Source organism: Malaclemys terrapin, chromosome 2 (genome assembly GCF_027887155.1).
Source record: "Malaclemys terrapin pileata isolate rMalTer1 chromosome 2, rMalTer1.hap1, whole genome shotgun sequence".
NCBI classification, from domain to species: Eukaryota; Metazoa; Chordata; order Testudines; family Emydidae; genus Malaclemys; species Malaclemys terrapin.
Genome location: NC_071506.1, coordinates 53,871,225 through 54,015,403, shown reverse-complemented (window position 1 = coordinate 54,015,403; position 144,179 = coordinate 53,871,225). Strand labels below are relative to the sequence as shown.

At 42.6% G+C, this 144,179-nt stretch overlaps 1 protein-coding gene and 1 long non-coding RNA gene across 3 annotated transcripts; one reads left to right on the top strand and one right to left on the bottom strand.

Annotated features, from left to right (window-relative positions):
• Positions 1 to 56,638: 56,638 nt before the first annotated feature.
• Positions 56,639 to 67,516, bottom strand: PEX2 (peroxisomal biogenesis factor 2). Of its 2 annotated transcripts, XM_054020371.1 has the most exons (3): positions 67,290 to 67,516; positions 65,081 to 65,169; positions 56,639 to 57,721 (listed from the first exon to the last, which is right to left on the bottom strand). In XM_054020371.1, the coding sequence occupies exon 3, from the start codon at positions 57,702 to 57,704 to the stop codon at positions 56,796 to 56,798; it is 909 nt and encodes a 302-aa protein (XP_053876346.1). In that variant the 5' UTR covers positions 57,705 to 57,721; positions 65,081 to 65,169; positions 67,290 to 67,516; the 3' UTR covers positions 56,639 to 56,795. The 2 variants fall into 2 exon arrangements, with proteins under 2 accessions (XP_053876346.1, XP_053876345.1); XM_054020370.1 differs by lacking the exon at positions 65,081 to 65,169 and having other exon boundaries at positions 67,290 to 67,515.
• A 150-nt stretch (positions 67,517 to 67,666) lies between these two features.
• LOC128832771 (uncharacterized) lies at positions 67,667 to 112,422 on the top strand. Its single transcript, XR_008444049.1, has 4 exons — positions 67,667 to 67,784; positions 85,593 to 85,660; positions 109,165 to 109,243; positions 112,164 to 112,422. It is a non-coding gene; the product is annotated as an uncharacterized LOC128832771 (long non-coding RNA).
• Positions 112,423 to 144,179: the final 31,757 nt, after the last annotated feature.

The window sequence follows — 144,179 nt, the reverse complement described above, 5'->3', positions numbered from 1 at the left end:
TAATAATTTCAGCAAAAACAAACAAAAAAAACAAAACCCAAAAATCCCCCAAGGAATTTGCCATATCTACCATATACTTCCTTCTCTTAGCTACCCTCTGGTTGACTAGTTGGTTATTATTTATATTGCAGTAGCAACTCTAGGCCCCAAATAAGGTCAGGGCCCTATTATGCTAATCCCTGGACAAAAACATAAGGTGAAATCATGACCCTATTGAAGTCAATGGCAAAACTTTTCGTGATTTCAGTGGATCCAGGATTTCACCTGTTTATTTTTGACCTGTTTATAGCTGATCAGCACCTAAACCAGGGGTTCTCACAACAAAATTTTTGGTGGCCTCAGAGTGTGGCCACCAATTCTTGCTGGTGGCTGCGCTGACAATTTTTCTTAAACTACTTAATTAACTTTAGGCAAAACAAATACATTTGCACATATACATGTCCAAATCATTGTAATTTATGTAGGGTTTTTTTCTCAGACTCAGTAATAAAAATAATTTACAGTTGTCTCTATTCTTTACTGGACCTAAACAGAATAGAAACACAAATAAGGCTCTTTGCATGTTCTTGTCTTTTTGTTGTTGTTGTTTCTTTTGCTTTTTTGGTTGCACTTTTTTTCTTTTTAGCTAGCTGGTAAGTCTTCCGCTGTGAAAAGTGATATTTGTATGTTTGTTAATATCACTTTTCACAGCAGACTTACTCAGCCCCAGCAAGCCCTGGGACAAATGAAGCCTTAGATGGGGAGATGGGTAGGGAGGCAACAGGGCCCAGGGATGATGGCGGGGGTGGTGAGCCTGGGACCAGAGTCTGAAACCAGAGCCTGCCACCACGTGAACGGAGCATAAAGCCCTGTGGCCAAAGTCTGCCTCCCCATCCCTGGGAAAATGGGGAATTCACTAGCTGCCTTCACCTCCAGCATTTGTGTCTCTGGAGGGGGGCATGGCCTAATCGCTGCTGGCAGCCCTGGGAGAGAGGCCACTGCTTTGCACCTCCCCCCTCACCCCCATCACAGCCCAGATGGCTGTGGCTGCAAGAAAAGGCCCTGGTGGCCGCATTTGAGAAACACTGACCTAAACACATTAGATACATACATGTATATACATATAACAGTTAACACTATGCAGTTAACACTAATAACTAAGTTAACACTTGGCATTGAGATTTAATAGGTAACTCATTAACACTAAAAGGAGTTACCTATATGTCTCCCAGCATGCATGCGCACACACACATCAAAGGGAAAAAAGACCCTATAATATTTAACTAAAAGATTTAGAATTTATGTGCTGTTGGTAGCACATAAAAATATTGCAGTTCTCATAAAATAGAAGTAGTGTATGGAAATTTTAAAAAGTATCATCAGAAAAAATGTACAGAACATTTCCAGGATGAGAGGAAAACATGAGTTAATATAACCTTTTATATTGTTTGGAGGTTACTTGTCTTGAAGATTTCACCTTTATTATAACTACTGTTATGGAATGGTCAATATTCAGATTTCAAAACAAAAATTATGAAGCTCATTCCCTGTACCACACTTAAATATAAACACTTTAAATATTTAAAATTAAATCTATTAGATTAAAACAGCCATGTTAAAATATTACAGGGCTGGAACAAGTGACCAAAGCAAAGTTCTTCTCAGTTAAGGCTCATGCAATTTTCTTAGCACAACCCCATTCTGGTTGGTAACTATGACTACCGAACATGTGAGATGCAGGACTATCTAGTTGACACGCCCATCTCCTCAAGGCTCACCTAGTAAGATGAGAAGTAAAATACCTTCTTTCCAGATGAGACTAGGTTAATGATCACAGTATGGAAGTATGTTTCAACAATTACTGCCTTTGAATATTGGGAGCTACGGATTTCACACTTCAGTGTCACATAATTAACATTTCTGGCACTACAATATTATTTCCAGATATGGAACTTCTGGGAAGGTCAATAGTGCTGAAAAAAAAGATGTGGTATCACCAAAATGATCAAGCAGTGGGTGAGTAAAATAATACAATCCATTTTATTTCTATATTCCCCCCTGCCAAATCACTAAGGCACTATACAACCATGCGAACACTAACACAATATTCTCAAAGCAAACCACTTAAATAACAGAACACACATGAACAACATGAAGAGAAAGGGATTGAAAGAGAAGAAAAGAAATGTATATCCAATAATGATCATTCAAAAAACTTCTTGTGACCAGGTGGGGGAAGTGTCTTAAGGTTTTCTTTCAAAAATGGGTAAAGACAAAATGAATCACTACAGGAACCACCACACAAAAAATGTGATTGCCCACTGACATATGGTGTGATGGGGGAACCATCAGTAGTGGCTGGAGTGTAAGTGCATGTTCTTATTCTCTAGCGTCAGGAGCCTACAACACTATGTTTGGCAAGAGTTTAATATTCATAGACACAAATACAAGATACCTATACTGAACAGAATTATGTTTCTGTTTGGTGTGATTACTCAGTGTGGTCATACAGCTTTGTTTTGTGAGCCATTTTATCACAAGTCACAAATTTTCATAAGCTAAACAGCAGAAAGCCAAGATGACATGTGGATTGGCGAGCCTCCCCTGCAAAAAAACCCAAGGGCTGGCAGGAGGGCACTGGTGCACTCTAGCTCTCTTCAGGCTGAGACACTACAACATCAAAGCTAGAACCCAGTGTTTGGGGACATTGTCTGCTGGATTTGCTGTCTTTTAGATAAGACTGAAAACAAAGGTCCTCTGTACTTGTGCTCATTTCACCTTCATAAGCACAGGGGTGATAACTTTGGTGTCCTGTCCATCTCCCAGTATGGGTAAGTATATTCTTCCTTCATACATTCCCCACTCAGTTTCAGTGAAGAAAACATCTTCTTCATTTCCTAAACTATTGTGTAGCACTGCTGTATGCTGTTAAATAGCTTCAGTGTCTCATTGTAGCTGACTTCATTTCAGTGATGGATAAGTGATCCCTCTGTATATCAGTTTAGTCCTTCCAGATGGAAGTTGCTATATAAATTTAAGATGAATTATCTTCATCATCAGCTTTTTCCAAGAAATAGGTCTGCTTATAATATTCATTCACAACTATTAATTAGTATAATTACTATTATTTTATTTATTACAAGTATTGATAAGCTGCTCATCATCCTAGTATCTGCATTGTTTGCCTTCATTATAATAATAACTTGTCTATGAATTTCCTTGACAAATTTTCTTACTAAATATTTTCCTGAAAGTATTTAACTAACTCATCTATTAAGGCTTGAAATGAATGAGTCTTCATTCAAATGAGACATAAATTGTCCCAACACAGCTTCCAGGAAACCATACAGTGTAAGGTTTATAACGACAAGCAGTCTTATTTATTTAAAAAGAATTTTTGTTGCCACTCAACAAATGGTTTAAATAATCTAATGTGGAGGAGCTAATTTAATTCTGAGACTTTGAAGCTGACTGTTCTAAAGCACTATTTCCAATCCAAACTAGCAAAAGTCCATAATTTGCTTAGTATGAGGGCTGACTATATAGGAAAAAGTTGAACAAAAGAGAAGTTAAGCGGCTGAAAGAAACAAATAATTGAAACGCAGTTAAAAACATTTGTGTTTGAGATATTAACTCTCTTTTTTTCAAAATAGCTTTTATTGAATATTTTTATTTACTGAAGAAAACTCTCCCATTAAAATGTCTTTTGTTTGTTTGTCCTCTCCCTGGTTTTTAAACCTTCTTTGAAGCTTCAAAATAACATTCCCTTTGCCACCAGTGTTTCATTTCACTATTTCACAAAATTTATTTGCACGGTCTGTCTTACACGCACGTGCACACACGTGTGTACATCTCCCCACCCTTTGATTATAGGTGAACAAAACAGGGTTTCCTACCTCTTTAGGAACCAATTTTTTTGTGATACATTTATTCTTCTAACTAGGCTGAATCAAAGGGTTTCCTGCAATCCTTTTGTAGTTTTCAGTTGGGGGAGTGGAAGAAACTTGTATGTGATTAGTGAGTACAGTCCCTAAAATTGTTGGGCCAGTGAGTGGCTGTTAAGGCAGGGATTCATAGACTATAAGGCCAGAAAGAACCATTATGATCATCTAGTTTATCTATACCTCCTATATAATACCAGGTTAAAGAATCTCAGCAAGTAATTCTTACACTAGAAGGAATTATTGTTCCTGAGTACATAAGTGAACACTATTGAGCCCAAGAACTTCTGCATTCACGCTTCACAGCACAGCAAACCAAGGACCTTCTACCTGCCCATGTGCTGGACATATACTAGTGATAGCAAGGCCGCATCTACAGGCCACAAGTTATGGTGAGTTAATAATATACTGGACTGTCACACAAGGTTGAGAGGGAACCTGAATGTACTAATCTTTGCTTGGTTGCCGCATGTAATCCTAATAGTCATATTTGAGGCTGGGAAGGCATTTGGCCTCCTTGGCAGGTTGGCTTGACTAGGTTTCCCAGCTTCCTCAGCACTTCTTTCCAGGGCCATATCAACAGGGCACTAACACTGACTGAGCTACTTTTGTTTGTGTAGCTCTCAGACTTTTGGTGCTGTTGCTGTTTAGGTTTTCCTGTGTTTGTTAGTATCTGCCAGTTGTAGACTTGCTGTCAGATTCTGTGTTTGTCACAGCTTCTTAGTGAGGGTCACTGATAGCACCAAGGAAACTATTGACTGGATCAATCCCGTATCCGAAATCTACGCTTGTGCTAGGATAGATGCAAATGATATCACCGGTGGTAACAGAATTCAGAACTGGGCAAAGGTATGAGAAAAATTCTTGCTATTTGTCCTAAGGAAAGAGACTGACGTGGGGACTTCTGCATTAGTGTGAAGGAGTGGCCTACCTCTTTAAAGGACAGGCTGCAACCTATGGCTGGGACAGCTTGGGATGTAATCAAGAAGGCCCTGCCCTACCTTAGGGCTGGGCAATTTAAACAGATACTGGAAGCTGAGCAAGAGAAAGGGAAGTAGAAGCCATGCAGACTGCAGCAGTTTCTCTCTCAGGTTCTAGGAGACTACCTTCCCCAGACTCAGAGACTTTGTTTTGTGGACTTTAAGTCTTGGATCTCTGAACCAGGGTTCTAATGAACTGTCTGTTGTGACTGCTCCTTGCCTGAAACTTTAAAAAAGGGGACATGCTATTTTGTTAGCATGTGTTGGCTTCTGCTTGCCTTAGGCTGGTAAAGCAAGTCTATTGCCACCCCAAATGGGGGAAATGAAGGCAGGGCACACCTGAAGCACCGCACCTGGCTGCAAGGTAACATGTGAGGACAGCCTAGACATTTACAATTAGGAATGCAATTGTGCCTGTTGGCGGTTTGGGTTAATTGGTTGTAGAAGACAGTGTGGGGGCTTGGTTTGCTGGATAGTGTATTGCTTTCTAGTATAAAATGGAAATATTAATTCCAACCAATATATTGCTTATATGTTTATTGGGACTGACTTTGGTTGCAGAAACGGGTGATGGCAATCAGCAAATCATTATGAAGCTTTTTGTTTACTTTTCTCTCTGCACCAAAATCACTGATGAGTTATCAGAAATTTGTGCAGCTGTGGGAAAAACTGCTGACTATGGAGCTGTTCACAGTGGCGCGTCCCTCATCCAAGAGGTGGAAAGTTTCATAGCAAGCAAGAGACGTATTCTCTCTTGTAGTTTAATGAAGAATTTAGGAGTACAGAGGCCTGTTCCTCCCAGATTCTAACAAGTGAACCTGAGCAGCATAGCAGTATTTTTAAAGGATTTAAACCATTTAAAAATATTATTTCAAACTAATAATTTGGTCACTAAATTTAATCCAGATGCGTGTAAAAAATCACTGAGATATTTGACCCCAAAACTGAGAGTTAATCATGGAAATGCAACTGACCTTTATCTTTATCTGCTGCTCCAGGGCCCAAACTTCCTAATAAAATAAATGGGAGCAGAAGCAGGCCCTAAATGAGGATAAGGGTAATGGTCATTGAATAGATACTGTGTTGTAATCCAAAATGTGTAATAGTTGAGACAAGTGGGCATTTATTATACCTCAATGTAGGCTGAGCAAAGTGCACACACAAAAAAATCCTGCAAAACCCAGCAAGGTGCTAGAAAACTCCTATAAACTGAACGAATGGAATCAAACACTTTAGATGTGACGGCTTCCCCAGTTAATACTCCCACAGGCAAAAGATCTTTCCTTGTCACTCTGCATAATTCTTTGATAATAAAAGAATCATTATTTTTCGAGAGTCCACACTGAATGTGGAAACTGAAACTGTCGGAAAACTGGAATTTAATTTAAAGCTAAAGCTTCTTAGTGGCTCCAAATCAGTCCTGCGCACAGCAGACCTGCACATAATTACACACTATCTTCCAAACAGCAGTAATGATTCTGACCCTCTCTCCATGCCACAGATTCTGTAACCAGAGGAAAATTAATTAAGGGGCTGACCTAGTGAGGGGGATAAGCTCTTCCTTATCTGGCCTGCTCAGAAGCTTCAGGAGTCACTCTCTAGATTGCAGGCCTCGGCCCTCAATGTCCGTCCTGAGGCTCCTCCCACTTCATTTCTTACCACTCTTGTTGTTTTCCTCTGCTAAATGGCACAGGTTTACCCTACACATCCTGTTCCTTAAATCTTATCCCTGAGTTCTACTTAAAATTTGAAAACAACAATCAATTTATTTGGCTGTATTAGTTGGTCAGACAAATAGGTGATTTGCTTGATTGGCTAAAACATTCCTAGCCCTTTAATTTCAACAGGAAGTTGCTTCCCTCACTGGATTCCTCTCAAAAGCAGTTGCTGTTGCATTCTGACTTACAGAAGAGGAAGCTTGTTAAAGTAAAAAAATATATATTTTAAATATTCATAAACTACCTCATCTCCCCACAGGAGGTGCACTTTGAAAGCCCTTAGTAAGGTGCTGGGGACAGATCCGCAGCTTGTGTGAATGGATTCAGCTTCAATAGAGCTGCATACCTTTCCGCCACCTGAGGAGCTGGCCCCTTGGCTCTACTAGAATTAGAGAGTGTTTCATTCATACTGCTGGCTTTGTGATAGGACAGCTCAGGTTTGGTTCATCATCCAATTAATTATGTATTTATTTTATTACTGGAGTTAAAACTGTGTTTTGCATTCTATAAGAACTGGTCACTTGAGGAATCCTTTAATTACAACAGTGGTAACTTTGCTCTTATGTATAAGCTTGGAGTAACACCACCACCCATGTTTTCTTACCACTGTAGTCAAGTGGCATGGAAGTAGAAATGGGAATATTTGCTTCAATGTGCAATGTCAGATCCTCACAGCATCTTCTGTTCTGTCTTTGTGAGGCCAGTGTAATTAGTCTTTCAGAGGACTGGTAATTAAAGCCAGATCTCGTAGACCTAAACAAGTTTTGAAAGAAGATTAATGATAGGCACTCTGCTTTTGTTTCTCACAAAGGGTGAGGAATCATAAAGAGGCAGAGGAATGTGGAGAAAGGACCCATTCTGCACAGTAACTGGAGGAAAGAGTAAGTGAAAAGATGAGTCTAACCCCTTTCCATCTTTGGTGTAACTCATCTGACTTAATTTGATTATACCAGGAATTATTATGGCCCCTTGTATCCCAATGTGGAATACAAAGAGACTGTATGACTGTGCCTGGCTCTGCTTTGACGGATGAGCTGTGAGTGAGCATGTGTCCAAGCTATGTTGGGGCAAGGGCTGCTGACCAATCTATTCACTTTATTTATTGTTTTATTTTAGCGCTTGGAAGAGTGAAGAGCTTTCTTTTCTCACTGCCCATTGTAACCTTTATTTTTCAGTTTTTGAGTTTTGTAAATGTATAGGACTTGCTCAAAAACTCACGTGTGCAGACGCTCGCTATCTGCTTGCAGGCTCCCAAAGAAAGAGCAAATGGCTAGTATAGAAAGAAACTATTGGAGATAGTGGGAGAGATTCTGATCTCATTTACACTAGCGTAAATCAGCAACAGCGGAGTTGCTGAAATCAGCAGAGTTACTTCCAGTTTACAGTCATGTAACGGACATCAGAAGCTGGCCCAGTGTATTTAATATACAAACAACTCTGTTTCAATCATTCAAGAGCCAGGACTAACTGCTTCAATGAAGATGTATAGGGTTACTCTTCCTTTTCAGCTGTTGCTGTTATTCTTTTTATAATTTGTGTTACTCTAGCACCTAGAGGTCCTAAGCAAGCTTGGGGCGCCATTCTGTTTGGCCGTACACAGAATTATAATAGGATAGTTCCTGTCCTGAAGCGCTTACATTATGACTCAACAAGATAGATGAAATGAGGAGGAGGAGAGGGAGGAGTAGGGGAGAAGGAAGCAAACGTAAAAACAAAGTCATCACAGTTGATGCAGCAAATGTCATATTAGTTCCACCTTTTTTGATGGTACCTGCCCCCAAGAAGTTTACATTCTAATTAAAGACAAGAGGCAACGAGTGAGTGTAACAGACAATAAGAGGGGAGGGAGGACAAGAGTAATAACAATGAGATAAACCTATGCCACCAGTGTGCACAACTGGATGGTTCTAGATGGGGAGGTTCAATTATCATTTTTAAAATCCCCTGAGCTCCTTTCATCTCCCCTCTCCCAGAAAAAAAGGTGACACTGTGCCCTACTATTTTCTTTGTTTGTTCCTCTCCTATCCCATCTCCAGGCTATGTAGATGATCCCCAACTGCACAACTGCTAAAGAGAGAGATCCTTTTTAGAAAATGTAAACAATCCCATCAGATCCTTGATATGATGGACTCCTGCCTCTACATAAGCACTCCTCCTGCCCTTTGGATGGCTGCACTCTTGACTGCTTTCTGGGTGTTAGCAGAGCTTGTCCATCAGCCAGAAGTTATTGTAGAGAAGGAGAAGAAGATAGCTTGCCATTTAAGGGGGGGATATCTTAAGCAGGTAGACTGTCTAGCAAACTGAGGTAATTAGAAGTTATCTGGATGCATAGAGAAGAGAACAGGTTATAATTTAAACCTAGGGCTCTAAGTTTGAAGTGATTTTGAAGCCACAAAAATTACTGCAGAATCAGACCCCACTCACAGAAGTCTTTTTCCTGCTCTTTATCTCCAAAATGACTTTTGTGTTGTGGTGGAATGTTACTGTTTGGGACAACGTACATTATCACTTGTATCTTGCTAAATGCCTGTGTTCAATAGGGCTTCAAGAGGATGCCCACTATCCATTCTGCTTAGGGGTTATTGTCTCCATCCAATCTTTAGGGTTAGTTTCTTCAAACAAAGCCCCCATGTATTAACATTCCAAGTAAATTTTTTTTTAAATTATTATTTATTTTCTTACATTCTGTTACTGAGGCTCCATGAAGAATTCAAGTAACTTAGTATTAAGAAGCTACAAACAGCTTCTTAAGATGTCTCCTCTGCACCTCCTCTGGTGGCATTTTTATAGGAATAGCTCTTCTGTTCTTCCCCTTGCCTTTATTTTCAATTCCTTTTAGATTCTTTAGTGTAGGCTGTAAGGTTAGTGCCCCTCCCCCATAATCTCTGAACACCTGACACACGTTAATGGAACTAATGGAAGTTCTGGTGATTTCGGGAATGGACTCTTATTTTTTTATCTATATAGAGAATAACCAAGGTCCTGGAGAAGCATTTGACGATACTGGCATGACCTTGTCTCTATGAGTTTGACTATACAAATTATAACTACATAAAACAGAATGAGCTGTTTCATTTTTAACAACATTGCCACATGCAGTACTGCAAGATGTCAGAGTTCAGAAGCACCAAGGGCCTGCCTTTCAAGTTGCTGAGCATTCAACACTCTGGTTGAAATTAATGCAAGCGCTTGGTGCTCAGCACCTCTGACAATCAGCCTATCAGTATTTTAAGTATTAGCAAAGTGAAGACAGGCATAGATTTTCCTTTAATTTGCCTTAATGTTTGAGGAATGTGACAGATTGGACAGTATCCAAAAGGAAATGATATTGACATAAACTGAAGTTATTGAGAAATATGGTAATTTCAGAATCGTGTGAGTGACAGAGAGTGGCCTTCTCGAGAACAGGATAGTGAAAGTCTAATTACCATTTAAAAGGACCTCCAGACAGTGAAGAAAGAGTCACCTTAGGGGTGGGGGAAGGGCTGAACTTGTCTGAAAGAACCTGACACATCAATCTGGGACAGGAAGAGCTATTCAAATAGACTTTATTCTCAACAAGTAGTATGACAGCAGGTTCAAAGACTCATTTCAATTGATGTGTGTCACAAAAAAAGAGAACTGGGAAAATTATATAAACCCAAAGATTATTGTGCCAGAGAGAAGAAACCATGCATGATAAACTTACTCCCCAGGTCTAGACATGAGCAAATCTCATTGGGCAGTAACCACCTTACCATCAAAATAATCTGGAGTGTAACTGAAAGTCCCCTGGGAAAGTAAGGAAAGTAAGAAAACCTCATCAAGAGAGTACTCCAGATGCTGGAATGCTGACAGAGAAAGACAGGGATGTGTGGGAGTATCTGAGAATTATTCAGACACCTGAGCTCCAGGAGGTAGGTGAATACTTACTTAAACCACATTAACTACAAGATTGAAACTTGTATTATGAAACTGTTAAGCAGTGTTTTATTAAAGAGCATTTTGACTTTAGACTGCTACTGGGGTAAGCTCTGTGTTCTATTCTTGAAGATAAGGAAAAAGAACAACAATGGACAAAAGATGTACTTGACCTGGACAAGTCCATACAAAACATAAGCAAAAATGCACAGATTCTTACCAAGTACACACTGGATACTGGCGATGGTCAGAAATGAGGGAAAAGCTGGCAATTCCGACGCATTAAGAGAAGAGGGAATGGAAGGTTACAAGGACTAAATCCTGAAGTTCTTCCTCAAATTGTACTCAGTCCTCAGTTCACTAAGACTGTTGCATGACTAAGGGCTGAGTTAAAAACTGAAGAAACACTTTAGTACAGGGGTTGGCAACGTTCGGCACGCGGCTTGCCAGGGTAAGCACCCTGGCAGGCCGGGCCCGTTTATTTACCTGCTGACGCGGCAGGTTCGGCCGATTGCGGCTCCCACTCACCGCGATTCACCGTCCCGGGCCAATGGGGGCGGCGAGAAGCAGCGCGGGCGAGCGATGTGCTGGCTGTGGCTTCCTGCCGCCCCCATTGGCCCAGGACGGCGAACCGCGGCCAGTGGGGGCCGCGATCGGCCGAACCTGCCGCGTCAGCAGGTAAATAAACTGGCCCGGCCCGCCAGGGTGCTTACCCTGGCGAGCCGCGTGCCGAACATTGCCGACCCCTGCTTTAGGATTTGGCCCTGTAACTACAGTACAAAATGGGAGCTAAGATTATTAAGCTAAATAAATGTAATGAACAGACACGGGTAAGATCCTAAAGCTCTAGACTCTGTTGATGTTAAAGGTTAGAAAGATGAGTGAATTTAGGAGCTTTTAATCACATTTGTTGCAGGTTTGCCTCTTCTGGGGGCTTGCACTGTAAAGCAAGCCACAACCTCACTGATCATTTTTAAAGGAATTCCATCTCCACGCATCCACTCAAACATAGTCTTTTGTATTTCATATTACAAAATGAATTCAGATTCAGTTCACTAGGTAAATACAGAAAGAACAAGAGAAGAATAAATAGAAGAAACTTCTATTTTCCACCATCAAAGAGTTACCATCAGGTGTTCTCAAGGGCCTGTATCAATATAATATATATTTGTTGTTTACCATTACAGCTCTACATTTGGTTAATCAAATCTGCGTTACTCTGAACATCATACAATACAGTGGTCTGGCTTTGCTACATTGCAATACCTGAGTCACCAATAAAGCAAATTACCATCAGAGTAAGACCAGGACAAGACAGTACTATGACAGAAATAATATAAGGAATAATAAGGACCCAGGTGTACATAATTAAGGCTGTAATTCAAGCAAAGAGTTCTGGTAACATCGTTTATCAATGTCACTACAAGCCCTCAATGGAATTACAGCTTTATATGTAGAATTCAGATATATGTGATTTGTTAGAATACATGAAGAATGTTTCTATTAAAAGTAGACAGACAATATGTTAACCTCAAGTAGCAGTGGAGGCGAGATGAGATAGAGAAGAACCCAGTTTTTTCCTATTTGAACTTTAGTCTGCCTACACTGTAGGCAGAATGATCAAACTGTGAGGGCATTTCATGGCAAATGTCTAGATTCATTTGAAAGATCACGTAAAATATTTGGTGGGGAAAATGGTTCCATTTAGATATTGACAAAAAACAAAAACAAAGTGCAGAGCTAAAATTATAGTTCCAGCAAGAGTCAGAAAAGGGAGAGTTAGGAATTGTCTACTACAATAGCAAAAAGACATGCACTCAGGGTACTGACCTGGTCACAGTAGCCACTGTTACTGCCTAGTATAAGGTTACAATGACTTAGAAATGAGGAGGAAAAATGAAGGAGGTACCAATGGAATGGTGGGGAAAGTACAGCATAAAGGGAAGAAGCTGCAAAAATACAGACTATTTTCAAGCCTAAAAAATTCACTGAGAATAAAAATTTTGAGAAAACACTCCCCCTAAAAAAAACACTGTATACTATTTATAATTAAACATACATGAAACATGACAAAATGGGCAATTTAGTTGCTGACATCAACCTTAACACAGCCTACTTACCCCTCTGCATCCTTTAACAATGGCTCATAGTCCTCTGTATGTCTACCCTCCTTCCGGGCCAGAGACCCCCTGAACCTCACATCCTCCCCATCTACAGTAATTTCCCAATATGAGCTATAGTCTTCTATTTTCTTACCTCTTATGTTACATGGTGTACTACTCAATGAACTGCCACCAATGCAACAAATACAAGTGGAGACCTGTACCATCTCTGAACAATGCACCCATGATAAGCCACAGCCTCAAAAAATCTTGCATCTTATAATCTTCTTACAGGCCTGAGATGCCGCCACAGTGTGCTGGAAGAGAGATTTCACTGAAGCCCTCTTCACTCTTTCACTGCAATCTGGGGACTTTCTAGTACTCCATTCACTTCCTAATATTGGCCAGAGAATGGGTCAGAGATCTGTTCCTTTGCATTCTACAAATATGGGCTTCAGCCCTCATTTCACCTGTGTAACTTCTTCCTGGATCTGATACAGGTGAAAGGGTTGAGTGTAGTTATTCCATCCTATAGCTAAAGGCCATCCTGTTGTAATCACATATGCTCCTGCGGATGCTTCGGGGCCAATAAGTGGACATATGATAGAGCAGAGAAACCTCACCCCAGAAGAAAAAGTGATAAAGAGAACCTCTGGGCCCAGCTAGCTCCACCCTGCTGTACCTGCAGCCAATGCCAGGCCTGGAAGAGGAAAAAAAGGAGAGAACTTGGCTCAGTTTAGGGCTGACTGGTGAATAGACAAGCGGTAGTTCTGCATCTCTGTACATAAGGAGAATTTCACTACAAGTTTGACAGCTAGAACACCTGCCAGAGGAGAAGTATGTGTCCCTGACTGAGAAAGACTGCTGGGGAGCACCCAGCAGTGATTGAACTTTATTTTTTGATTGTAAAGACATTGTCGGGCTAGGCCTCTCCAACCATATACACACTTCTGCCCAGAGGGACCTAAGGCCATGGCAGGATGCTGCAAAAGATCCATAACAGAGTGCTACTCCAGGTGAGCCACAACAGACTATCTGGATGATATGGGCCATGCCCCAAACTAAAGGGTCATAAGTAGGTATTAGTCCAGGACAGTGAATTTAGACTTTCTGCTGGGAGGAGTCTGCTGGTGTTGCTTCACGAAGGGCCCTGACTGGGACCTGGTGGAAAGGAGGACCTGGATTCCCCTACTACGCCTCATTAGTGGATGAGACCCAGATGTGAATGGAAGCCAGAAGATCCCCAGCCTAAGATTAGGAGCCAGGCATTTCTACCACCTAGTCAGGGAAGCAAGAGACCAGACATCAGATGTGCTAATTGCAAGGTTGCCTGGCCCGCCAAGAACCCTATCACAGTAGGGTTTTCAGAAATGTTAGGTAAGTTAATGTTATCATTAGGATATTAATTGCAAATCCACTAATCTTTTGAGCAATTTTTTTGTGGGGGAGGGGTTGTAGGTTTTTGTTAAGTACTATATTTGTTTACATTTATCTGACATTGCTTAACCTAGGCTACGGTCTCAATTTTTTTTTCTTGTAGCTGGAAAATACTTAACACTAGTGAGCATAAAAGTGAAAAAAAAAAACAGACACTTCATATAATTTGGGTAAAACGTTCAAAAATGCTTTTCAATGGGACAAAAGTTCCTAAATCACTTAGGTGCTTTTGAAAATGTTATCCTTTGTCCCTGGTTGAGGCACCTATTTTGGAAGCATATGAGAAGCTGCATGCCTAATTGGAGTAACCAGCAGAACTCTTAGTGCTCAGGAATACAACCTTTGAATGAGGTCTCTCTCAAACATTGTACTCATGGAGGCTATATAAACTCAGCTGATGTATGTTATAATTTCTGCAAAGGGCTCTTTTGAATATGGCAAATGCTGACTGAAATTATAAAGTTCATGAAGTTCCTTTGGTTATGCCAGCAGATAATATAACTTTAGTGAAGCCTGAAATGTGATGCTTATGAAGGTGAGAGGCCTCATGGAACTTTCAGCATCTGTTACTGTATCCCACAGTGGTTGTAAATTTGCCAGGCATCTGATGACCTTACAGAGTGGCTCCAATACTAACAGTTTTGACCTTGAGTAACTTAATTTGGAAATATTAAATTTGGTCAAACTAGCCTTACATAAGAGTTCTCATTAAGGGTTAAAGCATAAGATCAATGCACTTTTTATAGCATGCTATTTTTTGAGGTGGGGGAAAGGACAACAAAAAGTTAGAATACTTTTCAAACCTTAAAAGCAAGTTATTATGACTTTGTGAGGAGAACTCATAAGGAGTAAGGATCCTCATTTTATGCCAATGTCTAATAATAGAAGAATAAATAAGGAAAATACCTAATGTACAAGCTAGATTGGGTTTAATATAGTGTTTTTCATAGCTTTCCATGAGACATAAGTAGGCCTATAAACACCTGCCTATTCCATTACATCAAGGTTGTACTGAATTCAAAATCCCCTTATGTTTGTGTTTGGCTCATTCTACTGTCAGAAGTTTTAAAAATGTCTCCTAGTGTTTTGTGGTGACTGAAGATCATTTAGATATCTTTTTGAAAAATAAGGAAATTGTATAATAGCAAAGCTATTTTGTTGGAAATGAAGAACCATAATTACCTCTAAATCACGAGAATTATAGCAGAGCATAAAAATATGGCTCATCTTTGAGTATCTGTCCACATTGGTCCCACTCTTTACATACATATGCTTCGTTGCAGAAGACCAGAATCTTTTAACCAGCTGTGTCCATTGTTGGCACCAAGCATGTATCCTGCATGTCCTCTCGTTTATCCTTTCAAAGAGCATAAAGGATGGAGCATAAAGACTCCAGCTACGTTATTCATGTAGCTGGAGTAGTGTAACTTAGTGACTTCAACCACCCAACTCCCCTCCAGCATCAACATCCTCACAATCAAATCCAATAAAAGAACAAAAGGAATGAGCTTTATTCTTAAGTACCAACTTTATAAAATCTTATGATAAAGAAACAATTTTTACTACATAACAAGGATGTTCAGCTACATACACTATCTTCCGTTATACACAATATAAATAAAACAAATAAAATCTAAACAGGTTAGTCCCCACAAACACACTGAGAAGGAACTCTGTTCTAAAAGCTTCGCTTGAGTTCACCTGAGTTTGTCAACTCTATACCATCAGTTGAGTCAAAAGCACCACAATAATATCTTCCCTCCTCTTGCCTGCAGAAATCCCCAATTGGAAACTCATGCAGATTCTTTCTCCTACTCTGTTGGACTGTGGAATCACTCAGTTAGCTAATCAACTAACTAATTAAACTAATCAGTATTAATCAAGTGTGTAAATGAATAATGCTGTCACAACAAAAATTAACTGAGAATAGCAAAATATAGGTGACTCTTTCCCCATCATCACATTTAAATAAGAGGAGAGCTGGCAAACCAGACTGATTAAGGCAATTTGACTAAAACAGTTTGGCTAAAATCAAATACCATTGAAGGTATATAATTAAAACAAAAAATTAGTTTTCCTTCCCAATTTCCTCTTTCTATAACTAACTCTGACAGGGGGCTTCCTCTGTTGGAAAGCTACCAATATGACCTCCTGCAAAATAGCTTTAGGGCTACGGAAAAGCACCCTGCTTTCTGTCCCGCAGCTTAGCTACTCCCAACCTATGTAGGTCACAGTCCTATTGTAAAGTAGTTGGCCTGACTACCTGCCCTCAATGTCTGAGTCCAGCTACAGATAATCTACTGAGTATGCCCAAAATTACCCCTGCCCATTCCAGAAACTTCAGGGAGTTGAATGCTAATTGTGTATCTGTCTAGTGACAATGACCCCAACACTACTAATTCCTGTCCCCCTTCTCTCGAGATCTCTTAAAGAGCTTCCTCCCTATTAGGCAGATGGGCTACACATGAACAGCATCGGGCAGCTTAGTACCAGAAATGGTGGTTCACGGGCTGGAATCCTAGCACACAGAAGGAACCACACACAGGGTCAGGTGTCCATACATGCTTCTTTATTAACTTACAAAATGGCCTCCAGGAGGCAGGCAAAATGCCTCACGCCGGAATATGTGTTTAGGGACTATCCCAAAACAACAATCTGCACCCCCTGGACACAGCAAATTCTGCTTTCAGCTCTTGGTTGCTTCCTCAGCATGAAGCTGCTCTAGAATCACAGCCACGAAGTCCCCACTCCAAGCAGCTGCCGATGCTGCTGTTTCAGCTTCTAGGTTCATGAGAAGAGCTGCTGGTCATGACTGAAAGAGGTTCTGTGACCTAGTTCAAAGAAAGCTGGCACAGTGAAAGGAAAGGATGTGTCTTGATATGGGTGGAGCCAGTTAGGACTCTGTTCAAAACTGTTCGAATGCAGGAGAAAATGATGAACCCTTAAGGAGGTGGACAAGGTATGTAACAAAGATGGAATAGAGGCTAATGAATGGGAGTTGCTGCAAAAGCCTCTAACGATGCATACACAAACTACAGGATGTACATGGCCATGAAGTGCTGTGTGGTGCCAAATATCTCAACTTCCATAGATCTTATTGGGAGTTACAGGAACCTCAGTACTCTCACGTATGAATTCAGCACTTCACTAGATTAATTCCCAGACTTGGTGCAGGAAAGGGTTTGTAGTCAATCCCATGGCAAAGTCTTCAGATTCATGGGAGCATAATGGAGTGATTCTTATAAACAACATTCTTGTTTGTCTGATTGTTCCTTGAAAATGTACTGACCCGAACTGGATAACCCACACATAATTTGAAATTGTCAAATATAGTTTTGTTTTTTAAAGCAGTCAGACCTGGAAGCCAGCTGATATGATTGAGAAGACATGCAAATTTCTTACCAGAAGGTAGTTTATTCACTTTGCATAATTCATCTAAGCATGCGTTTCGCTGGCAGGAGCCATATATGGCAATAAGTAGCACATATCAGTTAATCTTCCTGTGGATTTTCTTGCTCCATTTTTGTCTTCTGTTGGAAATTGATGGAATCCTATTTGTTTTGCAATTGCTATAGCTGGGGAGGGGGACCTACATTGGTACTGAGAAGGTAGAAAAGAACAACAAAACCAGAAATTAGCACTTCTTGTTATGCAAATATTCAAAACAGATAGCACTTCAGTGTTTTTAAATACATAGAAAATACAACATACAATACAGCCAGATTTTGATCTCAGCTATACTGGTCAAAATGTCCCTCTAATCCCTTTTGTGGAATGATTCTAGATCGAGGCCATTGCAAAGCAGATCAGAATCTGGCCATAGTATCAATATTCTGCTAAATGTGCATTATGACTGGGATTTTTCTTCTATTATGTTATACTGAGATGTTATATAAGAAAAATGAATTGGAATAGACTAACCCAGTAGCCCTAAAGATCACAAATTGGAGAATGTGGTGCATTGTGCATGTAGTTGCAAAGAGGCTAGTAGTCTTCATTCAGGCCTTTGATTGACAGCATTGGAAGGAGGAAAGTATGGTTTTCATTAGTGACAAGCACTGAATGCTGTTAATTTCTTGTAAGAAGAATAAACTTTGCAAGCTAATACAGTCTCTGAGTATGATGGTAAATCAAGATGTGTATATTGGTGATCTATTATGTGAAACCAAAAGTTTTAGTAGGTGATATATTATTTAAACAGAGTTGATCTTACAAATACTCTTTGAAGAGAGGCTGGAGTTTGTTGGCAAAGCAGCTAGTGGATAATTTATTAAGACAAATAAAGATGTTAGTGGGTTTGCAAATACACCCCGTGTATTTTGTGAGGCAAGTTATCAGGAGCAATAACAAACTTAAGTAGATTGTATTAATGCTCCCATATATGTAAACAAACAAATTAACAGTGTGCTAATGCAATTTAAAAAAAAAATAATCTGTTCAACACTTGTAGTTTTTATAGAGCTTTAATTTAAACTTTGTAAACAAAAATGTTTCACAACCACAGGTTCTTATAATCATCCTTCCCCCTCTGTCCACATAAATAAATAAATTGCCCAAATACTAACATGCTTCCAACTACTCTTTCCAATAGGCACACTTCCCAGCCCATTCTTCACTTTCTGCAGTCTAACAAATTTGATTGCATGTTGTAACTGCAGAAATCATGCACATCATTAGCTCTGAAAATGTCTTTATCAACCTTGTTAATGTCAATATTCTAAAAGATCCACAAAATGAAGAGAGGGTGTGTGAGTGTATGTTAAAGAACTAATAATGTAAGCCTTTCTTTTTGTTTTCCACGCATGTCTTATTGTCAATGTGTCTACCAGCAACATAAACCTGAAAAATTATATTGTTCTTGTTTACAGCTAAATAGTTGACAAATAACAGACATATGATTTGCAGTGTAAAGGCTCATCTTAGAATTTTTATTCCTGACTCACAAACGTACAATTGTGGAAATTCATCTTTGGTGTAACTCAGCATTAATTTTGCCAGAATTAAAACTGGCAATGAGATGGATTTGACGTAACATATCTTTAAAGGGTGAACCCACGGTTTTATTATTACTTTCTGGTATTTAAAGGTATATTCTGGTAGGGCATGGAAAGTTTACTTCTGTAACCATGCTACAATTGAAGCATGAATTAGCTGATAAAATGTAATTTAGGTTGTGGAACAAAGAAAAGTTTAGTGTTGTAAACATAGTATTAACTGGAGTAGTTTTAGAATAAGTTTCCATTTATACCAGGTCAGAAAAAGTTTTGGTCTTTTCTCTAGATACCTATTGTTAAATACTTTTTGCATTATTCTCTACTCTATATTTAGAGACTATCCACACACTAGCAATATGATAAGTAGTCATATATGGAAATATATGTATGAAGTGACAGTAATTAGTAATTAGCAATTAGTTGGTCAGACAACATTATAATAATTCTCCACTTTACTCATGTCTGTGTTGTCATTTGCTGTTGTTCTTACCATGGATAGGCAATCATTTTCCATAGTATACATATTTTTATTTTTATAGGGCAACATTTGTTATGGTGCCTAGAAGGCTTTTAAATTAAGTTGTATAATGCCAAACAGATATTGTAACAGTGTCTACCATGTCAGTGATGATATTGTAATTTTGTGTGTCTGTTGTATTGGGTTTAATTCTGTCATGAACACTGGGAGTACACTGTACATTATGCATGCCAAAATGCATTGCACTGGTTTGGAGGTATGTCCTGACCAGAGCTGTGTGAATAACAAACAAAAACTAAATGTATCATATTGATTTTGAGGGATTTTCTTACTTTTTTTTTAAAGTAAAATTCTAAACAAAAAGACATTTTGAATAAAAAAATAAAATATTTCACTTAGAAAATGTTAGTGTTTCTTCTGATGCTTTGTTTGGTTTGGTCTTTTTTGAACTGAAACAATTTGGCAAATTTGTGGATTGTTTCAGTTGACCTGAAATTACTTTTCTCAGTGAAAAAAAGTTTTAGCCAAAAAATGTGCCCAGCTCTAGTCCTGACATCCTCCTGTGCCATGTTTCCAAACTGATCTGCATCTGCTTCTCCTGTTGGCTGCCTTTCAGAGCTAGCAGAGTGCATCTCTTTCCTTGCCTCCCCGGGGTGTTTCTCTCTCCTACTACCAATGCATGTTCCCCCTCCCGCCCCCACTCTCCCACCCCGGGTTGCCTTTGCTACTTACTTATGACTCCATGCTATTTTTCATGTTTCTTCCCCTCACTACCCAAGCTGAGATTGACTGCACAATCCACCACTAGCTGAGAGAGCACCTTGGTCTACAGAAGCAGAACCCACCCCAACAGGGAACTTTCAGGGATGCCTAAAACTCTCCGGGCTGCTTGAAAAACTAAAAAGGCTAGTAGGCAAGATGTAGAAAATGAGATGATGGGGGAGTTTGGAGGCAATGACAGGACAGAGGGAAAAATTAGAACACTTTGGGGATGATAGAAGGATGTTTTGAGGACAAAATGGAAGGAAAAGAAAGTCCCCCATTTCAAGGATCAGTGTCCCTCATTTTAGATGTTTGTGTGTCTCACTGCAGCACTGAGAAGTATGAGCCTGATTATTATTATTATTTATTATTTTCTTTCATTATGCTTTAATGTTTATATTTTGGCAGTGCCCAAAGGCCATTAACAGTTTGGGTACCATTGTGCTAGGTGCTACACAAACATATAATAAATGAATATTAGGAGTATATGTTTCAAATTGTTACCTACACATGCAGTTCCATGTTTTTTCGTTATATGGAAAATGGAGGAGGGTTTATACAAATTAGTTTTGGGGGTTTTTTTGGTGGGAAACAAACCAGGGATTTTATTTCCTAAGTAATTGTATTTACTTATATTCATCTCCATTAAATTCCAAAGCTATCAGAATATACCCTAAAGAGATGGATTTTTTCCCTTAAGTTGGAAACAAGGACAGGAAAGGTCAGGAATTAAAATATTTCTTAAAAATTAGTTCAGTTAAGAAGGTCAATTTCTAAGCAGTTGCTGAGTAGACATTATTTTCCTAAAAATAATCGTCCTAAAAAGAACTAAAATGGCATAATCCTATATGCAAGCCTGACTTTTGTCTAATAAAATTGTATTTCAAAGAACACAAAATGTGTTACTCTACACCATAGCACTGAACTTTGACAGGTGTCCATTTAGAAATGGTGATTCGCCCAGTCCTATTTGCTGTCTTTTTAAAATCTGGTCCATTTTCTTCATCACGATAGTTTAAAAGCTCAAAAGGGAAGAATCATGTCACCTTCCAAACTAAAACTGACCAGAAATTAAAATTTAAAATTATATTTTGCATTTGTATGCCCATTAGAGGTGGCAACCATCATGCTAAAATGTCATTTGTGATATTTGCAGTATAGGTGCCCAATGTAAGGGACTGTCTCAATCTAAGTATAATATAGATTTAACAAGAAAAACTTCAATGTTTAATATTTTAATTCTCTCTTGAGAATTGTCATGCCATCATCATCATACAAGAACAAGAGACATTCAATGAGATTGAAAAGAAAAAAAATAAATTGATAAGATGAAATAGTTTTTTGCACAATATATAATTAACTGGTGGAACTCATTGTCACAGGTATCATTGAGACCAAGAGCTTAATCAGACTCCAAAAGGATGTCAAAAGGATTAGACATTTATATGGGTAATGAGAAACTCCACAGCTACATTAGACAATAGAAAAGGGGTTTCTTTTCATTGTTTGCATGTTTTTTGTATGTTTGCTCTTTAAAAAAGAGACAAACTCTCATGCTTCAAGGCATAAGTGAACCACTAATTGACAGACTAGGAAGAAACTGCCCTATGGGCAAGTTATTTCATAATTGCTCATTATGGGTTTCTTGAACTTCCACCTAAAGTATCAGGTACTAGTCCTGACCACCATAAGAAGCAGCACACTGGACTAGAAGAACCACTGGTCTAATCTAGTATGAAAATTCTTATGTTCCCACATTTGCATAATTACTCTTCCCAGAGGAACCTAGAGAGTGATGATGGACAGCTATTTTTCTTTCTCAAAATTCCTCATCTTTGAAAACCCGCAAGGATCTATCTTCCCTTACTATTTCCCAACCCTTCATTATTTACATAAGACCTTTTAAAAAGATGGTGAGATGTCATGGGTTCCACCACCATCAACAGATAGATGACACTTAGCTACATATTTCTGTTTCAGCATGATTTCATCAGAATGTCACAGTGCCTATAAGGGGATCAGCATCTGGATAAAGAGCAGATGGCTTAAGCCAAACCCACTCAAGACTAAAATAATATTGGTTGGGGTGGGAAACACTCTGAAGGAACTAGGTGGGACACTGACCTCCACTCCCATTAGAGGCTGTCTCTTATTTTATCACTATGGTATGAAGCCATGGTTCCTATTGGATGTAGTACTAATGTCGAATGACTAAGTAGAACCATTGACAAAAAAATGTCCTTTTATACCTTCAATTTTCAAAGACCCCTTCTCAGAAAATTGTGATGCATATGACACCTCCACACTGGATTAATGTAATTCACTGTATTTGGAAGTGAAGATGTAAGTAATTCAGATGCTTCATCTTTAGCAGCATGTTGGGTCTACTGTCTCAAGAGACTAGTCTATTGTGAGGACATCATCCCTATGCTTTTCATCCTCCACAAGTTCTCAATGTGCTTCTGTTGCCAAGTCAAGGCTCTAATGTTCAAAACCATCAGAGGATCAGGACTCATCTTCATCAGTGATTGCATATCCAACCATGGTCCTCATACAGTTGCACTTTGCTAGGACAATGAAGGTCACAATACCTAAGATGACATGAGTGAAGACCAGAGACAAAGTGTTTTCTCTGGAAAGGGCTCTGCTATCGTGTGAGCTATCAGAAGAGATTAAACTAGCTCAAAATCTGATTACCTTCAGAACATACTGCAAAACCCATCTTTCTGATAAAGTTTTCTCACCATAACTGGAAGATGAAGAAAAACGACAAAAAATGCAGCACAAAAGTTCTCCAGGAAAACTTTTTTAAAACATTGTGAGGAAAAGAAAAAGATACTCTTGGAAGTCCACTATGGGCCTTCCACTGCTGATCTAAATTACCCATGCAGTGCTTACTCACTACTTGGGGATATATATATAATGTTATAATATCCATATATAACAGTGAATATTTTCACAGGATTTCCTTTAACATAAAATTGTTGCACAAAAAAACTTAGGGCATGTCTACACTGGCAGAGTTACAGTGCCGGGAGTTACAGAGCCACTCAGAGAGCATTGAAGGGAAACCGCTGTTGTATGTTCACACTGTTAGCTGCCTACACAATAGCACGTTCACACTTGCGGCACTTGCAGCGGTATTCAGAGCGGTGCACTCTGGGCAGCTATCCCACAGAGCACCTCTTTCTCTTCTGCCACTAAAAGTTGTGGGAAGGTGAAGGGGGTCGCGTGGCATCCTGGGTCCTGTCCCAATGCCCCGTGATGCATTGCTTCACATTCCAGCAATCCCTGTGCTTCCGTCCGCATTTGGCACAATCTTTCAATGGTTTGTGTACCGTACGCCCTGCCTCTTCGGGCTGCAGGAATGAATCCTGCACTGTTGACCTGCTTGCTCTGACCACCACGTCACAAGTGTCAGTGGAGTTATTCCTTAAACTACAAAGGCAAGAGGAGTACGATATTGATCTTACCACACATAGTAGTTATGACACGAGATTGCCTGTGGCGTTCACAGAGGTGCTGACCACAGTGAAGAGCTGCTTTTGGGCTCGGGAAACAAGCACTGAGTGGTGTGATAACATCGTGATGCAGGTCTGGGATGACGAGCCATGGCTGCAGAACTTTTGGATGAGGAAAGCCACATTCATGGGACTGTGTGATGAGCTTGCCCCAGCCCTGTGGCGTAAGGACATGAGAATGAGAGCTGCCATGCCATTGGACAAGCGTGTGGCGATTGCACTGTGGAAGTTGGCTACTCCAGACTGCTCCCAACCGGGCGCTAACCAGTTTGGAGTGGGAAGGTCTACTGTTGGACTCACGTTGACGGAAGTCTGTAGGGCCATTAATTGCATCCTGCTCTGAAAGATCGTGACTCTAGGAAACATGCATGACATTGTAGATGGCTTTGCATAAATGGGCTTCCCTAACTGCGGAGGGGCAATAGATGGCACACATATTCCAATTCTGGCACCAGACCACCTAGCCACCAAGTACATTAATCGCAAGGGGTATTTCTCAATGATTTTCCTGGCACTTGTGGATCACCGTAAGCATTTCACAGACATTAAGGCAGGCTGGTCCAGAAAGGTGCATGACGCACATATCTTTTGGAACACTGCCTTGTTCAGAAAGCTGCAAGCAGGGACTTTCTTCCTGGACCAGAAGATCACCATAGGTGGAGTCAAAATGCCCATTGTGATCCTGGGAGACCCTGCCTACGCCTGAATGCCATGGCTTATGAAGCCATGCATGGGGCAACTTGACAGCAGCAAGGAGCGGTTCAACAACAGGCTGAGCAAGTGCAGAATGACTGTTGAGTGTGATTTTGGCTGTTTAAAAGCCCTCTGGCACTGCCTCTATAGGAAGCTGGGCCTGGTCAATCACAATATTCCTATGCTTATAGCTGCATGCTGTATGCTCCATAATATTTGGGAAGGGAAGGGTGAAAGCTTCACTCGGGGCTGGACCGCAGAGGCTCAGCACCTGGAGGCTGAGTTTGAACAGCCAGAGACCAGGGCTATTAGAGGGATGCAGCGCGGGGCCATAAGGACCAGGGATGCCTTGAGGCAGCAATTTGAAGCTGAAAACCACTAATATTTGTTGCTATGTTCGGGAGTGTAATGCTAGGAGGTGATTGTGATTGGTGCAGACGATGGGTTTAACATAATTGTATGTTGCGTTGCAGGGCTCTTTTTGCTTTCAATTAATAGAATAAAGATTGCTTTCAAACCAGCACAATTCTTTTATTAAAAAACAACAAACGGAGGAGAGAGTTAAACAAAAAAAAACAACATATCAGCAGTGAGGGGGATGAGGGAAGGGAAGGTCCCAGGAGGAAGAGGGGTCCCGGGATACCTAAAGATTTGTGTATGTCCAGGGATCATATCCAACCTTCTCTTTTGGAGTACAATGCAGCGGGTATTGTACTTCAGCAGGGCCAAACTTCAGAGGGATGGGTGTTGAGTGCAGTGGGTAGTGGGAGTCTGCAGTGCTGGAGTGTGAGGCAGGGGGAGTGGAATGCTGTGGGTATAGACTGGAGCCAGGAGCTTGATAAGAGTGTGTTGGTGGTGTCTGGGGGGTACATGGGAAAGAGTTTTGTGACAGCGGCTGAAGGGGAGGGCGGGCACAGAGCTGCTCGGTTTGAAGATCTACTATCACCTGGAGCGTGTCTGCTTGGCGCTCCATAACCTTTAAGAGCCGCTCCGTGGCTTCATTCTAGCGCGCCGCGTTCTCCTTTCAGTCCCTCTTCTCGCTGTCCCACCACTCCTTCAATTCCTGTTTCTCGGTGGTGTAGTGCATCATAACATCACGCAGAAAGTCCTCCTTAGTTCTTCCTGGCAGCTTTCTAATTCTGCCCAGCCATTCAGCCGCCGATAACAAAGAGGGAGGTTGGGCTCCTAAGGTCATCCCCGTGAAGTTTAAATGCAACATTTTACAGAAGCAGTATTGTTTGCAATACAGAGAACACTGATTCACTGATTTAAAGCACAGCCAGTACTCACACACCTGTCCCTAACTGGCTGACCCCAGCCAAGCACACTTGAGCCACAAGAGCCCCAAAACGGTGAGTAGCTGCAGGGGCAGGGTAAATCACTCTTCCCGCACTCTGCTGTATACTGGGCATGTTGATCTTGGGGAGAGCCAGCACTGTAGGGGAGGCCTGATAATCATTCCTGGCCCTACACTTTCCACAGGATGTGATCATTATAGAAGATATCTTGCTGCTGAGGATGAGCAGGAAATCAAGGGAGGATCTTCTCCAAGACTGCGGCTTCCACCCTGGCCCTATGAGACTCGCCTGTGTGCAGCAATGGTCCACTCCCTCCCCACTCCCGTGACGGCATAGTGGCGTGGGAAAGTTACCATTAATCGGGCAAGAAACAAAGCAACTCTGCCAAAGAACCAGATTGCCCAGTATCTCCATGAGAGTTTCCTGGAGATCTGAGGGAGATTCCCATGAAGTGAGGGAGTCAATCAACAGCCTGTTCCACTGCTCAGATTAGGCATGTGGTGGGAGACAAGCCTGCTGTCTGCAACCCTCCTGCCCCCAACAACTCACTTCAGCGATTCCCAAAATCAAATCCACTTACCAGGGGCTTCCTCTCCTGTTTGTGCTTCGCCAACATCCGACAGCTGTGACTGGCTAGCCTCCTCCAGTGTAGAAAAGAGCTCCTGGCTGCATGCATCTCTGACCTCCGAGTCATCCTCTGCCTCTGGGTCCCCCTCCCCCTCCACATCCTCATCCAAGATTTCCTCCTCCTGGCTCGGTCCACTTTCGACTGGCACACAAGTCACCAAAGTATCCACAGTGGTTTTCACAGTGGAGGTGGGGTCGCTGCCGAGTATCGCGTCCAGCTCTTTGTAGAACCGGCAGCTTGTGGGCGCAACACCGGAGCAGCGGTTTGCCTCCTGCGCCTTATGATAGGCATTCCGCAGCTCCTTCACTTTGATCCCATATTGCAATGTGTCCCGGTCATGGTCCTTTTCTGTCATGCATCGTGAAATCCGTCCATAGGTATCATAATTCCTATGGCTGGAGTGCAGCTGGGACTGGACAGCCTCCTGTCTCCAAATGCTGATGGGGTCCAGCAGTCGGCATTGCTCCAAGCAGGGGATCGCCTGGTGCGTGGAGCAGGCATGGCCACCTGGAAAGATGCACCAAGACCGAGCACCGATGCTCGATGCATGCATCACCGAGCACACAGGAAGGGGACTTTCAAAATTCCAAAGGAATTTATGGGGTAGGGATGACAGTTGGTCACCTGAGGGCAGGGCAGTAGAGTTCAAACCGATGACCAGAGAGGCGAGAACAGGCATTGTGGGACACCTCCTGGAGGCCAATCGCAGCACTGTAATCAACCACGGTGTCTACACTGGCACCGCAGTGCTGTAGCCCGGGTGCAGAAAGTTCTACACCTCTTGTTGGGGTGGGGATTTTTAAGTGCTACAACTGTGTAGTTTCTGTTCACTAAGTGGTTTGGCAGTGTGTACACCTCGGGAGTTACAGCGCAGAAAGCTGCTTTACTGCACAGAAATTTGCCACTGTAGACAGGACCTTAGTCTCAAACAATGTAAATTTTCAAATCAGTAGCTTAGCAGGGTTTACTAGATCCAAAAAAGCTCCTTAAACATCAATATAATTTAGATGCTTTTATCAACTTTTTAAAAAATGTTGGGCTGCACTATTGACAAGATAATTTCCAAAGCATTACTCATGCTGTTTCACCTAGTCCTTGCTTTTGTTTTTTCTCCCTTTTTGCAGGTTTTTAAAAATGGAAATAATTACCTAAATAACAGATCATGTGTCTCTAAAGGGCAGTGGGGGAAATTGCAAGTAATAAATAAGTGTATGGAAATCAAAAAATAAGATTTACAATATATGTGTGAGAAATTATAGTTGATGTTTGTTAATTGCAGTCTGAAAAGTTTTGATGCAAATTCTGTAAATAATACAAATAATACAAATAGCATATTCGGTGCCAGTAGGAGAAAAGGTTAAAAATTGAGATAGTATTAAAAAAGGTTTCAGAAACTTCTTAGCACTATAATAGTTATTTCTATAAAATTACTTCAAATATTTCTTCAAGGAGGAAACAATTTGGAGTTCGAGTTGAGCAGCAAAATAATAACTGAAAATGGATATCAGTGCTGTTCTTCCCATCACTAAACTGTAGATTAGGGTCTTTGTCAGTGTTGCCATTATAAATCCCTATTCCCAGGGGTTTGTAACAATCCTAAAGATTTGCTCAGGGCAAAGCTTTGAGGTATGTTCTCCAACTGATGCATAGGGGAGTGGTTTACAACTCCCACTTCTGTTAATAGGAGAGATCTGGGTAAATCTCTTATGCACTGATAGGAGAATAAAGCCCAGAGCATAAAAGTCTCAGTCTGAAGCTTTTTTTGTATTTAATATACATTTTCATAAAAACAGTTTTTTTAAAATTGAACAGAAGAGAAACCTAGAAGCTAATGATTTCAGATATTTGTTGAAATAGCTAATGTTCAGAGGCTTTATTGAAATTCCAGTGAGTAAATTCACAATATAAACTATTGTCTAAGCATTTATACTGCAGTATTTTCAAATCATTAAATATTTCTAATTTACTATGTGGAAAATTCTCTAAAGTATCTGATACTGGCTACTGTCAAATTCAGAATACTGGTGTAAATGGACTTACTGGTCTGACATTTTCTCTATTCCTGTAGGGTAGAGACATTGGCAGGGTTTGTGAATCTGCAACTAGGTGGCTCCACTGGCGCACTCCCCCCTTTTCTCCCCCCCCCCCCAACAGGTGTGCAGCATGCAGCAGTTGAGTAGTGGTGGCAAACCAGCTTATCTGCTCTTCATCATCTGGCGAGAATTTCATTCCCCTGACTCCAACAGCTCAAATTTCATTTAATTATTCAGTGGATCAGCTCAAGAATTTTAACCTTAGTGCATGTGCTGAATTACCACCTTGACAAGCTAAACAATAAAGAATCTGGCTCATTTTCACAAGTATGTCATGGCAATCAGGGCCACCAACCTGACTTCTGCCTTCCCTGGATGGTAAGACAGTAAAGCACAGCTGAGACCACCACTGCAAAGCAAGATGCTCCTCTGCTACCACCCAACCTACAGCATACAACAGTCTGATCTCTTCTAAAGAAACCATTGCTCAGTGATATCAAGCTCACAAACTAGCATTTTACTTCTGTTTCCTAAACAAACTAATCCAAAGCTGGGTATGTACTCCACAGGGAGCTTGGCTGAAGATACCCGAGGAAGGCCTGAACTGAGACAGATATTGCAGGAAGTAGCCATGTGGAGCAGGGCATTCTTGGGTTAAGGGCAGAGCACTTCCTCATGATCTACGACCCCAGGCTTCCCATAGTAGAAGCAGATAACAGCCTCCTCCTCTCCACACTTGACACTTTCTGGAGAGATACCTCTGCACTAAGGGATAAAGGATTGTAAGTCCAGGGAGGGTAAAGGACAAGTGAGCATTACAATAGGGACTGCAGGAAAAGAGGAACCCCCATGTCAAGGTCTGAAGAAACTATTTGAGGAAATACAGCCACAAACCCTGGACAAAACATCCCATACTGGTTTAGCAATGTAGGTTACTGTGAATACATCACCTCAGTGCTCCATTCTCTACATATTTAAGGCTTCTGCAGAACTTTCATACAAGTTAGATTGTGGAACTGACTCCCGCAAGACACAAGAATGACCACAGACCTCACAAAACTCATTTCTTCAACTTAACTCTTGTTCAGTCAGTTCTTCTCTCACACCACACACACAACAAGCAAAAACCCTAGCTATTTCTCAATCAAGCCATTGCTCCTGCTGGCTGGATAAGAAGACGGAGATTTATTTCTAGTTTTAAATACTTGGGAGACACTCAGATATTATAATCATGGGGGCCGTAAATTTATAAAATTTACAAAAAAATAGTAGCTTTAAAAATTAACATTTAAACATTTTAAATATTTACACAGCCTGATTTAACTGTATAAACAAAATAAAGTGCAATAGACAATATCTTGGAAAATTTACAATGCCTAGAAATTAAATTGTTAAAGATATAACACAAATCAGTAAAGTTCAAAATGAAATTTGACAGTGCACGTGAGTTCCATGAGCCTGTTGATGTGAAAAGTGTTTACAGGACTGAGGCCTCAGTGTGTTAAAAAATTTATAAATAGAACATAAGTTTTAACTTTGCATTACCTTGCTTAGCTGCTTATTACAATGAGTTTTAGGTTTGGGTTTTTTTTTTACAAATGATACTAAATTTCTATGAGAAAAAGTGTTCTGATATTACATGAAATTAAGACAAAGTTTAAGATTAAATGTTAATAGTAGTCAGGGGGAAAACGTTTCAATAATCAGGAGAAAATTATAATGAAATGTTGCTAGCCTCTGGTTTGCAGTGGATAGCATTTAACAAAATAAACAAAGGAACTGTGAATATTTGTAGGACATATGATTTGAATATAGTCTATCAAATTTAAATGAGACCATGGATTAAAACTACAATTTAAAGGCTTAAAACTGGAGGGGCTTATTTTTAACCCTAGGACAGCCCACCATTTAAACACGACCAACTGCAACAGGAAATGAATATGAACGCTTAATTTTATTAAGCTCCTTATATTGCTGCTCATTGTTCTGAGTCACCAAAATATGCAGTTTCTGAAGAGCCTGACACTCTGCTTTTCTTTCCCTGCTATATTTTAAGAAATACATATCATGTATCGCTTGCTAATGCTTTCTGTGGGTGGAGATGAGTAATTAAAGGCTTGTGAAATCAGAGCAGCATACATTTTTATAACTGATAACATAAATTCAGTGGATTACTGCAGTTCAGCAAAGGGATTAGCTTGTGCTATTTTGTAAATAAGCACAAGAAACACCCTTAAAATTAAATTGTCAAGATTTTCAAAAATTATTAGTGATTTTGGGTGCCCAGGTTTGAAGGGTTCTGATTTTCAGAGCGTAAGTGCTTGGCACTTTTTGAAAATCAGGCCCTTTGAAAGAGTCACAACTAGGGCATCCAAAAATCACTAATCACTTTTGAAAATCTTGGCCAGATGTTTTTAATTAGATATATTATATCTTGCAAAGGGTGGGACTTAACTTCTATGTTTTTTAAAAAAGTGGGCTGTAATATGTATTGAAGTAACTTAGTAGTTTTCTTTTTAGTGTTAAAGTGTGTATCTGTAGTATGGTGTACATTTGAAACTAAAGGTGAGAGCCCTCCTTTTTTGTTACTACTCAGTACCTGTTTGGCTCTGAGCATATGTTTAAGTATGATCGACTTTCCCAAATGCTTGTGGGACATGAGGCAATGTTGTTAAAGGGGAGGAAATGGTCTTGGGGAAGCAGTCTAGGGTTTATAAGTGAGCCAGTAGTGGTGGCTCCCCAGGCTTTAGGGACCAAAGCTCTGAGTACCATGAGTAGGTAGACTGAAACACCTCTCTCCCCTCAGTGGTGACCAGGGGTGGCTCCAGGCACCAGCGCAGCAAGCCGCAGGGGGCGGCATGCCGGTCGCCATGAGGGTGGCAGTCAGGCAGCCTTTGGCAACATGCCTGCGGGAGGTCCGCCGGTCCCGCGGCTTCGGTGGCAATTCGACGGCAGGTATGCTGAAGGAACGGGACTGGCAGATCACGCACAGAAACGCCGCCGAATCCGCGTCACCAGCGGACCGCCTGCAGGTGTGCCGCCAAAGGCCGCCTGACTGCCGTGCTTGGGGTGGCAAAAAACATAGAGCCGCCCCTGGTGGTGACGGAGCAAGGGGGAACCTGGTAGTTTCAGTCAGTTTCTCTCTGAAAACAAGAAGATTGGAAAGTATAGTTCATAATGTTAGTTACAGCTTCTGGTAAGCTGTGTTAGGAGGCTGTTGGCCCTTAGAGTATGTCTACACTGCAATTAAACACCCATGGCTGCCCATGTCAGCTGATGTGGGCTCGCAGGGCGTGGGCTAAGAGGCTGTCTAATTGCAATGCAGACATTTTGACTCGGGCTGTAGCTTGGGCCATCTACTAAGGCTGTCCCAGGGATGCTGACCCTGTGAGGTGGGAGAGTCCCAGGTTCTTCTACACTGCAATTAAACAGCTCGTTACCTGAGCCACAAGAGCCTGAGTGAGCTGACATGGGCAGCCATGGGTGTTAACTTGCACTGTAGACATTCCCTTACTTAAACTTAGTGGGCTTTTTAGTTGGCCCTCTCCGAATACCAGAAGAAAGGGAAGGACCAAAGAGGGGTGAAGATCCTGAGACTGACAGATCCCCAAGGCCAAAAGGGAGAGACCAGCACTCCAAGTCAGCTGGATTGATAGGGCAGGCAGGCCAATGAGGGAGTTGAGGGGCTTGTCCTCCGTGAGAGCTGGAACTGCCAGGGCAGAACCTGGGAAAGCAGCAGCTCAGAGCAGGGGAGCTGGAGCAGCAGTGACCAGCCGCATTGAGGGTGAGCCTGAGGCAAGCTACAATGTGGAGCTGCATGACCAGAGCTGGTATAGCAGAAAGTCAGCCCAGCGGCAAGTAAACTGGAGTGGTCAGCAGCTGGGGAGAATGAGGTGAGGATCCTGAGCAGAGGGGATCCAGCAGAGAAAGACATCACCAGACAAGCGGGCCTTGAAGGCTGGTTTGGAGGGGGGGACACAAACCCAATGGGAGGCCCAATTCCAGGGAGAAAGGTCTCACCACCAGAACCTGGGGCTGTGTAGCCCCCACCAGAGCAGGTGCCTTACCTGCGGTATAACCGGGGCACATCCAGGTCCTGGGAAAGAGGCCTGGGATGTGTAAGGAATAGGCTGTGAATGTTCTTGCATTCCAGAGACTATTGTTTATGGTGTTTCCTGTGCTCATAGTGTGGGATTCCTTGTTCCTTTAATCTTTTCAATTTTTCCCTTATTCTTTTTGCAGGTGCTGTTTAATAAATTGTATGTGGCTTAAACTCAGTGTAGTGATCACTGGGGAAGTGAGCGCCCTGGAGTGGGGACACTCTAGCTCCTGTCCTGTGTGACCCATGACGAGACTGGGGATTAAGTCCCCCCTCCCAGGATCTGGGGCCCAGCCTTATCATGGGTATGAGGACTCTGCCACATAGGGGAGAGGAAGAGGAGTCCTCGAGGTCAGGCCAGCATCCAGGTAAAGGGAGTTGGTGCAGACTCAGATCCTTTCGCCATCCAGTTCCACTGGGGTAGTATAGAAAGCAGGAAAATTCCCCATGGTAGCAGGACCATTCCCCTGCTTCCATGTGGAATACAGGGAGCATTGATAACACTACTCCTTTCCATTTATCGAGAGAACAAGAAAGATCCAGTCTGTGCTTATGGTCTAACCTGGAAGAGGGAGACAAATACATTTACATTTTTATTTTTGATTTAGTTGAAATCATTTTGCCGCATAATGAGTTTGAGGCAGACATCTCTGAAGAGTGTCTGTGAGCCAGTGGATGTATTTTGCTAGGTATTTTTTGAAGCAGGTTGAAGTAAAGACCCAAGGCACTGAAACATTTTTTTCGCCTTTTTCCAAATTCTGAAGTGCCCTTCTTGTTTTTTATGTTTTTTGTTTAACACTATAAAAAGATGTAGGTTTTTTTTATTAGTTTTGAAGATAGAAAATTTTATAATAGGCAATACCTATGTGCATACCCAGTAAATACCTTGATAAAACTGTAGGAGGCGGTGAGAAGATCAAGCAAATAGAGTTGAATGTAGAACCCACTCCTCCTCCTATTGAAGTTAATTGGATTTTTGCCAGTGACTTCAGTTGAGAACAGAAGCAAGCCCTTAAGTAACTTTTGTGCAGTATTTGGAAACATGTAATAAAATGATGTTTGACTGAAGTTACATGTTTTCAGAGATAAGAATGATGTTACTGGAAAAATGAAGGCACGGTTAAATCATGAAAATGAATGGGAAATTTTAAACATCACACTTCATTGAAAATACCCATCTGAGAGGATTTGGACCACTGATTGCAAAAACTTTAACAAATATTTTAGCTGACATCAGAAACAGTATGGATAGTCCATTCATTGTTGCGAAGCTGCAGGGAAGTTAGAGGGAGTATACAAGACATTTTTATAGATGAGACAAATCTGTAAGATGCCCATAACTTTGATTATATGGAGATTTTGAATTACTTAGATGTGAGCATTAACCTTATAGGTCACCAGTTCAAATCTTGTCCCAGGAGACTGGTAGTGCGAAGTTATTAGCAATTAGCAGCTGTTCATTTGCCAGTATGAAACCAGTTGAGGCCTGATCTAGCAATACTTGCTAGATTCCTTGGTTTTTGCATTCCAGTCAGTGCTTAGGAGTCCACATCACAAAGACCATCACCAAAATTTGCAGCATTTAAGCATCAGACAGTCAAAGAATTAAATGGGCGTGAAGACTCAGCCACCTCTTTCTGCTTTAGTGGAAGTCTCTCGAGTGGTGTGGTGTGCTGTGCTGAGGAAACTTGCAAGAGCTTCTGCAGTTCCTTTTTGCGGAGCAAAGAACAAAAAGGATCTCAGACTTCAAAATTATTAGTTTCTCCAAGAGGACTAATAACTCACTTATGGCTGGAATAGCAATTGCAGCTCTTTCATTTCTGATGAGCAGTGAGACTACTGAATCTAAGTAAATATGGATCTAGGAGCACTGGTGTGTGGCTACTTCAGCTGTCATGGTCCTCTTCCTACCCCACCCCCAGACAGTGTTTAAGTGGGATGGAGCCTGAGGATTGATTCTCTATACCATGGATGAATTTAATCATAAGATGAATAGTAGCCAAGTGGGGAGGAGGGGTTGCACAATAGGGATTGAGGCCTCACCAGCTCCTTGGCACTGCTGCCACAAAGAAGTGTATATGTTGGTATATAGTAGATTTCAACATTAAAGAGATTGTAAGCTCTTCAAGCAGGGACCATCTTTTTGTTATGTGTTTGTACAGTGCCTAGCACAGTGGGTCCCTGATCCTGGACTGGAATAGAAATGATTAAAAAGTATTTGTTATTTTCAACAAGTTACTAAAATGTTGCTTGTGATAGTTATGCAAAGTAAGTTCCTAAAGGGTAGCATAGGACTGTTTTCTTCCACAGGTTGTTTGTCAACATAGTAAAATTAATTCTGGGCCTGAGTCCAGAATACAGTCAAGTATTGTATGATAAGGTTGAAATTGAAGAGTATTTTGGCATTAGCTCTGAAATACATAAAAACATATGAATAAAGGAAGTGAAAAAACAGCTTTTATTTAACAAAATGTCTAATGGAATTTTACTGTGAATGAGAAATTCATGAGAGAAAAAAAATTAAAAAACAGTTGGAGACAATACAATTAAAATTCAAGTTAGGACCGGGTCGGTAAAAAGACAGAGGTCGATATCCTGATAATATGAAGTATTGAATGTCCTTAACTCCTATAGCTGAAAGCCATCAACATCATTGATTTAAATGGGAGGTGAGGGTCCTTAGCACCTCAAGTGCAGGACCCAATGTAGGAATATAAGTAAATCTTGACAGGAAATAAAAAGAAAATACAGTAAAATTGACAAAATATTTCTGTTTGTGTTCAGTTTTTCAATACATTGAAGATAAATGAGAAGTTTGGTCCACTAAAAAGGAAAGTGTGAAACCTGACACAGGAGATAAAGAAATGGAGAACTTGTTAAAAAGACAGGTACAGATACTGCAAATGTTTACTCACATGAATATTCTTATTGATGTGTAAGCAGTGAGTATATATCAATAAATATCTCTTCTGATGGAGGATTCGCATGATCGGGTTCATATTTAACTATTTATTTTTAGATGAGAGTGATTCAGTGTAAAAACCATATTTCCTGGTGTGGTAGAACAGTTAAACATATATACTAAACATTAAAAGCTAGAAATGTGTCCTATGCAGGTAACAATTAGACCAATGAAATCAAGGTTTATTCTTTTTGAAAAATAGATGAAGTACCATGTACATTTCATATATATCACAGATTTCCTTTATGGAAAAGTCTTATAGAATCTAACAGGCATAAGCATCCAGCACCAGCTACAGTTGAGGGTGCATGGTACTCCCTGGTATACCCAGGGTATTCCTGCACTGGACCCAGATCTACCCGCTTTTGAAACTAAGCCCAGTTCATCTCCTTTAACACTACACATGAAGTACACCAGTAGCAGCTGGAACCTTTCATCATCTCTTGATATCATTCACCTACCTCTGAAAGTAGTTTGTTTGCACTATGGTGTTAGCAGGATTGGGGCCTTCGACTCTGGATTTTAACCTTGTTTTGCCATTCACTATTCATCCTTCCTCAACTACACAATCCCACTCTCCTTGGCTGTTCTTCTTCTCCTCACAATTCCTCTCTCCTCCTCTTTCACACTGTTTCCCTCTCCTCTTTCTCATTTAAACAATTGCTACCTCTTACTGTCTGCAGCTCTGAATGCCTGCTCTCCAAACCACTCCTCCCACAATGTAATTAAAACAAATATCTAAAGAAAGAAGAGAGAATGATGGAACTCAGATGCATGAAGTCTTAGTACATATATTGTGCAAAATGCATCATTAGGGGGGCTTCCTATGATTACCTGCCTGCTCTAGACAATTTAATCTGATTACATTTAAAAATATCTAACTGAAAAGTGAGCTAGCTTGGGGCCACAATTGTGTTCTCAGTTTTTGTCTTTTGTCAATGGGTATCATGAGAACCAGGTATGCTTAACTGATTAATTAAAATTACTTAATCACTTTGGCTCTAATTCTCTAATGTATTTAGGTGTCTAACTCCCCATGAATCAATGGGAATTAGGCATCTAAATACTTTCTGAGGATCTGGGCCAGTGTGTGTTACATTGTGTGTATCATAATGTTTTCCCAGCAACTATGACTGTCAGTCAATGAAACTATTCATAGAATAAGTTAGTACAAATTTAAAGAGGGCGGAATGAGGCCCAATTCATGCATAATATTTTTCTGTTAGGTGTGGTGAGACTATTAGCGTACAAAAAATGTACTTCATATGCTTTATACTGCAGTGTATGATTTCTATTTATTTAAGCCCAAAGAAAGGGTAAGAAAAAATGGGGAGCAGATATAGATTTTGCTTTGAATACTTTGTCTTTATTGTGCAAGGTGGCACAACTCATTGGGTCGGGACGTGGGGGCTTCACCTTCCCACCTTGTGCTCCTCCTGGGGAAATGGGGTCAGGGTGGGGAAGCTTTCCCCACCCGGCACGCGCACCCGGCGCTTCTGCTGAGGAGCAGGGTTGGGGCAGGGGGGCTTCCCCTGCTCCCCGGTAGAAGTGCTGGGCAGGCAGGCGGAGCAAGCCCCCGCACTCCGACCCTGCTCCCTGGCAGGAGCACCAGGTGGGCAGAGCGGATTGGTGCAGGGGCGTCCATTTTTCCAGGGGCCCCCCAATTGGCCGGTGCCCCTGGGCATGGGCCCCATTGGCCCAGTGGCTAATACACCACTGGGTGTGGCAGTTACTAGACAAGCTTAGTTGATAGAGCTACAACAATTTATGCCAGGAGAGCACCTCAAAATCTCCGTAATTTAAGAAAACAGATGACACCTATCTGTAAAATTCAATTCTCTGCAGTCTTTGCAAAGCTTCTCTTCAGGGTCATGTGACTGCACTGGCTACCTTTGCAGTTTTGTATTTCTTCTCAGATTTTAGTTTCTCTCTCTATTTTTTTACAGAAATGTCCATCTTGCAATGTGCTGGGATTTATTAAGAATTGCTCTTGATTATTTAATGCTTTTTAATCAGTCCACTGCAAAACAATAATAAAGTCACTTGATTCATCTGTTCATCAACAGTCATAGCTTAGTTAAGAATGAAGAACAAAATACCTGAATGAGTCTTCGGTATCTGAATCTACTTTTTTATTCTTTCTTTTTAGTCTTATTTGACTTATGTTCTGGAATCAATTCATTTCTTCTTCTCATCTGTGTGTCTGTGAACTTCTACTCACACAGTTAACAACTGTTTTTAGAGCTTTACCTTGGTTGGCTTTACCTTGAAGATTTTTAATTTGCATTGGCTTTTCAACATATGATTTTTTCACATAGACTTTGATAGAACATAGATGCCTTAGATACCTTTATTCATTAATCAACATTTCCTACTGAAAATAAAAATGCATTATTCTGTCATTTGTGATTATGCTCTCCTAGCAACTTTCTTGAACTGGCACTTGTCATTTCAATGGGTCTATGTCCAGAAAGCTTGAGATAGCTAAAACTGGATAGATGATTCTCTGCATAGTTTAATCCTTTCCTCTATATGGTATAACTTTAATTTCTTACTTAAGGGGTCTTTCATTTCAATACACTAATGACAGAATATAACATTAAGCCTTCTTTTCATATGTAAACATAAACTAGATCACAAAAGGGAAATGGGAAGTTCTTGTCCCACAAATTCTACAGGAATCTGCAATTGACAGGCTGGTTGTTTTTCATTCCGAAAACTCTAGTGAGGCCTAGAAAATGCTTCTGTTTGCTGTATCAGGGCTCAGACCTATAATCCATTGGCATGTATAACATTGTTGTTATTAATTTTAAAATACATATTTTATGGGTGTTGTCATCACTGTCAGCTACGCATTTTCTACACATCTGGGCCTCATTCAATGGGGTGAATCAGAGTAACTCCAGTGAAGTAAATTGAGTAACACCAGTTTAAAACAAATGGACAAAGAGAATCTGACCTACAAATTGTATAAAGTTCAGTATTGACCCTGGCCATATGTTTTATTGCCTGTATTATTTCTGGGGTTGGAATAGGGGCAGGAAGTATGTCATTGTAATCCTCAGTGAGCATATTGAGGTTTATAAGTTTGCAATACGGCTAAATTTCCTTTCCATTTTTTTCCAGCTCAGAGGAATATAGTGTTTGATAAAAATTGGAGAATTCGTCTCCAGTTCCTTTTAACTTTCCCCTTGTGTCTCTGAAAACTCATAGTTACAATTGTCTTATTCCTTTGCTGTTTTAATTTTATGTTGTTATACCAGCTATCTTTTATACTACTAATACTAAAATTGCTTAGCATAATATATATGTTTTTTTCTGTTTGTCCATTAATCAAAATTTACAGGGTTAGCCTTTCTCTGAAAGATCTTACTATATATTTCATGAGACAGACATTATCTGTTTGTGTTTCTGTACTAGTTTCTTTAATTCCTTCTCTAGAGTTTTTCCTGGCCTGAGTTTCCTTTTCACGATTTATATTCAGTTCCTCAGGCCCCAGTCTTCAAGGCATTCAATAAAATTCATTTTCAGCCAACTGAATTTTCATTTACATAAATTATTCTAACTTACTTTTTAAGTGTAAATTAAATCCATGATATTTTATTACTTGAGTATTAATTAGACTTCATGCCTTCTATCATGCTAACTCCCTTATCCCATCATGCTATACCTGCAAGATTCTCCCTGTCCTCATTTGCCATGTGCCCTTTCTTTCTTCAAATCCCTCCTTTAAACTTCTCTCTTCAGTTATTCCCTCCTTCCTTTCATTCCTCTTTAATAATCCACAGAATCTCCTTCTCCTGGACCATAATCTTGTATTTTGTCTTGTGTATATTTGGCTCATTTTATCAAAACTGTGTAAGCTCTTTTGGTCCAGCAGCATTGTTTATGGCTCGTGTGGTATTGGGAACTATATCTTTAAGTGGTTCATGTTCCAAGTCAGGACATCTGGATGAGAGGTGCTGAAGAAGCCCCAGTACTGTTATGCAGAGGCAGTTGGAACTGCATCACTGAACAAAGAGGATCCTTTCAAGCAGCTTGCGCCTAGAGTGATTACTCAACACTACTGCTCTGATCCTGCAATCTGGTGCACACTGACAGATTATGGCACCTGCACAGAGCCACATTGATTATAGCTGAGCAACATCCATGTTTATGCTGCTATACCAATGTATTTAAAAATAATAATAGTTCATAACCTTCTCTGTGTATATTTTTAGAGAGTAATGAAATCTCCAGCATAATTGGTCCATCATCCAATAGATGTATACAACCCCTTTGCTTCACTTGTATGTTTAATGATTTAGGCTCAGATCCGCAAAGGTACTTGTGTGCCTAGGTCCCAATTTTAGGCATCATTGTGATCCACAAAACCCCTGTTCAGCATTCACCTAACCCTGTAGGTGCCTAAACTCACTTGGCACCTAAATTTGGCCCTAGTCACCTAAGTTTCTGCATGCTGGCATGCACACTATTGCCTCACTCTAGATACCTGTCTCCTACCTAAGCCCCAGTGCAATCCATGAACTGAGGTGCTCCTCTGCCTGTTTTCCCAATTTCACCCATAGGGCCCGATCTGATAGGCATGCTCAGAGGCTGCCTATCAGATCGGGTCCCATTCAAAATAATAGTGATGCCAGTGTCTATGTTGTAACTTTAAGCCTGGTGGTGAGAGCACCCATTTGGGATGTGGGAGACCCAGATTCAGTTTCCCCCTCTGCCTCCTGGGAGGCCTGCCTTGATTGATGTAGAAGAAAAGGCCACCCCTGTTAGACACACACAGCATTGTGCCCCCCCCCCCCCCCCCCCGCAATCCGCTGGAAACCCCTTTGCCTAAGCTCCATAAAGCTTTGGAATGTAGCCAGGATCGGAGGAGCCAGCTGTTCTCTGCAGCATTATACCTGCTGAAAATGTAGATTTCTGCGTGGAAATCTGATAAGAGTCAGTACTGCTTGAAGCAGTATTAACTTCCACTGGACTTTCTCTTTTGCTGCTGCTAATGACTACAGGGGGAATCTATCCAGGAAAGAGAGGAGTCAGAGAAGCAGCAATGAAAGAGTGCAGTTCTCTTCAGTGCAGAATTGAAAGATGATGGAGGTGGGGCTTCACCTATGGACTAACTTCTTCTGCTGAAGAGAAGATTTGACAGAAATATTAGACCAATTGAAGTCAATGGCAAACTCCCATTGACTTCAGTAGAGCCAGGATTTAACACCTCATGGTGTTTCCTAGGCCTTTTGTCACCTTCGGCAGATATTTCCATGGTGGGGTACAACGTAGTCCTTAGAAATTAAAGAGTGATCAACACATGAATGAGTATGGTGAGGTTTTGGAAATAACAAAAAAAGCTGTCCCATAGATGCAAATATTGTTACATGTCATCTAATTTGCTATGCCACCCTGTTGAATCAAACCATTTTACAGTCTGTTTAGTTACTCTGTCCATTTCTATTTATTGTTGAGACCACAATTGCAATGAAAATCCTGTGGTTATAAATACAATATATGGGAAGATCGGTACCATATTAAATATATCAAAACTGAGGACATAGAAATGAGGATGATATATGTTAGTTAATACGGATCTGAGATGAGATCTTGGCCCCATTGAAGACAACAAAACTCCTATTCACTTCAGTGGGGCCAGGATTTCCCCCGTTACCTATGTTGTAATAGTTACAGATCTCCTTCAGAATCTGTATCTGTATTTTCATGAACAAGTTGTATAAAACTTCTATATTAAATGTTGTTTTACATATGCACCTAACTTTAGCATTATTCAATTAACTCTTCCTTAGATGCAAGGTGATTCTTGTGTAGAAATTTTATTCCATAATTTTTTCCCCTCCCCCCAGATATTATAAATCTTACCTTTCATTGGGGGAATTGAGAACTTGTATATTCCAGGATACTGTTTGCAGAACTTGGGGCCACTGTGATGATGTATATGAGTTAAGAATACTCAGATGCAGGACTGGATCCTAGATTTTGTTCCACTACTTCGTGTAAGTTTAGGGAATTGTTCTTCCATGATGATGTATTCAGAGTGGCAGCCATAGTGAAGGCAGAGGGGAAAATAATCAAACAGCTATCCATACTTACTTAATTTTGCAGCTTTTTTTTTTCTAATTCTTGGAATTGAGAATGGGACCTACTGGCAGAACCAAATAATAAGGGTTGATCATTTACAATCACTTAGAGTTGAACCTAGTAGACATAATGGATGATGAAACAATGACTTGTATTTGCAAGCCTCTGGAAAAGTCCTGACTTATACAGAACCGAAGAATATGAATCTATGTAAATCATCCTATGTAAGTTGTTGGGCATTCTGTAACACTCCATAATAGTATCCTATATCTTAAGCTCATAAGGCACAATATGATTATACATGGCTTGTGACTGAGGCTATATTTAGGTCTGCCATTGCTGTGTTCACTTCTGGCAAATGACTTTGAATTTAGACTTGGTATAGCTTTAAAATTGAATGCACTAGCTATCTAGCTCCATCTGTCCTCTGGAATCCCTGAGATTCTTAAACATTGGTGTCTAAACTTGTTCTCTAGGCCTTCACATATGTTGCAATCTTAACATTTTTAACATAGCATTTTGTATAGAACTGCAAAAATACTGAACAATTTAGTTAAAGAATAGGAAGGTAGAAGCTGAAACAAATGACTCCACTTTCATTACTGGATCTCATTATTAATATTTTTGTAGCACCTAGGAGCTCTAGTCAAGGACCTTATTGTGCGAGATGCTGGATAGCCACAGAACAAAAAGACAGTCCCTACCCCAAAGAGCAAGCCAGTTAAAAATTGCCTACTTGTCTCTTATAATAATAAATAAATAAAAACTGTAGAATTTACTTTGCTGACTTTATCTATGTATTCCACTACCATTAGCTTCTTCTCTGAGGGAAAAAAATAGCTCTGATGTTTGCAGACCCAAGTCTCGGAGTCATGGGCTAGTACACCAATGAAATTTGATCTTCTTACCAGGGCTGGGTTTTTCTTCTCTCTGCCTCCTGCCATTTTGAACAGTTTTGTCATATCTGCCCCAACTCCCCACACCAATCTCACCTGAAATTATCCTTTCCCTTGCCTATCCACATTAATTTTTCTCTTCTTGTGCTATCCGCCTTAACTCTGTGACTGCAACACTTGATATAGTGAAGTGTTTTACGATACATTCTATATGAAAGATACTACACAAAATAAAATTATGTCATATAGCTTTTGGGCACTTGACTTTTTTGTCTTTTAGTTCTTTCTGTCTCACTGGGGGGAATGTGAAATTTTGTCAGTAGCATTTGTTGTTTAGTATTTGTTTCTTAAAATTAATCAGAGAACATCAACCTCTTAAAAATGAAAATTAGTAGATGATAATTGGAAATTTCTTTATTTTGAAACCTTTGTAATACTTTACTAGTGGCATTACAAACTCCCTAACTGTAGGACTGAAGAAGAACTATACAAACATGTTACTTTTTGGGTAGCCAGTGGATAATAGAGGACTTTTTCTTTCCAACTAGTTATTCACTTGCATACTTGCTATGGAATCAGTATGATGGGTAAGTTGATAGCCTGTATAAGAAAGTAAAGAATGGCAGGCTGATTACTTTATGGTTATTTTGCAAAACTGATGAGACAGCAAATGATATGCAATCCTATTACAAAGACTAAGCACAGCTTCTCCCCCCCCCCCTTAAAAAAATCCTTACATTCCTTGCATTGGGATTGGGTGATATGATTCTACAGTTCAGGGAGATTGGAAATTACAGAACATCTGCAATGAAATTGGTATTTTGTGGAAAACTGATGAATCACTTACTGCCAATGACTGGAAGGAAAAGTACTTGTTTATGCCCTTATGTAATGAATTTTTATGAGGTGAAGTTTCCTGTTTATAAAAAATACACTTTAAGCTGCCGCTGATGTAAAATAATAGAATTCAGAATAATGCATCACTGCAAAGACAGTCACTAGTAGAATAACGTCTGCTTACAAAACACCAAAACAGGGCTATTACTTCTGTAATGGAATTAAAAATTTTCATCCAGCCTCTCATATTCTTATAAGAGAAAAAGTATTAATAGGGACATAGTCCACATTTGTCAGAGCCACTTACATACCTTAAAATATTTTTTTCATATTGTCTTTTGAACCCCAAAATATTTTCTTCTGCTCCAAGAAGTAGGGCTGATATATACTGTTGGAGAAAAATTACTCCTAAACAATTATTCAAAAACAAACTAAAGGCAATGGCTCCCTGTAATCTTAGGCATCTAAGTACAAGTAACTATTTATATATTACTCACCACCACATATCAGTTGGCTATGTTTGTGTGTAAGACGTGTACTGAAATTTAAAAGACTCTTGCTTTCTTAGATTAATGTAGCTACATAAAAATTGTTCTATAGATGGTTAAAGAAAATCATTTCATTTCTTTTGAAGGCTACACAATTTCTTTGAGTGAGAGCTGACATCAGTGAATGTTTTTGCTTAGTTTGGGGGGCAATGAAAAGAGACTCACCATTAAGTGATCAAATTAACCTTCTAAAACTAACAGTTGGGACTAATTAGTAACCTCAAATATGCCCCAAAGGAGCATTCTGTGCCTTACAACGTAGGTTGTGAACATTTCAATATGAACCCTTTTTGGTAACCGTCAGTGGCAGTAGTAGAAGCTATGTTGTGAAAACTCCCACTGGTAATTTTGTGGGGGGAATTAAGATTGTGAGAATGTCTTGCTAATTTTGAGAAGCTAGGTGAAATATTTTTTTCATAGTATAATTTTGGAGTTTTGGTTATGGTTGATACCAATTTTAATTTTTTTTTGTAGTAGAACAGCACTCAGCTGGAATGCTTCAATAAAAGATAGAATCTTTTCGAATTACAAATTGCCTTTGCCCACAGGACCCCACCAAATATTTCCTGGAGAATTTATAGGCAGTAAATAGGAAAAACACTAAGGATGGGATCCACAAAGGGGGACTTAGGTGCTGTGATAGCATTGAAATGTCTAACTTTTAAGTGCCTAGAAAATCCTGGGAAATTCGTGATCCATAATGCCAATTTAGGTACCAAGGCTACTTATAGAATGAATGGAGAGAGATAAGTACCTTAGAATCTGATCCACAAATCCAGCAAATAGGCACAAAGCCATCTAAGCTAGACTCTGGGAGATACCAATGAGAGGGGTGTGCACTTAGCCTTGCCCCTATCATGGAGATAGGCTCCTAAACCCAGGCTGCAGGGAAGCACCTACTTCTCCTTGTGATCCACAAATGGGAACCTGGTGCCTGGACTGAGCCGGCTTATGCATCTAAACTACTTCTTGCAGGAATTACTTATGCCCTGCCTCTCAAACCAAAACAGCCAGAGGAGGAGCTGTTGCTGCCACCGCTGTCCTTATAACTTTTAGCCCCATGGGTATAGAACTTGCCTGGAATGTGGGAGACCCAGGTTCAACTCCTGCCACAGGCAGAGCAAGGATTTGAAATGGGGTCACCTACTTCTCAGGACAGTACTCTAACTGCGGAGCTATGGGATATTCTGAATGGGGGGAAGCCCTCAATCTCTCCTCTTGAAGCTGTTCTGCTGTCCTACCCACTATCCCACAGGATTGTTTTCTTTCTTTCTCTCTCTGGTCTAATGACTGTTTAAATATTTATTCCCAGTGGAACAGTAGGAGGTAGGTAGGGGGAGATAGGAGACCCTGGATTTGCCCTCCCCCCTCCCCATCAATCACTCTTTCACTATTTATCCACAATGGAACAGCTTCAACAGGGGAGACTGAGGGATCCTCACATCAGAATAAACCATAGTTCAGTGCGTCCTCACTTGAGAGACAGAAGATGGGAGATTCCTGTTCAAATCTTTTTCTACTCCACTGGAAGAAAAGGGGAATTTGAACCAGTATCTCCTACGTACCAGACAAGTGCTCTAACCACTGCCTCCTCTTCCAGCTGGATTCTGGATGGAACCCAATCTGGTAAACATGCTCAGTGGCCACCGACTGGATCAGGCCTTGCATGCAATTTAGGTGACCGAATGGCTATCTTCCCCTGGTTCAAGAGTTGTTCTAGGGATTGAAGCAGGCAATAGGCATCTGGACACCTAGACTGGGGAGCAGTGTGCTTGCCCAGGGTCTAAAACCTAGCTGCCTAGACAGCAGAATGTTAGGTGCTGAGTGAGTTTAGGTGCCTACAGGGTTAGGTGGTAGCCAAGCAGGAGTTTCATGGATGACAGTGGTGCCATGCAAAGGGACTTAGATGCCATACTCCAGAGTTTAGGTGCCTAAATTTCATCATGCATCACACCCTAACAATTATCACTTTTTTTCTACCAATTAATACATTTTGCATTTTTTTAAAAAGAAGCCCTGCAACAACCTACTTATACCAAACAATGCTAATTACTGCCTAGGTTGAAACCTTCAAGTACTGTGTTCTTTACAGCTCTTCCCTCTTTGGCCTGGCATCTCTACTAGTTTGACATGTATTGCTAGTATGTCAGAGTTTCTTAAAAAGGTATTTATAAATAGTTCTATGAATATGTCATAATACTGTCAAAATGTGTGGCTTAAAAATTGAATATGATTAGGGTTTGTATGATGGTTTAACAGTTAGCATGGCAGTTCTGCAAGGAATCAAAATTCTTTTTTTCCCAGGTTAGCAGGGAACAGGAGATGAAGTTATTTCAAGGAGCAAGGTAAACTGACTCCAATGGCAGCAGTATTCAGTCCTGTTGTGAGAAAAGAGTGATGCACAAGTGGTTGGGTGGGTGAAGAAGAGGCATGGGTGTTATAGAATCTCAGTCTCTCTAAGAAGTATGGGTAGGAAGAAAGCACCATGTATACGGTGTTCTGTAATTGTGGAATGTTTCTTTCTCTGTATTTTGGATAGTAATTGCTAGACAGAATCTTTAGCAACCCACAGGAATCCAGCTAACTAAGGGGAAGGTCAGCAGAAGTAAACGCTACTTGAACACTTGAGATAAATGTTAAGTCACACTTTCAGATTACTGGCTTGACATCGTTCCTTTAAAGGAAAACATCTTTTTGGCTTTGTGATGGGGTGTATCTACTTGCACTGGCCCCGCAGGGGTTAACTGTGCATTGCAGACTGAGGAAGCCATGCCCCTCCATCTCTGCTGGGCATGCTCAGCCTGGAAAAAGGGTATAAAGGGAAGCAGCCCACCTCAGTTGGGGCAGACTGCTGAGGACTGATGTATATTGTGAGCTCCTGCTACAGAGCTGCGGGAGCCTCAGTTCACAGAGGCCAGTCATGCCAAATCCCAGGTGGACACCGTCCGGCCAGTGTGACCTGGGAAGGGAGTCGCTGCAGACTTCACCACCAGAGGACCCATGGACTGCTGTACTAGGAGACTGGGTAGGAAGTAACCCAGGGGAAATAGATACCAGTTTTGTCATAGTACTGGGAGATTCATCAGTGTGTTTTGGTGACCCCCCCCCCCACCAGTTAGAGCTCTGGGCTGAGACCCGGTGAAGCAGGTGAGCTCAGGTCCCCCATCCCCTGCTGCCAACCCCACTCCAGGTTGGTAGCTTCTCACCTTAGGCCTAGAGGCTTGTGGTTGTCTACTGTTCACCCGAGTCAGAATGCTAGACTATTGAGACTGTGTGTTTACTGCTCTTCCCCGTCTGAGGGCCTGAGCACCCTGGGACTGTGTGTTTTCTGCTCTGCCCTGATTGAGGGTCTGAGCACCCCAGATTGTTGATTTGATACTCTACCCTGCTTGAGGGCCTGAGACTCTTGAGGGTGGCACAATCTACTCTGACTACTAGGTCACACTGCCCCAAGAGCCAATATAGCCCAAAGGACTCTGACTGCTAGGTTGCACTCTCCCATTTTGTGGGGGAGGCTGTCAGAGAGACTAGCAATTGGGGTGTCAGCTCTCAGCTGACAGTATGTGACTGGACACCCCTTGATGGGGTATATCAACCCTGTCGCAGGGTAGATATCTCAGCAATATGAAAGTCCACAGTAGTAAGTACTTATCTCTGTTAATAGTCTATTTAAAAATAGTGTATGTGATGGTTTGGGGGACAACTTATGTATGTACAACTTATGAATGCTGTTTAATATTATGAACTCACTAATGCATCTATCAAACTACAAACTCCATTTTGTTTTCTGAGCACCATTTTGATTATTACTGTTCTGTGCCGTCACCTTGGCTCCGTAGCCTCCATATTGACCTGGAACACACAGAAGGGGTCAGGAGAAATTCTTGCACCTAGCAGCAGGCTAACAACAGAGGGTAATTAAATCTTGATGATTTTCCATTCAAATGGAAGCACCTGGGACAAAGAGCTGGTAACTGGCCAGGGCAAACTAATTTTTCAAGGCCAGTGGTGACCAAGCAACAGACCAACTGGTGGGGGAACTCTGATCACCTGACAGGGGTTTGAGGCTGACCAGGAAAGTCACATGACTGGGTCAACTAGACATTTATAAAAGAAATGGTCTCTCACTGGCCCTTTTAGAGAAGAGACCAGAACCAGAAGGTAAGGCTATGTAGGAGATGAAGAAAGGACAAGGAAGGATCCCAGTCTCCCTAGAAAACTTTGACCAAATCCCAAATGCTTGAGTGGTTTAAAAAAACAAAACAAAACAAAACAAAAAAACAGAATTGCAAATGGGTGTTTCTCATTTTGCATGGCTTTGTCTACCTTGTGTTGTCTAAAATAAAGAGTGATTATTTTAGAAATCCTGCTACAAAATCTGTGTCTGTTTGCTTCCAACTATCACATGTCCCTGAAGGCATAAACCAGAGTGGTGATCTGGGAAAGGGTGTGCTCAGATACTGAGAAGTCTTGGTGGGGCGTGTAGGGCAGGCATTCAGCACTGGTCATGGGGTCTAGCATGGTTGGATCATGGAATTCCACTTCTGACAAAGACTATCAGACAGAGTCTATGCCCAGAGTGAGCCTGATGCCCAAAGACAAAAGACCCTGCGGGAGCCTAAAGCTTAGAGCACATGGGTTCAGTGTTGGGATTCAAACACAGGGGCCAGGTGAGCCTCTAGCAGGGTGATCTTGACCAAAGCTGTGACAGGTGGAGTATGTATACACTGCAGCTGAGTGTGTCCCCCAGCCTCGGCAGACAGACTTGTGCTAACGGGGCTCAAGCTAGTGTGCTAAAAATAACCATATGGACGTTACCATACTGACAGAGGCTTGGGCCAGCCAACTGAGCTCAAGATCACCCTTCACCTTGATCTTAACTGCTGCTGTAGTTTGAGACAACAGAAAATTCCTAAAATGTATGTCTTTCCTAAAGATGAGAAAATTCAGCTAATTTGTGATCGGTCCAAAAGATAACTGCCTTAGCTGAATTTTCTCATCTTTAGGAAAGACATACATTTTAGGAATTTTCTGTTGTCTCAAACTACAGCAGCAGTTAAGATCCATTTGAAAATATAACATATGAACTTTAAGTGTTAAAGGGAAGCTGCAAACTACTGAAGTTTTAGCTCCAAAATTTCCTCCCTTAAAAATATTAACCCAGTGTCAAATGTCTTCTAAGCAGTTGGGGGAGAGGAATCTTGGCTTCTCAATGGTTGTTTTGACTCTACTGCAGCCAAGATTTCACCTAATTACATAGTAAAAAATAAAAATAAAATCTAGCATTGCTAAGGAACCCTCCCCGCCCCAGTAAAATATCTGTTATTTAGGAGAACTTCAGAGTTTGGTGCTCTGCTATTGCAGAGGTGCACTGATAACACTGGTCTAGAATTTTTGAGAAGTAGTCTGCTTCAGAGATAAAATATGCTATTTATTATGTATTTTGATGTGCTGAATTCAAATATGACAATTAAAACAACTGATTGGCTACTGTTTCTAAGATACTTAAGTTTTTACATTTTATGTCTATGTATATTGTGTAGATAGGTCTTTTCATGTGTTTATGGTTGCTTTACATGATATTTCACCTGTCCTGTTTATGTAACACTTTAAAAATCAGCAAAAGGGTTATATAAATAAAATTTATTATGAAACAAAAGACAAAAAACTATTATGTACATAGTTTAGTCCTATTCAGTGTCTACTCGGCGCTTCTTGGCTTGACTCTTGTATTCATTAAATGGAGCATCTCTTGTCACTGTCCAGCAATAGTCTGCAAGCATTGATGGGCTCCATTTGCCCTGATCGCGTTTCTCCATTGTTGCAATGTCCTGGTGAAATCGCTCGTCGCTCACTGCTCCGCAGTTCGGTGGAAAAAACCTAGATGAGAGTGCAAAAAATGTATCTTTAGTGACATGTTGCAACCAAGGCTTTTGTATGCCTTGAGGAGGTTTTCCACCAACAACCTGTAGTCTGCCTTGTTGTTTCAGAGAAAATTTATTGCCACTAACTGGAAGGCTTTCCATGCCGTCTTTTCCTTGCCACACAGTGCATGGTCAAATACATCATCTCTAAGAAGTTCACGAATCTGAGGACCAACAAAGACACCTTCCTTTATCTTAGCTTTACTTAACCTTGGAAATTTTCCACAGAGGTACTTGATAGCTGCTTGTGTTTTGTCAATGGACTTGACAAAGTTCTTCATCAGACCCAGCTTTGATGTGTAAGGGTGGTAACAAAATCTTCCTTGATTCAACAAGTGGTGAATGCTGAACACTTTTCCTCCCAGGCTCCAATGACTGTGAGAGTGGCCAGTCTTTCTTGAGGTAGTGGGAATCTCTTGCACGACTATCCCATTCGCAGAGAAAACAGCAGTACTTTGGTGTATCCAGTCTGCAGACCAAGCAAGAGAGCAACAACCTTCAAATCGCCACAAAGCTGCCACTGATGTTGGTCATAGTTTATGCACCTCAAAAGTTGTTTCATGTTGTCATAGGTTTCCTTCATATGGACTGCATGACCAACTGGAATTGATGGCAAAACATTGCCATTATGCAGTAAAACAGCTTTAAGACTCATCTTCGATGAATCGATGAACAGTCTTCACTCATCTGGATTGTGAATGATGTTGAGGGCTGCCATCACATCATCAATGTTGTTGCAGGCTACAAGATCACCTTCCATGAAGAAGAATGGGACAAGATCCTTTTGACGGTCACGGAACATGGAAACTCTAACATCACCTGCCAGGAGATTCCACTGCTGTAGTCTGGAGCCCAACAGCTCTGTCTTACTCTTGGGTAGTTCCAAATCCCTGACAAGGTCATTCAGTTCACCTTGTGTTATGAGGTGTGGTTCAGAGGAGGAGGATGGGAGAAAATGTGGGTCCTGTGACATTGATGGTTCAGGACCAGAAGTTTCATCCTCTTCCTCTTTGTCATCTGACTCAAGTGAGAATGATTCTGGTGCATCAGGAACCGGCAATCCTTCTCTGTGGGGTACTGGGCGTACAGCTGATGGAATGTTTGGATAATGCGCAGTCCACTTTTTCTTCTTTGACACACCTTTCCCAACTGGAGGCACCATACAGAAGTAACAATTGCGGGTATGATCTGTTGGCTCTCTCCAAATCATTGGCACTGCAAAAGGCATAGATTTCCTTTTCCTGTTCAACCACTGGCAAAGATTTGTTGCACAAGTGTTGCAGCATATGTGTGGGGCCCACCTCTTGTCCTGATCTCCAATTTTGCAGCCAAAATAAAGGTGATAGGCTTTCTTAACCATAGTGGTTATACTGCGCTTTTGTGATGCAAAAGTCACTTCACCACAAACATAGCAGAAGTTATCTGCACTGTTCACACAAATACGAAGTATCTCTGCTCACTTTGGCTAAACAGAAATGTGTCCCTTTGCAAAATCAAACACTGACAAATAAGAGAGCACGACACTGCATGATTTCTAGAGCGGATATAGGGCAATTTGTTCAGCAGAGTGATGTAAGTTTCGTTATGATTGCATCATCCATGACTTCTAGGAATAACATGATGCAATTCATATCATGTATGAAGCAATACCAGCTTCAGATTGCATCATTCATTGTTTTGCCTAAAAAGCAAGTACTGTACAAACCCAGTCATAGATTTATTCATAGATCCAGTCAAAGATGTATTTTAGTCATTTCTGGTTTAAATTGAGATCCCTTCCCTTTATAACTCACTTATCCTCTGCCATTCCCAAGTCAAGGGTTGTATATACTGACCCAATAGCATATCTTGAAAACTAGAGCCAATCAACAATTTTAAGCATCATTTTCGTTCTCAGTGACCCAGAATTAGGCCTGGTCTACACTATGACTTTAATTCGGATTTAGCAGCTTTAATTCGAATTAACCCTGCACCCGTCCACACAACGACGCCATTTAATTCGAAATAAAGGGCTTTTAAAATCGATTTCTGTACTCCACCCCCACGAGCGGAGTAGCGCCAAAATCGATTTTAGCATTTCGAATTAGGGTTAGTGTGGCCGCAATTTGATGGTATTGGCCTCCGGGAGCTATCCCACAGTGCACCATTGTGACCGCTCTGGACAGCAATCTGAACTCGGATGCACTGGCCAGGTAGACAGGAAAAGCCCCAGGAATATTTGAATTTCATTTCCTGTTTGCCCAGCGTGGAGAGCACAGGTGACCACAGATAGCTCATCAGCACAGGTAACCATGCAGTCCGATAATCGAAAAAGAGCACCAGCATGGACCGTACGGGAGGTACTGGATCTGATCGCTATATGGGGAGAGGATTCAGTGCTAGCAGAACTTCGTTCTAAAAGACGAAATGCCAAAACTTTTGAAAAAATCTCCAAGGGCATGATGGAGAGAGGTCACAATAGGGACTCAGATCAGTGCTGCGTGAAAGTCAAGGAGCTCAGACAAGCCTATCAAAAAACAAAGGAGGCAAACGGTCGCTCCGGGTCAGAGCCACGGACATGCCACTTCTACGCCGAGCTGCATGCAATTCTAGGGGGGGCCGCCACCACTACCCCACCTGTGACCATGGATTCCGGGTCGGGGATAGTCTCATCAGCTACACCTGAGGATTCTGCGGATGGGGAAGAGGAGGAGGAGGACGAGCTTGCAGAGAGCACCCAGCACTCCGTTCTCCCCAACAGCCAGGATCTTTTTCTCAGCCTGACTGAAGTACCCTCCCAACCCAGTATCCAAGACCATGACCCCATGGAAGGGACCTCAGGTGAGTTTATCTTTTAAAATATAAAACTTGTTTTAAAAGCAAGCGTTTTTTAATGATTACTTTGCCCTGAGGACTTGGGCTGCATTCGCGGCCAGTTCAGCTACTGGAAAAGTCTGTTAACGTGTCTGGGGATGGAGCGGAAATCCTCCAGGGACATCTCCATGAAGCTCTCCTGGAGGTACCCCAAAAGCCTTGCCACAAGGTTTCTGGGCAGTGCAGCCTTATTCCGTCCTCCATGGTAGGACACTTGACCACGTCATGCTTGCAGCAAGTAATCTGGTATCATTGCCTGACAAAGCCTGGCAGCGTATGGTCCCGGTGTTTGCTGGCATTCAAGCAACATCCGTTCTTTATCTTGCTGTGTAATCCTCAGGAGAGTGATATCGCTCATGGTAACCTGGTTGAAATATGGGAACTTAATTAAGGGGACAGAAGTGGCCGTTCCTACTGGGCTGTTTGCCTGTGGCTGAAAAGAAATTCCTTCCCTGCAGTTAGCCAAGCGCAGGGGGGGAAACTGGCCCTGAGCTTTTCACGTTTGGCTAGCAGGAATCTTTCCTGTTACCAGCCACGCGGTGGGGGGAGGGGTACAGCGATCACCGCAGAGAATTCATGGCGGGACGGGGGGGCAGGTGGGTTACTTTGGTTCCTGCAGGGATCTTCCCTGATACCAGCCACGCAGTGGATAAAGCGATCATCCAGAGAATTGGATGGTTAGTTTGTTTTCTGCTGCTGCTGAATGTTAACAGGAAAACCGCAGCACTCAACGGGCTTTGCTTGGTATGTGGGAAAGGAGGGCACAGAAGCCGAAAGACAATGGCTTACCATGGCCGCATGCAACCCGAATTCTGTTGTCCGGACCTGTTATCTCTAGCAGCAAAGCCCCAGGCACTCAGTATTAAGAGGCAAAATGCGACCTTGCACAGAAAGCACATGTGCTATGTAATGTGAATAGTGTTGGTCACCGTGAAAGAATATAAGCATTGTTCTGCAAAATGTATCTTTTTTTCCCCTCCCTACAGCAGATGCAAATTCTTCAAGCCTCCCTCCTCCGTCCCGAAGGCTATCATAGATAAGGCGTCGGAAAAAGATGCGAGACGAGATGTTTGCAGAAATCATGGAATCCACCAGCAGTGATAGAGCTCATCTGAATGAGTGGAAGGACACAGTTTCAAAGTATAGGAAAAGCCAGTGAACGTTAGGACAGGAGGGACCAATGTGAGGACAGGAGGGATGCTCGAGATGAGAGGTGGCGGCAGGAAGATCAGAGGAGGCAGGATGCAACGCTGGGGCTGCTGCGTGAGCAAACAGATATGCTCCGGCGTCTGGTGGAGCTTCAGGAATGGCAGCAGGATAACAGAGTGCCGCTACAACCCCTGTATAACCTCCCTTCCCCCCTCACCATGTTCCATAGCCTCCTCACCCAGACGTGTAAGAACGCGGGGCGGGGGAAGGCTCCGTACACCTTCCCATTCCACCCCAGTGGACAGCCCAAGCAAAAGGCTGTCATTTTTTAAACCTTTTTTTAGTGGCCTTTTCCTTCCTGCCGATCCTCCTCCCAAACCCCACCCGGGTTCCCTCCCTTTTTTTATAATCTATTAAATAAAGAATAAATGATTTTTAAACGATAGTGACTTTATTTGGTTTGAAAGCAAGCTGGGGGAAGGGGGAGGGTGGGTTCCTTACAGAGAATGAGTCAATAAAGGGGGCGGGTTTTCATGAAGGAGAAACAAACAGATATTTCACACTGTAGCCTGGCCAGTCATGAAACTGGTTTTCAAAGCTTCTCTGATGCACAGCGCTTCCTGGTGTGCTCTTCTAATCGCCCTGGTGTCTGGCTGCGCGTAATCAGCAGCCAGGCGATTTGCCTCAGCCTCCCACCCCGCCATAAAGGTCTCCCCCTTACTTTCACAGAAATTGTGGAGCACGCAGCAAACAGAAATAACAATGGGGAGATTGGTTTGGCTGAGGTCTGAGCGAGTCAATAACGATCGCCAGTGACCTTTTAAATGGCCAAATGCACATTCTACCACCATTCTGCACTTGCTCAGCCTGTAGTTGAACAGGCTCCTGACTCCTGTCCAGGCTGCCTGTGTATGGCTTCATGAGCCATGGCATTAAGGGGTAGGCTGGGTCCCCAAGAATAACTATTGGCATTTCAACATCCCCAACGGTTATTTTCTGGTCCGGAAAGTAAATCCCTTGCTGCAGCCCTTTAAACAGAGTAGTGTTCCTGAAGACGCGAGCGTCATGAACCCTTCCTGGCCAGCCCACGTTGATGTTGGTGAAATGTCCATTGTGATCCACAAGTGCTTGCAGCACCATTGAAAAGTACCCCTTGCGGTTTATGTACTGGGTACCCTGGTGCTCCGGTGCCAAGATAAGGATATGGGTTCCATCTATCGCCCCACCACAGTTAGGTAATCCCATTGCAGCAAAGCCATCCACTATGGCCTGCACATTTCCCAGAGTCACTACCTTTCGTAGCAGCACCTGAGTGATTGCTTTGGCTACTTGCATCACAGCAGCCCCCACAGTAGATTTGCCACTCTAAATTGATTCCTGACTGACTGGTAGCTGTCTGGCGTTGCAAGCTTCAGGGCTATCGCTACGCGCTTCTCAACTGTGAGGGCTGCTCTCATCTTGGTATTCTGGCGTTTCAGGGCAGGGGACAGCAAGTCACAAAGTTCCATGAAAGTGCCCTTACGCATGCGAAAGTTCCGCAGCCACTGGGAATCATCCCACACCCGCAACACTATGCGGTCCCACCAGTCTGTGCTTGTTTCCCTTGCCCAGAATCGGCGTTCCATGGATAGAACCTGCCCCATTAACAACATCATCTCCAAAGCACCGGGGCCTGCGGTTTGACAGAGTTCTGTGTCCGTGTCCATGTCCTCATCACGCTTGTCGCTGCGCTGCCGCCGCCGCTGCCTCCTCGCCTCGTTTTTCTGGTCCTGGCTCAGCATGAACTCCACGAGAATGCGCGAGGTGTTTACAATGTTCATGACTGCTGTCTTGAGCTGAGCGGGCTCCATGCTTGCCGTGGTATGGAGTCTGCAGTGTTCACCCAGGAAAAAAGGCGCGAAATGGTTGTCTGCCGTCCGTTGCTTTCATGCAGGGAGGGAGGGAGGGAGGGGTGAGGCTGTACCCAGAACCATCTGCGACAATGTTTTTTGTCTCATCAGGCACTGGGATCTCAACCCAGAATTCCAATGGGCGCGGGAGACTGCGGGAACTATGGGATAGCTACCCACAGTGCAACGCTCCAGAAATCGACGCTAGCCCCGGTACTTGGACGCACACCGCTGAATTAATGTGCTTAGTGTGGCCGCATACATTCGACTTTATACAATCTGTTTCCCAAATTCGAATTATATAAATTCGGATTAATCCCGTAGTGTAGACATACCCTTAGTAAAGTTTGACTACATTTATTTCAGAAGCATTTTGGCTGTAGAGCAGTGTAATTGATATCCAGTGAAATTGTGGTTCAACAATGGAAATAACCAAAGAAAGAGACCCACATTTATCACTGGGATATGAATGCTATACTAAATGTTTATAAAGGCAATAAAAGTACCCTATGACTTATAATAGATTAGGGTGGTATCCACTTAGTAGCCTGGAACAGTAGATGCATTTAGTTGGGACAATTAGGGAACAGATTCACTGCAATGAATTTAAACTGACTTAATGGTGCATAGTGGCAAAAACTGTTTAAAAAGGTAATTTTAAGCCTATTCCCCCAGTAGTAAGAACATGAATTGTTTTTTGCTGATATATCGTGGGGTGCAGCTCTCCATTTTCTTTCGGTGGTCTCACTACTTTATTATAGATGTTAATGAGTTACTTACCTCAAAAGTAGTTTACCAGGAATGTCTTTTATGGCGATTATATAAGGTAGTTGATGAAATATGTGGATAGCTACCAACAATATAGTCCCATGAATCTTTGATTATAATTGGAATAATGGTTAAATTACAATTATTAGTATATGGAAATTAATGTCAATACAGACTTTATTATATCACAGACCTAAGACAGAGAAAGATCAAACTGCTGTAAATAAAGAGGACAATGATCAATTTAATAGGGTTCTGAATAGAGTAGAGTAAACTGTATAATAAAGTATGTGCTTCAAGTGCACTGCAAAAAACTCTAGAGGGTGTGAACTTCAATTTTGTATTTCAATGGCTGAAGATTGTGTGCCTCTGTACCACACTTAGGACAGGTAAAATACATGTCAAATAGGCAGTTGCTTTTAATACAATAGTAGCAGAAAACATGTGAGCAGCCTATGGTATGAGGCATAGTTGGCCACTCCCCACATACAGCACATTCCTTGCAATGTGCTGCTAAAGAGTTTTCGCTATTGGAAAAAACTGCAATAGGCAAAGACCAAGATGAAATTTTGAGTTTGAGCTTTTGCATGTTAATGAGTGGTAGAAGATAGATTAGAAACTCAGCAAAGCCATGCCATAGAAGTTCCCTGTTCATGTAGTCAAACCCTATTTGACGAACATTCTGAGGCCTACAAAAGACAGATCTAATTCCTAAAATACGTTCGGTCAATGTTGCAAATTTTCCTTTCTGAAGGAAAATCAGAAAGTTCAGTAGTCCACAAAGTTTTAAAAGTCCAGCTACAAAATTAATGAAATACTTGGTTTTGAAGAATGACTCTAGTTGGCGACTGCTGAATAGATCATAGCACCTTTCTTCCAACCACCTTCCGCCAACAGTGCATATAAGATACCATAACTTCTGATGTTTGCTCAATGGCTGATATTTCTGTGTTTGAGATAAGTCATTCTTGTACTGAATATTCAGAATAGTCTGTCCCACAGTTGCATTCTTAGAATAGATGGTGAATCTCCACAAGAAAAGCCATAAAAATGCTTTTACTTCTGGTTCAATGTGAGCCAACAGCCCTGGCTTAAATCCATGAAAACAGCTGGAAAACTGGGACCAAACTAGCTGCTCCAAGGCTTTGTTTAGTTCAAGAGCATCCAGCTGACTTATTCTGAGCACAGGGTTCACTCTCTCTGCATTACTGCCATTGGAAGTCATGTCTTCACCACAGCTTTCTAGGAATAAATACAGATAAATTATACTATAAGCTTAACATTTTGCATTGTTAATACTTTAATACAGTTCATATAAAATTGTGAACAACAAAATTGAACAAGAAGCAACAAAGCCATCTCTTTAGGAAATATTAACACAATAGTACACACTGCAACCAGCACCATTTAAGAAGTGTCATATTAATAACTTTCCATCTTAAAATTACTTAAATTGCACTATTATTCCACACAGTAACACAGCTGTATCCTCTTTGAGCTATTCAGGATACTAATCACACATTTAGTGCTTCACTATAAGACTTAATGCACTGCCTGATGCTAGAAGAGTGTTGAAATACTAAAATGAAGAGGAAGATTAGCAACAGTAATTGTAAAACAGTACGCTGGTTTATGGAACTTAATGGGGCAAACAGGTATAGTAAGTAAACTCTTGGGGGAGGGCGGGGGGATGTAGTGAAGACAAACCTTGCCATATCAACACATCACAAGTTGCTGATAAACTATATACTATAGAAATATAGTTAGCGTTAGGTTGGCGACCTTTCAGAAGTGGGGTGACGAGTCTTCGTTTATTCACTCTGATTTAAGGTTTTGCGTGCCAGTAATACATTTTAATGTTTTTAGAAGGTCTCTTTCTATAAGTCTAATACATAATGTAAATAAGGTTTTTAAAACATTAAGAAGCTTCATTTAAAATTAAAATGCACAGCCCCCCAGACTGGTGGCCAGGAACCAGTCAGAGTGCCACTGAAAATCAGCTCGCGTGCCGCCTTTGGCACCCGTGCCATAGAAGGTATTAGGAGATCTGAGAACTATGCATAGAAGAAATATGGAATGTAAACAAGTTGGGGATAATAAAGCCTTTAAAACAAAGACAGTGATATGTTTAAAAATGCTAAAAAGATCAAATAAATATTCTGCACTCACACAAATTATTTTACAATATATCAGTGATGCCTGCATGTATTTTCTAATCTCTTTTGACAGGTGCAGGGTTTTACTACTGGTTGTATAACAATTTTTCTGGCAAGATGATTAATGTATGCTGGTAACATCAACTAATGTGTACTCTTTTCCTGCTTGAGTATTAGAATGAAAAATAAAGTTATCTTAAAAAAAATAAATAGCTTGGTGCATATGTAATCATATTAACAATTCTGTGCAATGGGAAAACAGTAGTATACAGTACAAGGGCATCAAAATCATCTTGTATAAAAGTCATGGCATAACATGTCTCAGAAATGCAGGATTCTGCTGTGGGGTGCCTGATGTAGTGGTCCTTTTACTGAGATACAACAAATAAAAATGAGTTGCTAGGAGGCCTAGTGATCTAATAAGTGCACAGGTTGCTACCACAGATTTGGGGTTTTAAACTGAGTTCCTCACAAAACAGACCAATAGGACTTAATTGCACTGTGGAGGTAGCATGTTCAGTTGATTTAGAAAAGTTGGATAGGAACAGAATGAGTCTCTCCAGAGAACAAAAGCCTGAAATGGAATTTACCAACTCTAGAGGGAGCTGCATCCAGTCCTTATTTGTTAAAGAGAAAGTTGCCATAACCGAGGTTTTTTTTAAGAGGTGAATGAATTCTCCTTGAACACCCCCTCCCGGGGGGGGGGAGGGGAGGGGGGAAAGAGAGGAGAGAAGAGAAGGAGAAATGGGCACGTAAGTAGGGAGAAAAATACTGGCAAAACTGTAACAGTTCCAAAAGCTTTAAAAGTGATCTACATCTGCAATTCAAAGCCCAAATTACAAAAACTTTAGAGCAGTATTCCTTTCTGTACCTACTAGGAGACTTAGGCCTGGTCTACATTTGGGGGGGAGGGGGGAGAATGATCCAAGTTGCACAACTTCAGCTACGTGAATAATGTTGCTGAAGCTGACATACTTCGATCGACTTACCGTGGTGTCTTCACTGCAGTGAGTCAATTGATGCGGCTCCCCCGTCGACTCCGCCTGCGCCTTTTGCAGCGGTGGAGTACAGGAGTCGACGGGAGAGTGCTCGGATCGATTTATTGCATCTAGACTAGACGTGATAAATCTACCTCCACTGGATTGATTGCTACCTGCTGATCCAGCGGGTAGTGTAGACATACCCTTAGTACTATTGCAAGAAACACATTGTTAAGACAAATCTTGCAGTAGATGTGATTAGCTTTTCCATGTGTGCTCGATAGAAACAATATTAAAGTAAAGGAGATCAGAAAAAATTCAAGATGTTGGCATGCTAAGCTTTTTTCTTGTTGCCTATGGGTATATCCAATCCTCAAACTTGGGGTGTAATTCCTAGTTCAAGGAGACATACTTTGTATTAGCTCTGATCAAACTAGCACACTAAAAATAGAGTAGTTGTGGTGGCATGAGCAACAGGAGGGGCTAGACAGCCTGAGTATGTACTTGTCTGAGATGATGGGTACATACTCGAGGAGACTAGCCATTCCCGCTGCTTGCGCTGCCATGAAGTGTAGTCAGACTCCATGGCAGTGGCTAAGAATTCTTCTGTTTAAGTCCTGGAAATGAATTTATATATAAGTACTTCTAGATAATGTAAGCCACAACAGACCATCTATTAGCATGGGCTCTTATCCAGCAAACCACTTAAGCAGATGCATAATTTTGACTTTAATAGGACTATTCACATGCTTAAAGTTATGCACACACTTAAGTGCTTTGTTGGATTGGGGCCATACATCACACTCATTACCCTCCATCACTATGACTGTGTTGAAGAAGCCTGCACTTAACTAGGGTTGTTTGGACATTTAGAATGTATATTAAAGGAAAGATTCTGAAGTTGCTCCCATTGATTTCAATGTTATCCATATGTGAACATCAAAAGGTAGAATTTGAAATGCCTATTCCCATCTGAATGATAAATATGTATGAGAATCTCAATGGTCTTGTGGCTAACTTTTGGTGAAATAATAAGCCTCCACTCCACATATTTCCTGCTTTGCAGCAATGGTGGTTTCTTATTTTACTATGTTTTTATCCACTTTTATTTTTAAACAGTGGCAACATAAAAGGTCTCCTTTGATTACTTTCCCTTCCCCAACAAAGTTATTTCAATGCTTTGTTACATTTCCACTTTGTATTGTTGTCATAGATACTGGCCCTACCATTGGAACAAATATGCAGCCTGGTATCTGTACCAATAAATAAATAAATAAATACACCACCTACAAGTATCATCTTTCAGCTTGTATTTTTTCATTGAAATTCTTCATTTCATATTCTTCTGTTTTATACCGATCTCACCAAGAATCTTGTTTTCCGCCATGCCGCCTAATTAACTTCCATTTCTCCTAGTCCCTACTGCTTGTTATTCTCTTTTCATCATCTTGCTTTAGATCATTTTAAACTAGTGAAGGGACCAGAATTGTATACCCAATAATAAATAAAGACAAACACCAGTGTTAAATTTAAGTACATCACCAGGCTAGGAGTACATGAAGGGAACGCTCAAGGCAAAAATCAAGAACAGATAAACAGTATAGTACAGTCTACTAAAATCAGTGTGATTAAGTTGTTACATAAATGTTAAGACAAAATGATTTAAAACTAAATATTAAGATCTCCTGCTGACATTTTATCACCACAGCCGATTTTTTTTTCTGTGAAATAAAAACAATCAGTTTTCCAATAATAAAGTCTTTTCCTTAAATAAGCCCATGCTTTGCTTTTAGTTTAAAAAAAAAAAATAACCCAAGAATCTCTTCTACAGAGCATTCCAAAATAAAAGATTGTATATCACAAAGAAAATAGGAATTTCTCCAATTAGATTTTAATGCTGTTATTGAGTATTGTACAAATTATGAATGAATATATTTTATTTAGAAACATATTATTGACAGAAATCTATCAATAGTAATGTGAGTATTGTCAAGGGCCTGTCAATATTAATGTAATTATGATTAAGGGGTAACATGGATTTTAGCTATAATACCAAGTAACATCTCCTACATTGCTGCTATCAATATAAGCATTATTATTGACCTGTTCTGAGACACTCAGTACTAGATGTATTACCATTAGGCATATTTGTCAATGCATTCTGCCTACAAACATTCTACGTTTAAATTTACAGCCCTATAACCTTTGTCAGCAGAAATGCACGAATCCAAGTAATCTCTAAAGTATCATTCTCCCCTACCCTGCCCAGCTATTCCCTTGTAATAAACTAATTTCCACAGTTCCAATGTCACTGCCATCTTGCTCCCCCTTTTCTATCATAATCAACAGAAATATTGCATTTACATATTATTTCTATGCATAAGCTTTGATTTAATTAAGTGTTTAAAAAACGTTCAAAAGAAAACATTAATTTTTAAAATGTGTTCTGTTCACAACTGTTGTAATTAAAAACCTCATTTGGAATGTGATCCTGGCATGCTTTAAATTAGTAGGAGCATTCCTGTTGACATAAATGGGTTCAGGATTGAGCACTTTAAAATGATCTCTCTTCTGCAGCAAACTGGGGGGAGGGATAGCTCAGTGGTTTGAGCATTAGCCTGCTAAACCCAGGGTTGTGAGTTCAATCCTTGAGGGGGCCACTTGGGGATATGGGGCAAAAATCAGTACTTGGTCCTGCTAGTGAAGGCAGGGGGCTGGACTCTATGACCTTTCAAGGTCCCTTCCAGTTCTAGGAGATATCCTATCTCCTAGAATTTAAATTAAGTTAGTCTTCATGTCATAAAAAAAACATATAGGAGACAAAACAATGGCATCCTGATGGAATTTAGGAGGATACCTGTTCCAGAAAAAAATCGCAAATACTGGCATTGGAAAACAATTTCATAAAACTTTCACTACTCGATACTGATTAACCCAAGCCTTCATTAGTATACATGGCTATACAGGAGTCCAAGATAAGAAAATATAAAAGAAGTAGCCAATGTCCAAACATTTACTTTAATATCTTAATCATTAAATCACAAAGGAATGCAAGCCCATGGTGTGGACATCAACTAGAACTATCAGCCCCAGATAGTACCCAATAAAACCAGAAGTGAATCATCCCCTTGCATGGAAGGGGGACTTGGACTCCTCTTCAACACTACCCACCCTGAGATTGGGCTCCATACACAGGAACGTGGTAGGCACTGGGCATACTGGGGAATATTCACATCATCTCCCCTCCAGCCCTGTAGGGCCCACCTGGAATAGATAATCAGCAACTCAGGCTCTTTTCTGCAGTCCCCAGCAGGTGTCAGAGGGAAGTGCCTTGTTAGTGCGGATTCAATGGAGCCATATTATGAAGGAGAGGACGCCATGGGGGGCCAGAGCTAGTGCTGAGACACTAGGCTTCCACATAGATAGTATAAGATCCTCCAGGTTTGCAGCTGGCCCAGTCCACTCTCCCCTTTCCCTCCAACTGAGCAACAGTGGAGTATCTGCAAGGGGATCCTCATGGAGATTTCTTCCACCTAAGCCCCCCTCTTTTAGATTTTTCAATGGGAGGGGAAAATGTGGACCTCAGTTTTTAAGACATCACTTTTAAATGAGAGAGAAAAATCATATTCCAAACAATCAGTATTCAAAACTCTTGTTTACACTACAAATGCTTTGAAATTATAGCTAAAACCCTAGTGTAGACCCTTTATGCCGACAGGAGTTTTTCTATTGGCTCAGTAATAGCACCTCTCTCAATGATATTAGCTATTCTGACAGACACTCTTCTGCTAGCATAGCTGTGTCTACAGTGGCAGTTTTACAGGCACAGTTATGTTGGCTGGGGTGTGTGTGTTTTTTTTCACATGCTGACTGACATAGCTATGCTGACAAAACTTTGTAGTGTAGATCTGGCCTTATAAACACAATCTCTGAAAGACTAATGAAAAAAATCTTACACCTTAACATTTGTTTATACACCGTCCAATCTCATCTAGTGAGGGCAGAAGTACCCCCAGCTCAAAGTAATGTTGGGGCCCTGATTGCATTATTTCTTAGCCACTGTAAAATTAATTTGTCATCTGTCATTAGCTCATATAACCTTAAAAATGAATTTCCATAACTAAATTTTTTACACATCAATTAAGTACTTTTTATCATCCAAAAGAATACGGACTTGTTCTCTAACCATAATACTTCACACTTACATAAGGGATATTGGTTTCATTTGTTAGTCTCTAAGGTGCCAAGAACTCCTCGTTGTTTTTGATAAGCGATATTGAATCACTGACAATATCTAATTATTTCTCCCAAAATTCCTGTCCGGCACAGAAGTATTATCTGCATTTTACAAACGGAGAAACTGGTTTAGAGAGGCTAAATAATTTTTCAAACAGAAAGTCAAGTTTAGAATCAAGTTTAGAACTCAGATTACAGATTACTCAACCATTTGCTCATTCCCATCTTTGGTTATAATCATATTGTTTATTCTGTTTCTTCCCCAATTCTTCAGAGTGAACAGAAAACTGATCAAAAGAATGAGACTCTGGCCTTACTACTTCCTATTTAGTGCCAGACCAACAAATTCAAGACACGAGTGCTATTCCCAACTCTAACTCATTAAGCCTAGATGTTGTAAAACAGGACAAGAAATTAGCCACTATTCTGAGGCATCTTAAATATCTAGAGACCACAGGGAAAGACAGAAGTCTGGGGACCCCACGGGTGCTGGGGGGCGGGGGGTGAGGAAAGGGGGGGGAAGTCTGGGGGCACCACAGGTGCTGGGCGGGGTGGTGGGCCACAGCACATGGCCTGGGACTCCTGCTGGTGCTGGGGGTTGACAGGGCTGGCAGACTCACTACCCAGCTCCACGCAGCTTCCTGGAAGCGGACGGCATGTCCCTGCTGCTCCTAGGCCCACAGCATTTGTGCAGGCAGTGAGCCAAATTCTGCTATAAATCCAAAATATGTTCACTGGAGTGAACTCTTCTGGTCTAGTCAATGAAATACATTGCTTTTAGAAGTACAGTACTTTCTTTTAACATAAGTAATGCATGTCTGTCCATTTCATTTTTTTGTTATTGAACATATATTAGGATATGATATCAAAACTGCATGTGTGTCTGGAATCACTAGTCAGACTTAACTGGCCACCTGTTTACATACTGAATTTGCTCATCTCACTCAATGCACACACTTTAAAAAAAAAAAAAAAGTTTAAGCTGTTGTCACTGCCAAGAGATCCTGAAATGGTTTCTGATTAAATAGATATGATAGTTTTGTGTCAAAATAAGTATATCTACTGGTGAGCTTTTGCTTAATGTTAATTAATTTGAAGTGGAAGCTCAATTATCAATTTTTTTCTCTTAAGAGGCAGAAGGTAGAGTATATTTTGTTGCAATACAGCAGAGGTGAAAATGAGGTCCAGGTCCCATATTTTTTCCTTGGTAAACTTTAAAAGGTACTTACTTTGTTCATGTTCTCATGTTTCTTGGCATTGATTGAGCACAGTACATAACCTTCTTGAACTTTCTTCCCCCCCAGGATTCTCTTTCAAGCTGCCAGTGGCAAAAAAAGTAGCATTTGGTAATTTTCTGAACCCCTATTTTAATTTTCTATAGGCACACTTGACCTTCTCTGGTCTTTAAAAGGCCATCTCTTGACTTGCCACCGCCATAGTTAGTGTTACCGTACAAAAGGAGATCCAGAGATTAAAAATGGGAGTGTCAACATCGGAATGCAGGAAAGTGCTTCTCCCATCCTATGCTAGGAAGTCTCTGGAGGAGGCAGAATGATGTACAGTAAGTTTTTTAATTTAGTTTATCCATAAGTCCACATTTGGTTCATATGAATCTTGAATTACAATAAATGTCATTGACCCAGTTCTCTGCACGTGAGTCACTGACTCCTTTATGAAAGAAACCCCTGACTACTAGTAGCTGGATAAAAGGGGATGATCCTTCAATAAATTTCCCTGTTCTGTTCATTCCCTCTCAGTGGTTGGTGCTGATGTTTGTCGGAAGACAGCATACTGGGCTAGATGGACAATTGGTCTGACCCAATATGGCTATTCTCATGTTCTTATTCTTTCAGAAGAAAAAGAGGAATTTATTTTTTTTGTTCCAAGATGATGCTTTTAAGGTGCATATTAATAACTGTAGTGGATATTCCAATATGGATACTATTGACTATTTCCATAAGGAGTGCTGGTGGTGGTGGAGGAGTTAAGTCATAGTTGTCAAACACCTGCTCTGCATAGTTGATCTAGTGCTCCTGACATATCTATGTGGCCTGCATGATCTATTCAGAATCTACTGAAACATAATTTAAAAAAAAAATTCTAGACATCATGGTTATAAAGTTAACCCTCTAACTGCAAAGTGAGTAACTGATGTGATAATTTCATAAGTCTGTGGACAGCCTGAAACAATAGATTTCAGGTATGAATTCCTTCAAGCCAATTAATCTAATGGGAATATTAATTCCAGAGACAAATGCTGACACAAATATAAATATTTAACAATTTTATTGACGATCACTTAATCGGATGAGCTGGGGATGATGAAGACCACACATGAATGGAAATTGGGAGCTACTGCACAGGAAAGAAAATAGAAGAGGGCTATAAATAGAGAAAACAGGATGGGGAAAGAAGAAAAATGTAGAAATTCACTCTATAAAAGGTAGAAATAATGGTGGTCCTAAACGTGAACATTTACCTACTCTGAGATGTTGACTTGTGAGTTAATAACAAAGTTTAATATACTACAACCAGGCCCTTTTCCCTGCACAAACAGTGCACCTCAACCTTTGTGCAAGCTTACCACTGATATCAGGGGCAGAAGTGGACGGAAAGAGAAATAGGAGGGTGATTGCTATGGACTGAAGGGAATGTACAGTCCTAATTTTTTTAACCCTGCTCTATGAATTAAAAATAGAATTCAGCTGTCTTCAAAAATAAGTTTAACATTAGCAGGTTAAGGGATAAAACTGTATTCACTATGTAACCCTCATACTCCACTCAACTGGTCATCAGGAGCCCAAGTGCTGTCCAAGTGAAACCAGAAGGCAGCCATCCTCAGCAGAGAACAGCCCCAATGTGTAATGAGCATAGCAAAGACTACAACCCCAGTATGTAACACCCCATCTTAATCCTAAAGGTCTAGTGGTCAAACCCTGGCCTGCAGGGTTCCTATAGCTGCCACTTTGGACATGGCACATTCCAGGTTGGGTGGGCCCTGTAGTCTCTCCATAGGCCTCCATCAAAGAGAAACGGGCAGGAGATCAAAGGCCGCACAGAAGAGCTAGAGGAGGCTTTCCTATCACCACTGCATTGTGACCCCTGCTGCCAGCCAGTCACCAGTTGGCATAGTTGGAAGCCTATTAAAATTGATGCCAGGCCCAAGTCTTTGACTACGCCAGAGGCAGTGCCTGAGCGCTCCTAGTCCCCCAGGCAGGGGCAGTTCTGGGGCCATTAATGGTGAACTTTTAGGGAGGGGGAGTTGCCTTCCTAGGTCTGAGAAATAAAAACCTGAAATTCACTAGAATAAACAGACCCCTCCCCGCAAGACACTTCCGCTCTGGGCGCCCCCTGGCCCGCCACAGCTTCCCCCTCCCCACTGCCCCGCCGCATCCTTATTCTCCCCCGAACTCCTCCCGCGGTTTGCCCCAGACTGACCTCTGCTGCCGTCCTGGCCGCTGCCCAGAGCAGCCTGGCGCGGAGGGGCGGGCTCGGCCGGCCCGCTCGCCCCCCGGCTTTGAGGCGAGGAGAACCTGAGCTTCCCTCTCCTGGCCTGCTAGTGGGAGGCGAGGCAGCCGGTGAGCCGGCTCCCACTCGCCCCGCCGTGTGGTGCCAGGGCTGGGCACTGTGGCGCGTCTCCCGACCAGGCCGGGCTCAGCTATTAACAGCAAGTTGCAACCCGGATCATAGAGCCCGCGCCTACTGCCTAGAACGGCCGTCACACAGCCCAACAGATACCACAGCTATAGAGTCAGCCGCCTAGAGTGCCCCCGACTAAACAGGAAATGCCATCGAGCAAAGCTTCTCCTCGCCTAACTTAAGGGACCCGGCATAGTAGCCAGGCTCGCGCTTCCGGGGCTGATAGCGGTAACAGCTATTTAAATGACAAACCATTCAACCAATCAAAGGAAGGAGAGCAACTGGCCAATGGGGGTGAGTTTGATAGGAAGCGACTTGACGAGGCCGTGTGGGAGGAGGGGAGCGCGGTAAACTCTGGGGAGAGGGCTGGAGGCTGCGCGGCCTGCCCGGGCGCCTGCCCCGACTGTTGCTTTAATGTGCGGTCTGCGTTTCCTTCCTTCTCCTGCCACCCTTTAAAACGGTGTGTTTTGTAGCAGCGGCACGTCCCCGCCCCGCCCCCTCCGGCTTCCGCCAAAATCACCCCCCCCCCGGCAAAATCACCCCGTCCCCAACCCGCCCCCTCCGGCTTCCGCCAAAATCACCCCCCCCCCCGGCAAAATCACCCCCGTCCCCAACCCTCCCCCCCCGGCCTCCGCCAAAATAACCCCCTCCCCCGGCAAAATCACCCCGGTCCCCAACCCGCCCCCATCCGGCCTCCGCCAAAATAACCCCCTCCCCCGGCAAAATCACCCCGGTCCCCAACCCGCCCCCCCCCGGCAAAATCACCCCCGTCCCCAACCCGCCCCCTCAGGCCTCCGCCAAAATCATCCCCCCCCCCCGGCAAAATCACCCCCGTCCCCAACCCGCCCCCTCCGGCAAAATCACCCCCGTCCCCAACCCACCCACCCCCCGGCCTCCGCCAAAATCACCCCCCCCACTGCAAAATCACCCCCGTCCCCAACCCGCCCCCCTCCGGCCTCTGCCAAAATCACACACCCCCCACTGCAAAATCACCCCCGTCCCCAACCCACCCCCCTCCGGCCTCTGCCAAAATCACCCCCGTCCCCAACCCGCCCCCTCCGGCCTCCGCCAAAATCACCCCCCCACTGCAAAATCACCCCCGTCCCCAACCTGCCCCCCTCCGGCCTCCGCCAAAATCACCACCCCCCCCACAGCAAAATCACCCCCGTCCCCAACCCGCCCCCTCCGGCTTCCGCCAAGACCACCTCCCCCCCGCAGCAAAATCACCCCCGTCCCCAACCCGCCCCCTCCGGCAAAATCACCCCCCCCCCAGCAAAATCACCCCCGTCCCCAACCCACCCCCATCCGGCCTCCGCCAAAATCACCCCCCTGTGGCAAAATCACCTCTGTCTCCAACCCGCCCCCCGCCGGCCTCCGCCAAAATCACCCCCGTCCCCAACCCGCCCCCTCCGGCCTCTGGCAAAATCACCACCCCCCCACGGCAAAATCACCCCCATCCCCAACCCGCCCCCTCCGGCCTCCGCCAAAATCACCCCTCCCCCCACGGCAAAATCACCCCCGTCCCCAACCCGCCCCCCTCCGGCCTCCACCAAAATCACCCCCCACCTGGCAAAATCACCCCTGTCCCCAACCCGCCCCCCTTCGGCAAAATCACCCCCCCCCGGCAAAATCACCCCCGTGCCCAACCTGCCCCCCTCCGGCCTCCGCCAAAATCTCCCTCCCCGCCGGCAAAATCACCCCCGTCCCCAACCCGCCTCCCTCTGGCCTCCGCCAAAATCACCCCCCCCGGCAAAATCACCCCCGTCCCCAACCTGCCCCCCTCCGGCCTCTGCCAAAATCACCCCCCCCCTGGCAAAATCACCCCCGTCCCCAACCCGCCCCCCCCGGCCTCCGCCAAAATCACACACCCCCCCGGCAAAATCACCCCCGTCCCCAACCCTCCCCCCCCGGCCTCCGCCAAAATCACACCTCCCCCCCGGCAAAATCACCCCGGTCCCCAACCCGCCCCCATCCGGCCTCCGCCAAAATAACCCCCTCCCCCGGCAAAATCACCCCGGTCCCCAACCCGCCCCCCCCCGGCAAAATCACCCCCGTCCCCAACCCGCCCCCTCCGGCAAAATCACCCCCGTCCCCAACCCACCCACCCCCCGGCCTCCGCCAAAATCACCCCCCCCCACTGCAAAATCACCCCCGTCCCCAACCCGCCCCCCTCCGGCCTCTGCCAAAATCACACTCCCCCCACTGCAAAATCACCCCCGTCCCCAACCCACCCCCCTCCGGCCTCTGCCAAAATCACCCCCGTCCCCAACCCGCCCCCTCCGGCCTCCGCCAAAATCACCCCCCCACTGCAAAATCACCCCCGTCCCCAACCTGCCCCCCTCCGGCCTCCGCCAAAATCACCACCCCCCCCACAGCAAAATCACCCCCGTCCCCAACCCGCCCCCTCCGGCTTCCGCCAAGACCACCTCCCCCCCGCAGCAAAATCACCCCCGTCCCCAACCCGCCCCCTCCGGCAAAATCACCCCCCCCCCAGCAAAATCACCCCCGTCCCCAACCCACCCCCATCCGGCCTCCGCCAAAATCACCCCCCTGTGGCAAAATCACCTCTGTCTCCAACCCGCCCCCCGCCGGCCTCCGCCAAAATCACCCCCGTCCCCAACCCACCCCCCTCCGGCAAAATCACCCCCGTGCCCAACCTGCCCCCCTCCGGCCTCCGCCAAAATCTCCCTCCCCGCCGGCAAAATCACCCCCGTCCCCAACCCGCCTCCCTCTGGCCTCCGCCAAAATCACCCCCCCCGGCAAAATCACCCCCGTCCCCAACCTGCCCCCCTCCGGCCTCTGCCAAAATCACCCCCCCCTGGCAAAATCACCCCCGTCCCCAACCCGCCGCCCCCGGCAAAATCACCCCCCCCCGGTAAAATCATCCCCAACCCGCCGCCTCCTCCGGCCTCCACCAAAATCACCCTCTCCCCGGCAAAATCACCCCCCCGTCCCCAACCAGGCCCATTCGGACCCCTAAAAATCTCCCCCGGTTCCAACCCCCAAGAAAATCTCCCCCGCCATCAACCTCCTCCCCCCCCGTTCCAACTCTGTCTCTGCCCCTGGCAAAGTTACCCTCTGGCCCGGTCCAGCCCTTTCAAACGCAAATCACCATCCTCACATTTGGGGGCTTTCACCCCTCACTCCCCCCCGGTCCATCCCACGTCCTGTTACTGGCAGGATAAGCAAACACGTGCGTTTTGTTGCTCTCTGTGAAGCCTTATCCATCCCCACCTGCCCCCGCTCTACCTGCAGCAAAAGAGCTGCTCTCCCACCATAAAGTCTCCCCCCTCCCCCCGATTGTATAGGTGGAAAAAGCTTGGTGTGTGTGTGTGAAATGGCTAATCAAGGTGGTGAGAATCTGTGCAGACTAAATGTTCTAGGAGGTGATGGAGATAAAGTAACATGGGGAAGATATAGCAGAGAAGGGGATACAGCTGCAGATACTTGTCCAGGACGCACAGATGAGTAGTTTACTGAAAAAGTGCACTTGGCTTCATGAGAATCTGAGCAGACTAGAGAGGAGAGATGGCAACAACCAATAAAGAGGTGCTGAAGACAAGCATTTCGACACCAACACCGCCCCACCTACCTAAACTGTTGATAGATTTCTTTACCATTACATGACCCAAAGCACTTGACATGCCACTGAAATGCAGCCATCACTGGGGTGAATGTTTAATTGAGGCATATAATGAATCTTATTATTTATATATGGTAGCACCTTTGAATTGCAATCAAAGATAAGGGCTCCATTGTGCTAGGCACTGTACAGACATGTTGCAAGGAAGGCAGTCACCATATAAGATACTTACAAAAAGCCCACTTCCTCCCCATCAACAAACAAAACCAAACCAGCTACTGTGTGACAAATCAGATATAGAATCATAGAAGTGGAAGGGACCTTGAGGGTCATATAGTCCAGTCCCCTGCACTCATGGCAGGACTAAGTATTATCTAGATCATTCCTGACAGGTGTTTGTCTCACCTGCTCTTAAAAATCTCCAATGATGGAGATTCCACAACCTTCCTAGGCAATTTATTCGAGTGTTTAACCATCCTGACAGTTAGGAAGTTTTTCCTAATATCCAACCTAAACCTCCCATGCTGCAATTTAAGCCCATTGATTCTTGTCCAATCTTCAGAGGTTAAGAAAAATTTTTTTTTCTTCCTCCTCCTTGTAACAACCTTTTACATACTTGAAAACTGTTCTCATGTCCCATCTTGGTCGTCTCTTTTCCAGACTAAAAAAATCCAGTTTTTTCAATCTTCCTCCATAGGTCATGTTTTTGAGACCTTTAATAATTTTTGTTGTTCTTCTCTGGACTCTCTCCAATTTGTCCACATCCTTCCTGAAATGTAGCGTCCAGAACTGGACACAATACCCCAGTTGAGACCTAATCAGCGTGGAATAGAATGGAAGAATTACTTCTTGCTTACAACACTCCTTCTAATATATCCGAGAAGCATGTTCACTTTTTTTGCAACAGCGTTACACTGTTGACTCATATTTAGCTTGTGGGACACTATGACCCCCAGATCCCTTTCTGCAGTACCCCTTCCTAGGCAGTCATTTCTCATTTTGTATGTGTGCAATTGATTGTTCCTTCCTAAGTGGAGAACTTTGCATTTGTCCTTATAGGATGAAATTCAATTTACTTCAGACCATTTCTCCAGTTTGTCCTATCCTCCAAAGCACTTGCAACCCCTCCCATCTTGGTATTGTCTGCAAACTTTATAAGTGTACTCTGTATGCCATTATCTAAATCATTGATGAACATATTGAATGGAACTGGACCCAGAACTGATCCCTGTGGGACCCCACTCGTTATGCCTTTCCAGCATGACTGTGAACTACTGACAACTACTCTCTGGGAACGGTTTTCCAACCAGTTTTGCGCTCAACTTATAGTAGCTCCATCTAGTTACATTTCCCTAGTTTGTTTATGCATTCTCACTTCTATTTTCTTCTGACGCACCTAATTGCTCTTGCTATCCTTACTGGTGTGTTAGTATGGAAATCAACCTAGTAGCATGAGAAAATGTAGATCCGCTGTCTAGTAATATAACTCCACTTCAGGACACCGCATGTATGAAGATGTGTACCTAACAACTCCATTCCGGATCAGACCACTTTTACAGATTAAGTAGCTGGAACTGATTTGTACATTTATACAAAATTTAAGGAAGAGAAGCTGTAAATTGCATTGCTGGAAATTGAAGAGTAAAGACTTACCGGTGCTTAAGTTACAATACCATTCTCATCAAGAAGTAGATGGCTAATACAGTGAGATATTTTCTATTTCCAGTTTGAAAAATTTTCCACTCTGTCTTTCTTCAACCATAGTTCTTGAACTGTGTTCATCTACTGCATTTTTGAGTGTCTTTACAGAAAATGAAAATAATTAAACTCTTGATCTGTGATATGTCCATGTAGCGTATTTCAGAGATCAGTAGTGCCGTCACTTTGCCGTTAATACTCAACACAGACAGCAAAGAAGCACAACTAAGGAACTGGAATTTGAGGAGGGAGTGAGGGATGGAGGGGGGAAAAAGTAAAATAAGATACATACCTTTCATTCATGCCTAGTATTCCTTGTCACATTTCCCCTTCCTACCCCCTAACACTTGAACGACATGATAGAAAAATGCCCCCATTCCCCATTAAAAAAACACCCTAAAATTTTTCTACTACTTTGAGTGCTTAGTGTTGGTTTAAAAAGCAAAGATTTTCTATAGATTTAGTAGCCTGTATGCTGAAGAGGCCTCTGTGCTTGCCTAGTAAGTACTCTTCATAAACATTTTTAGAATATTTGACCTTAAGCATGACCTGAAGATTTATAGGTATACATTGTATTACTTTAAGTGGGCCCATTTTCCCCCTCAATGCACATGTGACTTCCATTAAGGCTAATGGGAGTAAGGTGTGTGCCTAAAGGTTAGAAGAAACTTCTAAAGGTGCTGTTAGGCTCTGTTGTATTATTGATCTCATAACTGCTGAGGTGCTGCTTCTTCATATGGAAGCAAACTAATTTAAAAATCCTATTGTATCTTGGGATAACAACATACCTGGAATATATAATGTGTATGTTTCTTTGAGTTCTCTAATACTTAGATGCAGTGGGCCAAATTAAAGGTGTAGTTTAAGCCCTAACTCTGAACTTTCTTGCTTGAAAGTGTCTTTTGCAACTTCAAAGTTATGTTAAGTTTTACTTTTTCAGTGTTTATCAATTACCTCTAGTCAAGGGGATAGAGTTTGTTCTTTTAAAATATAAAATATATACATTGAAAAGGACATGAGATGTAAAATAAATCAATCAAGAGGATTTAGTGGATTTGTGCCCCAAGGAAGAGCAGTTGTTATTGTTTGTACATTTATACAAAATTTAAGAGAGAAGAAGCAGTAAATTGCATGCAGTGAACATGATTTCTCCTCTTTCTTTTTAATAAGCTTATATAGAATACAAACTGAATACCAGTAGTAAACATATTTGGCCCTCTCAATAGGACATTTGAGCATTATGCGTGACATATGACAAAACTCACGTACTTTGAAAAAAAGCAATGACATGACCCTTGGGGTAAATTTGTTGTCTGTAGTGTGTGTATTTGTGGAGTGCTTGCTGCTTGACTGAAATATACAGTGTGGTCTGTTTGGAGGACTGTGTGCTGAGCCTAGAGGCCTGCTAAGCAAGGCTGAGAGCTTCTTAACGAGGCTTTGAACCCTAAGCCCTTTAGCACCCCTCAACCCTTAACCAGGGGGCGGGGCTACTGAGGAAGACCAGGGCTTTAAAAAGCCCGCTCCTAAGCGACCAGAGGAGCTAGCGAACAGGGGTGTTTTGTGAGGGAGTTTAGTGGGAGAGTGGGGGGGCTAGATACACTTAACATTCTTTAAACTTAAGGCCAAATACACCCCCGATAAAAACAAAACAACAACAACAAAGGAACGAGCTGCAGGCAGAATGAGGGAGAATGAGAATGCAGGCAGAAGTCCAGCAACAGAGTGGGGGCTATCCAGTTTATTGTACTCAATACAGCATGTATGATTATCTGTCGTATGGGCAGGTTGCATATGTGTGCATTAGGAGCAAGGAGCCCCTGGCCCTCAGAGACTGTGTATGGGCTTTGGAGATCAGAATGTCTGAACTGGAGGAGCTAAAGGAGACAGGTACATACATGAGGCTTTCCGGGACACAGTAGAATGGTCCCACCCTGGTCTGACAGCCTATGTGCTGTTGAGGAGGATGAAAGTCTTGGGGAAGGAGAACATCCAACTGGAGTAGAGGGAAACGATCCCATAGTTGGGATCCTCCTTCCAGATGATATTGTGGTATCCTCTCACACTGAGGATACCTCTCCAAGGGAGGGAACTCCAGTTATTGGGAAGAGACTGGTAATAGTTATGGGGGATTCAATTGTTAGAAACATAGATAGTTGGGGTTGGGATGACCGGGAGAATTGCATGGTGACTTGCCTGCCTGGTACAAAGGCTGTGGCTCTCTCGAGATATCTAGATAGACTTATGTGTAGTGCTGGGGAGAAGCCGGTGGTCGTGGAGCATGTAAGTATCAATTGTGAGCCTACACCCCATATTCTTCATAGAGATATGTCATATTTATATCATAAGCATAACTAAGATAAGTGTTATGCAAGATGGGTCATGTGAGGTATCATTGGAAAGGTTCTGATTTACTGAAATCGATTATCCTATTTGTATGCATGTATCATTTCTGTATCTGAAGTTAGGAATATTGATATGTAACAATTACAATTGTGTTTACATTTGGGGAATGCCCACCAGACAGTATGCAATCAGCCTGGATGGGCCATTTGGGAGAACAATAGGACTCTGAAGATGCCAATCTCCCACCTTCCTGAGAAGTTTCCTGGAATGCTGTGATCATGTCACTTGGTACTGGAATACATCTTGGACTTCTGATATTTTTCCATTGGGGGGGTGAGGGAATTGCACTGAGAGACAAAAGATTCCCACCATATGTAAATCCTATTTAAGGCAGGGAAGTGAGGTAATCAGGGTTCTTCTCCACTGCCCTCCCAGCCAAGAAGGAAGACTGCTGAAAACACCTGAAGAAACAAAGGAACTAAGCTCGGGGGGTTGGGAGGCAGGGGCTGAGCCCAGGTGAGAAAGGTCTAACCTGTGAAAGAAATACCTGGAGATCTAAGCTGCAAGCAGTGCAGTTTACCTTCAAGAAACTCTACAACCTACATAAAACAACACTTAGGGTGAGAATTTGCTACTATTAACCAGTAAATTTAGTGTATTAAGCTTCGTTTGCATGTTTTGTTTCATTTGCTCAGTAATTTGCTTTCATCTGTTTGCTATCCCTTATAATCACTTACAATTTATCCTTTGTACTTAATAAATTTGTTTTCTAAATCCCAGTTTGTGCAGTTCATAATAGGGGTGGGGGTAGGGGGAAAACTGTGCATATCTTCCTTCACATTGAGGGAGGGAGTGAATTTCATGAGCTTACGCTATACAGTTTTCTGTGCAGTGCAAGATAATACAATTTTGGGTTTATACTCCAGAGGTGATGTGCACTTGAGTGCTGGGCAATTTCCTAGCAGAGGTGATTGTAGTGTCTGTATGATTATACAGCTGGGTTTGTTCCTACCTGTGTTTACTGGAGGAGGCCAGAGAGCCTAGTTCAGCAAAACAGTGTAGGAGAGTCCAGGCTGGTGGAGGAGGTGGGCTCTGAAACCCCAGTACATCAGGTGGCATCCTGGAAGCGGGGTCCAACCCATCATACCAATGACATAGAGAAGGATAGGAGAGAGGTCCTGGAGGCCAGATTTAGGCTTTTAGGCAAGATATTGAAGTCCAGGACCTCCATAGTAGTTTCTCTTAAATGGTTCCAGTTCCACATGCACGGCCAGTTAGACAGGCAAAACTGCAGGGTCTCAATGCATGGATGAGATGATGGTGTAGGGAGGAGGGGTTTAGATTTATTAGGAACTGGGGGAACTTTTGGGAAAGGGGGAGCCTATACAGGAAAGATGGGCTCCGCCTAAACCAAAATGGAACCAGGTTGCTGGCACTTAAAATTAAAGTTTGTAGAGCAGTTTTTAAACTAAGGGCTGGGGGAAAGTTGACAGGTGCGAAGGAGCATATAGTTCGGACAGAGACATACCTTAGGGGAGGATCTACTAATGGAGATTCTTTCCATCCAATTTAGGAGGGGAGGATACAAGATGATAAAGTACGGGTAGGATCTGATGAGAAGGTCAAATGAAAAAGAGTCCCATTCAATTACAGATACCCCCCCCGACTTATGCAATCATTCCATTCCGGAAAGCCTTGCGTAACTCGAATTTTGTGTAAGTCGGAAACGTATACCTGTATGTTACGCAAAAATTTCCACAACTCGAAAATCCTATTTCTGGCTTATGAAACTTTTCCCGTAAGTGCAAATTTGCGTAAGTTGGGTCTTCTGTAACCCGGGGAGCATCTGTACATCATGCAATGGCAGACAGGTAAAAAGTGACAAGTTTTTAAAGTGCTTATATACAAATGCTAGATGTCTAAATAATAAGATGGGTGAACTAGAGTGCCTCGTATTAAATGAGGATATTGATATAATAGGTATCACAGAAACTTTGTGGAATGAGGATAATCAATGGGACACAGTAATACCAGGGTACAAAATATATCGGAAGGACAGAACAGGTCTTGCTGGTGGGGGAGTGGCAGTATATGTGAAAGAAAGCATTGAATCAAATGAAGTAAAAATCTTGAATGAACCAAACTTTGACTTAGAATCTCTATGGATAGCGTTTTCATGCTCAAATAATAAGAATACAGTAGTATGGATATACTACCGGCCATCTGACAAGGATGGTGATAGTGACTGTGAAATGCTCAGGGAGATTAGAGAGGCTATAAAAATAAAAAAAACCCTCAATAATAATGGGAGATTTCAACTATCCACATATTGACTGGGTACATGACACCTCAGATGGGTTACAGAGATAAAGTTTCTTGACACCTTAAATTACTACTACTTGGAGCAGCTAGTCCTGGAATCCACAAGAAGAGAGGCAATTTTTGATTTAGTCCTAAGTGGAGCACAGGATCTGTTCCAAGAGGTGAATATAACTGGACCTCTTGGTAATAGTGACCATAATATAATTAAATTAACATCCCTTTGGCGGGGAAAACTCCACAGCAGCCCAACATGGTACCATTTAATTTCGGAAAAGGGAACTACACAAAAATGAGGAATTTAGTTAAACAGAAATTAAAAGGTATAGTGCCAAAAGTGAAATGTCTGCAACCTGCGTGGAAACTTTTTAAAGACACCAACTTAAATGTATACCCCAAATTAAAAAACATAGAGAATCAAAGTGCCATCATGGCTAAACAACAAAGTAAAAAGAGCAGTGAGGCAAAAAGGCATCCTTTAAAAAGTGGAAGTTAAATACTAGTGAGGAAAATAAAAAGGAGCATAAACTCTGGCAAGTGAAGTATAAAAATATACTTAGGAAGGCCAAAGAAGAATTTGAGGAACAGTTAGCCAAAGACTCAAAAAATAATAGCAAAAATGTTTTTAAGTACATCAGAAGCAGGAAGCCTGCTAAACAACCAGTGAGGCCATTGGATGATCGAGAGGCTAATGGAGCACGCAAGGACAATAAGGCCATTGTGGAGAAATTAAATGAATTATTTGCTTTGATCTTCACTGCTGAGGATGTGAGGGAGATCCCTAAACTTGAGCCAGTCTTTTTAGGTGACAAATCTGAGGAACTGTCCCAGATTGAGGTGTCATTATCAATTTGTTCCAAAACTTCCTCCAAACTGCAATAAGTCACCAAGACCAGATGGTATTCATCCAAGAGTGCTGAAGGAACTCAAATGTGAAATTGTAGAACTATTAACTGTGGTTTATAATCTATCATTTAAATTAGGTTCTGTACCAAATGACTGCAGGATAGCTAATGTGACGTCAATTTTTAAAAAGGGTTCCATTGGCAAGTACAGGCTGTCATGTTATTGACTTGAACTGGGACCATATAGAACATGGTTGCAACCAAGATCCTGTAGTTGCACCAAATCTGGTATAAAGGAGGTCAAATAAGGTGTCTAAGACAAGGTTATGGTTTGCTGGTTATGATTATGCTATCTGTATGCATCTATCATTTTTGTATTTAAAGTTATAAGTATTGGCTCTATATTGTCTGTATTTCAAAATTATGCTGTGCTTCTGGGTGACACCCCAGATAAGTTGGTGTCAGTTCTGCCTAGCCTGTTTGATGGCCCATTAAGGACCATCGGTTATACAATTGACCCATTGAGAGAGGCAAATAGGCCTTGTAACTCAGCAAAGTATGCAGGGACTTGCCCATGTGACTCCAGACTCCATTTTGCTGTAATTTTCCACAGTAAGGACAAAGAGGTGTTCTTACACCTGGAAAAGACTATAAAAGGCTGTCAAGTATCAGATGGGTAGCCGTGTTAGTCTGAATCTGTAAAAAAGCAACAGAGGGTCCTGTGGCACCTTTAAGACTAACGGAAGTATTGGGAGCATTAGCTTTCGTGGGTAAGAACCTCACTTCTTGCATCTGAAGAAGTGAGGTTCTTACCCACGAAAGCTTATGCTTCCAATACTTCTGTTAGTCTTAAAGGTGCCACAGGACCCTCTGTTGCTTTTGATAAAAGGCTGATGCCTTATCTCCGTCTTGTCTTCAATCCTGCTTCATACCTCTGGAGGGACTTTGCTACAAACGGAAGCTCTACACAAAGGACTGATGACCCATCCCAGCTGTGAATGCACTCCAGAGACTTGATTTGAACCTGCAGTTTATTCCATCACTGCTACGAGCCTGAACCAAGAACTTTGCCATTACTGTATGTAATTGATTCCATTTAACCAATTCTAGCTCTCATCTATATATTTTTTCCTTTTATGAATAAACCTTTAGATTTTAGATTCTAAAGGATTGGCACCAGCGTGATTTGTGGGTAAGATCTGATTTGTATAGTGACCTGGGTCTGGGGCTTGGTCCTCTGGGATCAAGAGAACCTCTTTTCTTTTACTGGGGTATTGGTTTTCATAACGATTTGTCCCCATAACGAGTGGTGCTGGTGGTGATACTGGGAAACTGGAGTGTCTAAGGGAATTGCTTGTGTGACTTATGGTTAGCCAGTGGGGTAAAACCAAAGTCTTCTCTGTTTGGCTGGTTTGGTTTGCCTTGGTGTGTGTAGAAACCCCAGCCTTGGGCTGTAACTGCCCTACTTTAAGCAATTTGTCCTGAATTGGCACTCTCAGTTGGGTCCTGCCAGAACCAGCATCGTTACACAGGCCAATAAGCCTGACTTCAGTACCAGAGAAATTGGTTGAAACTATAGTAAAGAACAGAATTGTCAGACACCTAGATGAACATAATTTGCTGGGGAAGAGTCAACATGGTTTTTGTAAAGGAAAATCATGCCTCACCAGTTTACTAGAATTCTTTGGGGGAGTCAACAAGCATGTGGACAAGGGTGATCCAGTTGATATAGTATATTTAAATTTTCAGAAAGCCTTTGACAAGGTCCCTCCCCACAGGCTCTGAAGCAATGTAAGCTGTCATGGGATAAGAGGAAAAGTCCTCATGGATTGGCAACTGGTTAAAAGATAGGAAACAAAGGGTAAGTATAAATGGTCAGTTTTCAGACTGGAGAGAGGTATATAGTGGTGTCCCCCAGGTGTCTGTATTGGGACCAGTAGTATTCAACATATTCATAAATGATCTGGAAAAGGGGGTAAACAGTGAGGTGGCAAAATTTGTAGATGATACAAAACTACTCAAGATAGTTAAGTCCAAAGCACACTGAAGAGCTACAAAGGTATCTCACAAAACTGGATGACTGGGCAACAAAATGGCAGATGAAATTCAATGTTGATAAATGCAAAGTAAATACACATTGGAAAACATAATCCCAACTATACATATAAAATAATGGGATCTAAATTAGCTCAAGAGAGATCTTGGCATCCTTGTGGATAGTCGTCTGAAAATATCCACTCAATGTGCAATGGCAGTCAAAAAAGCAGAATGTTGGGAATCATTAAGAAAGCGATAGTTAATAAGACAGAAAATATCATATTGCCTCTATATAAATCCATGGTACGCTCACATCTTGAATACTGTGTGCACATGTGGTCGCCCCATCTCAAAAAAAGATTCAGAAAAGGGCAACAAAAATGATTATGGGTATGGAACAGCTTCCATATGAGGAGAGATTAATAAGATTGGGATTTTTCATCTTGGAAAAGAGACGACTAAAGTGGGATATGATAGAGGTCTATAAAATCATGACTGGTGTGGAGAAAGTTAATAAGGAAGTCACTTTTCCTTATTTAAACAAAAACTAGGGGTCATCAAATGAAACTAATAGGCAGCAGATTTAAAACAAACAAAAAGAGGTATTTCTTCACACAATGCACAGTCAACCTGTGGAACTCTTTGCCAGAGGATATTGTGAAGGCCAAGACTGTAACAGGGTTCAAAAAAGAACTAGATAAATTAATGGAGGATAGGTCCATCAATGGCTATTAGCTAGGATGGGCAGGGACATGGTCCCTAGTCTCTGTTTGCCAGAAGCTGGGAATGGGCGACGGGATGAATCACCTAATGATTACCAGTTCTGTTCATCCCCTCTAGGGCACCTGGCCTTGGCCACTGTCAGAAGACAGGTGATTGTGCTTGTTGGACCTTTGTTCTGACCCAATATGGCCGTTCTTATGTTGTCCAAAATGAAAAGCTTGCAGTTTGAGTATATGACAAGAATGTAACAACTGAATCCCTATGATGTTACGCTTATCGCTGTGTCATTTGTATCTGACCTAAGATACCAATATGTTTTTAACAACTCACTTGCTTTTTATCATTTAGCCTATCACAACATTTTACCAGACCCAAACCAAGCCAGTCTGAAAGTACTAAACACACTTCACTGATGCTGAGTTATCTGGACTGATTTTTAGACATTGTAAAAATGACAACATTCTGAACAATGTTTTGGATAAAATTTTCAAAAGATCCTAAGTGACTTAACCTAAAAGCTTTTCTTCACTGACAAAAAAATATATATATATGTTTTTACTGTGGGATAACTGATGTGCTGTAAAAACATAGTGGATACAAGGCTCTCTAGTTTTACTGGGAGGTAAACTAGGTGTAGTCAACCCTAGGTGGGGGCATAGTGCTGACCTCATCTAGCCACTTCGGGTAAGTACTACAAGTGCTATGGTTCCACTTAGTTATCTCACTGTAAAATCCTATCACATGTTTGCTATCTTACTATATAAGAGCACCTTTTTAAACAGTGAAGAGAAATCTACAGCCCATTTTTTTTTTAAATGATTTAGGTAGCTAGGAGCCTTCATTTCATTGACTTTTAGTGTGACCTAGGCAGCTCCTAAGTCTCTTAGGCACGTTCTGAAAATTTTACCCCATGGTTTTACTTCCACAGTTTTTCCACCGTTTTGGAAATAAACTCAGATGCAACCTGCTTCACAGAAATATATTTGGAGTAGAAATCAAATTCTTAAAATTTAAATTCTAGAAGTAAAGGAAGGAACTCAGTACTAGGTTGTGTTCCCCACATTTTCAATTTTTTTTCCTATCCTGGTTTCAGCCTCTATATTTAGTAATGGAAAGGGTCCATAGCATCTCCGAATTGTCTTTTTTATTTTGTCTTTGTGTGGTTCTAGTTCTTTGTTAATTAGATCAAACCAGATTTCCATTGAGACTGTAACAGTAGTGTCATTGGCCTGTAATCTGTCAAATCCCTAGGAAATCTCCTTCAATTGCTTATGTAAATGTATTTAGGGTTGGCAGTTTCCCAGGAAAAACTAGATTAGGACAGGATGCTGGTAAATACTGATGTAAACTGTGAAAGTTTGAAAATATATTTTTTTATTAAAATATACTAATGAAAATCACTGACAAATATTTAGCAATTTGATAATAATTTTGCAGTAAGATGGTTTGTTTAATTTTAATGAAAGGAAATTTAAAAAACAACAACCCTCTCCTCCCCCCCCCCCCAACCCCTGTATGCTATTGCCTTGGCTATCTCAAACAGAAACTGAAACTTCTGAATCCGGGAAGTGGATAGGGAATTCCCGGATTCAGAAGTTTGTTTCTGTTTGAGGTAAACTGCCAAACTTACTGTCCAGTCCAGTAGTCTGTCTCTTGATCTGGCTGGCTGCAGTGCAACTCCTGTGATTGAACTCAGTGTGTACAGTGATTCAAGACAAAATATTTCATCATGAGCTAAGATGGAAGACCAGTTGACCCAATTTATGGCTATTTTGACAAGTTTCATGCAGATGGCAAAGAGTCTTAGATGCAGAGATTGTAAAGAAAAAGTAAGTGGGAAGGCTCCAGAGACTTCAGAACTGCTAACTTTGGCTAAACATACATGAGTATTAGAATCAGACTCTGAGGATGAAGGTACTGCAGTGTCATTGCCAAGTACATCAAAAGGAAGCCACATACAGCTCAGCTAAAGACGACGAGGAGGAAGTATCACGGTTTTTCAACCACAAATGGCTATGTTTGTAACAAAAACATCTCCAGAATTGAAACAAAAAGTAGACTTGAAAATTGCAGATTTTTTATGAGTGTAATATTCCCTCTTCTGTTATTGAGCATCCAATTTTTCAATCAATTATCAGCTGCCTAATGCCAAGCTATAAAGCTCCCTGTCAAAAGAAGGTAGTAGATGAACTGTTAGATACAGTTACTGATGGCTTAAAGGTGGAAGCACACAACAAATTATGTGGAAAAGCAGTTACATTAATACAAGATGGCTGGAGAAATGTGCACAATGACTCAGTGATAGCTAACTTTGGCTTCTCTATTGGTGGTTGATACTGCAAGCAATAAGAAGACTGGAAAGTACTCTGCTACACTGGCAAGAGAAACCAAGGCATTAGCAAATGAACTTGTACCATTGTGTAAAGAGCTACCTGACAGACAATGAGAAAAAGATGTAAAATATGAGAAGTGATTTGGAACAAGAGGACGACACTTTGGTTATGTATGGATTCACATCACATTGGCTAAATCTACTTGGACAAGACCTTACATCAAGTGCTTTGATGAAACATGTTGTAGATTTACAAAAGCATTTTTGTAATTGTCATCAGCCTGAAGCCTGGTTAAAAGAATGCCAAGTTCTGTAAAACCCCAAATCCCTGGTGATACACAATGGAACAGTCAAATAACATGCTTGGAAACATATGTTTAAAAATTGGCCTCATTATCTCAGGGTTCTGACTGACCATGAGGCAGAACTGAAGATAGAGTTCAGTTGTCAGTATAATTAATAATAATTAATAATTAGGGCAATGCCATTTTGGTCAATTTCAGGGTCATAAGATTTTAAAAATCGTAAATTTCATGATTTCAGATATTTTAATCTGAAATTCCATGGTGTTGTAACTGTAGGGGTCCTGACCCAAACAGAGGCCCGGGAGTGGCGGGGGGACGGAGGATCACAAGACTATTGTAGAGGGGTTGCATTATTACCTCCCATACTTCTGTGCTACTGCTGGTGGCAGCACTGTCTTCAGAGCTGGGCGGCCGGAGACTGGCAGCTGCTGGCCATGAGCCCAGCACTGAAAGCAGCGCCACCACCAGCAGCAGCACAGAAGTAAGGATGGCATGGTGTGGTATTGCCACCCTTACTTCTGTGCTGCCGCCTTCAGAGCTGGGTGCCCGTCAAGAAGCTGCTGCTCTCTGGCCACCCAGCTCTGAAGGCAGCGCAGAAGTAAGGGTGGCAATACCGCCACCCCACCTACAATAACCTTGCAATCCCGCCCAGGCCCTTTTTTGAGTTGGGACCCCAGTTTGAGAAACACTGGTCTCCCCCATGGAAAAAAAAACTAGATTTCATGAGGGAGATCAGATTTTAGTCTGTGAATTTGGCAGGGCCCTATTAATAATCAAGGGATTTACCAAGAAGAAATAATTCGATCAGACAATTAAAATCAGTTGCTGTGAAACTTCACGCACACCAAAGGGACACATTAACAATTGTTGTAGAATGAAGAGAATGGTTGCATTTGCTGATAAATAAAGATCTTGCACCACACAAAGAAAAAGTACACCAAGAGATTTTTATGAGGCAATTACTCCTGTACACGTTGGCCAACCTCCTTCATCCAAAATACGCAGGACAAAAAGAAATTGCAAGGCAGTGGTTGCTGAGTAAAATCCTGACTTTCTCTCATATTTAGCTTGATTTAAAGTAGAAGAATTGCTGTATCCAAAATCATTGTTTTCATCTGCTATCAAGGAAAAGTTTTCCCTTTAACATGGTGGAAAAATTTGTAGAATGATGATATTCTGTCTGACTTGAGATACAATTGCATCAGTGTCTAGCAAGTTCAGCAAACATAGAACTAATCTTTTCAAACTTTGAATACATCCATCCAGAACTGATGTATAGCCTTGGTCTATCCACTACATCAAAGTTGGTCTTCTTCTACACAATTTTGCATGGCCAAGTGGCCCTAGACTGGTAGTCTGCAATTCTGCATGGTTCTGATTGCTTAATGCTTCAAGCCTAAAATTCTGGATTGTTATTATTTACATATAACCAAATGTTTTGACTCTTATTTATAAAATATTGAAAACAGAAATAAGTCCTGACATGTATAACTTCCTTGAGAAAATACCGAACCAAAATGTATACAGATATTCTGACAGTCAGTATTATAATTATATATATTGTTATGCTCACTGCAATTTTACTTTTTATTTGTGAATTAATCTCCTAGTGCTCTGTATAATCACAATTTGAATATGTAACTAAAACTATGTGTAATGTGGCAGCAATATAATGCATCAATGACACAATTTTTAAAATAGAAAATGTCTTAAACTGGGACTAACTAGTTTTTCCGAGTTAGAAAACACCATGATCTAACCAGCTAAAAAACCATCTCTGGTAAATACCATGCAGTCCCTGAGTTTAGTGCCTCTGTGTAGAATCCCTTGTGTAAAATGTGTGCTATGTTTTGATCAAAGTTTTCCTTGTATAACTTACCCATTAATTTGATTTAATTTCTGCTGTTTCCATTTTAGTAATCTAGAACTGTCCCTTCCCCATTTAAGGAAAAAAAGTTATTCCTCTTCTGTATAATGCCATAATGGTAAGTAATTCTATTATAAACTCCTTTTTTTTCCTTTTTAAAATGAAAAGTGAAGATAGCCTACTTGATTCTAGTTTCTATATAGTTGCTGATCCATAAAAGTAAAGTAAAAACAGGTTCATTGTATAAACTTTTAATTCCCTAATTTTATAGTTTATTTCTGTGATGCTTGCTTACATAGTCTTTTGCATAAATGTGTGAACACATGCATAACAGCCTTCCAAAATTGTCATGAAAGTTGGACATAATCAGGCACAAAATTTGCTTTTTGTGGGAAATGGTTTTATGGTCAAAGTACTGGACTTGGACTCAGAAGATCTGAGTTCAAATCCCAGTTTTGCCACAGATTTCCAGTGTAATCTTGGGCAGATTACTTTATCTATTTATGATTGAGTTCTCCCTCTGTAAAATGGGAATAACAACAAGACAAAGGAAATACTGATAGATATTATAAACTCTTTGGGGTAGGGACTGTCTCTTAGTATGTGTTTATACAGTGCCTTTTACAATGGAGCTCCAGTCTTAGTTGGGGCCAGGTGCTACTGTAATACAAATAATAACAATCCCCCACTCTTAAAAAGATAAACGAAAAGGCTATATTTTAATGTCTGTCTTAAAAAAACCCAGAGAATTCCAACAAATAAAATCTGTTAACCCAAGGTGATTGGGCAAGTAGAATTTTAATGGGCTACGTTACAGAATATGTATACAATGTTCTAAATCTCAAATTAGAGTGCTTTCTTGAAAATAGAAAAATAGTATACTAGTACTTGTACATAAGCTTCCGTGCATAACCTATTTGTATTTTAGCCTCACGTGACAGATTACCTTGCTAAATTTCATAAGATTAAAGTTGTTCAATATCATATATATTTCATCATTATGAATTGGATTCTAAATAATCAGAGTTTTTAACATGTGGTAGTTAATAATGACTGATAAGGGTTCTATGGAGTATAGCAGGTCCATTTTACAGAGTGCTTAACTGAGTCAGAAAAGGAATAACCTAATATCACAAGGGAAATTGGTGGAGTAGGGAGTAAACCCCAGACATTGTGACTCCCATGTCTCTAATTATTAGCCTGATTTTGCAACCCTCTTTTTAGTAGTGCTCTGCATGACTTAAAGTTGTAGAATCATTTCACCACTCCTGGGTTAAGGAAAGTACGGCCTGTGGGCCACATCCAGTCTGTCAGACCATTTAATTTGGCCCTCAGCTCCCGCCAGGGAGCGGGGTCGGGGGGTTGCCCTGCTCTGGCACTCCAGCTGCGGAGCGGGGTTGGGGGCTTACCCCACTCTGCACGGCTCCCAGGAAGCAGCCAGCATGATCCTCCTCCGGCTCCTACATAGTACACGGAGGCGTGGCCAGGCGGCTCTGGGCGCTGCCCCGTCCTCAGGCACCGCCCCCGCAGCTCCCATTGACCGCGGTTCTCAGCCAATGGGAACTGCAGGGGTGGCGCCTGCAGACGGGGCAGTGCGTAGAGCAACCTGGCTGCGCCTCGGAATCGGAGGGGGGACATGCTTCTGGGAGCTTCTTGCGGTAAGCACCACCTGGAGCCTGCACCCCTGAGCCCCCTACCCCACCCCCCGGCCACAGCCCTGATCCCCCTCCTGCCTTCCAAAACCCTTGATCCCAGCCCAGAGCCCCCTCTTGTACCCCAAGCCCCTCATCCCCCAACCCCACCCCAGAGCCCACACCCCCACCTAGAGCCCTCACCCCCCCATGCCCCAACAGCCTGCCCCATCCCTGATCCCTCTCCTGCCTTCTGAACCCATTGGTCCCAGCCCGGAGCACCCTCCTGCACCCTAAAGCCCTCATCCCCAGTTCGCACCCCCAGCTGGAGCCCTCTCACCCTTTCCCCCATACCTCAAGCCCCTGCCCCAGCCCTGATCCCCCTCCTGCCCTCCAAGCCCCTCGGTCCCAGCCTGGAGCCCCCTCCTGCACCCCAAACCCTTCATCCCCAGCCCCACCCCAGAGCCTTCCCTCCCCCCTCACCCCAACCTGGAGCCCCCTCACGCACCCTGAACTCCTCATTTCTGGCCCCACCCGAGAGCTGGGGATGAGGGGTTGAGGGTGCTCCGGGCTGGGACCAATGGGTTCAGAGGGCAGGAGAGGGATCAGGGATGGGGCAGGCTGTTGGGGCATGGGGGGGCCCCACCTGAGACCCCTCTCCCCCAGCCAGAGCCCTCACCCCCTCCCGCACCCCTATCCCCAATTTTGTGAGCATTCATGGTCCACCATACAATTTCATACCCTGATGTGGCTCTGAGGCCAAAAAGTTTGCCCACCCCTGCCTTAACCATTATTAAGTCATCCATGTGTGTTAGTATATGTAGGGTGATTATGCACCATGGATTAATAGTTTCTTTATACATTTTAATTTTTTTTAGCAAAAAAACCAAATTAATTGATAGAGAAATATGTGGTATGCTCAGGATTCTAATCTGTTTTGTTTTTGTTTTTTGGTAATACCTTATTTCATGACTCCTTTACTATACTTCATTTCTTGACACCTCACAAGTGAAACAAAATTAAAAGTAATGTGTTAAGTTGAATAAGCTAGGAAATAATTAATTTTGGTAGTGCTTTTCTACATGTTAGTGATCCAAAAATCCTTAGAACTAAAAACAGAAATATCAAAATATCTGTGGGGGAGAGGAGAAGAACATTGTTCGGCACTGCTCTTGCTCCTTTCTTTCTTGGTCAGTTTTGAAGCTGGAGAAGTTGAGTGCAACTTTTTACTCCTGTGAGTGGATTACTTTTCCCACTCTGCTGCTAATACCATTGGAAAGTATTCTTGTATAGGAAAACAGTACTTTTGAACTTCATTTTTATAAACCAATGTTGATCTCAACAAAGTTAAAAGGGCTAATCTAATTTTAAATCAACGTTTGTGATAGATAAACAAGAATAAAGGTTGTTCTGAGTTGCTAATGTATTTATAATGAAGTTACCTATTGGATGAATTAGTATATTAAAAATACTCAAATTATCATGACTTTAGTGTCGTAGGACCAACGTGGCATGATCTTCACCTCCAACTAGTTAAGGAAATCTTTGCAGTTGACTGTGGGTGGGGAATGACATTCTGTTGTATTCTGACACTAACAGTAACTTAAATCACATTGACATCACATCAGAACAATGTTTTATAGCCTCTGCCAATTTAAAAATCAAATTGATGTTAGATCTGTATAGAACAACATATTTGACTGACAAGAAAGGTAGTTATATATGGATGTGATGTTCTATCCATGTATAATAAGGTTTTTGACTGACAGTTTAACAGTGGGACAATTTCTATCCCTTAGATTCCAAATGATTATTATTGTCGTACAAAAAACACTTTTCCACTAGCTCTGTATAGAGAACATGCATACTTTTTTGTGCAATAACATTGAGTCTTTTGAAGTCTCAGATGGTGACAATTAATGAAGGCACTATCAGATAATTGTAATCAATGTCAAGGACTGCTATTGTGGTGTGTGATGATGTGGAAGCTATTGGGTACATAACTCCCAGTGGACGATCGGCACAAATCTTTGACATATTCTGCACACTGGATGAAATGTCTTTGGAGAAGTGACAGAAATATTTCCTAACTTGAAGGCTTCTTATAATCTCTTTTCAGCTTTGCATTTCTCTACATAACTATAAAATGCAGTTTTAATCTGAAAAATAACTATCTATAAAAGTATCAGAGGGGTATCCGTGTTAGTCTGGAACTGTAAAAAGCAACAGAGAGTCCTGTGGCACCTTTAAGACTAACAGATGTATTGGAGCATAAGTTGCCTCCCAAGGTCCGTGAAAGCGAGGGATCATTGTCCAGGATGGGTTGTAAATCACTGATGATGTGTTGGAGAGGTTTAAGCTGAGGACTGTAGGTGGTGGCCAGTGGAGTTCTGTTGATTTCTTTCTTGGGCGTGTCTTGTAGCAGGAGGCTTCTGGGTACACGTCTGGCTCTGTTGGTTTGTTTCCTTATTTCCTCGTGCGGGTATCGTAGTTTTGAGAATGCTTGGTGAAGATCTTGTAGGTGTTGGTCTCTGTCTGAGGGGTTGGAGCAGATGCGGTTGTCCTCAGCGCTTGGCTGTAGACAATGGATCGTGTGGTGTGTCCGGGGTGGAAGCTGGAGGCATGAAGGTAGGCATAGCGGTTGGTGGGTTTTCGGTATAGGGTGGTGTTAACGTGACCATCACTTATTTGTACTGTGGTATCTAGGAAATGGACCTCCCGTGTAGATTGGTCCAGGCTGAGGTTGATGGTGGGGTGGAAGCTGTTGAAATCATGGTGGAATTCTTCCAGAGTCACCTACAAGATCTTCACCAAGTATTCTCAAAACTACAACTCCACTGGCCATCACCTACAGTCCTCAGCTTAAACCTCTCCAACGCATCATCAGTGATCTACAACCCATCCTGGACAATGATCCCTCACTTTCACAGACCTTGGGAGGCAGGCCAGTCCTCGCCCACAGACAACCCGCCAACCTTAAGCATATTCTCACCAGCAACCACACACCACACCATAACAACTCTAACTCAGGAACCAATCTATGCAACAAACCTCGATGCCAACTCTGCCCACATATCTACACCGACAACACCATCACAGGACCTAACCAGATCAGCTACAACATCACCGGTTCATTCACCTGCACGTCCACCAATGTTATATATGCCATCATGTGCCAGCAATGCCCTCTGCTATGTACATTGGCCAAACTGGACAGTCACTACGTAAAAGGATAAATGGACACAAGTCAGATATCAGGAATGGCAATATACAAAAACCTGTAGGAGAACACTTCAATCTCCCTGGCCACACAATAGCAGATGTAAAGGAAGCCATCTTACAGCAAAATAGCTCAGTGGTTTGAGCATTGGCCTCCTAACCTAGGGTTGTGAGTTCAATCCTTGAGGGGGCCATTTAGAGATCTGGGACAAAAATCTGTCTGGGGATTAGTCCTGCTTTGAGCAGGGGGTTAGATTAGATGACCTCCTGAGGTCCCTTCCAACCCTGATATTCTATGATTCTATGAGAAATAGGTCTGTGAGTCACCAGTACAGAGATAGTAGTTGAATTTGTGTTTGTGGATGAAATTATCTGAAGATAAGGTGTTAGAGAGAGGAGAGGAGAGAAGAGGACAGAGTCCTCTGAACTGATCACAGAACTAAAAATTAATGATAGCTTAGTGATTATGATTTGATTACATTTATATGTGCAAACAGAATAAAGTACAGACCAGTAATATACATACTAGGTGCTTTAAAAGATTTTCATGAAAATCAAAAGAATTATAAGCCAAATCAGCTAGGAGGATGAATTTAATCAGAAAAATGTGAATGATAATTGGGAATTGTTTAAGAACATTTTACCCAAAAAGCCACCACCGAGGAAGAAGGCAATATTGGTTAAAAACAGGCCAGGTTTAGAGGGGAAGTGAAGGCAGATATAAAACACACACATATATGATAAATGGAAGAATGTGGAAGCTGATAGTAATTAATATAAATCAAAAGCTAGGAATTGTAGAAAATTGATAAGGGAAGCAAAGAGATGCAAAGAGAAATCCTATGGCCAGAAGAGTTAAGGACAATAAGAAGGATTTTTTAAAATACATTAAGAACAAAAATAATCCTAACAATGGTATTGGTCCATTAGTAGATGGAGATGGTAGAATTATCGATAATAATAAAGAAAAGGCAGAAATGTTTAATAAATATTTCTGTTCTGTATTTGGGGGGAAAATAAAGATGATGTCATTTTATACCATAACTCTCTTTCCGTTCCACTAGTATCTCAGAAGAATGTTTAAGACCAGCTACTAACATTAGATATTTTTAAATCAGCAGGTCTGAATAACTTATATCCAAGAGTTTAAAAGTGCTGGCTGAGTAGCCCATTGAAACATTGTTTACTTTTAATAAGTCTTGGAACACTAGGGAAGTTCCAGAATATTGGAAGAAAGCTAATGTGCCAATATTTAAAGAGGATAAATGGGAAGCCCGAGTAATTATAGGCCTGTCAGTCTGACATCAATCCTGGGCAAGATTACAGAGCTGCTGATACGGGACTCAATTTATAAAGAATTAAAGGAGGGTAGTATAATTAATACCAATCAACATGGGTTTATGGGAAATAGATTCGGTCATACTGACTTGATACTTTTTTTTGATGAGACTACAAGTTTGGTTGATAAAGGCAATAACATTGATGTAATAAACTTAGACTAAGGCATTTGATTTGGTACCACACAACATTTTGATTAAAAAAACTAGAACAATATAAAATTAACATGGCACCTATTAAATGATTTAAAAGCTGTCTAACTTATAGGTCTCAAAATGTAATTGTAAATGGGGAATCATCATTAAGCAGGTGTGTTTCCCGGGGTCCCTCCAGGATCGGTTCTTGGTCCTATGCTATTTAGCATTTTTGTCAATGACTTGGGAGATAACATAAAGTCCTCACTGATAAAATATTCAGATGACACCGTAATTGTGGGAGTAATAAATAATGAAGAAGACAGATTACTGATTCAGAATGATCTGGTTCACTTGGAAAACTGCGTGCAAACAAACAATGTATGTTTTAAGATGATTCAGTGTAAATGCATACATCTAGGAACAAAGCATGTACACCATACTTGCAGGGTGGGGGACTTTATCCTGGGAAACAGTGACTGAAAAAGATTTGGTGGTAGTGGTAGATAATCAGCTGAATCTGAGCTTCTAGAGCGACACTGTGACCAAAAGGGCTAATGCAATCTTTGGATGCATAAATGGGAATGTCAAGCAGGAGTAGGGAGGTTATTTGGGACTGGTTTGACCACTGCTGAAATTTTGTGTTCTGTCTTGGTGTGCCCAATTTAAGAAGGATATTGCTAAATTGGAGAGGGTTCAAAGAAGAGCCAGGAGAATGTATAAAGGATTAGAAAACATGTCTTAGAGTACGTCTATATACTTAACCGCTGGTTTGGTGACAAGCAATCGATCTTCTGGGATCGATTTATCGTGTCTTGTCTAGACGCGATAAATCGATCCCGGAAGTGCTCGTCTCGAATCCTGCTCCGCAAGAGGAGTAGGCGGAGTTGACGGGGGAGCCTGCCTGCCGCGTGTGGACCTGCGGTAAGTACCTTTAAGTTCGAACTAAGATACTTCAGCTACGTTATTTATGTAGCTGAAGTTGCGTATCTTAGTTCGAACTGGGGGCTTAGTGTGGACCAGCCCTCAAAGTGATAGCCTCATAGAGCGCCAACTATTTAGCTTAACAAAGAGCAGTTTAAGGGGTGACTTGATTACAGTCTATAAGTACCTTCCCAGGGAACAAATATTTAATAATGGGCTCTGCAGTCTCGTCTAGCAGAGAAAGCTACAACATGATCCAAAGCAGGAAGTTGAAAGTAGACGAATGTAGACTAGTAAGTGGGTATTAATATTTATCAGTGAGGGTAATTAACCATTGGAACAGTTCATCAAGGGTCGTGGCAGATTCTCCATCACTGATAATTTTTAAATCAAGATTGGATGTTTTTCTACTAGATCTGTTTTAGGAATTATTTTGGGGAAGTTCCATGGCTTGTGTTATTCAGGAGGTCAGACGAGGTGATCAGAAAGGTCATTTCTGGCCCTGGAATCCATGAATTTATAGAAGCAGCAGAAACAGGAGAAAAGAAGCCTAACACCCTCACCATAGTCTGATCCAGTTCAGGGAGTATGACAGAAGAAGAGGCTTCTGTAAAAGAGGGCAACTGCAGAGGCGAGGTCTCCCTGAGAACCAGGACCAGGGAATGAGATGAATGCATTATAAATGGCTGTGTTCATTTTTTGAAATGGAGACAGCAAGAGAAGGGGAGCAGGGAGGAATAAAGAAGAGGGATGAGCGTAAGGTTAGGAATGGTGGCTTGAGAGTAGCAGTAGTGATGGCAGGGTTGGGTGTAGGAGGTGAGATCTGAAGGAGGGCCAGGGTTGGGGCAAATGTCATCAGAGGAGAGGATGAGCCTGCGGACCTGGGACCTTGATTTGTGCTGGTTGGAGGAGGGAGGAGATCAGGGTGAACAGGGGATAAGGAGCAAGTAGAGGCAGTGGAAACTGTAGAGGAGTGTGTGTAACCATTAATGGGAGATGGATCCAATGGGGGCAGAGAGGTGGTAGAAGGACAGATGTTATGGTGCAGAAGAATGTTATCATAAGAGCCATGAGTGAGTGGCAGATGCACAAGATTATAAAAAAACCCACAAAACTAAACACACACAAGGTCTAATGCATGGTTTTGGCCTGATGCTGAGTCTCTGCTTTCTGGGACTGTTCCCCTGCTACTGGCAGGACTCCCCAGTTGCAGACGCCTTTGGTGGTGCGGTCTCTGGGCCAGGCTGTGATGCAGTGGCAATAATGGCTCTTTGCCTAGTGCTGAGTCCCTATTACCTGGGAAGGATCCCCTGGCTATATGCAGAAATCCCCAATTAGAGTCGCTGTTATTAATTATTCTGCAACCTAAAAATCAAATGACTGTTACTCATCTGTGCTGCAGTCTGTTATATGCTGGGACACTAATTCAGTCATTAATCACACAGGAGACTACTTATTGCAGGGCATGCATTTTTTTTGTACGGATTCCCATGCAATTACCAGCCAGATCCAAATATGATGATTTCTTGGCACATGCCTTGGTCTGGATATGTTTATGCTGCAGCTGAGAGCGAGCCTCTCAGCTCAGGTAGACCGAGTTATGCTAGAGGAACTCAAGTAAGTGAGCTAAAAAGAGCAATGAGAATATTGTAGCACTGACAGAGGCTTAAGATAGCCATCCAAGCTCAAGCCTATCCTAGCCACTTGAACTCGGACCAACCGGCTAGTCTAAGCCTCTGTAGGTGCCACAATGTCGACACAGCTGTATTTGGTGTGCTGACATAGCCCCCTATAGCATGTCTGTCTACCTGAGCTGAGAGGCTTGCTCCAAACTGCAGTGTAGACATACCCTCTGAGGTTATGTGGCAAAAGAGAAACGTTGCTAATGGTTGTTTGGGTGGTGCGCAGGGATGAAGTTCTCTATTGACAAAATGAAAAGTGAGATTTTTCATATTACTATTAAAATTATCTTTATTATTAATAAAATTATATTTGGATGGATGGTCATTTATTTACATGGAGCACAACGAGCAGAGAGAAGCAGAAGCTGGCTTTCCTTGAGGGAAGTCTCCTTTGGTGAATCTACACAAAGGAGCATAGTTAGAATTTGTGTTATGTATGAGGTACTAAGCTTGACTTCATTCCCTATTTTAAAGGAACAGTTTACACCCTAATTTATGAATTGAAAATATATATTTTGGATCACGTAGTAATGTACCAAAAAGCAAATGTTATTACAAAATAAAACAAATGATTGCTTAAACAAAGGATGTGTGGACTAAGGATTGATGCATGAACCTTTTTTAGAAGTCTCTTGTAGAGAAGTTCTTGATATTGCTAAGAGTTCCATGAATAGTTTTTGTAATCTACATTAAGTTGCTCACATGAACCAATACATTTTTTTTTTAGTTCAGACATAGATTGGTTTTGAGAATGAGTGGATGTTGCTCCTAAAGTGTTCAATAGAAAGGGAATTAAAAAGACACTTGGAGTTCTAGTTAATTTTCTTACACAAGATTTTTTGTATTTAGCAACTTATTAAAGGTGTGTTAATAAATCATTCTTCTTAAAATAGTTCTTTATTTGTTGCTTACTGTGTGTTGGTAGTAATTCCATTTTTAAGGTTGCATTCAGTTTTTTAGTTAAAAAGGACTTAAAGCTCCACTTTATTGGCCTTAAAAACAAACGATGATTATAGCCAAGTTACCCCACTGTTAGGGAGAAATTTAATATTTTGGAAATTTGCAAGGAAATGTATTCAGCAATTTAAGAACACCAGAAAGCTAAAATGGTTCCTTTAAAAACATTTATGGCTGGTGTCTAACATTTTTTCACAACCCTCTAATGCCTTCTTTTTAAATGTTGAAATGTATGGGAGTAGATTTAGTTTGACAAACTTTTTAACATAGTTTTTATTGCCATTTTTCTTCAAAACTGTTTCTAATAGCATCATAAAAGTCAAAGAATACTAACTTATTTTTCAAATACCTTCATCTAACATTTTAGATGTTAAAACTCTGGCATCTAAAATTTCAGATGTCTCTTCTTCTGAGAGAGGAATAAAAAGTGGAGCTGCTAACTACACTGCTAATTATCTCATTAGGTCAGAAACATAAGCTAATGTCAGGTTTCAGAGTAGCAGCCGTGTTAGTCTGTATCCGCAAAAAGAACAGAAGTACTTGTGGCACCTTAGAGACTAACAAATTTATTAGAGCATAAGCTTTCGTGGACTACAGCCCACTTCTTCGGATGCATATAGAGTGAAACATATATTGAGGAGATATATATACACACATACAGCGAGCATGAACAGGTGGGAGTTGTCTTACCAACTCTGAGAGGCCAATTAAGTAAGAGAAAAAAACTTTTGAAGTGATAATCAAGCTAACCCAGTACAGCCAGTTTGATAAGAAGTGTGAGAATACTTACAAGGGGAGATAGAGTCAATGTTTGTAATGGCTCAGCCATTCCCAGTCCTTATTCAATCTTGAGTTGATTGTATCTAATTTGCATATCAATTCCAGCTCAGCAGTCTCTCGTTGGAGTCTGTTCTACAGGCCATTATCCTCTGATCCCACTGAGGATTACCTAAAGAAACTACACCATCTGCTAAAAAAACTCCCTGACAAAGCACAGGAACAAATCTGTACAGACACATGCCTAGAACCCCAACCAGGGGTATTCTATTTGCTACCCAAGATCCATAAACCTGGAAATCCTGGACGCCCCATCATCTCAAGCATTGGCACCCTAACATCAGGCTTGTCTGGTTATGTGGACTCTCTCCTCAGCCCCTACGCTACCAGCACTCCTAGCTATCTTCGAGACACCACTGACTTCCTGAGGAAACTACAATCCATCGGTGATCTTCCAGAAAACACCATCCTAGCCACTATGGACGTAGAAGCCCTCTACACCAATATTCCACACAAAGATGGACTACAAGCTATCAGGAACAGTATCCCTGATAATGTCACAGCTAACCTGGTGGCTGAACTTTGTGACTTTGTCCTCACCCACAACTATTTCACATTTGGGGACAATATATACCTTCAAGTCAGCGGCACTGCTATGGGTACCCGCATGGCCCCACAATATGCCAACATTTTTATGGATGACTTAGAACAACGCTTCCTTAGCTCTCATCCCCTAACGCCCCTACTCTGGTTGCGCTACATTGATGACATCTTCATCATCTGGACCCATGGAAAAGAAGCCCTTGAGGAATTCCACCATGATTTCAATAATTTCCATCCCACCATCAACCTCAGCCTAGATCAATCCACACAAGCGGTCCATTTCCTGGACACTATTGTGCTAATAAGCGATGGTCACATAAATACCACCCTATACCGGAAACCTACTGACCGCTACACTTACCTACATGCCTCCAGCTTCCATCCAGGACACACCACACAATCCATTGTCTACAGCCAAGCTCTAAGATATAACCGTATTTGCTCCAATCCCTCAGATAGAGACAAGCATCTACAAGATCTCTATCAAGCATTCTTAAAACTACAATACCCATCTGCTGAAGTGAAAAAACAGATTAACAGAGCCAGACGAGTACCTAGAAGTCACCACCTACAAGACAGGCCCAACAAAGAAAATAACAGAACACCACTAGCTGTCACCTTCAGCCCCCAACTAAAACCTCTCCAGCGCATCATCAGAGATCTACAACCTATCCTGAAAGATGATCCTTTACTCTCACAGATCTTGGGAGACAGACCTGTCCTCGCTTACAGACAACCCCCCAACCTAAAGCAAATACTCACCAGCAACCACACATCACTGAACAAAAACACTGACCCAGGAACCTATCCTTGTAACAAAGCCCGATGCCAACTCTGTCCACATATCTATTCAAGTGACATCATCATAGGACCTAATCACATCAGCCATACCATCAGGGGCTCGTTCACCTGCACATCTACCAATGTGATATATGCCATCATGTGCCAGCAATGCCCCTCTGCCATGTACATTGGCCAAACCGGACAGTCTTTCCGCAAAAGAATTAATGGACACAAATCTGATATCAGGAATCATAATACTCAAAAACCAGTGGGAGAACACTTTTACCTGTCTGGTCATTCTATGACAGACCTGCGGGTGGCTATTTTACAACAGAAAAACTTCAAAAACAGACTCCAACGAGAGACTGCTGAGCTGGAATTGATATGCAAACTAGATACAATCAACTCAGGATTGAATAAGGACTGGGAATGGCTGAACCATTACAAACATTGAATCTATCGCCCCTTGTAAGTATTCTCACATTTCTTATCAAACTGGCTGTACTGGGCTAGCTTGATTATCACTTCAAAAGTTTTTTTTTCTCTTACTTAATTGGGCTCTCAGAGTTGGTAAGACAACTCCCACCTGTTCATGCTCTCTGTATGTGTGTGTATATATATATCCTCAATATATGTTTCACTCTATATGCATCCGAAGAAGTGGGCTGTAGTCCACGAAAGCTTATGCTCTAATAAATTTGTTAGTCTCTAAGGTGCCACAAGTACTCCTGTTCTTTTTATAAGCTAATGTGCACACTTTCAAAGGAATGAAGGAGGGAACCTTCACACTCTTGCAAACCTTTGAAAGAGCCGGGAGGAGAGCCATATTCCTCCTCAAGGCTGGAAGGAGAGGATCTCTGTTGTTGTGCACACTAGGAGGAGAGTAAAGTGGAATGCTCTTCCTGCACACTTAGCTTGACACTGGGGAAAACATAGGTATATAATGTATATAACAGGTACATAAGGTTTTCTATGTGAACTTCTAGGCCTGGCTGTGTGATGTGCTTACAAACTCTTTCTATACCTTTCTAATTACATAATTAAGACTTATTTGTGTTGAAGTATTCTTAAATATGACTTGTGGGTCAAAGTCAAGACACCTTCTTTGTGGATGTCTAAGGTTACTTTTCACATCAGCACTGAAGTTAACTAGGGTTACCATATTTAAAAAATAAAAAAAGAGGACACTCCACGGGCCCGGGCTGACTCGGACTTCGGCTCTGTTTAAGAGCCAAGCTGCCCGAGCCAGCGCTACCAGCTTCGGGCAGCCCCTTTGCCTCCGGACCCTGCGCCGCCGGAGCAGAGCAGCTGGAGCCTGGGAAGGGAAGTGCCTGGCCGGCGGCTCGGGGTCCGGAGGCAAGGGGGCTGCCCGAAGCTGGTAGTGCTGACTCGGGCAGTTTGGCTCTTAAACAGAGCCGAAGTCTGAGTCAGGGGAAGAGCAGAGCAGCCGCGGGAGAGGAAGTGCCCGGCCAGTATTTTTCCCGGACATGTTCGGCTTTTTGGCAATTCCCCCCGGACGGGAGTTTGATTGCCGAAAAGCCGGACATGTCCGGGAAAAACTGGACATATGGTAACCCTAAGTTAACTTAATATATCCACTGTAAGGATGACAGAAATCTGGTAACAGTGCAAACAGGTCATTCTGGTCTTTTTAATGTTAGTTATACATTTTGCAATAGGGCTGTGTAAATTACTTTAGTAACCTTCACTCTAAGTTAATGAGAGTTTTTGTTTAGATTATGGATCTAAAAGTGTTATGTATTAAAGGAAAAATTAATTAGTTATGGATTAGCAACTCTGTCCTTGTTAGAGCACATAGAGCCTTTTAAATCATGTGGGCCATCACAACTTATGTTTATGAAATTGTCCTAACAGAAACACAAATCTATCTAGTAGGAATAGTTAGTGATCTATGCTTCATTAGGTCTGATGTGTACTTAGAGGTTGGCTTTTTTTTTTTGGGGGGGGGGTAGGTTGTGTCTGAGTGTCTCATCAGTCAATCATTTCATCAATGGACTTTCCTATCTTTCCTTCTAGTATTGGCGAGGCCATACTTCACAAAGTGGATTTTACAAAATGTCTTGATTTCTACTTTGAATAGATATACATCTTTGAAAAGGCCCTACATTCTCTCCCCCCCCCCCTTTTGATACCAACATATTAGGTCTATTAGAGTTCTGAAGAATTATTTTAAAATACTCTAGTTGTCTTTATGTGTTTCTCGGAATTGTCACTTGAGGTTTAAATTAAAGCTTGTATTACCAGAATTGTGGCAGCAATGATAACCAGTCTCAGGTCAGTTTCACCCCTTGAGGGCAGCAACTTGGAGTCATTACATGCTTTTACAAAGCACTAATGCCTCGGCTGTATCACATGGGACGCTCACATCAACTTGGCTGTAGTATAAAAGATTGTTTCCTGTTCACTGTCCATATCTTTACTCTCTTTCTCTTTTGAGTCTGTGTTTCATATATCTAACTATCTGGTTGTGTTACTATATTGCCCCTTGTGCTTTTCTGCTTTAGACAGGATTTTCTATAGTAATGCCCACATTTCAGCACTGTCATTAATATGTTTATAGCTTGACCATTAAAAATTCAACTTGGATTGAAACCAGAATTTAAAAAAAAGAAAATTCAACTTGGATTGAAACCAGTATTTTTAAAAAAAGAAATAATTATGTAAAAATAATGTTATTTGGTTTTTGTTTTTACTACTGACATTTTTGTGAACCATTTTCAATTTGTTGAAACTGAGAAAACAGAAGTGGAAATGAATATAATAAATGATGGGCTTTATTCCTCTTTCCAATCTAGTTCTTTAATATAGTACTATTTTAAAAGGAATAAACTTAATAGAAAAAAATGCTTCAAAATAACATTAAGGTTGTGACAAAATAACAATGGAAATTCCACATTTCTCCTGCCTTCCTCTGCTCACTTTTCTTAGGTGAGGTTTCTGAGAAGTTTAGACAGTGTCTGCATCCTAGAGACTTTACAGTGATGCTTCAGATGAGGAAAAGGTACTGAGACTATTCTGTTAAATTGATTCCTCCTTGTGACAATGGAGAGAGGGAAAATTTGAGTCCTGATAGTATGTTGGGTATATCTGCAGTTTAATATATAATCAAATCATGAGTGCCATAGACTTGCATTCAATTCCTGAGCTACTAAAGTAGCAGTGTATGGAAAACACTACTTTTTTTTTCTTATATAGATGTCAGAGTGTTGTGATGGGCAACTCCTCCTCCTTCCAAGAGTTTTCACTTTTAGAATTGCACAAGAATCGATCCGTCTTCATCCCTTTTCAACATTTATATGAGACTTCTTGGACAATTTGTTACGTGCTACAAGCTCCAGTGCCATCAATACACAGACAACACCTAGCTTTAAGTCTTAGTTCCAATGAATCTAGTCACATATAAAGATATGCTGATTCTTGTCTAGACCCCAGCCTACTCTAAAACTGAATGAGCAAGGTTGAAAGGTTTTGTTTTTGTTTTGCTTTTTTAAGTTTAATTGAAAAACTGTTTGATGCAAAAAATCTCAACCAACCAACCAAAAAAACCAACAACAACCTACCACCCAAAGTCCAAAGAAACACATAAAACCCTACAACCTTTTGAGTATTTTATACTCACATACCCTTTCCATCTTTATTGGATCCTAAGTTGTCTGGTGGGGCTGCCCAGATATAGGTTCTTCACCACAAACCTCCCCAAGTAATTTCCTTCCTCTGAAAGTTGTCTTTGATCATTTGTTGCATCCTATCTAGCCATTTTAGCTGCCATGGTGATAGACTTCAACAGCAACTGATTTTACTTAAATATATATGGAATCTTTACAATAGAATAAATTAATCTCTTCATTTCAATCTTTATAGTTCTTCTTCGAGTGATTGCACATGTGCATTCCACTCTAAATGTGTGCACACCCTGAGCACAGTCACCAGAAAAATTTCTCTCAGTGGTACCCATCAGGGCAGCTCGAATGCCTTCTGGTGCCACACGCTCATAGGACTGGCATAAAGCACCCCGCTGATCCTGTGCCCCCTCAGTTCCTTATCGCCTGTGACAGTTGCTGGAACTGTTATCCTTGCTTTGGCAAGCTCTCTCAGTAGTCTTGTTTTTTGTATATTTGTACATAATTAGTTATTTCTAAATAGTTAGTCAGTTTTAGTATAAGTTTGTAACTTACTGAGTTAAGGGAGTTTTTGTTCATTACCTTGATCACCAGGCTTCAAGCCCACGCTTCCTGCAACAAGGCTGAGCGATCCGCACTCAATCTGCCTGAAGTGCCAGGGAGATTCTCACAAGGGGGACTGCTGCCAAACCTGCAGAGATTTTAAGCCTTGCACAAAGAAGTAATGGGAGACCAGGCTGAAATTTTTGCTCATGGGGCGGCACTGAGACCTCCATCTGAGCCAGGCCAATCTGACTGCACAGAATGCCTTGGCATTGGTAAGGAATGCTCGTCCTACTTTACTAGCGTCCCAGCACCATTCACCCTCCACAGTGCCTAGGAAAAGGCAAAAAAACAAAAAAAACAAAACAGCTGGTCAAGAGAGGACGATCTCCTGCACTGAAGATGGCCAGGCATGAGGATCAGAGTAGAGTGCAACCTAAGTGAGGGCAGTCCTCTGTCTTAGTACTGCAGAAGTCAGCATCATTGACTCAGGCACTTATGCAGGTACCATTGAGTCTGATACCGGATGAGACTACATCTGCAATATAGTATGGTACCTACACTATCTCAGTGCCGATCTCGCCAGAGGCGTTTTCTGCTGCCAGAGACCTTCTATCACTGTTGGTACCAGTATCACTGGCAGTACAAAAGTCAGCAGTGTCAGTGCAGGTGATCAGGAAGGAACCCATTGGTTCTGGTCATTGTTCAGTATCAGCCCTTCGGTACCATCTTCACCACTGCACCCGTCTCTGGCACTGGTGGGATCCACACCTCCATGGTCACCGGATAGAGTCGTCTTCTGAGTCAGAGGTCTAGTCTTACTCCTCTTGTTCGAGGAGTCATCCCACCTGCTCCCCCAGACACTCCTACCCTTCCATGGACCTGGAACAGGGGTAGCATTGAGTGCATGGTCAGGTCATCATTGGGGACCTATGCTTGTCCAGTGGACATTTTGGAACCCATGGGGTTTCTCCCCAGTTTTCGGAGCTTACTCTAGGTGCTCCTATTTGGTGGCCTCAGAACGAAGGGCATCACCATCCAATCTAACTGCAACTGGCCTGGACTCAGGTACTGAGCCTGGCACAGAATTACAGGAGACTGTTCAATGGGATCCTGCCAGGAAGAAAGAAAGGGAGAATGTCCTCAACTGGTGCTGTCCTCCTCCTCCTCCCCTGACGAGGCTGTTTCAGGAGCGGGCGTGTCACATCCTCTGGATGACTATAAGGCTCACCAAGAGTTGTTGAAAAGGATGGCCTTAAATCTGGGCAAACAGGTGGAGTTAATGAAAGAATCCTCCCACAGCTTAGTTGACATTTTAGCTGCTGTGAGCACTTCAGGGGTAGCCTTGCCTCTCAATGAGGCCATTATGGACCCTGTTAAAGCCTTGTGTCAGACCCCTGCATCCCTCCCGTTTCAAAAAGTGTCACAGTCAGAATAAAAATTGCCCCCCCCCAATGGGGGTAACATAAATCTGTCAGAAAAGGGCTGAGCGAAAGTACTTTGTTTCTGCCTAGGGTTATGAGTTCTTGTACACCCTTATCCCTCTCCATCCCCCGGGAGCCCTGGTAGTATCCAGTGCCAGTGAAAGAGAACTACAGGGTCATCAGAGTGAAACCCCAAAAGCAAAGGTCTCCAAGAAATTGGATTTGTTCAGTAGAAAAGTTTATTCTACTAGGGGGTACAACTCAGGATTACAAACCAGCAGGTGCTGCTGGGCAGATATGATTTCAACATGTGGGATTCCATGCAGAAGTTCAAGAACTTGCTCCCACAAGAGGCCAGGTAAGAGTTCTCTTTATTGGTGGATGAGGGAAAATCAGTAGCGAGGGCATTGTTGCAAGCTGCTATGGATGCATCTGACTTGATGGCCAGGTCCATGGCTTTGGCAGTGGCTATGCGCAGGAGTTCATGGCTTCAGTCCTCAGGTCTCCTACAGGAGGTCCAGCAAACCCTTCAGCACCTACTTTTTGAGGGAGTTTTTCAGAACAGACTGATGTGAAGCTTCATGGGTTAAAAGACTCCAGGAAGACCCTTAAGTCACTTGGTTTGTACACACCAGCAACTTCAAGGAAGCACAACAGGCCCCAACAGCTTGTTTGATATTCTGTCCATCAGGATCCACAGAGAAAAGAAGCAGGGATTTTCGATGTAAGTCAGCACCTCTTCTACTTCAACGTCAAAGCCTGCCCCACCCAGACATCCTGGGGGCTCTAAATAAGTGTTTTGATGGGACATTCGAGGACTCTGTACCAGTTCCCATGATGCCAAGCCCTGTTTCTCCTTTGTTTACAAACTGACTTTTCCTCTTCTGCAGTGTAGGGTCCCGTATCACCATGGACCATTGAGTGTTGAGCGTGGTGGAAGTGGGATATACCCTCCAGTTTATTTCCACTCCTCCTTCCTCCCCTCCATCCCCATCCTTCTCCAGGGACCCCTCTCATGAAGAACTTCTGGTCCACGAGGTTCTATCTCTCCTTTGGGTGGGAGTTGTGGAAGAGGTTCCATAGAATTTAAGGGGGAAGGGGCTCTACTCCCACTATTTCCAATCCCAAAAGCCAAGGGAAGTCCCTCACTGATTCTAGACCTGCACAAACTTAACAGAAAATAAAGTTCCACATGGTCACCCTGGCATCCATTATCCCTTCCCTGGATCCCGAGGACTGGTACACTACCCTCAATTTAAGACACATTTTTTCATATATAGATGTACCAAGATCACAGAAGTTTCCTCAGATCTGTAGTGAACCACTCGCATTACCAATTCATGGTCCTCCCGTTCAGCCTATCTGCAGCTCCATGGGTGTTTACAAAATGTATGCTGGTAGTGTCAGTCTTTCTGAGGATGTTAGGGATGCAGGTCTACCCTTATCTGGATGACTGACTAATCAAGGGCCGGTCCTGGGCCCAGGTAGCATCCAGCATTCAACTCATCCAGTCACCGTTCAAGGCCCTAGGCCTTCTTATAAATGGGGAGAAATCTACCCTCACTCTGGTGCAGAGGATAGAGTTTATTGGCGTGGTGTTCGACTCTACTCAGGTCAGGACCTACCTCCCAGAGGGAAGTTTCCAGTCAATCACATTCCTGATAACACACCTCAAAGGTCATCCCATCACAACAGCCCAAAATTGCATGAGGCTTTTAGGGCACATGGCTTCATGCACTTATGTGGTACAACGTGCCAGGTTACACCTCAGGCCCCTCCAGATGTGGTTGGCCTCAGTGTACTCCACAAAACGCCACCATCTGGACACTACACTCACAGTATCTCCATAGGGTCCTTGTCTCCCTCAATTGGTGGTTGGATCCTCTCACTGTTTGTGCAGGCGTTCCTTTTATATGCCCTCACTTGACAATGGCTCTAGTCGCAGGCGCAAAATGAGCTGGCAGCTTGCCTCAGCAGGACTTTTTCCAGTTACCACGAGTGGTCCCTTTGTCCAGCTGTGGTGAGGGGCATTTTCAAGAAATGGCGGATTCCCCAGACAGACCAATTTGCAATCCAGTACAATAGAAAGTGTCATCAATTCTGCTCCCTACATGGCCACAGTCTGGGGGCTATCATGGATGTCTTTCTGCTACCATGGACAAAACACCTTTACTACGCTTTCCCTCCCATCCCGCTCTTGAATGGAGTACTGTTAAAAATCAAGCGGGACCAAGACTGGGTCATTCTGATAGCCCTAGCATGGCCCTGTCACTCTGCAATGCTTCTCAGTAGTGACCCCAATCTCACTTCCATTACACCCAGACCTGATCTCTAAGGATCATGGTTCACTGCTCCATGTGAACCTGAGCTCCCCTCCCTAACAGCCTGGAAGCTTCATGACTAAATCCCAGAGAGCAGGCTTGCTCGGAGTAGGTTTGTCAGGTCCTAATAGGTAATAGGAAGCCTCCACCAGGGCTACTTACCTTTCAAAACGGAAATGGTTTTCTGTCTGGGCATCCCAACACAGGGTCTTGCCCACACGGTCATCCTTACAAGAAATTCTCAAATATCTATTGCACCTGAAGCTGCAAGGCTTAGCTATCTCCTCTATCAAGGTTCACCTTGCAGCAAGATCAGCCTTCCACTCCTGGTTGGATAACCAGTCCTTGTTTCCACATAACATGTCTGTTTGATTCCTGAAGGGCCTAGAAAGGCTTTGCCCTCAAGTAAGAGAGCCAGTTCCTCCCTGGCACCTGAACTTGGTCTTATTAAAGCTCATGGGCCCTCCATTTGGGCACACACATTGGCAATGTGCTTCTTATTGTATCTGTCCTGAAAAGTAGTTTTCTTAGGCCATGTGTACACTACACAGTTTTGTCGGCAAAAGGCAGCTTTTTCTCAACAAAACAGTGGAGGTGTACACACTATGATGCCCCTCCCATCGACAAAACTCTCCTGCTTTGCTGACTTGATGAGAGGCATAGAGCTTTTTACGGCAAAGTTAGATTGACACAGCATCAGTGTAAACGCTGCATCTGTTACGTCAGCATAACTGGCCTGCAGGAGGTATCCCACAATGCCCACCATGACCGCTCTGCTCACTGTTTTGAACTCTGCTGCTTTGCATCCAGCTACACAGGCATGCCCCCCTCTCCTCTCAAAGCTCCCCTTTCAAATTTTGAAACTGCTCAGCGTGGAGAACTCACATAGCTACTAACCAGCTGAGCATGCTGGCTCTTGGCAGCAAACAAACTCCTGCCTGGACTACAGGGGAGGGGTTGGGTCTCTTGGTCTGTAGGGAAAAGAGGCTGTGGGAGAACTTGAGGGAATCACGGAATCAAAACATTAATGCAGAATCCCGTTCTCCTCAGCACTAGGACTGCAGCAGCAGGCAGGCAGGACGAAGTGCTCCTGGGGCAGAGAGAGAGACTGCTTTGCTGTGCAGAGCCAGAGTGAGGCAGGGGCTGATGTTGGGTGTCCCCTTCTACTGCTGGTGTACCAGTCTCCACTGAGCTGGGGTGGGGGAATGGGGACACTAACTGGCTGTACACCAGCTTCTGCCTCAGGATTGGTTGCTTCCAGCTGCTGTCTGAACTTAAAGAGACAGTGTGCCAACATATTCACTCGCCCCCAACACACACAGTTCCCCAACATGCTGTCTCTCTCTCTCTCACACATACACACTCCCCCCCAACACACACATACACTCCCTGTCACGCACTCCCCACCCTACCCCCATACACACGTACACAGTTTTGTGGGCTTCTTGTGTTAGTGTTCAGCCATGTCAGTTTGGTCATATTACCGAGTGCTACTTTTAAAAAGTGATTTCAAATTTGTTACTTTTTGGGCACACACAGCAATCATTACAAGGTTCATAGCACAGTGCAAGCAAACAATGCCAGGCTCAGCACACTACAGCAACACACATTATTGTGGCTCATTGTTAATATGCTCCATCAAGGCATTCCCCAGCCGAATAGCCCCCCAATGGGCTCCTTTTATAGCCTTGTGTTCATAATGCACAGCACAATACTGAACAGCAGTGCAGGAACCATGTTTTCTGACAGAGATGGCTGGTTTGCAGGTTACCAGGGCACTTGAAAAGCAGCTGGCAATCTAGTAGGATGCCCATGGAATGATGGAATTGAGAAACCCTCATCATGTGATGCTGTACCTGCCCCATGAGGCATTGCAAACCCTTCCCAAAGCACCCTGCGTCCAGCTGCACAGTAGGATAGCTACCCACAGTGCACTGCTCTCTGTCAATGCAAGAGCTGCTATTGTGGATGCGCTCCACCAACACAAGGAGCATAGTGTGGACATCCAACAGCCGTTTAATTATAGTGGTGGCTGTATGTCAGCATAACTTGCGTTGACAAAACTTTGTAGTGTAGCCAAGGCCTATGTGGCCATCAATTTGGCCAGAAGGGTCTCGGAGCTCCGTGACCTCACATCTACAGCCTCTGTACACCCCTTTAAAAATAAGGTGCAGTTACATCCTCACCACAGTTTCCTCCCAAAAGTGGTTTCGCAATTTCATAGCAATCAAGCAATCTACCTTCCTGTCTTTTACCCGAAGCCACATGCAAATAGGAAGAAACAGTGCCTTCACTCACTGGACGTTAGATGAGCCCTAGTTTTCTACATAGAAAGGACTAAACCATTCCAAAAGTCCATCCAACTTGTTCATAGTGGTAGCAGGCAGGATGAAGAGTCTCCCAATCTTCACAGACAATTTTGTCCTGGATCACTTCATGCATTTGTACTTGTTACAGTCAAGTGGGTGTTCTGCCTTCGGCTATCCTGACTGCTCATTCCACAAACTTGCAAGATTCTTCAGCAGCATACCTAGTGCAGATTCAGAATATTTGTAAAGCAGCAACCTGGTCATCAGTGAACACATTCTCCTCCCACTGTGCCATCACTCAGCAGTCCAGAGATGATTGGAAATTTGGTTAGCTGTCCTGCAATCAGTGTGACCATGAACTCCAATCCCTCCACCTAATCAACTGTTGGGAGTTACTTAGAGTGGAATGCATATGTGCAATCACTTGAAGAAGAAAAAATGGTAACTAACCTTCCATAACTGTTTTTCTTCACGATATGTTGCATCATAACCCACCCTCCTGCCCTCGACATTGGAGTTTCTGGAAAGGAGGTGTGGAGTCGGCTGGGAACTTTATACCAGTGCTATGAGCGCGGCGCACCAGAGAGCACTCAAGCTGCCCCAATTGGTACCACTGAGGGAAAATTTTTCAGCAGCTGTGCTCAGGGCACACACACACACACACACACACCTACAGTGGAATGGACATGTGCAACACATCGCAAAGAACAACAGTTATGGAAGTTAGTAACCATTTTTTAAAATATTTTTGACCAAATGCTAGGCAGCATGGACAGCTTAATATAAGCGATACTAATTGCTACCCAGTGCCTTCTATTATAATTTCCAAAAGAAATAGGTTTTTATACCCTTGATACTGTTTTTATAGACATAGAGTTGACTTGACACATATTTTATTTGCATACCTTGGAGATCACTTGCCACTCTCCAGACAATTACAAATGGGATTTGAGATCACAGAAACGATTAATTTACAAAGCAGTGTGGGTAGTCTGGGAGGATGTATGAGTTTGTAGCGTTGAACATTGACCATTTGGCAAACAAAAGATAGGGCTGAGCTGTCCACAGATGGATCGTGAGGGACAGGGTTAGCAAATATGGATTCTGGAGAGAAAGAACATGGACTGAGGAAGCTGTGTGTTTCAGAAGATGATAGAATGGGTCTGATTTAGGGAGACTAGAGTCAATTTTTTATTAATAGCTAGTGGCAAGGTCAAAAGATGAGGAGAAACATAAAATAGTATAAGATATTTATGTTGAGAGTTCCTAGAGATTAAATGAGATTATAAATGAGTAGGTCAGCAGCTGCTATAATTTATCCATTCTTTATTTTCAGCAAGAAACATTATCCTCCTGTCCTGGACCCTACCGGATCACATTCAACCCTGGACTAAACAGATGTAATTCCTATTAAAGTAAATAGTAACTGCAAGCTTATTACATGGTTGAATTTTATCTATGTTTTTTAGAGGCTTTAACCCCAACATACTGACCAAAGTGTTCCTATTTTGGGTAAGTAATAAAATGTACTTACAGTAGACCCTGAGACTTATGAACACTTTGGGAATGGAAATATTTGCAACTCTGAACGAAATGTTATGGCCGTTCTTTCAAAAGTTTACAGCTGAACATTGATTTATACAGCTTCGAAACTTTACTCTGCAGAAGCAAAATGCTGCTTTTAACTATCCTAATTTAAATGAAAGAAGCACAGAAACAGTTTCCTTGTCAAATCTTTTTTTAAACTTTCTCTTCATTTTTTTTTAGTTTATATTTAACACAGTACTGTACTGTATTTCCTTTTTAAAAATTATTATTATTATTATTTTGGTCTCTGCTGCTGCTTGATTGAGTACTTCCGGTTCCAAATGAGGTGTGTGGTTGACCAATCAGTTTGTAACTCTGGGGTTCATAACTCTGAGGTTATACTGTGCTGTGAATATGAAAATTTGACCAAGTTTGACAATTATTCTCCCACTTGTTACTAGTAAGGAAATATGAAGCCAGCAGCAGCTAAGTAGAAATGATGTGACCTATGTTTAATTTTTCTGCCCCTTCTCTGGAAGGGAAGCACCAGAGTGAAATTTACCAGAATAATGACAGTTCACTGCAGTTGCTGCTGAGGATCTGCTGTGGAGCAACAGAAGTAAATCAGTTCTGCCTTCATCTGTTCTAGGGTGGGAGGAATCAATAGAAGAATAATATTTTGTTTGCTTGTTTTCAGTTGGGGCATAGTCCTGGGTATCGGAGTGTGTGAATCAGTGCACAATAACACAAATGGAGCTAGTATGTTTCTTTTATCCAGTTTTCTATTCATATTATCACTCTGCATTAATTTGAATGTTGTAATCAATCAGACTTCATATTTCTTGGAAACCATGTCTTTTCTGACATGTGTTTAAGTAAATGCAACATAATGGTAGAGAATGTATTTTTTTTTTTTTTTGCACTGCATATAGCATTACTTTTATACATGTTGCTGTTTCCATATGAAATTGGCTAAAGAAAAACATTCTCCCCTTACACTGTGTTCTCGCTGAATTTGTATTGAAACAAACAAAACATTACTAATTCTAGTTGGTATTATGCAGTTTTATTACATATAATTGATATAATATGTGCTAACATTACTTTTTCATTTCTGACTGCCAGGCAGGCTCTCAAAATAAAACTTATTGATAGCATGAGCAACTAAACCCTGTTTTTGACCTGACTTCAGCAACTAATCTTATTCCTTGTTTTTCTATCCTTATGGTACTTCCATCCCCCACAAATAATTAGTAACATTTGAATTCAATGAATAGTCAGGTTCTTGGAGGGAAGTTTGTTTTTCATCTAGTTAATTAATTTGGATAACATGCAGAACCTAGAACTTGCCTTTACTGTTCTCTTTATTATACAAGCTTTTGTTGATTATTACAGTACTTGGGAAATACCATTAGCATCTGTACTATAGGAATAGTTCTTCACTTGGGAAAAAAGAGGGATGTTCCAACTGATCCTGCAAAAGCCAAGTACCAAATGATGCCTTTGTATGAGTTAGATTTCCTTGCACCTTTTCTCTGTAGAGGATGACTTAACTGTACAAATATTAAACCTCTCTTTCATTTCCATTATGGTAGCCATTAGGGGCCTACCGGTAATTAGTTATGTAGTCCTTTATATCTGTAGTAGGTGAATACAAAACTCTGCCAAATCAGAATGATTGCTCTTTACGAGGTGTAAATGAATAAACAAATGCAAACCAGTGGTAGGCTCCAAGTTTGTTGCGAACTACACCTCTACCCCCATATAACGCTGTCCTCGGGAGCCAAAAAAATCTTACTGCGTTTATAGGTGAAACTGCGTTATATCAAACTTGCTTTGATCCGCCGGAGTGTGAAGCCCTGCCCCCGCCCCCCGGAGCGCTGCTTTACCGCGTTATATCCAAATTCATGTTATATCGGGTCGTGTTATATTGGGGTAGAGGTGTACTTATCTTCAGTAGAAATGTAACTTGTCCACAGTAAACTTTAAAGCTCCAGTAGCTTTGATATCCTTCAGTTTACTTTCTGTACTGAGGCTGTATATCAGGGTAGACAATAGGCAGACTGGGGGGCAAATCCGGACCACCAGATGCTTTTGAATGAATGGTATAATATAATTATATGGCAACTAATCAAAGGTGTGTGGGAACCTTGCAAAAGAGACAAGGATCCTACCCTAAAGAGTTTGCAATCCAGAGTTTGAATGAATGATAGTGAGAGCAAACTAAAGGGGGAAATAGGATAGATTTGGACTGGGTCATATAAATTATATGATGTGGTGACACAGTGAGTTATGATTCAATTAGTAAACGAATATATTAATTTTATTCACCTCTTCTAGGCTTTGTGGCAGAAATTAGTTTAAGAAAGGATTTTGTATGAGGAAAAGATGGTTGCTTGGCAAACAGTCTTTGAATTGTACAGGAGTTAAAATTTGTCTTGGTTGGTTTCCAAAAGCTATATCCTGAAGGAAACTGGGTTACTAATACACTATAGAACCTTCAGCCTCTAGTTCAGTCTAAACTTCTAATAAAAGTAAGAAATCTTCTTTCTGTTTTTTAGCAGTTGCTTGGGGCTACTCTTTCAAAAGTTTAATTTCTGTTTTATTTTGATAAATATTGTGTTACCGTGTGCATTTGTTGAGTGCTTAGAAAAATTAGAAGTGTAAAAATATGTAGAAAATTGGCCAATAGAGCTTGATGGGGTAAGGAAAACGTGGATTATGACTTGTGGTAAATATTGGTATTTTGGAATGGATCTCAAGATAACTTTTAAAGCCTTGATTTTACATGTATTATTCTCATTGCAGGTAAAACTAAGGATTCTACAATCCTGCACAGATGGTCTGAGTGATCAGAAGCTAATGAAAATATTGCTTATTTGGATCCTAAACTGCTGAAAGCTGACCAGATAATTAATGGAAGAGCCTTGGTAGTGAATTGCTATATATTAACTTTTTTGTAATTTTTTTTATTGTAGCTAAGCTTATTGAGTCTTTATTGCTTACTAAATTATTTTCATACTTTTGTGTCAATTTTTATATCTATATATAAATATATTTAAAAATATTGCTTATTTAGTTAGGTTTTCATTTTAAAATCTATTATTGTTATTGACTCTCAAAATAGTCCCTAAATTAGATTAATCATCATTCTTATTTCCTCCCCCCAAAACTATTTTCAGAAGAGTGGTTGCACTACATTTGGAAATTCAAATACAGTAAGAGCTACAAGAATGATTGAAGGTTTGAAAACCTACCTCACAGTGAGGCACTAACGAAACTCAATAGATTTAGCTCGACAGTGAGGAGTTTAAGAGGTGACTTGATTATAGTCTGTAGATACCTACACTGGGAGAAGATTTCTGATAGTAGAGAGTTCTTTAATCTAGCAAAAGCATAACAAGATCAAATGACAGGGAGTGAAGCTAGACAAATTCAAACTTGAAATAAGGTTCAAATATTTTACAGAGCGTATATAATCATTGGAACAAATTATGTAGCGATTTGGGAGTGAGGGGGTGGGGGGCGATTCTCTATCACTTGAATTCTCTAAAAGGTGTGTGCTAGCTCAGCCAGGAATTTTGGATTTGATACCGATGTCATGTAGGAAGTCAGACTAGATTCACAATACTCCCTTAAATCTTAAAATCTATGAATCACTATATGATTTAAAAAGCAACAAAGAGTCCTGTGACACCTTATAGTATAACGGATGTATTGGAGCATAAGCTTTCGTGGGTGAATACCCACTTTGTCAGACGCATGCGAAAGCTTATGCTCCAATACATCTGTTAGTCTATAGGTGCCACAGGACTCTTTGTTGCTTTTTACAGATCCAGACTAACACGGCTACCCCTCTGATATGTGATTTAAGTGGACCACAAAATGGCAGATTTGGAGAGAAGAAAGGTGAGTAATAAGGGGAAAAGTGGCCTCAATATCAGATAGTCTACAAAGCCATTTTGCAGGCTCTGTTTGTGCACACTGCACTGAAGAATGAGGGAATGGCTGTAGCACCAGAAACTTTTTCTCTCTATTCTAAGAATCCCCTCCTCAGAGGCAGGGCCTTTTCCAAGAAGACCTCATCCTCCCTTCAGAGTTATCCTGCTAAGGAGTTTATAAAGCGTATCTCCTTTCAAATATCACTGAAAATGCTTGGAATCTATATATTCACAAAAGCCTCCTCACTAAAATCTAGGTTAATATATAACTGAAATGGTTGTTGTGGAAGAATTTTCAGGAAAGAACTGCATTAAAATATTTCCTGTTACAGAGCAGGAGGGTAAACACAAAATTCCACACACAAGAACATCTTCCTCTTTCTCTGATGATTCTTTCCAAAGGTATTTAAAAAAAAAAAAACTACAGTGAAATTTTCAGAAGAGGGAGTGTTAAACTCAGGTTTTATGTCATGAAGACTGATTCTAATTTATTATCATTCAAGGGATTTCTTCCTCTTTTCCTGAAGACTGATTTGTGTTCTATATACTGTAGATTGTACAATGGGGCTGATTGAGATGACCTTATAATAGTTTGTTGACACAATCTTGGACATACTCATCTTTTGCTAAATGAGATTTCTCTATGTTAAAGTCATCACAGATAATGATTCTTGTGTCCCTTGAAAACATAGTGGTCTTGGAATGGCTACTTTGGAGAACAACGGATCAGTTAATTGAGCTTCCATAAATTATATTGGGTTTCAACTACAAGTTAGAAAATTTCTCATCAGCACTCATTTATACCAACTTCCTGACATTCTGTCACAGCTATTATCTTAAAAACCACCACCAACAACAACCCCCAGCCCCCCGCCACACACACACACACACACACACACACACACACAAACACATACACACACACACTCTCTCTCTCTCTCTCTCTCTCTCTCTCTCTTAGATATAGAGCTGGACTGCTTAAGAACTTGTGACAAAAGTAGAAAATTCCTTTTGAAAGGACGGCTTAAATCAGCAGCCATTGGCATGAGGGCCATATCCTATATCATATAGTTCTTCTTCGAGTGCTTGCTCATATCCATTCCATTAGGTGTGTGCGCGCCGCGTGCACGATCGTCGGAAGATTTTCTACCCTAGCAACACCGGCGGGTCGGCTGTGGAGCCCCCTAGAGTGGCGCCTTCATGGCGCTGAATATATACCCCAGCCGACCCGGCGCCCCCTCAGTTCCTTCTTACCGCCCCTGACGGTCGTTGGAACTGTGGAGCGCTGCTTAGCTGTTCTCCACTCTCCCTAGCTTAGTTTGTTGTATCACAGTTATAGTTATAGTTATAGTTCTAGTGTTTATAGTTAAATAGTTAAATAGTTTAAAAGTTGTTTTAGTTGTTCTAAGTAGTTCAGGGGATTAAGGGGGTCGTCTCCCCCTTTCTCCCCCGGCCGCGGGGCCGGGCTCATGCCCAACGCTCCCGGCTTCAAGCAGTGCGCCTCCTGCGCTAAGCCTATGCCCACGAGCGACCCGCACGACTCCTGTCTGAAGTGCCTGGGAGAGTCCCATCAAACAGATAAGTGCAAGATCTGTAAGGCCTTCAGACCAAGGACCAAGAAGGAGCGGGACTTTCGGCTCCGGCAACTCCTGATGGAGGCGGCACTTAGTCCGGACGCTCCATCTACAAGTCAGGCCCCGGCACCTAGCACCTCGGTGCGCAGTGCCCCGGCGGCACCGGCTATGACGACCACGCGAGTGGCGTCAGACAAGCCTCCCCGGCACCGGACCTCGTCGGCACCGCAAGCAGTGCCTCGGCGCCGGTCATTATCCCCGGGGCATAAAAAAGCCCATAAGAATGGGACATCCGTGCCGAAGACGCCGGCTCCCCCAGTGCCGGGGGTAGAGCCGCGTCCGCCGGTGGAGCACCGGAAACAGGTGCCTCCAGCACCGTCGACTCCGGCGCCGAGGCCGTTGAGTCCGGTGCAGATAGCGTCTCCACCGAGACCGGCGGTGATACAGTGCCTCCCGTCGACTCCGGAGACCTTCGCGGCGGCGAGAGACTTAATAGCTCTCACGGAGCCGGCACCGCCTCAACCACCGGCACCGACTGCACCGTTGACTCGCCCGGTCCAGTCGAGGGGGAAACCCGCCTTGATGCGCCCTCCATCGCAAGGGCTGGAACCTCGGCACCGATCCAGGTCCCGAAGCAGGTCCCCACGCCGCTCGCAGTCCCGGCACCGAATATCGCCTCGGCACCGGTCGTACTCGCGGCCAAGATCTTCTTCGCGGCACCGCTCTACGTCTCGGCACCGATATGATCGTCGGCACCGATCAACGTCGAGACGTAGTTCTCGGCACCGCTACGGTCGACGCTCGACGTCGAGAGGCCGCTCCCGGCACCGGGCATACTCCAGGTCCTCGTCGAGGTCCAGATCCGGCTCCCGGCACCGACGAGGTCATCGGCACCGATCGCGGTCCCGGCACCGTTCGCCGGCACCGCGCAGAGATAGATCATCTCCGGACCGGTACCGTGCGGCACCACAGCACACGGGGATCGTTTCATCTCTCTCGGCACCGCCATGGCCGTCAAGATCGGTGTCTCGCTCCTCGGAGGACCTGTCGAGATCGGCATACCCCCCTCAAGGGCAAGCCGAGGAACGGAACTTGGGCCATTGGCAGGAGTTGGCAGAGGACCACTCCCATGGACCATCTCACTGGTCATTTCGGACCCCGTGGGCGTACCACCAGGAGCAAGGGGCTCCAATACCATCGACCTCTCGCTCGGGTCACTCGGTTAGAAGGGCCCCAGAATCCACCATCTCTCGACCTCCGCCAGGGGGCATGGAGGCTTCCGTGTCCACGCCACCTGACACCATAGACCCGAGTACAGGTGATGCTCCGGCCCAAGAGCAGGGGGATCAGGACCCCCCCTTGGATCCAGTACCACCGGAGGCGTCTTCCTCCTCCTCTCCGGATGAGGCAGTGGCGGGCACTTCATGTACGGGTCCCCCTCCGATAGATCTTCGGGCTCACCAGGATCTCCTGCGTAGGATGGCCCGTAATATGGACCTGCAGGCGGAGGAGATAGTGGAAGTACAGGACCCTATCGTGAACATCCTCGGAGCGGATGCCCCATCGAGGGTGGCGCTACCCCTGATCCGCACGATACAAACCAATGCGGATACGATATGGCAAACTCCTGCCTCTATCCCACCCACAGCGAGAGGGGTGGAAAGGAAGTACTTTGTCCCGTCTAAGGACTACGGGTACTTGTATACCCATCCCCAACCGTGTTCACTGGTGGTGGCATCAGTGAACGCACGAGAGCGCCACGGCCAGCAGGCTGCAGCGCCTAAATCAAAAGAGGCTAAGCGGCTCGATTTGTTTGGCCGTAAGGTTTACTCAGCCGGAGGGCTGCAACTTAGAGCGGCGAACCAACAGGCGCTATTGAGCCGTTACAATTTTAACTCCTGGAACTCTATGGGGAAGTTTAAGGAGTTGATTCCCCAAGAGTCCAGGGAAGAGTTTGGAGCCATGGTAGAGGAGGGTAAGAAGGTGGCTCGGACCTCCTTGCAGGCCTCCTTGGACATAGCAGACTCAGCTGCGAGGACCCTGGCTTCGGGTATCGCTATGCGGAGGATCTCCTGGCTTCAGGTTTCGGGTTTGCCTCCGGAGCTGCAGCAAACCCTACAGGATCTGCCCTTTGAGGGACATGGATTGTTCTCGGACAAGACGGACTCTCGTCTGCAGAGCCTCAAGGACTCGAGAACAATCATGCGCTCCCTGGGGATGCATGTTGTGGGCCCTCAGCGCAGACCATTTAGGCCGCAGCCTCAGCGCTTCTACCCCCCCCCGCCTCGTCAGAGACAGGACTCGACCCGGAGGCGAGGGCGAGGTGGTAGAAGAAGGTGGGCTGGCCCTCAACCCGGCCAGAACCAGGGGCCACCTAGACCACCTTCAGGCCCCAGGCAGAACTTTTGAAGGTGCGGTCGAGGACGGCGCCCCAGTCATCCCCCAGGATCCAGCCCCCTCCTTTCGGGATCGTCTCTCCCACTTCCACCGTGCTTGGTCCCTTATAACTTCGGACCGTTGGGTCCGCCGCACAGTGGAGAGGGAATACACTATCCAGTTTTCTTCTATTCCCCCCTCCCACCCCCCTTCCCCGTCCCTCTTCAGGGACCCTTCTCACGAGCAACTTCTTATACAGGAGGTTTCCACGCTCCTTGCTATGGGGGCCATAGAGGAGGTTCCAGTAGAGTTAAGGGGCAGGGGATTTTATTCCCGTTACTTCCTGATCCCCAAGTCCAAAGGAGGCCTGCGGCCCATCTTGGACTTGCGCGGACTCAACAAATTCGTAGTAAAGTTGAAGTTCCGCATGGTCTCTTTGGGGGCCATTATCCCTTCCCTCGATCCTGGAGACTGGTTCGCCGCCCTCGACATGAAAGACGCATACTTTCACATCTCAATTTACCCACCTCACAGACGCTTCCTGCGATTCGTGGTAAACATGGTGCACTACCAATTTGCAGTCCTTCCCTTCGGCCTATCCTCGGCTAGGTAAGTGCCAACATATAATTATAATTATAATGATTGTTGCTTTCTTTGCCTCCGAGTATCTCTATTATGTAAAGCCAGGCCCAGTGAATGTGTAGTTTAGAGCTCTAAATACTGATCAAGCTCTTAAGGAAATTCCTGGAAAAAGCGTGGAAAGATTGTTCCTTTTGTGATTCCTTCAGAGATTCAAGTTACATTTGAAAATTCCAAACTATCACCGGCTGACAATCTATAGGCCATTTTCTGCTACAGACTCCAGGAAATAGTTCTCTAACTATTCCAGCTACAGGTCTTTCTTGGCTGTTTGGGGAAAATAGTCAATAATAATGCTTAACCAACTATACAGCATATTCTAACTTCAAAGTGCTTTACAAATATTAATCTTCACAACTCAACTTTAAAGTAAATTGTTCTATTTCTTTTTTACAGATGAAAGTACTAAGGCAGAAGGATTATGGTGTACATATTAAAAAGTGCATATACAAAAGCATGCTTGCATTTCTGTATGTGTTAAACCTACCTCTTGGGGGAATTCTGCACCACTGTGCAATGCAGGATTTGCACAAAATTAATGTTCTGCACAGAGTTTCATTTTTTCCCCAGAGAATTGGTGCTGAAGAGCTGCTGGTTGCTGCTAGGATGTGGGCGGGCTGCAGTTCCCAGGTTTGCTGGTCCTGCTCAGTGACATGGTGCAGCTGGGATCCCGTGGGGAGAGGCAAGAGCAAGGCACCGCTGCTTTCTGGGAAGAGAGAGACTGAGAGTAAGGGGAGCGTCTGCAGAGGTGGGGGCGTGACTCGAGTTGTTCCAGGGGCAGCTGAACCTTTAAATTATGCGCCCCTCCCCCCAACAGCAGATATGGGTCGTCTCTGCCTGGCAAGACAGTAATGAAGCTGTACAGAGCAAAGCCTGCGGCTGGGCTTTTGCGGGGGAGAGGCGAAGCAAGCCCCGTGGCTAGGCTGTCAGGAGAGGGGATGTGGGTGTCTGGCCCTGCAGCTGGGCTCTGGGGAGGAAGGGGGTGTGGGTGATTGGGCTGGAGGGGTCCACGCAGCCCCCTCCAGCACCCCCCAATTGCCCCCTCCCAGTACACACACACCCCTCCAGCATCCCCAAATACCGTCTCCTAGTACTAGATTGCTAAAAACTTGTGAATATTTCATTGTTGCATAATTTTTTACATGGTTCCATTTTATGCAGACTGGAGGCAGCATGCTTGTGATCCTGAGAGGCCTTACTGGAAGTGCCTCCTGGGAAAGGGTTCACTGTCATATAACAGTGTGACCCAGAGCACCCCAGTATTCACACCCTACATGATATTTTTATAATCTTTGAATCAAATATGCCTTGTGAGATATCACTTGAAAACTAATAACTCATTGATCATTAATATTCTTGTTAATGTATGTATGTGTTGTGTATTAAGAGTTATGGCTATACGTTGAAATTATAAGTAAAATGTGCTTAAACTAAAACTTATAACTAAAATGTGCTTGAAGGCATGTCATGGGGAGTTTGTGAACAAGTCTTTCCTAAACAAAGGAATGTGGGTTTACCTCAATTTACATATACGTAGAAAACAGGACCATCAAGACAGCACGGAGAGGAGATTTCAGGAAAAGGAACAATTTGCCTTTTAGCAAACATAAGCGGAGGGGTGGGAAACAGCATGGAGCTTACTTTACCATGAGAATCCATGTCACCTTCCTTACAGCTTGTATAAACTTTACTTTGAGGTTTAACCCTCATAAGAATGAATTTCAAAGGTTCATGAGAGTATAAAAAAAATACTCAGAAAACCCCAAGTTATCTCTTCCACCTAAGAAGACAAAAGGTACAGCACTTCTGGGCATCTGAAAGAGAACCTCACCAAGGTAGGGGTCAGCCACCATCTTGCTGGAAGACTGTGGATGAGAAAAACCATCTTGAACAAAGCCTGTACCTTAGTAAATTAAGGTTTAGACTTTAGGCGTGTTTTTCACTTTTATTTGCTTGTAATCATTTCTAACTTCATCTCTCATACCTGAACTCACTTAAAAGCCTGTCTTTTGTTAATAAACTTGATTTACTATTAAACTAAGCCAGTTCAAATAAATTTGAATTAAAGTGAAAGTTAACTCCAGTTAATGTGGCAAGCTGGTGGGGTTTGTCCCTTTAAAGGAGAAAACGGATCTTATTACTCCTCTGAATGTTATAGGAGTGGGCTGGACACTACAGAGCACAGAGGTTTGGTAAGGTCGGGACTGGGGGCGTGTTGGGGTCATTTGCTTATGTTAACAGGTCTGGTAAAGATAAAAGTACGTCTCTGATAACTGCTGGCAGGTTTTTGGATTCAAAGTGGTTGAATCAGAACAGGGAGCCACAAGTAGCAGAAGCATCTTGGAGAACTCAAGGTTATAAAACAAACAGTAACACAACCTCTCACTGGTCTGAATTGCAACTCAGAATGTGACAAACAGCAGCTTCTGTCAGGCCTGACAAACTCACTACACCTAATATGTTGCTCTTATGGTATGTATCTGTAAATAATATTGTGTAAGGTATCAGTTGAAAGCTTATATCATACCGGTCATCATAATCATTGTGCGATGTATGTATGGGTAACAATTAAAAAGTTGTATGTGTATACTGAGAATATGTTTTAACTAAACATACCAGGCAGGGTTGATAGACAAGGTTTTTCTTAGGCAAAGGAATGTTGGTTTACCTGTCTGTCTATGTTTCTGGGGTAAATTGAGCATGATAAAAGCCAACACAAAGCAAGCTTTGTTTGCATGCTAAGTCAACAGGAAAAGCCATTAAAGGTTTTCTGGATTATAAGAAGAAGGGGACCAAACTTCTGGGTTATCCATAACTGAGTTAACAAAGTAGTAAGAGCCTTCCGTATACATGATTGGTGGATCCCCAGCCATGTGGGCTAGTGACTTTGAGCTGTGGCTTTAGGTGAAAAACCACCTTAGACAAGACTGTAGCTGGTTAAGTTAAGTTATAGTCACTAGAAAGCAAGTTATACTTTCATTTTATTTGTAACAATTTGCTGTTTCTGTTCTCTTTGGTTAGTATTGCTTAAATCTTTATTCACTTTTAATAAACTTATTCTTGGTTTTACTATAAATTCATCTCAGTTCTGTAATATTAAAGTAAAGTGTGAATCCTCAGCTAAGCTAATAGGCTGGTGTGTGTACTGTCTCTTTGGAGACAGCAGATTTGGTAATTTCTGAGAGTGTCCACTGATGGGGGCTGAATACTGCAGTGGAAGGCTCTTTCACAAGGTACAGGAACTGGGGTGCACCAAGTGTTACTTGTAAGGCAAAGTAAGGGCTGTTAATGTCCCAAAGAGTTTGTCTGACAGGCTAACTGACTAGGGTGACAGGGAATTATTAGTTTAGTACCAGCAAAACTCTCTTTTGCTAAGGCAGAGAACTAACAAGGTCACAGTTCTGGATGCCCTGAGAAAACGTCATATTGGTCTAGTAGTTATGGCAGATATGAGGTCAATTTTCTCTTCCTGACTCTGCAAGTCACTTGCTGCTATGACCATTACAAATCACTTAACCTCTCCATGCCTAAATTCTCCAATATGAAAATAGGAATAATATACTTAATATTCTTTTTATAATGCTTTGAGATCCTTGGATGAATGTTTCTATGTAAGTGCAGGGTAGTAGTAATAGTAATTATGTCTGTACAGTCATCCACTTGGAAATATATTTTTGTGGCTTTGCTACTTCCACGTCCTATCTTTAAGGGGAGTACTGGTGTGAACATCATCTTCAGCCTATACCCTAGGAGATTGTTCGTGATTTGAAGAACATATTTAAAGCTCTCTCATAATGGAGATAATATTACATATAAATAACATTTCAATTTTTATATATAAAATTAATATTTCACTCAAACATGAATCACTTGATGTAATTGGCCTTGTTATTTACAGTTGAAAGTACATCATTCTGTATTGTAATTTAGTGGCCGTTTTTGTGAACAGAACTTCTATGTATGACATCACTGGCATTTAACTGGCTACTAATAAAAACATAAACATTGCTATTTGTAAGCCTATATTACAGGTTTCTGTACATTATATTTCATCATATAGCCTATCACAACTTTTTATAGTTCAGTACATTGCAAAAACATTGTATTGCATTACCTTAAAAAAACCAGTGTGTTAGCAGTACTTTCGGAATGCTGTAACATAATACATTTTAAGATTGCTAGGATAAGGAAAAAAATTAAGCAGAGGACCTGAAAGTAGGGTTTAAATAATTTATCAGATACCTACCAGCTAAAGGACTCTAGGTAGAGGTTGACGATTAAAATGAGGATGAAATGGAGATTCGTACGGTAAGATCCAGGGACAATGCCCTTATGAAAAGCGCAAAATGGGGAGGACACTGGTATTTCTACCATATCCTGTTTCCGGTTGTGGATTCTTTCATATCTGCCTCTCGCTATTAAGTATCTTACAAATGTGAAGCTTTTTGTTTCTCACCTTCCCCACCCTTCAGAGCCTTCTGGGAAAAGAGTTAGTGTGCTACTCTACCTGTGCCTTAGGCCTGGTCTACGGGATAGCGTAGCTGAAGTCGACGTATCTTATTTCAACTTACCTCCCATCCTCACGGTGCAGGATCAACGGCCGCGGCTCCCCCGTTGACTCCGCTACCGCCGCTCGCCCTGGTGGAGTTCCGAAGTCGATGGGAGTGCGTTCGAGGATCGATATATCGCCTCTAGATATATCTGCTTATTGGGTTCTTCTCCTCACTGAATAACTCAAGTACTTGCCTCTGCTGCTGCTCATACCTTTGCCAAGCTGTGGTTACATGATTTTTTTTTTTTAAATATGTTGCTGCTTGGTAAAGCTGTGAATTATAGCAGGAGCACTCGACCTGTCTGACTGCAGTCTGCAAGTTAACACAGTATATCAGTTTACACTTGGTTCACTGCAACCAAGCCTAGATTTTTTTATTTTTATTTTTTTTGCATATAAAACTGATATTGTAGGTCCCCTGTCTCATCAGGCCAAGTGGATGAATGAAGTTTTTCAAGCCTAAAATAAATTTTCTGTTGTTTAGCTATTTTGGTTTTTAAATTTATCATAATTTAAATAGTTTTTTTTTAAATACTGTGACCTGTGGCAACTTGGATTGATGCAGTCAAACATGAAGGGCTGGAGTAAAGATTTTGAAGCAGAGTCCTTTCCTATGGAATAAAACCAAAGACGGAAAGTGAAGTTGTAGCCGTATACTCTGGGTCTTTAGTACTAATTATAAATATGACTAATATATCTGTCATAGTTTCCATGTTTAAGTTGCTCATTTTGGTAAACTGCTTTAGCTACACTTTGAGAATAAGACAAATAAGTACTTGTAGCTTCGTATTTATTGTTACATGGCTAAAGTGTGTAGAATCTCTGCTGTACAGCAGTCTGTTGTCAATCAGTTATATTTAAATATTTATTCTTGTTCAGACTCATCTTTCCTAAGCCATCACTGCTCCTTTGCAGGGTACTTACTGATTTTCAGAATAACTCCTGGAGCACATATAGCAATGTGCAGTAATTGGGAATAAGTAATTTAAAAAAGCAATATAAAATCCCAGTTCTTTTGTGTTCTACTCTTCACAAGTGGTAATATAGAAAAGGTATATTAAGTCAAATCTTTTGGGATTTATGTTCAATGGATAGTTTATTTGATGTTTGAATAAATGTTTGCCTCTGTGTGCCTTTGTTGATTATGATTTTCTTGCATATTATGAAAGCTTTTCTATAACTGCTGTTTTGCATTTTGTTTTAGGTAGGCACAAGATTCATTTGTTAGCAGATCAGTATCTCTGTGTTGTTGCTTTTTTCATTTTGCATTTAAAAAGAAATAGTAGTGATCATCTAGGGAGATGTCTCTCTTGCTTACCTTTCGGGCTTCCAGTCTGTTAATATTAAATAACTTAAATGTTGGCATGTTTTCTCTAAAATTGCTTTTTCGTGTGCAATTCTCTTCCCCTCCCCTCCCCATTTTTGAGGAGGAAAATCAGTTTTTTCATATAATTGTTTAAGGTTCAAATGAAAATATAAGAAATCTCTTTTAATCCCTCTGATTTCTCAAATAAAGAATTACTATAAACAGAAAAAAGTTAATATTTTTCAATACAGGTGTGATAAATCCACATTTTTGATATTTCCTGAAACACTAAATACCAAGCTTATATCTTGTTAGAAAACAGAATATTTAATTAATTTATTGAGAGGCTTCCCCTCCCCCACACTCTTCACTGTTATATCTGAGTATGATACAGAGGCCCACTGGGGCCAACTGCCAAAAGGATCACTGTTCTTCACAAGCAACTGCTGTCTCAGACCTGACAAACTCACTACATCTAATACACCACTTTCATAGTATTTTTCTGTAAATGTAGCATGTGAGGTCTTTACTGAAAGCTTGTGATCTATCAATACTCATAATCAGTGTGATATGAATGTATGGGAAATATGTAAGGAATAATGTAAGTATATTGAAAATTATGCTCTGATGATCTTGTAATGAAAGTGAGTCACCAGGGAATAATATGTGTTGGTGATGGCCCATTCAAGCAGGAGAAGGCTATCACCCTTCCCTGGCTAGCTGATTATGTAATGTATTACTCAGTTGTCTTTGCTCCAACTCATAAAAGCCAATGGAAAACCATCAAAGACAAACTATAAACTTTGAAACCACTTGGAAGTGAAAAGGAACAATGTGACAGTGAAGGGATTGCCCTATCTATGAATGAAGACAAAATATGGGTTGAGTATATCACAGGCTGGAGAAAGACACTCTGGGTCCATTGAGGAGTTACTGTGCTGAGTGTTGACACTTCTTGAAAGACTGGAACCAAGCTCCTTGGTGAGAGCAAGTGTTGAACTTTGGGGTGAGAATCTACTTTATTAAATAGTAAAGGTAACTATTAATAAATGTAGGCCCTCATTTGCATTTTATTGTTTTGTTTGTAATAATTTATTTCCATTACTCATATTTATTTCTATTTGAATCTCCATCTTGCTTCCCTTGTCAATTTATATAATACATTGTAGTGGAAAGGTCTGTCAACATCTGAATTGATAGACCTTTTATTAGTGGATAAAAAAATCACTCTTCGCTCCAGGAAATTTATGTGATCCAATTAGTTTTTTGTTGACCATACACTGTGTATCTGAAAGAAGTCTAGATGATCCTCCTCCCCACCATTCCATTTGGGATACATCAGTTATCAGAATCATGGTGGGACTCAAACTATGAAAAGGAATCTGTTGACATACATTGTGCAGGTTAAACCACCACTAGAGGAATTGTAGAATTGATTGAGCGATCTGAACTTTTTTTCCCATAGAGTGAATACGTGGTCTGTACACCAATTTGATCCAAGACTAAAGAGGTCTCATCCTGAGCCTGTTGAAGGGGGTTACATAAGCCCAAGAGGCCGTCTGACCTAGCAATTTTAGGAAACTTATTTTCAAATTTAAAGGATGAACATTCAGGTTGGAAATTAATTTGGTAAATGTTGACAAACTGTTCTTCAGGATCAAAGGCTTTTGCTGCTTTGGGGTCCAGAACCTCACCAGTGAATTCAATAGTCTGGGTCGGAGCAAGATTTACTTTATTTAAATTAATAATTAGTCCTAAATCTTTTCTCTGGGTTGGGACTATCTGAACTGAGTTTGTGACTTGAGCTGCTGAAGTTCCCCTTATTAACCAGTCATCTAGATAAGGATTACATTTATTCCCTGATGATGAAGATGGGCAACAAAAACTGATACACACTTTGTGAAGACTCAAGGTGCCATCAAGCGTCTGAACAGGAGAACCAGTAATGTTTGCCTAGCACTGCAAAACAGAGAATCTGTACATGAAAGTATGCATCTTGCAAGTTCAGGGTACTGAACCAGTCCAAATGATCTAGAGAGAGGTATGATAGAAGTGAGTGTTATGAAAAATCTAATGTAACAAATGTACACATTTAGTTGCCTTAGGTTGAGAATCTGTCTCCAATCTTTTTTTGGAATCAGTATATGTGGAGAACAAAATACCCCCTTCACAAAGTGCAGAGGAACTACCTCTATCATACTCCATTGTAAGATTGAGTCTACCGCTTTTTCATGACAACCTTGTAAGAGTGGTCCCTGAAAAGGGATGGAAAAGAAGGGTGGTGCAGAGGAATGGACTGGAGTTGTATAATGTAACCATCTTGAATGACTTGAAGACCCCATTGGTCTGTAGTTATTCCAGACCAAGCCTTTTTGAAGGAGAGTCAGAAACCAAAATGGGAAGGGGGGGGACAATATAGATCTATCTAGACTGGTTCTGCAGCCTCAACTGTAGCTTTAAAATGATTTCTTTTGAGAGTGACCAAATTAAGACAAGATATTAAAGGAATGTAATAGATTTTCTATTCTGGAATCTTTGTCTAATGTGTTTAAAGGAAGATCTCTGGTGGAAGAAGTAGCCAGCAGTGGAGGGTTGAAGTTTCTGTTTATTAGAAATCTGGGGTTGAGACACTGAGCCAGAAAGGGTTAAACAATTTGCAGGCTAAATGACCCAAATTCAACCTTTAAAGACGTAGTAGGAAAGTACGTAAATTAGGGCTATTCTTTATAAATAGCTGATGAAGCCCATGTTCGATAGACTGGAGCTTAGAAATGTACATTTGTATTGTTAAAGAATTGGAAGAAGACCGTGATTGTATTGGTCTGTGTTTACCTATATATTGTTAGAGGCTAAAAATATAACCAGATGGTTCCTGTCCATCTGTTACTATATTCTATAGATTCAGAGATCTGAAGGGGATATTAACATTAAAATGGAACTTGGGTGTAATAATATAATTGTGTATATTTCTCTTTGAAGTTTGTAGTAAACTATCAACTGCTTAATGAATAATTACCTTATGCTGATGAATACGATTAGTTAGCTGTGCATACATAGGAAATAGGAGGTTTTACTTCAAAGCCACTATTCTTCACCCAAGGAATACTTGTTTTCAAGAGGCTATCGATAGCTTGCTAGAGATCTATAAAAGAACTCTAGGACCCTGATCCTGTATTTCAGATCTGCTTAAGCTTCATCAGGAGAAGTTCGAATTGCAAGACTGAGATCTCCAGCTCCAGTCTGGAGCACCCTGATATTGGACATAATTTTGCCTATTTTGCCTATTTTGTATTATAACCTGATGAAATGATTCTGGAAAGAACTTTTTGTGACTCTAAAGCTAACCATTTCTCCCATGAAACTGACCTGTGAACTTTATTAACCCCTGTATGTACAATGATCTTTTAACCAGTTCTGTCTCTCTCTTCTTTTTTAATAAATCTTAGTTTAGTTAATAAGAATTGGCTGTAAGCGTGTATTTGGGTAAGACCTGAAATGTTAATTGACCTGGTGAGTAATTGTGTCCAGTCCTTTGGGATTAGTACAACTTTATATATGATGAACAAGATTTTCAGTAATCCTCATCATATTTGCCTTGGCTGTCTGGGTGAGAGCCTAAGGCTGGATTGTTTGAAGGGAGCTGTGTTTTTGGCTTCTGGGTAACCAGTAAGGTATTATAGAAGCTGTTTGGTTTCTGGATTGGTGAATCTAATTAGTAGAAATAATCAACTGTTTTGGGGATCATCTCTTGCAGTTTGCCCTGATTGAGCAATTTCAGTGTGACTTCCCCCTAGAACCTCAGTCACATGGGGTCTATATTGTTGTTCTTAAAATATGGCCTGTAAAGACCCAAATATATTAACATAGCTCTTGACTCCTTTATTAATGTAATGTATCATCCATCTTGTAGCTAAACAGATCCTGACTCTCAAAGGGGTATATCCTATAGTGTAGCCTGAACCTCTTTAGGTAGACCTGAGGTTGAAACTCAAGAATCTCACCTCATAATAATACCCAGTGCCATTGTTCATCCTCCTGTTTCCGCTGGAACAAATGTAGTTTGTAATGAGCTTTTAGCAATACAATCCTTCAGACCATAAGGAAGTAAACTCTCTTCTCTCATTTCAGAAGGATCATTACTTGATAGCTGGGAATTCTGACTTGAAGAGAGCCAGAGGAGTAAATCTTCCCATACAATTTTTTTAATTATTATTATTCCTTTTCTTTTGGTGCAGATCTGGAATTCTGTTTTGATTTCTCATTAACAGGAATAATTATTATTGATGAAGGATTCTGGTAAGTATAAAAATATTTGAACTCTTCTAGAAAAGAACTTGATCCTTCCAATCTGCTCATTTGGAAGTTGGCAATACAGAAAATGGTGTTCCCCATAATTCTTTTGTCAGCTCAAGGATATCTTTATTAATAGGTAAGGCTACATTATTTTGAGTAGAAGCATGTAGGATATCAAATAATTTATATAATTTATCTTACACAAATTCTAAAGGAATTTCTAATGTCGCATTCAGCCTCTTTAACAGCTTTTGAAAAGCTTTGAAGTCATCTACTGTCATCAGAGTAGAGGACACAATAGCCTCATCAGGACAAGGAGATGGCAACTGCATTTCTGAAGAAGGATAATTTTGAATCTGCTCTTCATATTTGTCAGCTAGAAGTTGAACTGTGGAATTCTGAGTAGAATTTATAGTCAATGAAACTTGTTTTCATGGGGATTTGTGACCTGAATTAGAGGGAGGAGGGAATTACTGATTTGAATTTCCTAAGGAATGCATATTGCCAGGACTGATATCCATACAGATAATAGCATTCCAAGGTACTTAGTGACCCTCTGAGGTGGGAGGGTCCCAGAGCCTGGGCTCCAGCCTGAACAGTGATAGAGTACTACAGCCCGAGTCAGCTGGCCTGTGCTGTGTAGACATATCTATTCAGACCCTGGGCCCTCCTGCTCGCCATCTCATTGACCTGAGCCTCCAGGTAGCTCCAAGACCCTCTGGCACTTAGGCACTAACTCTGTAGGTGCTCCATGGCTGGAGGACCCATGGAAAAAAACTGGCAGCCAGCTTGCCCCCCCCCCAGTGCCTCCTGCCTGCTGGTGGCCCTGCTGATCAACTCTTCCCCCTCCCTCTCAGCGCCTCTTGCCTACCATGATCAGATGTTTTACAGCATGCAGGAGGTGCTGGGGGAGGGGTTGGAGCGGGGATAGGGCACTCGGGAGGGTGCAGAACTGGGTGGGAAGAAGCAGGGCAGCATGGGCAGGAAGAGGCAGGCTGGGGCCTGGGGGAAAGGGTGGAGTGGGGGCGGGGCCTGGGACTGAGCGGGGATTGAGTACCCTCAAGAAAAGGAAGAAACTGGCATCTGTGCTCTGGCACCAGGATCCTCCTGCTTAGAATCCACCATCAGGCCCAAGGACTCCACCAAACAGAGGTCTGAGGCAGGCAAGGGTAAACACCCTCACAAGAAGGGGAATAAATCCTATAATAGGAGGGCTATTTCTCTCTTCCTTTCAGCACTGACTGCCCCTTTCAGCATTTTGCTTCCTTTCAGCATTTTGTCCCCGAATGAGTGAGTCTGAAGCTCATGGAGAGAAGTGGGTGGGAACTACCAGCACTCCAACATGGTCCACTGAAGGGGCAGGACCAGCCCTGGCTGGCACCACACAGACAAAACAGACTGTTCACCCGGCAGCGGTATTGGACCAGCAGAAGATGACTGCATTGAAGATGGCACTGGTGGAGCCAACCAAGCCCAAGATGCATGCCAAAGTTCTTCCTGAGAGAACTCAGTATGCTCTTCTCAAGAATCTAGCAATTTACACAGACCTTTGATCCTCTTGGACTCATTACTGCTCAGCGCTGTTCTGACACCATTGACATGACACTCACTGGTTCTGAGCTCCAGCCATGGGATGGAGGCTCCAACACTGTCAACATGTTATTCACCAGTTCCTATCCCCAGTTGGACAGTGACAGGGCACACAGTACCTCATTGGCTCTGCCAGAAGAGTCGAACAACCCCTATTCTTCATTTGAATAAGAGCAGCTCCAACGGTTTCCCTGATGGTTCAGCGAAGAGCTGTCAACCCTGACAGGGCTTTCAGAGCCACTTGGATGCCTCTGTGCCCCCATGAACTGCATTGTTGGTCAAGAAAGCTATGGGGTACCCCCAATGGGGACCCCATCCCTACTCTTATGATCCTGCTTGCGAGCCTTATTGGCACCCATGGGATCCATACTTTCAGGGGCAACAGTTTGAGATACTAGACGTTCTAACAGTGATCACCTTCCAGAGAGTGAAATCTCCCAGGAGCACTTGGTCGAAGAAGAACAGCCAGTACTAGAAGAACAGCTGGTACCACCAGATCTGTCTCAGTGGTCATGAGATGGGCTTCATAGTTACAGTTCTTGGGGCTCCACAAGGAGGTTCAGGCAATGGTCAAGGACTTCCCTTTGAGGGTAACAACCTTTTGAGCAAAAAGACTAAGAAGCTAAGTCGCTTCACTCCCTCAAGTACTTTTGCGCTACCTTCGTTCTTTGAGGGTATATACCTTGAAACCCCATAGGAAAGATTCCAGGCTACCTCCTCGTATGCCTGGCACCTTAGTTTTTCTTTCATAAAAAGGAGTATGAGGCTTCCAGGAAGTGACAAAAGGTCTGGTGTGGCAGACACACACCTCACCATCTCCCTTCCCTTTCCAGTTCCATCCGCTTACTAAGAAGGCATTTTGATGGAACGCCCAAGAGCATTTCAATGAGATGCTCCATACCACCTGTTACTCCCACCCACATTGGTTGCTGCCTGGCCCGTTTCCTTCCGATGTGGCAGCTCACCACTTTGGACGAAGGATCATAGACATCATATTGACTGGCTACATCGGGGTGGTCAACCTGAGCCTGAGAAGGAGCCAGAATTTACCAATGTACATTGCCAAAGAGCCACAGTAATACATCAGCAGCTCCCCCCACCCCGCTCCCAGCATCTCCCTCCCACCGGCAGCCCCGCCGATCTGCGCCTTCCCTTCCCACCCCACACCTCCTGATCAGCTGTTTGTGACGTGCAGGAGGCTCTGGGGGCAGGAGGGGGAAGAGCAAGGCCATGGCAGGCTCAGGGGAGCGGGTGGGAAAGGGTGGAATGGGGGCAGGGCCTGTGGCAGAGCCAGAGGTTGAGCAGTGAGAACCCCCTGGCACATTGGAAAGTTGGCACCTGTTACTCCAGTCCCAGAGTTGGTGCCTATACAAGGAGCCGCATATTAACTTCTGAAGAGCCGCATGTGGCTCCTGAGCCACAGGTTGGCCACCCCTGGGCTACATGTTAGACTTTCTGTTGGCCCCTCCAACTCCCATGCCCTGTCCCTCTTCAGGGACCGCTGTCATGAGAGGATTCTGAAACAAGAGGTGGACTCCCTACTCTAGCTAGGAACTATAAAGCCTTTATGCTCTCTACACAGGGGGAAGGGATTTTACTCCAAATACTTCCTCATCCCTAATAAGAAGGGATACAGAGACACCCCGGACCTCAGACCACTAAACATCTTTATACGTTACTCAAGATTCAGGATGACCACCCTAGCCTCAGTAATTTCCTTCCTCAGTGAAGGTGACTGGTTTGTGGACCTCAATTTGAAGAATGCTTATTTTCATTTAGATATTCACCAAGCTCATAGGAGATTTCCGTTCTTCACAGTGGGCCCAGTGCACTTTCAATACAGACTGCTCTTCTTCAGCCTCTTGATGGCCCTCAGGGTTTTACAAAGGTATTGTCAGTGGTCACTGCATAACTACAGACAAGGCAGCCCAATTTTTCCCTACCTGGATAACTGGCTGCACACAGGATGACTATATTAGGAAGTACAAGCTTCAGTCAGCTCTTCACTCAACCTCTTTCATGTTTGTGACTTCAGGTAAATTCAGAAAAATCTACTTTACACCCCCCACCAATTATAGAATTTACTAGAGTGAATCTGAACTTGATCTGAGCTTACTTACCTCAAGAGAGATTTCTCATGATGAGTGACTTCATTGCCTAGCTTTGACTCAAACCTCAGATGACAGTCCAGTCCTGCTTAGCCGTATGGCTTCATACACTTATGTACCCTATTCACAAGGCTACACATAGAGTACCTTCAAATCTGGCTGTGGATGGTCTATGCTCCAAGCAGGACTCCCTAGATAAACAGGTTTCACTTTCCCACAATGTCCTGATGTTGCTCACCTGGTGGGAAACCAGAGTCTGTGTCAGGGTTCCCTTCATTCCCACTCCTCCTACAAAGACTCTCATTACAGATACTTCCTTACTGTATGGGGAATGCATGTAGACAGCCAGGCAGCTCGGGATTCCAGGACTCACAGGAATACAAGCTACATATTAGTCTTCTCAAGCTGCATGCAGTACGTGAAGTGTGCAAGACATTCCTACTGCTTATTTGGTCCACTTTCTATTATATAAACAAATGGGGGTGCCAGAACTATGCCACTCTTCAGTGAGGTGATCCAGCTCTGGAATGGTGCATCTAGCATCAAATTACCCTCTTGGCAGTATGTATTCCAGGGTAATGAACTCCCTGGTGGACAGCCTCAGCAGGCATTTCCACTAGGAACATGTGTGGAAGCTCCACCCTTTGGTAGTGCAATACATCTTCTGTCGATGGGGCATCCCAGCCTCTTTGCAACCTAGTAAAGAAAGAAGTGTTTTTGAGTGACCCACAGCCTTAACTCCAGAGGGGATCCTTACTGGTGCAGTGGTTGGACATGCTGATGTGTGCCTTCCCTCCCATCTCCCTGTTACCTTATGTCCTCAGGAGAATCAAACTGGACAGGGCAACAGTGATTCTGATAGCTCCCTGGTGACTGACACAATTCTGGTTCACCACAATCCTGCAGTTGTCCTCTCACCCATGCATTTATCTTCAACTGTTCCCAGGCCTGTTGTGTCAGAATGAAGGCAGGACCAGCCACCCCAACCTGGCTTCCCTCCATCTGGTGGTGTGGTTTGTGGATGGACAGCAAACTTTGAGAAATCATGCTCAGAGGATGTCCAAACCATCCTTAACAACAGCAGGAAACCCTCTGCAAAGAAGTGCTATCTGCTGTCAAGTGTCAACTCTGGTGTTAGCAGCACCTCCAGTGGAGTTGACTGTCCCGTTTGTCCTGGAATATTTTCTCTCCTCGATGTTGGGCTTTTCTATCAGTTCTGTACAAGTATATTTGGCAGCTATCAATGCCTTTCCTTCCCTGGTAAAGAATTGTTCATTGTTCAGCTATCCTGCCACTGTGAAGTTCCCAAAAAGCATTATAAGGATATTCCCTCTGGTATCTACTCCTACCTGGGACCTGAACCTTGTCCTTATGAACCCATCATTTGAACTGTTGGCCTGCTCCCTCTTACACCTATGTATAAAGGTTGCCTTCCCTCTACCAGAGCCCTTTTCTGCTGTGGGGGAAAGGTCCAGCAGTGGAGACCTGGCAGAGACTTTCCCCCTGCTGCAGCTTTTGCTAGCAGTCTTCCTTTGCTAGCACTTTAGCAGCACTCGAATTCACTGCTAATGGTGAGTACAGTACTACAGGTTTCCAGTATTGACATTCCCAAACATTCAAAAATCATGAATGAAAACCCTCAAAACTATGAGATTGGCTTAAAAACCATGATATTTTAAAAAATAATCATTTTTTTGCTTTTTATTTGCCCTCTTGTTTGGGGGCTTTAGGGTTACACTTGGTTCATGTTTTGAAGCATGAAGGCTAGAAACTACTGTTTTAATGAAAATTGAGATGCTCATTCTTGAGGAGCTGAAGCTTAAAAAAAAAAAGCCAAATACCTCAATAATTGTTAACCCCTGTCTCATAGGGGCTTGAGCAGAGATGTGTCCTTAGTCGCACACCCTTACTTATTTTCTTACAGCTGCAAAGCACTGCTATGGAGGTGTTGGAGGGAGAGGTGTTTGCTAAATCTGTAGTAAGGTTTAGTATCTTCTACTTTGAAACAGTTTCCCCTGTCAAGCTTGATAAGTGTCATGCTGGCTCCTACACTGTGAAGGCATAATACCTGGGCCTGCTCAGGCAATGCTCTCCTTTTCTGACCCCTCCAAACCTCAATATTGTTAGGCTCATGGAGTTATAATAAAGAACTTTATGCCTTAAAGGAGAAAGAAGAAACCCCATAATGGTGAGTGCTGTGAACATACAACTACTTTCCTCCCTAGCTACAATATATAGTATATAAGTTATTGTCTAATAGTTCAGTGGGTAATAACACTTCAAAAGGATTAATATATTGATTATGTTAGACCGGGGTGGGCAAAGTACGGCCATGGGCCGGATCCGGCCCACCAGCCATTTTAATCTGGCCCTCAAGCTCCAGCCAGGGAGTGGGGTCGGGGGCCTGCTCCACACGGCTCCCGGAAGCAGCTGCATGGCCCCACTCCAGTGCTCCAGTCGGGGCGCAGAGTCAGGGGCCGCTCCATGCGGCTTCTGGAAGCTGCCGCATGGCACCCCTCTGGCTCCTACACACTCCAATATCCCCCTCCGGTGCTCCAATGGGAGGTGCAGGGGCGGTGCCTGTGGATGGGGCAGCGTGCAGAGCCACGTGGCCGCGCCTCCATGAAGGAGCTGGAGATAGGACTTTTCGCTGCTTCCGGGAGCTGCTTGAGGTAAGCGCCACCCGGAGCCTGCCCCCCAGAGCCACGCCCCATGCCCCAACCCCCTGCCTCAGCCGAGATCTAACTCCTGCCCTCCGAACACCTTGATCCCAGCCTGGAGCACCCTTCTGCACCCCTCATCCGCAGCCCCACCCCAGAGCCCAAATCCCTAGCCAAAGCCTGCATCACTTCCCGCACCTCAACCCCCTGGCCTGATCCCCCTCCTGCCCTCCGAACCCCTTGGTCCCAGCCCAGAACACCCTCCTACACCCTAAACTCCTCATCACCAGCCCCACCCCAGAGCCCGCATCCCAGCTGGAGCCCTCACCCCCCACCCCTCCCCTGCCCCAGCCCAGAGCCCTGTCCCACACCCTGAACTCCTCATTTCTGGCCCCACCACAGAGCCTGCACCCCCAATCAGAGCCCTCACCCCTTTCTGCACCCCAGCCCCAATTTTGTGAGCATTCTTGGCCCAGCATACAATTTCTATTCCCAGATGTGGCCCTCAGGCCAAAAAGTTTGCACACCCCTGTGTTAGACAAACACTTTTTGGTGAAAAACTTTGTATCTATAGATCTCTTCCATACTTGTGCTTAATTATTGAATTATTAAAACTACTTCTTTGCATTTTCTGGTAAATATCTGCAGCAAAGTTATAGACTCATAGAATCATAAACATGTAGGGCTGGAAGGGGACTCAAGGAGTCATCAATCCAGCCCCCTGCACAGGAGCAGGAAGAAGTAAACCTAGACCATCCCTGACAGGGATGTTTTTAAAAACTTCCAATGATGGGGATTCCACAACCTCCCTTGGAAGCCTATTCCAGAATTTAAATACCCCTTATAGTTAGAAAGTTTTACCTAATATTTAACATAAATCTCCCTTGCTGCAAATTAAATCCATTACATCTTAGTTCTGCTTTGATATCTCCAGAATCAGCCACTTTGTTTTATAAAGCAGTGTTTTGGTTGCTGAAAGATTTAGCAGCCTGGTTGTTTTCTGCTTCCACCATTTGTACAGTGCTATCTTAAACAAGTGCAGCACTTTTGTTGATGCAATGGCATCTCTGTATCTAATGTTGCTGAGGAAACTCTGGGCTGAGATCTCATTATTGAGTTTTCCTAGTAATTCCAGAGATTTGCATGGTCTAGGAGAGTGCTCAAATGGGGCCTCAAAAGCATTTTTTTTTTGGGGGGGTTTTATTTTGCCATGAAAGGCATTTTCATTCTTTAGCATAATTTGTTCTGTTTGTTTTAAATGAGGAGCAAAAAAGAGTGGATGCTTTGGATCCAAACAATTTAATAATAGAGATGAAGTGAGGACTGTTTATGTGTGGATTGAGGACACAAGACAGTTATAGTATTATAGAAATTTCAGATGGAAAAGACATTAGGTCATCCAGTCCATCTTGCAAATTCAGAACTGTTCCTTGCAATACATTTTCTAATGTTTTGTTCTATCTAGTTTTAAATATCCAAGCAATGGAGATTACACTTCTTCCCTTGGGAGGCTTATATATTACTTCATTTATCTTATTGTCAAGGACTTTTCCATGATACTAAACCTAAATTTTCTTTTTCTTAATGTTCATCTTATTACCCCATGTTATTCATCCTTCCACTCTGCTGAACAATTCTCTTTTATTCCTTGGTTAGTAAATATGTTTGTCTATATTTTAATCTAATCTAGCGGTTCTCAAACTGTGGGTCGGGACCCCAAAGTGGGTCGCGACCCCGTTTTAATGGGATCGCTAGGGTTAGTGTTAGACTTGCTGGGGCCCGGGGCTGAAGCCAAAGCCCAAGTCCCACTGCTCCTTGGATTTGGTTTTTCCTGCCCTCTCTGCCCGGGGCGGCGAGGCTTGGGCCTCAGCTTTGGACCCCCACTTGGGGCAGTGGGTCTTGGACTGGCTCAGGCTTCAGTCCCCTGTCCTGGGGTCATTTCGTAATTTTTGTTCTCAGAAGGGGGTTATGATGCAATGAAATTTTAGAACCCCTGAAAAACTATCTACTATTGCAATATCTTTGCCACCTCTCATTCATTACTATAGCCAAATTACATTTTTCAGTTCTATAAATTGTTACTAACTCTACAAGTTCCTGTCTCCAGCTCTCTGATCATTTTCATTGCTCTTCCCTGAGCTCCATAATGTGTAACCTTATTACCATTCATTGTAGATGAACTGGGAAGAACGGCATTCAGTGCTTTGTATGTCATGGTTTTATTACTTTGATTGGGAGTTCCATGCTAATTTCAAAGTGCACAACAGTGGTAGAACAATAAAAATGCAGGATTATTCATGGTTTAATTCCTCAAAGGGCATGAGAAAGTTTACATGTTTAGCTGTATCTCATTGTAAGGGACACAGCAAGGTGTGCAGTTAACCCCTCAGTAAAAAAAGACAATATGAGCCCAGAGATGTGCTTGTCAGGACCTGTACACTGGCAGTCTGACCTAATAATCGAACCCCAGAATAGCATCATGATCATGATCTGGAGCTATGCCAAGGGTCACAGTCAGAGTTAGAAGCAAACCAGGGGTCAAAATCGGAGTCAATAAATGGGATCAGGATGAGGGAACAGGAACAAGGAGCAAGAAACAAGGCGAAGTAACAAGAACAAGAAGTAGGAACCAGGCAAGGAGGCAGGAACTTGGTTTAAGGGGGTCTAGTCAGCAGCAGGCCTAATGACTAGTTGCTCAGACAAGGGGTATGACAGGGGAACTAGGACAGGGGTTCTCAAACTTCATTGCATCGCGACCCCCTTCTGAGAACAAAACTTACAAAATGACCCCAGGATGGGGAACCGAAGCCTGAGCCAGCCCAAGACCCACCGCCCCAGGTGGGAGTCCAAAGCTGAAGCCCGAGCATCGCCACCCCAAGCTAAATCCCAGGGGTAGTGTGACTTGGGCTTGGCTTCATCCCTGACAACCCCATTAAACCCAGTTTGCGGTCCCAACGCACAGTTTGAGAACCCCTGAGCTAGGAAGTGATCAGTCAGCAACTGACTACTAGTCAGCTGATCCTACTTAGTCAGCAGCTGTAGCCTCTGCTTCTGGGGTATCACCCGCAGTTTCCACATCTGTCCTTCCAACATAGTGATGCAAAGACAAAGGCTCCTTCTTGGAAACCACCTGGGCCTGGGTTTGAGACCCATGGTGCTCGACACTATCCTCCTCTGAGGGCAGTCCCCAGGCACCTTGGGGCCAGGTTTTTCAGGTGGATCCTTGTGGAAGCCCAGTAGTTTTTCAGGGGCATGAACATGATGAGCTGGCTCCCAAGAACATTCTTCTGGCCCATAATTTCCCCAATAAATCAAATAATACAATGGTCTTCTGAGTATTTGGAAATCCACGATGTTCTGAGTTACATACTCCTCATGGTCCTGTACTTGAACTAGGGGTGGGGGTGATGGATGCTGGCCAAGAAGTGGATCATTGACAAAATGCCTTCAGGAGGGATACCTACCGTAAGGATCTTCCAGGATTAAGGGAGCTGCAATTCAAATATGATCAGATTGATTTGTCAAAGAATGGTGTAAGGCCCTGCATATTGATGGTCCAGTTTGTGCATAGGTTGGTCAGTCTGTAGATATTTAGTGCACAGCCATACTTTTTGACTAACATTCAGAAATGGGGCCTTTTGGCAATATTTGTTAGTGTGAAATTTATAGGCTATTTTGGTGGCCACTAGGTGCTCCTTTAGGTTAGCCTAGATCTTCTGAATATCCTGTACCAGATCTAAGGTATCAGGAACCATTGTTGATGAGGGGACAGAGGGATGGAACTGTGGATGAAAACTATAGCAGGAGTAGAAATAACTGAATCAGGTGGAAGCATGTTCTGCATTATTATAAGCGAATTCAGTGAATGGGAGTAATGTAGCCCAGTTATTTTGGCAGCAGTTCAGGAAACAGCATAGATACTGTTCAAGTACCTGATTGGCCCATTCCAATTGGCTGTCTGTTTAGGGGTGATGGGATGTGGGTGTATCAGAACAGACATCCAGGAGGTGAAAAACTTCCTTCCAAAACCTGGATATAAATTGAAAGCCCTGATCTGTGTTAAGATGGAGGAAAAAAACATGCATAATTAGGAGTCATGTGGCAATTTCCGCAGTCCAGTGGCATAATCATGGAATATAATGGGCCATTTTGGTGAGTTGATTAACTACAGTTATTATGGTCTTGTGTCCTTCCAATTCTGGTAGTTCGACTATGGAATCAAGGATTATAAGTGACCAGGGTCAAGAAGGGGTTTTGAATGGTATCAGGTGGCCAAAAGGCTTGCTTCCAGAGGTCTTAGTCCGAGGTCAGGTGTCACTGGATCTGACATAGAATCGGACATCGTCACACATTTGCAACCACCAGAATAAGTGGGCTACTGCACGCAAAGTCTTGCATTGTCCAGAGTGACCCACCTAGGGGGTGTCATGATGCATGTGCAGCACCTTGAGTTGTGTGGGACCCTCAGGGATATATAGATGGTCATTAACATAGAAAACATCGTCAGCGCAGGGGTAATGGCATAGGGTGATGGCACGGAGACACTCCTTGGATGATGACAAGCATCATTAAGGAAGGATTACTTAAAGTGAGGTAAGGAAGTCTGATGACACAGTATTGGTATTTCAGTATGTCGGGTGGTGGTTCATCAGGGTTCAGAGATTCTGTAGAGTACTCTTCCCTTCTGTGAAAGTACATCTGCCATACCATTCTTGTGGCCTGGGCGGTACGTGATTGTGAAGTTAAATCTTGAAAAGAACAAGGCCCAACATAACTGACACTGATTCAGCACTTTGGCAGAGTGTATATATTCCAGGTTTTTGTGGTCTGTTAAGAATAGTCTGTGTTGTTTAGCTTCCTCAATATAGAGTCACCATGTCTTGAAACCCGCCTTGATTATGGGTTTTTCCTTGTTGACTACTTCATAATTGAGTTCAGCAGAAGTAAGTTTGAGGGGGGAAAAAGCACATCGATGCATCTCCTGGTAAAACCCCATTCTTTGGGACAGTACCACCCTTAATAACTACATCAGAGGCATCGGTTCCAAGGATACCAGGTTGGTCAGGGTCAGGGTGGGCCAGCACTGGGGCTGGGGTGAAGGCTATCTTTAGACATTCAAAATCTTGAAGGGCCGGTGAAACTTTGTGGGTTTATGAATAGGCTGTTATAGGAGATATGATTTGAAAAGTTGGAGATAAATGTCCTGTAGAAGCTGGCAAATCCCATGAATTTCTAAGTGTCTCACACTCTGAGGCTATTCCTAATTCTGAACAACAGACACCTTCTTAGGATCCATCCATAGCCCTCCCGCTGATAGGATGAGCCCCAAAAATTTGATGGAGAACTGCTCAAATGTGCACTTCTCTAGCTTTGTGTATAATCCATGTGGTGTAATCTTGTGAGAACCTTGTGGACATGGTGATCATGTTGTGCTTGGTCACTGGAGTAGATTAAGATATCATCCAGATCTGTGACCACATATTGGTTTAGGATATCTCAAGAATGTTGTTAATTAATTACTGAAAGGTGGCAGGAACTTTAGTAAGATTGAAAAACATTACTAAATATTCAAAATGCCCATACCTAGTTCGAAAGGCTGTCTTCTACTCATCCTGTGCCCATACTCCAAAAGCACTGGAATGAATGGCAGTAGGTGCAAACTGTGTCCCATTGCTTATTACAGTACTGCCCTAGACACTGTGGCAGCTGGATTTCCCTCTTGCCTTCGTGCTGTGGCTGCAGCAGCCCTTGCTGTTCAAGTATCCAAACTGCGTATGGTTATTTGGTTAAGCACCCTGTAGTTCACACAGTCTCAGAGAGCCATCCTTTTTTTAAATAAAGAGTATTGGGGCATCAGTGGGGAGGTAGAGTAGCAGATAAAAGCCTTTGGGAGCTTTTGCTCCCATGTCAATTAAGGTCCATTACATGGGAAAGGCATGCTTGTCCTCTGGGATCTGTAATTGAAGCGGAATTTGTAGAAGTGGGCAGGAATGAAGACCTCCTATTTGAACATAATGTTGACATCTGTTGATGAGAGTGTCTAGGCTCAGGACCCCAACTGAACTTGGTTCTAATCTTTTCCTGTTATTGGGCTAGCAGAGATTTTGGCAGGACACATGGATACCACATGTCCTGCTTCCCCATAGTAGAAACAGGTTTTCCTGGCTTCGGTGCACTCGCTTGTCTGGGGACAGGTGGAGCTGCAGCACATCTATTTTCCTGGGCTCAACTGGGGCCAAGCTTCCTTAAGTCTGAAGGCTGAACCTTGGAAAAGTGCGGACTGTAGATGGGGTCTTCCTGCATTCCATATGTCGTTCATGAAGACTGGTGTCTGTCCTGATACACAGGCCCATAAAAGCTTCCAATCTGGCAGAAGGGTCTACCCATGCCAGCTTGTCCTTTAAGTCATCACAGAAACTGAGCCAAAACTGATGGACTGTGACATCATTCCAAGCGGTGTCTGCAGCCAGGTATCTATACTGTGCAACATAGGAAGGAGCTGACCCCAGGGTGTGCTGAAGCTTACATAAGGTGGTCTCTGCTGTGCAAGCTTAATGTGAGTTGTCAAAAAGATAGTGAACATTTGAAGGAAAGAATCCCAGCTGGTCATCACCCAGTGTCCTGTTCTAGAAGGGAAGAGGCCCTGGCTATGGCCTTCCTGGTAATCATACTAAGTACCAGCCCCGCCTTGATCTTATCTGTGGCTTATTCCTGGGGCTGGAGCATAAACAGGAGTCTGCATTGGGCAATACATCTGCAAAAATTGCTGTGAATGTCATTTTATCTCTCTGGTGATGTAACTCTGGGCTGAGCTGATGTCATAAAGGGAGACAGGTAGATACCCACGCTGCTCTGAGAGCTGCAACTTGTTCTTGCAAGCAGCTATTTTCTGTTTGCAGATTCCATACTTGATCCCTCAATCCCTGGTTCTCAGTCTGGAGGACAGCAATCTATTCCTGTAGACTCACAGGCCCCTGGGGCATTAGAGAGGCAGGCTGGCCCAGTATTGTACATACTCAGTTTAGGAGTTCAGCACCAAACCCCAAAAGAGACCCATAATGATCTGAGCAAATTATGATGCCCTGTACGTGGGCAGTCTGAACTAATAATGGTCAAAGCCCAGAGCAGAGTTGAGGTCATGGTCAGGAATCACACGTTACATCCAGAGGCAGAGGCAGAAGGGTCAAGCAAAAGTCAGTAACTGGGGTTAGGACAGGGGAACAGGAACAAGCAGCAAGAAACAAGGAGAGGTAACAGGAACAAGAAGTGGGAACCAGCCAGGAGGCAGGAACTTGGTCCTAGGGGTCTGGTCAGGAGCAGGTCTAGTGACTAGTTGCTCAGACAAGGGGAGTGGTCAGAACAAGAAGCTTTATGCGAGGAGGCACAGGTGCCGACTTTCATTTTTTTGGGTGCGTGCTCCACCCCCACTCTGCCCCAAGGCCCACCTCCACTCCACCCCTCCCCATAAGGCTCCACCCTTTCTCCGCCTCTTCCCACCCCTGCTTGCCCCTTCCCCCAAGGCCCCACCGTGACTCCATCTCTTCCTGCCGCTGCTCCACCCCCTCTTCCCAGTGCCTCCCTCTCGCCGCCAAACAGCTGATCGGCGGATGGTTGGTGGGTGCTGAGTACCTACTATTTTTTTTTCTGTGGGTCTCCAGCCCCAGAGCACCCACAGAGTTGACACCTATGTGAGGAGGTGATCAATCAGCAATTGGCTGCTAGTCAGCTGGTACTGGTGAGTCAACAGGTGTAGCCTCTGTTTGTGGGGTATCAGCTGCAGTTTACACATCTGGTTTTGCAGCATGGTGGCCTAATATGTACAGCTCCTACTTGGCAACCATCTGGGCCTGGGTTTGAGACTGCAAACAGCTGAAGCTCTATTCCCTACAGTTAATTAAATGTTTTGAAATGTTTGCAACAATGTTTTGGGAAACAATATAGTAGTTACAGTACCTCTGGCAATCTGCTGTTCATCACATGTTTTTGGAACAGTATGTTTACCACAGAAACCTTCTCAATGGGGACTGTTGACACAGATAGTTAACTTATTGTTTGAGTCAGTGAGGAGTTAGACCACAGAATGACTGCTATACTGCTCTCCAACAACTGTTGAGAGCAGTATACCATAATGTTACAAACTGCATAGATATTACAATTTGTCACATCATTAGAAAGTGTTGTTTCGGCAAATGATTTGTGGGAAAAGGTTTAGTAACACTGTTCTAAATCCTTGAGAAGTTAGACAAAACCCTCTTTTTCCTCTGTAAAATAATACATCATCTCAACGGCTAGCATCTTATCCACCAGGTTCTGGCCTTTTTGGGTTTTGTAGCGATTCTGTTCTCCAGAGCTGCATGTTACTTTGTTCACTGGAATGTTTGAACTGATATTGTAAATGGAGCATGTCCAGTATTAGCCCTTTCACTGCCTTTTCTGTGCCCCTTGGCATGTTTGACTCATATATTTCTTCATGGCTGTTCTATTTTAGCCTTTCCATAAGATATGGTTTACAGTTTGCACTTGGTCAGATTTGAATGTCATACAGTGAAGAATTCCAAGACAAATCTCCTTTTCCTTCATATCTTTTTTATAGGGAATGGAAGCCTGTCACAAAACGCCACATGATTTGTTTATTAGTATGCTGAGAATCAAATTCCTACACATGCTGATAATCTCAAGTGATGTACCAAATTAACAATATGATGATCTGTGTGAACACCATGGCACTGATGTCTGTTTGAAATTCTTTCATTTACATAGTTTGTTGTTGGTTTGCATTCAAATATCTTTCAAAAGCTTTGTTTCTAAACACAGAATATAAACTGAAAATTTGTTGCATTCTTTTTTAAAAATATTTTTCCTAGCTAATGCGTCTCTTTGCTATTGGTATCTTTGTTTCCATTCATTCCATCTGGGAGACCTTTCCTCAAGGCAAGCTCATACCTGTAGTTTATCAGATGATTCATGGATGACTCCTTTAACAGCACTAAACTGTGCAGCTGGTACCTTTTTTTGTAGATTAAGTGTGGTAGGCCTGGTTTCCAGTGAGTGAGGGAGTGACAATCTTTTCTTGGCTACAGAATCCACTGATATTTCACTGTTGGAATGGCTTACGTAGTTATATGTCTTTTATAAAAAATATGCAACGTTTTCACTAGTTTTTTTTTTTAACCATTACTGAGCGGTTAATGGAATGTAGCTGCTGAAAAGGTTAAAAAATAGCCATTTTAATATTGTCTGGTTTAGTAGTCTATAAATAGTAAAGCTATACAATTTTCAGTTCCTACAATAAAGGTTGTTATAAAGAACCATTTAAAAAATGTGCTTAATATTGAAGGTGAAAAGCAAAAATAATAGTTTACCCTCTCACTATTGAAATGATAAATATTTATAATCTTTTATAATCTTTTCAAATGATATTAACTGAATTTGAAAAGGACTGAGTGAGTAGTTACTTTGAATATTAATAACCCACTTTTTTTTTTACTCAGTGTTGAAATGCAATTGTTCTCTCTTGGTTAAAACTCCTCCACAAATTTACTTTCTTGGAGGAACACTCAGAAACAGAGCAGGATTAAGGCAATCTGGAGCCTTAGGCACACCATATCCTGGGGCCCCTGCCCTTTCTCCCGTACAGAGTGTCCACCCACACAGGAGCTGCTGCTGGAGCTGTGGTGAGCCTATCATCGCTCCTGCTTGTGCAGGTCGGGGTTTCCTTTGTCCCTAGAGAGATGGGGCAGCATCAAGGGGCTTCCCTCCCAGAGAGAGGGGGGCAGAGGCAATGG

Bases quoted from the DNA above. Each gene is read 5' to 3' on its own strand.
- PEX2 (XM_054020371.1), bottom strand. From the start codon at position 57,704: ATGACTTCCAATGGCAGTAATGCAGAGAGAGTGAACCCTGTGCTCAGA.